Source organism: Macadamia integrifolia, unplaced genomic scaffold (genome assembly GCF_013358625.1).
Source record: "Macadamia integrifolia cultivar HAES 741 unplaced genomic scaffold, SCU_Mint_v3 scaffold_18A, whole genome shotgun sequence".
Classification (NCBI taxonomy): Eukaryota; Viridiplantae; Streptophyta; class Magnoliopsida; order Proteales; family Proteaceae; genus Macadamia; species Macadamia integrifolia.
The window spans coordinates 190483-334661 of record NW_024870636.1 but is presented as its reverse complement, the minus strand read 5'-3'; the positions used below and the strand labels follow the sequence as shown (position 1 = coordinate 334661).

The 144179-nt window shown below is 37.8% G+C and overlaps 5 protein-coding genes across 7 annotated transcripts in view; 3 read left to right on the top strand and 2 right to left on the bottom strand.

Annotated features, from left to right (window-relative positions):
- Positions 1–10661: 10661 nt before the first annotated feature.
- Positions 10662–17582, top strand: LOC122071115 (ubiquitin-conjugating enzyme E2-23 kDa-like). Of its 2 annotated transcripts, none has more exons than XM_042635398.1 (6): positions 10662–10862; positions 10955–11034; positions 11582–11696; positions 11857–11943; positions 12031–12182; positions 17270–17582. In XM_042635398.1, exons 1-6 carry the CDS (start codon positions 10819–10821, stop codon positions 17398–17400), a joined length of 609 nt encoding a protein of 202 aa, XP_042491332.1. In that variant the 5' UTR covers positions 10662–10818; the 3' UTR covers positions 17401–17582. The 2 variants fall into 2 exon arrangements, with proteins under 2 accessions (XP_042491332.1, XP_042491333.1); XM_042635399.1 differs by having other exon boundaries at positions 10667–10862; positions 11857–11909; positions 12054–12182.
- A 5963-nt stretch (positions 17583–23545) lies between these two features.
- LOC122071129 (probable protein phosphatase 2C 25) lies at positions 23546–25620 on the bottom strand. Its single transcript, XM_042635412.1, has 4 exons — positions 25029–25620; positions 24465–24803; positions 24178–24357; positions 23546–24069 (listed from the first exon to the last, which is right to left on the bottom strand). Exons 1-4 carry the CDS (start codon positions 25530–25532, stop codon positions 23908–23910), a joined length of 1185 nt encoding a protein of 394 aa, XP_042491346.1. The 5' UTR covers positions 25533–25620; the 3' UTR covers positions 23546–23907.
- A 29970-nt stretch (positions 25621–55590) lies between these two features.
- LOC122071123 (AMP deaminase) lies at positions 55591–95626 on the top strand. The gene is made up of 20 exons (XM_042635406.1): positions 55591–56271; positions 58610–58791; positions 67056–67239; positions 68188–68366; positions 68476–68527; positions 68628–68755; positions 68883–69062; positions 69304–69371; positions 69467–69609; positions 85219–85280; positions 85633–85746; positions 86382–86522; positions 89194–89346; positions 90038–90091; positions 90170–90280; positions 90411–90584; positions 90665–90745; positions 94500–94598; positions 94733–94851; positions 95147–95626. Exons 1-19 carry the CDS (start codon positions 55890–55892, stop codon positions 94799–94801), a joined length of 2556 nt encoding a protein of 851 aa, XP_042491340.1. The 5' UTR covers positions 55591–55889; the 3' UTR covers positions 94802–94851; positions 95147–95626.
- Positions 95627–97617: 1991 nt separating this feature from the next.
- On the bottom strand, positions 97618–114891 carry LOC122071125 (protein SCO1 homolog 1, mitochondrial-like). The gene is made up of 7 exons (XM_042635409.1): positions 114610–114891; positions 114310–114492; positions 111764–111854; positions 109207–109419; positions 108305–108394; positions 108044–108176; positions 97618–98000 (listed from the first exon to the last, which is right to left on the bottom strand). The coding sequence occupies exons 1-7, from the start codon at positions 114769–114771 to the stop codon at positions 97892–97894; spliced, it is 981 nt and encodes a 326-aa protein (XP_042491343.1). The 5' UTR covers positions 114772–114891; the 3' UTR covers positions 97618–97891.
- Positions 114892–124996: 10105 nt separating this feature from the next.
- The window catches only part of LOC122071140 (anaphase-promoting complex subunit 1), a 114775-nt gene continuing 95592 nt past the window's right edge, over positions 124997–144179 (top strand). For both annotated transcript variants that reach the window (XM_042635436.1, XM_042635435.1), the window contains exons 1-8: positions 124997–125415; positions 126001–126064; positions 138675–138759; positions 141348–141634; positions 142046–142151; positions 142573–142733; positions 143740–143927; positions 144009–144078. In XM_042635436.1, the coding sequence (XP_042491370.1) occupies positions 125189–125415; positions 126001–126064; positions 138675–138759; positions 141348–141634; positions 142046–142151; positions 142573–142733; positions 143740–143927; positions 144009–144078 (1188 nt within the window). In that variant the 5' untranslated portion in view covers positions 124997–125188. The remainder of the gene's footprint in view (positions 125416–126000; positions 126065–138674; positions 138760–141347; positions 141635–142045; positions 142152–142572; positions 142734–143739; positions 143928–144008; positions 144079–144179) is intronic.

Below are 144179 nucleotides of genomic sequence, written 5' to 3'. Positions count from 1 at the left end.
GAGCAAGAGGGAAAGAGATGTAAAAATAAAAAAGCAGGAGAGTATCATTAAAAAAAATAAAAAGTAGGGGAGTTTTAGTAAATATAGGCCAAGTGTAGGGGAGTGATAGTAAATTCTCCAATAAACGATCGATCTAGTTTCAGTCTTACTCGGTCCAACCTGGGACCGATTTACAACCTAATTATTAGGCTGCCTAAGTTCTTTCCTTGTTGGCTGTTGGAGCCTTTTATGTTATCATGAATGAGATCATCCCTCTCGGGACTCAGTCGGCCTAGCTTCTAATGACTTACAAGTTGCTACGTTACAGGGAAAAAGAAAGGGAAAATTATATGATTACTTATTTTTGGGTTTTCTTTTACAAAACTACCCACTCAATGTATCAATTAATAAAGATACCCAAAATAAGGTTTAGATTTACAAAACTACCCACTCAAAGTTTTAGTCAATAAAAATAGGTGATTGTACATGGAAGATAAAAGAGAATCATTGTTTTGGATAATTTTGTAAACGCAAACCTGATTTTGGATATTTTTGTTAACTAAAATTTTAGGTAGGTAGTTTTGTAAACTCAAACCTAATTATGGGTTTTTTCGTTAATCAAAATTTTAAGTGGATATTTTTGTAAAAACAAAAAATGAATAATCATGTAACTTTTACGGAAAGAAACCCACAACTAGAAAGCCAGCCATGTTTCTTAAAACTCAAAAGGTTAGTAACAGAACAAATACCCATCAATATGGAACAGTACTATACTGTACTGTGGGAACCTGAAACTGAAAGAGTTAAAAGGTTTCAGAGAATATTGTGATTTCCTTTTGGGTTAGTGATTTCTTTAGAGAAATCAGAATTCCAATCCAGTTGTGAATTCTCTTTTGAGAGATTGCTTTCTTTTGTTCTCTTTCTTGCTTTCTCTAATTGATTATGTTTATGATGATAGGTGACTTAGATCTAGGATCTAGATGCAGTGAGTGGAGTGAGATGGGGGACTTTTCTTACATGGAAATCCACCCATAGAATCCACTTTCGGCTACCTCTTGTCAAAGGAGAGGACAATAGGATTTTTGGGTTTTCCTATTTAGCTTTTTCTCTTCCTTTATCTCTCATCAATTAACTAACTAGACATATATCTAGAAAATGCTTGCCTTGTCCTCTTTGAATTTCTATATTCATATCTTCTGTTTGGTGAAGAAAGTGCTCCTTAGAAAATGCTTGCCTTGTCCTCTTTGAATTTCTATATTTATTTATTATGTTTGGTGAAGAAAGTGCTCCTTCCCATCTCTGCCCATCTCTCATAAAGTCAAGAGTAGTCAATTTCCTTGTCCAGATTCCACCATTTCAAATGCACCAAACAGCATCTTTCCTCTATTAAACAACTTTTTAGTTGCTTTAAATTGGGTGAATGTCATTCAACACTTTTGAGGCGTAAGGTTGGTGCCAACTTATGGCCCTAATCCCTTTATTTAATAGCCTTGGGTTATCTAAAAGAGGAAGTCAATGTTTTTGAGTTGAAATCCTTCTTGGAAAGATTCTTATGCTTATTTCTTATTTGGGTGTCATATCTTTTGAGACTAAGTTTTTGTTCTTTCACGGTGGAGGAATTCCTTTATCGACCGTCATTATTGATTTTGGACGAAACTCTGGGAATACTGAAAAGCATTACATATATTTGTATAGTAGAGGGCAGTAATTTTAATGAAAGAGACATTGGTAAATTCTTCAGTGGGTGAAACGAAACTTTTGCCTATCTTTTATAGTTAAATAGAATCTATTCGTTTCGAAAATTAGTCTAATATATGTACCTAATTCAGATGAAGATTTTTTAAAAAGGAATTAAGATATGGATCGGTCTTGGTTGATTTTGATCCTTAGAATTGGTGGAAATCAAGGGAGAAGAAAATCTTTTAATTGTAATTTCCATATAGGATCAGTCCAATTCGAATCAACTAGAATCAGGATTGGCCTCTTCTGACTTTGGTCTAGATCGACTGATATAATCTAATTTTTCAAACCTTGGATGAAGATGGAGATGGAGATCATGAATCCCTCCTCATAAAGAGAACTTTACATCTATATGATGCAAGTGAAATTAACCACCTCTCTAATTGGAACCAATGTTAGGATTTCACATGCAAGTTTGGGTTGGTTTGGTCTAAGACTAAAAGTATGCACTCCATTTTTGGGCTTTGAGTGGTCAGGGGTGTGTAGCTGCCTGTGCTAGCATGTGCATAATCACAACATTGTCAACCAAAAAAAAAGCAAATTGGCTCTCTCTCTCTCTCTCTCTCTCTCTCATATGAAAGCTAGGCCACTGTTTTTTATTTATTTAAGTAGAATTAGGCCACACAGAACATAATAATTGTAAAAGGGCAACTGACACAAGTGGCCTGACCAACTTGGCTTTAGAACATACTCCTAGTCTATAAAAATGCCAAGGAAAGAAGCCTCTTTCTTTGCTCCTAGTGGAATATCCAGCTCTATGGAATGTGGATGATAACTTAGAAAGAGAAAGATTTGTGGTAAACATTTTTTTTCTTTATACTGCATTTGGATTGATTCCTATTCCACATTTTTGAAAGATTGGCTTCATGGTTGATTCCAGTAATGTTTAAAAATTCAGAATTAGGTACATGATTGGTCTCCATCGATTTCAATTCAAGTCATTCTGTAATTGGTCAGGAATCAATTGGAGGTGATCGAAATCGATAGTACTTATCCGAACTTAGTCTAACTAGGTGGGACCCAGTACACATAGAATTAGGGTTAATCAGAGAATAGGTTCCTCCAATTCTAATAGGGATTAGAAAAATTTTAACATAGTAAAGTGAATTAGAGGAAGTAGAAGAGCAAAGAGGGAGAGAAGGAATCCCCACTCCAGCGTCATGTAGATGTGGCTTTAATTAATTAATGGAAGAGGAACAAGGTATCCTCTCAGACTGGGAGAGAGTTGAATCAAAAGAATTTCATTAACAGCATTTGTGGTGCCCAGAATGGAAAATTAAATCAGAAACTCAAACATAATCTGAATTAGGAGTTAATTGTACTTAGAATACAACAATCTGGGACTGAAGGGATCCAATTAGGATCTTCCTGTATATATTTATGGATGAACATGTACCCACCTTTCTGCAAATAAAAGAAAGGGAAGGGATTCTTTATAGATAACTTTACAGTAATGTAATGCAATAGGTAAGATAAGAAGCAGCAAAGAGATTACAACAACAACAAAAACAATAAATTCAGTCTTATTCTAATTTAATAGAATCGGCTACATAGATCCATCCAAAAAAAAAGAAGAGAGAAAATGAGTAAAATGATGTGAAATGAGAGTAAAATGAAAAAGACACAGCCCACCTAGTCAAGAGAATCTCAGCTATATAGGATCGGGTAAATGTATCATTGCCCTCCAATAGGCTCTATCAAATGTCATACATGATTATGCAAGTCATTCCTACCACATCGCCTATGATCATTTTAAGTCCACCTCTAGTTCTTATAACTCTTTCTATCTGAATTAGGTCACTCCCTAATGGGTGTCCACATGTCTCCTTTGAACATGGTCATACTATCTTAAATGTTGCTTGCATTTTATAATTAGTGAGAATTTTCGAGTATGATTTTTTCGAGTATAAGAAAGATATATTTATACCTATGAAAAAGTCTCTTTGAGCTGATCACCGACTGCGGAAGATACATTGGCATTCTTTCATTCTTTTCCTTGGATAAAATGACCTCTCTATCCCTATGTACCATACCATTATTTTATTCTATGTTGGTGTGTTCCCATAGCCCCTTGGACCTCTACTACCTACTGGCAAGGATACCCGAAGCAGGAAAGTTGATCCCATAACCTCTGAGACTTCTACTACCTACCAGAAAATGTACCACCAATTATGCCAACAATTATCTATTAGATGGATTAGAAATTGCCATAGAATAGATTTTATCAATTGAATAATTAAATAGTGGTCTAGATGTTTAAGATCATGATGGGAGGCTAAAGTCACGTTTGATATGATTTCTTGGGATACATAATCGATTTAGAATACTTTTTCAAGAATACATAGCACTTGAAATGTATACCAAACACAACGTTAAGCAATCAATCGATTAATAACAAGAATTAACTTGATAAAATATGGAATGGTTTGCAAAAAAAAATGGGAATAGATTCAGATCGAAATCTGATTGGTATCGCTAAGACCAATCCTAAGATTACGAACTTTGAGCTTATGCTATGTTTGGATGTGTGGAAAGAAAAAACATAATAAGATGATGACGCAAAGATTGATTCAAGTGACATCTAAAGGTGTCAATCTGATAAATTCTGAATATTTGGTTCGGTTCAAGAGACTGTTAATGTGAATCGAAACTGATTCGGTTATGAAAATTTTGTATTCAAACCAGACCAGTCCGATTCGATTCAGCAGCACCCGGTTCATATAGATGTGATCCTTTTCCTATAATATATTAGTATTATGAAATCAAGTCCAATAATGCCACATATCCAAACTATAGTATTATATATTAGATTCTTTACCAAAAATATGTATTTTATGTTATATTAGTATTATAAAATCATATCCACTAATGTGATATATTCAAGATATTAGTATTATATATTACTATTATAAAATCATATCCGTATAGTAGTATATAAAAGTGTTATTTATTTAGGACCAAGTTTCCTTGAGGCCACCGTTCACGAGATTTTGTTAATCGTGTGACATCAATGCCACTCGAGGGGAGGGGGTGTGGAATCTCCTACCCTATGATCATGTGGAAAACTTCATCGTTCGGTTCACAGAAACTACTTCTTTTATATATTAATATTTAAATCAGATCAACTTCCTAATTTTGAAACAACAATTCCACCACATTGGCAATGTGAGGGATCTTTACCCAAATTTCAAAAATTAAATTAAGAAGAATTACTTGAGAACTGGCATAGAGGAACGTATCTCAACAAAATGGTATAGTACATAAAAGGTAGCAAGATTATTTTATGTGAGAAAGACAAATAGATAAACCCATAGGTGCTAGATTTGTGATGAGTGATGCTGAAGATTCCAAGAGCAAATAAAAGATGGAATGATGTCTTTGTTGGCTCCAGTATTTGTTTTGTTACAATGGTATCAAGATCCTTTTCAATTAATACCAATAATATGAATCAGTCAATCCAGACCGATCTAATACTGATACTTAGAGCCATGAGAGTATGAAATCAGGAATTTGATTTGTACCCCCTACCCAATAATAAATCGAAAGGCAACCAACCACCACAAGGATAGGGAGGTTCTCCCTTCAGTTCATATATCAGGTATAGTATCAGTATCGGTATTGGTCAATATTGATATGATATTTTTTTTTTCTAAGCCATTTAACTTTCACTGAAAGTAGTGAAGAACACTAAACACCCTGTGTGAGTGGCTCAAGGTATGCCTAGTGAGGGTCGAACTTAGGACTTTCGAGTTTATGGCTCGTACCAAGTTTGTTACTCACCAACTGCGCTACCCCCTTAGATTAATATTGATATGATATCGATACTTATTGATCAGTATTGATTTGGATCAAAAAATTTAGCAACCATTTTTTTTTAAATTGATTTTTTCTTTTTTTTTAAACAATATACCCATGGTTTTAAGTATCTCCGATACCGATACGATACCCTCCAATACGTATCTTAAATTTAGCCGATCGATACGATACATGAAAATTTTTAAAATCCTTTTGTATCGATATATATCCTACAATACATACCGATATACATCAATACACCACCAATACACATTGATACGATATGCCTCGATACGACTCTATGGAAAATATAAAATTGAGGTAAAATGTAAGTTTCGGTATGTATTGGTATGTATTGGTGAGTATCGGTATGTATCGATCATTACGTATTGGTATATATCGGCACGTATTGATGAGTATTGATATATATCGGTACGTATCGGTGAGTATCGATATGTACCGATACAGTGCGCTACGGTCATATAATGGCCAAGATGGGTAATTTTTCAGAAAAACATGATTTTTTGAAGGGTTTTTGTTCCAAAGTTGCTGTCAGTCATATTTCTTTCTAACTAAAGTGGAAATCAAGGTTGGGAACAAGGATTTTACATTTATGGGACAACTACAAACCTTGAATTCTTAGTACGATACCCTCAATTTAGTGTTTATGCATAATACATGTTACCAATAGTTTTTTTTAACAAATTCTTTATGCAAAAGTGTTTAAAAAAGTGTTTCCTATCCATTTATGTGTGTATCTTTAGCGTATCTTAGTGTATCTCCGATACAATACGATACCCTCCGATACGTATCTTAATTTTGGCCGACCGATACGGCGACCGATACCGATACTTTAATCCTTGAATTATATACCCTTGGTCAATATCATTACACCAATACATGATTGATCAAGAATCCACACCGATTCAGCCTCTACTGTAGATACTGATGTGAATTCAGCGATTCAATGACGATTTTTAGAACAATAATCTCTACATTCTAGCAATCAGATCGATCAAATTGGTCTATTTTGAACCAGAATCGGCCATGACTGATTCCTATTCCAATTTTCATAACCTTGCAATATATTAACTTTAGAGACCACTGGCCACTAGGTTTTTATTGTTTTTTGGAAAAAAAATTATACTGATGCTAGAGGACTATTTCTTCCAAGATAAGTCTTTATTATTTTGGAAGAAATAATAAAGACTTAGAAAGTCACATGTAATTCTTTATTATTTTCTCTCTCTTACTCTAATAAGGTGGATCACATGTGAATGTTATTATTCTCTATGCTACCATTGTTGTGGTATGTAGATTTTCTCATCAAAATACCTTTTTGGCTCATTTGATACAAATATAGAACTCTTACATCATGTGATTGAATTTTATCTAGACCCAAATATATATATATATATATATATATTCTTAGTTGGCCAACGAGTCTTTTAGTTGGTTTGCCTATTTGTGTCACTAGGTGATGTGTCGATTTTGACTATTATGTATTAAGGGAATTTTCTAAAATGATTATATGTTCAATTTTAAACTCAAATTCAATTATTTACTCTGATTACTTATGTCGTGACATATTTGATTTGAACTGAAATTATTTATGTAGGAGATTATTAGTATATGGGTTCATCATATTTCAACCTCGTATGACTTATCATGTAACATAAATAAATATACCAACTAAATATATGTTATTGAATGATCCAATCAGATTTTTTTTTTCTGTGTTGTAACAGGGAATCAACCTCTGAATTCTATTGCTGTTTTATAGAGTTAGTTATCCATCATTATGAGAAGGAAATTTTGTCCTATAGAAATTTGACAAATGTGAACTTTTTTAAAACTGAAACAGCATGAAGACTTTGTTCCTTGAACGCAAAAGAGTAAATAGAAGGAAAATATTAAAAAAAAAAAAATCTAATAATTTTGATACTATTAATGGAAAATTTTAGTATTATTACTAATAGCAATTGCATATCTAGCTAAAGCTAGCTAATAAAATAATTAAATTATATTTGATTTTTTTTTTTGAAATAAATTACTTGAATTGAAATTTTGTAATAAAAGATAGAAAAGGGTATTCTGAAGTCTAAATATAAGGCACTTCCTATGTCTATTTACATGGATATTTAATATTCATTTTGTTTTTATTGGAAGATAAAAATAATAACGAAATATTATATGAGTAGTAAAGTAGGTGTAGAAAGCGCCTCATGTTTAAAAAGACTTTTCCATAAGAAAAATATGATATGATTTTGAAATCTATTAGAAAACTTTAATTGCTAGATATAATAAGATTAGTAAATTTAAATTATTTTCAACGTTCTTTCAACCTAATTATTTTAATTGTCCTTTGCTTATAATCAATCAAGCATGGTAGTTGTGGGAACCCTAACCCTTGGAGCATCCTAATATTATGCTTGTTTCATTGTAAAATATTTTATAAAAAATAAATTATTATTTATAATTTCTTTTATGTAACCAATAACTAACAAAATAGTGTGAAGAAAAAAAAAATCTCACTATTCAATGAGAGTGGAATACTCCGTGATTGCCAAGAGCACTAATGATCAAAATATCATCATTATTTTAGGAAAACAACATTCAGAATCTCAAAAAGTATGTTGTTTTTCAGCCTTTTATATTCTCAATAAATCTCGTAAAATATTCTACAGCAAACAAATACCGAAAATTTTTAGCATGGTAGTTGTGGGAACCCTAACCCTTGGAGCATCCTAATATTATGCTTGTTTCATTGTAAAATATTTTATAAAAAATAAATTATTATTTATAATTTCTTTTATGTAACCAATAACTGAACAAAATAGTGTGAAGAAAAAAAAATCTCACTATTCAATGAGAGTGGAATACTCCGTGATTGCCAAGAGCACTAATGATCAAAATATCATCATTATTTTAGGAAAACAACATTCAGAATCTCAAAAAGTATGTTGTTTTTCAGCCTTTTATATTTTCAATAAATCTCGTAAAATATTCTACAGCAAACAAATACCGAAAATTTTTAGCATGGTAGTTGTGGGAACCCTAACCCTTGGAGCATCCTAATATTATGCTTGTTTCATTGAAAAATATTTTATAAAAAATAAATTATTATTTATAATTTCTTTTATGTAATCAATAACTGAACATAATAGTGTGAAGAAAAAAAAATCTTGCTATTCGATGAGAGTGGAATACTCTGTCTCCGTGATTGCCAAGAGCACTGATGATCAAAATACCATCATTGTTTTAGGAAAACAACATTCAGAATCTTGAAAAGTATGTTGTTTTTCAGCCTTTTATATTCTCAATAAATCACAAAAAATATTGCGCTTAATCCACACAATACCCAGTTTGCCCTAACCATCTGGGCAACCCATGGGTAGGTATAGAATAAATAAGAAAACACACATACACTCACACAATGCGTATGATAGGGTTCGATCCCACAACTAACCAAAGTACCAAACCACTCCTCTGAGACAAACATAGGTTTGAGCCCTACCTTTTTTGCCTCAAAGCTCTTTAGGGAAAGGGCATCGCTAGACACGACATGAGTTCAATGTGGGCTGCCCAAGGGGTCCAAAACAGGTGGTATCTACCGTTCATCAAGGTCTTTCCTGCTTTCTTGATGTTACTGTGGTTGTCTATCACTACTTGGATAATGTTCTCTATCCCCACATCCTTCAACAAGCTGTAAATATATTTTGCATCATTCTTTTCTTTGAATGCATCAACAAGCTTAAGGAACACGGTCCTCTCCCTTCACAATATGCCATAAAGTTGAAGATGGATTGTCTGGTAGGTCCAATCCAAGCCATCACACATCACAGTCACTCCATTATCTGACCATAAACCCTTAAGGGTCTCTATGTACTCCTCTGACTCCTTCCGTTGCTAGGCAGTTACACACTCATCAACTTATAACTAGGACCCATTACTCCCTTCCCAGCCCTTCTTATAATGTCTAGCATGATTTGATATAGGGTCCCTCAGTAGCATATGTTGGGATAGTGTAGTAAAAGAAACATTTCGGCAACGCATCCCCACCTTACCCTTTCAATCAGAATTCACTTCCTTCAACTTTTGTTGTTTACTAGTATTGAGTTCTGAAAATTGAAGGATCTTGCTCAAGTAAATCGATTGCATTATCAGTACTACCTACTAGGGGTTAGGCTCCCCTAACACTCTATGACCTCCAGAAGGGCAACTCTGGCTGCTTCTGTTTCTTCCTATTCTGTGCAGAAGAACCACTAGGATCAGCCTCTCCCGCAGTTCCTCCCTTGAACTCTCTGTCTCTTCTGCTCCTACATGTGTGTGATATAGCTTGCTGCCCTTGCCTGCGCCTATGTCCCTACATCAGTTGGCTCAAATTCCTGCTCCCCTCGATGCCGGCTCCACAAGCCAAAGCTACTACCACTAGGTTATCCTAGTGTTTGACATTCAAAGTTTCAAACACTCAAATATATGTGTTCCTTTATAATTATGACATAACCAAACTCAAATCTGGATTGAATTCCTCTGTGGCATAGTAGGGCTTCTGACGCGCATCCAACGGCTATAAACACTCAGGCATGGAGTCTAAGGCAATCGCACGGAGCCCAAGATGTTTTTGGACGTCGAATGCATGCCAGACACCCTGTTGCTTCACTAAGGATCCAAGTCCCCTAATGGTTCTAGGCCTCAAAGTCTCAAACACTCAAATATAAGCACAAGGGATACTCCTACAAGGTCAATCATTTTATTAGACCGAACCAGTGGTCAAACCATAAAACCAACCCAAGAAAGGGTCGACCTTAGTTGGGTCCAGGTAGAGAGAGAAGGGACTGCAAATGAAATGACCCCATCTTGTTTGTCCCGTAGGGACTATCCCTACATTGCGTGGCTCTGACTCCCAGGAGATAATGATCCCCTGGTCCTCAAAGGACGGAAGGTGTAGTGACCTAACGAGACGCGTGGAGCCTCCTTAAAGCATCTCAACTACAACGATTCCCGCGTCTTCATTCTTATATTGTCACCTACACGATCGTCTAGGCATCAGCTTTTATTTATTTCTATAACTAAATTAATTACCAATAATTGCCCCTATCTTAATTCTTTATTCCATTTTTATATTAATAACGCATAGCTGGTTCTCTCTCTTCTTTCTCTCTCTAGACCGCTTTTTAGCTTTTGTTGTAGTTGTGAAGAACTCATCTCTTCGACTCTTTCTCCGCTCACCAGCGAGAGCTTTCGTCTGTGACTGAATTCTGAAGCTGCACAAACTGATTACAAAAACAGAATTAAAAAATCATGTCTTCCCCAAGCAAACGCCGAGAGATGGACCTGATGAAGCTGTAGATTTTCTAATTGTTCTTTTTTTTTTTTAATATATATTTCTCCATTTTTTAGATAATTTTTTACTTTTTGCTTCTTATGTTCAATTTAGTATGATGAGCGATTACAAGGTGGAGATGATTAACGATGGCATGCAAGAGTTTTATGTGGATTTTCATGGACCGAATGACAGTATATCTTCTTCTCTTTGTTTCTGGATTTTTATTCTTCTTGTGCCTTTATTTTTTTAAATTGGGGTTATATGTTTTTTTTGTTAATCGGTTTTGTTTCAATTTTGTTGACCCTGTAATATTTGGCGATATCTGTTTTATTCCATCCCTTTTATTACTTTAAATGTATGGATTTCGCTTTAGTACTGTTCGATCTAGTAACTTAATTTTGGGTTGTTTGACTCCCATCTTTTTTATTATCAAAATGCTGAAAGCTCTGTATTTTTCTGTACTGTTATGAAGAAGAAAGTTCAAGCTTCCATTGAGCTTCCTTTTTGTTCTCCACCCCTATCAGTTTACAAATGAAATCTAGAACAGATTTCTTTTTTACTGATGAATTTACTATTAGCTGTTTCATTTCTCCTTACTGTCTCGATATCACATTGTTTGTTTGTATGTCGTGATCGCTTCCTGTTTCTACTTGTACATTGCAAAATGGAAATTTTAGTTCCAAACAAAAGGGTATTTTTTATGTTCTTGTTTTTTACTTTCTAAGTGGTTTATGATAGGTCCTTACCATGGTGGTGTGTGGAGGATTAGGGTGGAGTTACCAGATGCTTATCCTTATAAGTCGCCATCAATTGGTTTCGTTAATAAGATATATCACCCAAATGTCGATGAAATGTGAGTTATTGGTTTTCTATATTCCAAGTTTTTTTCTCAGCTACTATGAGTGGTACTTTCATATGATCATTAAGTACTCCTGTGTAGCTTAAGAAATGTGCTGATTTAAGTCTCACTGTTTTTTGTACAACTGATTATGTTAATGAGTTCTAAATTACAGGTCAGGATCAGTCTGCTTGGATGTAATCAATCAGACCTGGAGCCCTATGTTTGGTAAAATAGCTTATTCTACCTTCAATTATCCATTGTAATACTGTCGGCTATTATAAAACTTAATTGTGTACTTTGAACTCATGCCATTTTCAGCTTTATAGTTTTGTGTAATTGTTTCCAGATGTTGGCTTCCGTGTTTCACAGATCTGGTAAATGTGTTTGAAGTGTTCCTTCCACAACTTCTATTGTACCCGAACCCATCAGACCCATTGAATGGAGAGGCTGCTGCTCTGATGATGCGTGATCGAGCTTCTTATGAACAAAGAGTAAAAGGTACCAAATCCTTCTCAAAGTTCATTTATTCTGCTTATGTATACGGCTAAGTTTCTGTGAATTGGATGAAGCATAAAATACACGTAGTTTGCTGGCATCTCAAGAAAATGTCCACTCTAACCTCTTTAGTCATCTTAAAGACAGTTTATTTATAGATATTGGTTCTAATTTTTCCTCCTTTATAATATGATCTTGTTGGACTTAATTTTTGTATTAATTGCACAATGTTGGAATTTGGTGACATTTTTCTTTCTCTTAAATATCATTGTGTTGTTTTTCCACCAAAAATAGCAAAATCTGAGTAATTCCTAGTTCTGTAAGCTTGATTCAGATCCATGTTTTTGCTATATAAATGGAAAATGTTTAGTCATTTAGGCTCATTACAATGATCAGTTCTGCATAAGACCATATATGGTCATTGGTTGTCCTGAACATGAGAGGCTGGGACTATAAATCCATTGTGTCAATCTGTGCTGTTTGCGGAGTATAATTAAGTACGTAGATAGTAAACCTTTATTTTATGCATTGTCTCCATAGAAATTTTTATGTATGATTATTTTCTTAGGGAAAGCTTAAACTTTATTCTGTGTGTTGAAAAACTTGTTGAGTCTAGTCCCCGTGTCTAATGATATTATGCAATTCTTTCTCTGTCCAGATTAAATTACATGATAATTGATTATGGGTATTTGCCAAATTATCCCATTTCTGATTTGTCTTCCTTTCACTCCCTGTTAATTGTGGTTGTGCGGTGCAGTTTCGTTGGTTGCCCACTGGTTGTCTATACTTCTCAAATAAAATAGGGGCCTACTTCATCTTGCTATAACAATTTTTGGTGGATATAATTAACTCTAGCAGAGGGTTCTCTTGGAAAAGGGGATGGAGGAGTTCACCAATGAGGTGTGGCAAAATGGTATCGTGCATTGGGAGGGCAGCGAGGTCATTTCATGTGCGAAAGAGAAACCATGTATTTGATCCGCTCTAGGTATAGGTGTTATAGAACTTGCATAATTTACCAGTCATTCTCTTAGCTTTGGATGGATAAATCTTTAAAAAAATTAACAAGAGATTATTTATCATTTTCACTACAATAATTTCCAAAAGTTCCTCTTAGAGTTTCTAGTGGGGATGCATTGGGATGGGAGATCATGTGCAGTACTTGAATCTCTTTGACATACTGGTTACTTAACTCATCTCATAGCAATTTTGCCTGCCCTGAAGAGATGTGTCTAGATCCAGTTCCTTTCCAGATTTGTTTTTGGAATAAGGAGTATAGTAGATTCCAAGAAGCTTGCATCATCTATCAATTTTAAGTAGAGGAGTTTTACCCTCGGTGGGAGGAAGAGAACTAATAAAAACAACATCCTAAAGAAGATGGTGGTATTGTGGAATTATGAAATGTTTCAGAGCTAGACTACTAGTAATTACGGAGGGAGTAGTAGTTATATGTGTAGTTTATTGGTATAGCTGATGTTTTATGCTCCTAATAAACATTGTAACTCAGATTGAGTCTAGACTTAATCCATAATGGGAAGAAAGCTGCACTAACAGGTGTCAGTATCAGCCAGGGAAACAATTTGAGGCAACATAAACAGTTGGAGCATCAAGTTCTGGATATGATATTGTGGAAAGTTGCAGGTCTCAGGTGCAATCCGTATTTGAGAAATTGGTTGGATTAAGGATGTTATATGTAGCAGAGGAGTGCCAGGGGCATTTATATCTCCTTTTTCTTCTTCTTTTCCACACAACAACTAGGTTAAAGAAATAACTAATAACCTAAGACAAATGAAACTCTCACAACACCAATTTTCAGTTCACTATAAATTTCAATTAGAGAATCTTACCTATGGAAAAAATAGCTAATTTTAGTCTTGACTAAGCCCATTTAGCCTATCTATTGTGACAAATTTCCTACTGTATTTTGCTTACTTATCTCTACTTTCTATGTAGTCAACTCTGTAGCTTGTTTGTTTGACTAAAAGTCATAGGTCTAATGGTTCTTATAAGTAAATAAATCTAATATAATTCTTATCTCTTAAACTCTCTTGATCTGCTAGCAATCTGAGTTTACTCCTTTGTTTATTTAGAGGAGGGGACCAAAGCAGTTAGAGGAGGTATTTATTTGCACAACTGGTGTTACTGGAAGTTTCAAGCCTATTTCTTTATTTGCCCCTTTCATCCCTTTAGAGATCCAAAAAATCCTGGTATTACCTTAGGTGAGGGGCCTTTCTAAATCCATTGTCTAACGGTGACGAACTTTATATAATCAGCTGGAGGCTTATGGTGTCAAATTATATGACACTTGCAATGCCTGACGTGAAGTCTATGTAGGGATCAGGAACAGTGTGACATTTAAAATTACACTTGTGTAGAAACCAGAGGGCAACCCACCTGGCCAGCTTCATTTCATTCCCTGCTTTGTAAGATGTGTATATACATATATATATATATATATATGGGAGTGTCTAAATTACACCTCTATAGGTGTGTTTAGAACTTGACACCTTTTTTTAATTGTCCCTTGTCTTATTCCTAAAAGTTCTTTAAGATAGGGGTATAAAAGGGTTTTCAAAAATAAGTTGAAAGTGACATATCATTACGTCATTATCAAAATGTGTCATTGTCATATACGTTTTTCGAGTACACATGTGAAATGACACTATTAGCCTCATTGAAAAAAAATTTGTCTTACTTGAAGGGCAAAAAAGTAAGGTTACAATTGACACCTTGAGGGTTGTCAGTAAGAAAATCCCTATATTTATCTATATATAATTATATATATAACAACAACAACAAAGCCTTTTCCCATCTTAATGGGGTCGGCAATATATATATATATAAGGATTTTCTTATTGACACCTCTCAAGGTGTCAAATTATTTGTAACCTTACTTTTTTTCCCCTTTAGTATGAAACATAAATTTTTACAATGACGGTAATAGTGTCATGTCATATGCATGCTCAAAAAATGGGCATGACAATGACAAGTCTGGATAATGACATAATGATATGTCACTTTCAACTTATTTTGAAACCCCTTTTATACCTCTATCTTAAAAACCTTTCGAGAATAAGATAAAGGGCAATTAAAAGGAGGTGTCAAGTTCTAAATACACCTATGTAGGTGTCATTCAGACACTCTCTCTATATATATGGGGAAAGAACGCTATCTGGGCGGTCGCCCCTACTCCCAGACACAAGGGTGGCGAAAAGACCATCCTGCCCCCTGGTTGGATGCATGTGTGTCTCCCCTGGTTCATCCCTGAGCTGGCACAGTGGCCATGTGACCAGGTATCGATCCCCAGCCCATATATATATATATATATATATACCCTTATCAATATATATATATACAGTAACACTATTAACTACTGTATTCAGTTGCTTCAGAGTCTTTAACATGGGGTTTAAGCCATGTTGCATGCTGACAAGGCAAACCAGACCTGCCATATAATTGGTTACACTCTGTATTATTAATGTGCACCAGCTCCATCTCCCTACATGTGCTTCCTTTTCTCTTCCAGATAATAGACCTTGGACCTACTTGATTTATTTTTTATTTTTTTTGAACAAACGAGGGTGTTTATTACCCTCCTTGTCGGCAGCGAGCTTTTGGACTGGAACTTTCTATATAGTAAGAAGGCGGTGTGGCAGAAAAGAAAATGTGAGCCATTTTGGGCTTCCAGTTTACTTATAGAAGGTCAATGTATAATGAGACTAGCTTGTTTTCCCAAGATAGGAAAGCTTTTGAGATGATGCTTATTTCGAAAATGTGTAAAATGGTAAAATGTAATATATGTTAATAACCATCAACAAGTTCTATCTTCATGCCTTCATATAACACCAGAGCTGTTCAACTTATATTTGATCACTTGTTTGAAGACAATTTGAATTTGCATCTTAGTAACAGGCTCCCATAATGTGGATTGGTTTATACAGCTGTGGCTAGAAAATTCTTTGCTGCATTTGGGTGTAGACTTTTTCTTATTTCTATCTGACCTTAAGGATAAAAGCTTGACAAGTCTCGGTTCCTGTGAGATATGGGTTTGGACCAAGTCTTTATTATTTATAGATTTGTAGGTTTATAGTTATTTGTGTGCATGTTATTTTCTTTCTAACCATTACACGATGAAAATTCAAAGAGAAACATACCAATATCATCTCCCAAAAATGTTATTGCTTTGTTGCTTGGTGCACTTTCAATTTGATTTTGTTGGTACCATACTTCTATCACGTTTCCATTTCACTGTCCTGGAAATGGTTCGGTAATATGAATTTTGAACCTCGCACAACTTCCTTTATGAATAGACAATACCGAATCAAACTTTGTTATATGACTTGGGAATTTGTACAATACATACTTTTATTAAACCTTTAATTAGAGAGTGCTGCTAGTCTTCGCAGCAGTCAAACTGATGGGTTTCTAATCACTTAAGATCATCACTCACTATCACTAAGTAACAGAAACATAAAGAAACCAGAGTTGCAGACAAGTCAAGAACCAGAAATTTGAAACCATATTAGGAGATTTCAGAAATTAAACTGTCAATTGGACTTTAATGAATCTTTGTAAAGAACATATTTTGAAAATAAATACTAGCCAAGTTATAGGTCCAATCGGCTAATCAGAGACCAGAATTCAAATCTCAGTTCTAAAACTTAAGATCTTAAGAAATAGAAGGATTCTATTTGAGAAGGATTCTTTGAAACCAGCATATAAATATAATTTGGAAAACTGATCTTGAAACAGGATTTGAAAATACCTATTGAACTCATATCTGAAACTTCAGAACTCGAGCCACACCCAGCAGATTGCTTCATTCAAATAATAGAAATAGAAGTATGCGCATGACAGAAATTCCAGAAGACTAACTCGAGACTAACCTGATCCGATGAATAGATTGTGCAAGTACGTCTGATCTGCATCAAAAACTCATGTTTTGGTTGGATGCAGGTCCCGCTGGGTCTTCTGCTCACAATAACCAAAATCCTATTTTATCTAATCTATGGGCTCTGTGATACCTTTTTCTTTTCTTTTTTCTATAAAAAATTGTGTTGTTTGACTGTTGCTCATGCTCATCCATGGTCCAGAATATTGTGAGAAGTATGCCAAACCTGAGGATATTGGAGCCAAGGAGGAAGAAAAATCCAGTGATGAAGAGCTGAGTGAAGAGGAGTATGACTCCAGTGATGAGGCAGTGGCTGGCCATGCTGATCCATAGTGCATAGGTGCATAAATACATGCCCCATTTAACTGTCTGTATTTGTACATTGACATTATAGTTGCAGGTAAAAGTAAGCCTAAAGTCTCTAGTTTTATTTATTTGGGGAAGAAGGGTCCAGTTTCTTCTGTTCATTAGTTTTAATTGTCACTGTAAATAAATTCAAGCTTCATGTTGTAATCCTTCTTTTGTTGTTGGGAATGTGATCTGTAGGGAAGAGTGGGTCAGGGTTTAAAATCCGGGAGAACCCGGAATTGGATCAGTCCCGGATCGTGAAGAATCTGTCAGAATCGGTCCAAAGTTGCCCTAACCCAGAATTTTTTTTTTTTTAAATGAAAATAAAAGACTAAATTTAAAAGCAACAGTCTCTCGTTAAGGTTGAGGATCAATTGCTCTCGTACCATTGATATAATCTTGGAAGAGCTCAATCTATAAATTGTTTTACAAGGTAGAGGACCCGAGATCATATCAACCCACATCAATTCTTTTGTGAAATCAATGTGGGATCAATCACTCATAAGATGCCAAATGAAATCTTACAAAATGGGATACGAAAAATAATGGTTGCTACTTCTGTTAAAAATAATGATTGAATGAGATTTTTAACATTCCACATTCTAGAGGTCTTTCTGTTTTTTTTTTTGTTTTTTTGTTAACGATGGATATTCAAGTCTTTTGCCTGACTAGTATTGTGGATCCATATTGACTTCACAATCACATAGATTGGGATATATCAAGGTTGAATGAGAATCTTTTAACTTTCACATAAAGCAATCTAGAGGCTATGATCGATCTCATTAACAGTGGTATAAATAGGACAAGTAAGATGAGACTGAGGAATTCTAAAAGCATTAAGGAAAAATATCCAAGGATCACACCAAATAGATATAGATATAGAAGTCCCATCTCCTACTCTATGACATACTATTTCCTACAATAAAGGAAGGACCTCGACAACTCTTTCCATAATAAGTGTGCCCTTTTTGGAGGGATGGAGCAGATTATGACAGGGAAAATATTTTCCTTTAAGGCTATGTTTGGTAGCTATGAGAAGAAAAGAAAAGAAAAGAAAGGAAAAGAAAGGAAAAAAGAATCTAGAAAAGAAAAGAAAAGAAAAGAGGAGAAATGAAATGAAATGGTAAGAAAACAAAAAGATTATGTATGTTAGATTACCAAGAGAAGAAAAGAAAATAAAAGAAAAAAATTCAAAAATTTTTGAATTTTAAGAGATAGATAGACATAGGAAATCATTGTGTAATCATTATGTTTTGTCTTATTATTTTTTTATATTTTCTCATGTTTTCTTGTATTTTTGGCAATGAAATTTTTGGGGGAACAAAAGAAAACTTTACAATTCCCAAGAAGAATTTTGAATTTGAAAAGGGGAATCTTCTCTTGGGTGAAGACATACCAAGTGCAAAGAAAAACTCTTCACCCTAAGAAAAAAGTACAAAATGTGTATTTTTTTTCTTTTCTTTTCTTTTCTTGGCTACCAAACACAGCCTAAGAATCCGAATCCACAAGAGCTTAGGTTATGTAAACATTTGCTATGCCAATTTAAGAAAGAAGAGTCATCTTATAATCTGCCAACAAGCCTTCATAAGCTTTTGGCTTACAAAGAGAAATGCTAATCAATACCACACCACTTCCTTTTCTCACTTCCTTCACCTCTTCAAACTTAGCATTTGAATAGTCTAGTCCAAAGCTTGAGAAAGAAGAGGGATTTTCTAAACCCCAATTTTCCTTTCAATTATGTGCAACGATTGTAGTCAAGTCCTGCATTTTATTCCTAGAAAAGAAAATAGGACTACCAAGATTTTTCTAAGATAGAACCTATACCAAGAGTGCATGATGCCATATTCTTAATATTAAGCCCCTCATGGTTACTATACACTACCCCATTCTTAGAAAATTTAAATCTATTGTCCTGAAATGTCTTGAAATAAATTTCATAATGCAAGCAAAGTCGAAATATAATTTTGAAATTTTCTATAAAAAATGAAAGTGTCATCGGTGAAAAGCAAATGGGTTATTTCAGAGTAATTACTACAAATTTTAACACAATTAATCCCTATAAGTTTACAAAATCCGTGAGAGTCTTTCCATGGCAATAATAAACAAATATGGACGCAATGGATAACCTGGACAAACACCACAAGATGGCTCGAAAAACAAAAACTAGACCCCTCTAGCTTAATAGAGTAAGAAACGAAAGATAAATATAACTTATTATATCACACCAAGTTTGACTAAAGCCTAGAAATTCTAGAATGCCCATACACCCATTCTACTTTTTCATAAGCTTGAATATGTCTTAAATGCAACCCATGCTCTTTCTTTTATTATGCTTTAAAAATGAAAAATCTTATGCACCATTATAGCATTATCTGATATTTGCTTATTTTTAATAAAAGCTGATTGAAAGCAGGAGATGAAACGATTTAAAAAAGCCCCAAGTCATGAAAGACTTATTTATGATTCTTATTTTATGTACTTGATACTACTTGAATCTTATTTTACCTACTTGATATTTTTTAAAAAGGTTGGTTGAATTAAATTTTCAAATTCACTCATTGAATATTGAATGAGTAAATGATTGAATTGGATTTGGTTGAATGGTACCAACGAAATTGAGTGCAAAAAACTAAGATTTTAACTATAATTTTATACAAGAGCGATTACAAAACTAACAGGCCTAAAGTCAACCATTTTTTTATTATTATTTTATGATGATGATGATAAAGTCATCAGAGTATAACCCTAGATTTTGGAATGAGATTGATCAATCTGGATTAGCCTCAGCCAATTATGATCAAATCTAAATTCCAGCCTATCAAATCCCTATTTTTTAAACCCTGGTTTAGATTATGTGGTGATGGAGAGGATCTGCCACGTGAAATGTTACCCAACCAAAGTGGTATGCAGCAATTAATTAAGAAATAAATAAATAAACCTTGTCTATGAGTCTAAACGTTTAACACAAGGGTAGAATATTTTCTTCTCACATTATATGCATCATATTTGTATTTTTAATGGGAGCAAGGGGCTTTTCACAAACCTTTGATAATTGCCATGTGATAGTTCAAGTGGGGTTGACATCCAATCACTATATTTTAAACCCTGGTTTGGAGTGTGAGTTGTAAGAGCTTGCAAGGTCAAGTTTCTGGACGGATTAGTATATCCACATTTTTGGATGAGTTCCAAGCCTTCCATCTTGACCAAGATACCATGAGTGGTTTCTCCAAGATGAAGCCCTAGAGGATAAAGGAGTTCGAAGAGTGACCAAAGTATGTCGGATCGGGTCAATCTTCAAAACGGGTCAAGAATTCGAGACAAACTTAACAAAGTTCTTGACTAATCTGGAAATGAATATACCATCTTACCAAAGAGATTATTCATTGAGGTGATGCAGCCATTATAAAGGATGTAGCCATCCTAAAGGTTGACTCTGTAGATAATTTGTTGGATCCCGTAACAAAAGGATTGTTACCTATTGTGTTTGAGAATTATGTTGAAAACATCAGTGTAATGTACATGAGAAAAAAAATTTTTTTTTTTTTTGATAGAACATGAGAAATTTGATTTGATGTACAAGTGGGAAATTGTTGGAAGCGTATCCATCAAAACCGAATTGACATTTAATATTTAATTAATTTGTTATTCGTGGTTTTTGACGGGTTATGATTGTCTTTATATATTTATTTAAAATCGTTCTCGACTAAAGATAGGACTAAACATCCTGTTCATATGGTTGCCAAACTATGTATTCTTAGGAATGGTGACTCCAAGACAAAAGTGTGAGTGCACATACAATGCGTCAATGCCTGCATTAAACTAGATCACATGATCAAATCTTGCATGTGTCACTGTCAGTTGATGAGTAACGAGATTATCGTTACTAGTATTCGATTGGTCCCTTGACATGAGCGGTCCTTATCATTGCTATTAATACATCATGGATTTTGCACACCAATGGTTGATGTCTCAGTGCACTAGATTCATGATCATTAATCCTAAACAAGAGACGCTTAACATGGAATCCACTATCCTACTAGGGAACATCAAAGAGAGAAAATGTATGTGTGTGATTTGACAGAAATCCAAATCCGGTCATGTTTTTGTAAAGTGTTTATAAATTTTTTTGACAACTAATATTATTTATTAAAGATGGTACTATTAAGTTTTTTTTTTTTATTTTGTAAAATCAACGACACGTAATCTATGTACAAGCATGTTCGATGAACTTGGGTTTGGTATTAATGTATTCACCATCCTATAGTTCATCAGGTGATATTGTTTAGTGGAGGGACTGATTTTTAATTAGTTGTATTAAGTTGCAAATATTTATTACTTTAGAGAATTAATGGTATTAACTTATCTAACATATATCTTAATAATATTGTTAATTAGATTAATAGATATTACAAGATATTTGAATTTGGGAAGATGCCCAATGAGATTCTACCTCTACCCTCTTTGTAGAAAACAAGTACACTTGTCTTTATAGGGTGTTATAGTTTTACTACCACAGTGGGATTAGGAGCAATTAGTGGCCAATCTAAATTATAAGGGGGAAGGGAGGAGAAGATTTGGTCCTCTCTCTCTCTCTCTCTCTCTCTCTCTCTCTCCTATTCTCTTGGTATGTGTGGAATGGGGTTAGGATTTGGTAAAATCCTTAAAGTGAAAGAGTGTTAATAATCTTTACGAAGGTCGGTTGTACCTTAGGTTGCTCAAGTGTGGAAGTGTTAAAAAGATCACATGGAGGAACTATACTTTCGGTTCTCAGGTAACTCGTTTTCTCCCATGAAATCCTTGAAACAAAAGAATGTTAATGTGATGATCTCTACAAATGCTGTTCCTTTGATTGCTAGTGAGAAAGATCTATATCACGTGTAGGAACTATACTTGTGGTTCTCATGTAACCGGTTCCTCCCTATTAAATTCTTAAAGTGAAAAAATGTTAATGTGTTCTCAACGAAGGTTGTTCCTTTGATTGCTCAAGTGAAAAAAGAACTAAGATCGCGTGGAGGATTTACATTTGCCTTCTTCCCATCAAAGTCTGTAATCTCGGTTCTCAGATTGGGGTCACAGTCTATCCCAATACGAATCACCTTGGATTGGACAATTTTACCCCTATTTGAAAAAATATATGATTTTCATTACCTTCTTACCCTTGGGTTGTACCAGTGGATCGCTATCTTCTTATGATGGATGAGCCTCTTGTGCTTCTCAATCTCCTACAGCCATTCGCATATGGTTGTGACATATGTGTCCATGTCAACAGAGAGTTCCAGATCATTTGAAAGAATGTCTGCAATCTAGGATTTAAAAGACTCCATATCAATCTTCACCGATACCCAATCCAAGGGATTTCACCAATCCTAATCCGATTTTTTGAAACCATGCATGCTCATTAAATTTTGTATAAGAAATTTTGCATGCAAGAAGATATCGATCCTGATCCGATTTTTGAGACCATGCATGCTCATTAAATTTTGTATAAAAAATCTCGCATGCAAGAAGATATCTATCCAATCTTCCATTGTGTCCGGCATTTTTTACCAAGTTTTACAAATACTTAGTTAAGAGAATGTACTAAGGGATTGACTTGGTTCAATGTTGCCACTTGAGAGAGGAGTTTCTAGGATTAATGTTGATGGTGCTTTGTTGGAGAGGAAGCCTACTGTATCCATTATTGTTACCAGGGCTCATGAAGGAAGGTTGTAAGTAGAACAACCTCTGAGAGACCAAATGGAATTATTGTTCTCTCTCTTCTACATAACCTTTGAAGGGCTCCTTCTAACTCTCTTCTACATAATAAATGGAATAATTGTTCCTTTCTTTAAAAAACCCCTTTCCTCCTTATTGGGAGGAGCGCAATTCCACTGATTTTGGATGTTTATAAATCATTCTTTTAACTAAGTTTTTGTCTAAGTCTCAAACGAATGTGTGATATTATTATCTGAATGTGTGATATTATCTAAATACATTGCTCTGACTGTGCATAAAAATCTTTCTTTTCTCATGATAGAAAAAAAAATAATAATAAAAAATAATGATAATAATACTAGTATGAAAATTTTGTCCCAAAAAAAAATTTTAATAAATTTATTTGTGCAAATAATCAAGGTATACACCGTACAAGTTATGATAAATTTTCACATTTACTAATGCAAAAAATTCAGGTTATCCTCGGTACAAGTTTAGACATCTGTCAGTCTTCTACATACTGGATGTATGAAAACTCCAGCTGAAAAAAAAAAATGGTAAAATGGTTAAACAACTAATAAGTGGGTGGGGGAAGTCACAATCTAATCTCTCAAGAAGCCCTGCCCTTTCTCCATAATAGAATCAAAGGGACTTGGGGGATCTGCCTTGTCTTCAGGTCAGAAAGCATTACAAAAACCTGAGCCTAAAATCTTCTAAAACTGCAAGTTTCTTCTAAAAACACACTTGCAGGCAGAATAAAAAATTCTGCTGTTTCACTGTGAGATCTCTCCATCAAATTCAAATAAATCGACCAAATTGGATTACCATGACACTAACATCATCAGCTGAGCCTCTCATAACAGAAAGCTCTGCAAGCTTTCTACATGCAGACATCAACTCTGGCTTATCAGTGCCAATGCTGAGAAGACGAACCATATCCACAGCCTCTTGATTCCCAACCTGGAAAAATAAGAACAGAACAAGTTTTAAGTTAATGGGTTCAAATAATCAAATGAGAGATTAATAATGGAACCAAAAAAAAAAACCCCAGAAAGGAGAAGAAGTTACCTTATCCCATAGGCCATCAGAGGCTAGAATTAAGAACTCGCATTCTGAGTTAATCTTTAAAACTTTAGTCTCTGGCTCTGCAGTTACCCATTGTTTGAGGGATCGATCTCCAATTCCTCTTGATACTGCTAGAGACCCTTGTAATCTCCACACACCATGGCAGCTATCCACATAACCACCCTGAAACATAATTGCAGTAGATCCATCAGTCACAATTCAATAAAAGTTTCAGTTCAATTGTGATACCCTTTTAGATTAATGAAGAGGAACAGGAATGTAAGGCTTACCAGGGCCTCTATCCTCTCTTTCTCATCCAACCTTGAAGGTCGGTGATCCGAGGTGAGAGCTTCTGCGATTCCTCCTCTGCTCATAACAGCACGACAGTCACCAGCGTTAGAGACCACAAGAGCACCTTTTGTAATCAGTGCTGTAACACAGCAAGTCCCACCACGGAGATCCTCTTTCAGAAATTCTGAGTCTGTGGTGAGGTACCCACTTTTAATAGCATCTTCGATTTCGTTTTCTCCTCTCCGTGTCAATTCATCCATGATATTCTTATCCAAATTCTCTGCTGCGAATTCTGCAGCTCTTGCCCCTCCATGTCCATCGAAAACACCGAAGAAAGCCTGCAAAAAAGAATAAAAAAAAACCCAAAAACCATGAATCTCTTAAAACTAAGAAAGCAGAAACAGTGAAGAGTGAACCCATATCTCTAATTTCCTTGTAATGACTCAAAAAGGGGGGAAAATCGAATTTTGTTCTAGAATCTAATATCTTGACCAATTCCCACAATTTGAACAGTTCTTTTCTCCCTAATTTCTCAATCAAAGCTAGCCAGAACATCAACATACCTGTTTGGGATCTCCTTGGAGATCAAGGACCGCAGAATACCGATCCTCCATGAGCTCCCTTCTCCCTTTCTTACAGTAAACAGAGACCCCATCCATCTCAAACTCCACCTCCCTCATCACCTCCGTCGGCACAGGAGTCGTCGCGGCAGCGAAACCCAACACAGAAATTGGAATATCAATTTTAGCCGGTCTCTTCCTCTTCAAAAGCGTTGGAGGCGAAGTCTCCTTCTTTGAAGGTCTAAACCCACTTAATGGTTTCTGAAACCTTAACCTAAAAGGCGAAGACGGCGAAGCACAAGTGGAAGAAGAAGAAGGAGAAGGAGACCCACAAGACGAAGTAGCCGCCGAAGATGATGATCCATGGTGATGATGGTGATTGTTCAGGGTAAGAGATATAGCTTCAGGAGACGAACAAGCACTACTCTTACAAAAGATTGCAGAAGAAACCCTTGACGATGATGGTGAAAAAACTGGAGAATTCGCCAGTGCAACGGCACAAGACATATCTGGCTCTTCTCTCCTGTGTTGTTCTTGATCTGATAATTTTGTATTTTTTTTCTTTTGTCTGTTTCTGATTATGTGAGAGAGAAGAGGAGGACGAGAAGAGGTATTTAAAGGAAAACTTGGTCAACGAGTCAAACCCAACAAAGAGATAGAGAGAGAGAGACTCAGAGAGAGAAACGTTTTCCCAATTTTAAATATTTTATTTAAAGTTTAGTTTATAAAACCCATTCAATGGTCAACTGCGTTATTTGTGGTGTAAGTAAAATAGGTATTTTCAGCTCCTCACACTCTTTCTCTGCCGAAGGTTCTGTTTCTGGACAGGTGTTGGATTTTTATTGGTTGATAAAGTTTGATGGAGTCGGTTACCGTTGGGTTGCGAGATATATGGACGGTTCGTCGGTGGATGGGGAAAATTAAAACGTTTGTGACCGTTAGTGACACGTGGCTAAATATTTGAGGATGGACTAGTATGAAAAATTAGTACAATGGATCAGATTCACAGAATCAAATTGTGGAGGAGAAAAGGTAAAAGATTCCAGTATGCTCTCGTTTATTGGTTGTTGAAGGGGTCCACTCTCAACCCTCGATGTGGAAAATAGAATGGTCGTTAACTTTGTCAATGGACCAGATTTCATCTTCACCTAATCGATATGACAATGTTCGTTCTAATTCCAACTAATGCATATTGGGGAAGTGACTCTTGGCGTGGTGGTGGCTGCCACTTGTAGGGGCGCTAGGCTAAGTCCAAGGGAGAGGTTGCAATTTCGACTTTACCCTAAGATGCTTGACTTCCTTTATTCCCCTTTGCTTACGCCGCCCTTCCTTAAGATGAGACGCCAACCTCTAGCGACCTCTGGGCCCTGAGATGATTGATTTTTTTTTTTAATAACATTGACATAATCTAGGTATATCTTTTTTTGTCTCTTTCTTTCTCAGATGATAATATCGGGGTGTAACCATGGTTTTAGGTCGGCGCATGAAATAGTATAAGTTAGTTTCGAAATATCAATATCAATATCGATATCAATATGTATCGATGAGTATCAAGTATCAATCAAGTATCAAGTATCAATGATATCAGACATTTTTGTTTTCAAAAGTCAAAATTACCAATACTAATGTAGAGTTTGACTATTTTATACTATGTTCGTATCATATCGTGCCATATCATTGATTCAGTATTAGCTTGATATTGGTGTCAATGTCCACCGAACAAATAGCAAACCTCTCAAGATTATCTTATGGATAAGTTCTTCAAATTATTTTGTGTTGTGGTAGGTGTTAGTAGTCCACATATGATATTTTTGAGTGGTTGCAAAACATTCAACAGAAAATTTCCTAATTTAACAAGATGGTTGCTAGACTTTATCAAGTTGTGGCCTCTGGACATAGACATAGGGGTGCGCAAAATTATTGTACAACCCCTTGTAAAATGAAAAATTCCATTCATGTTAATACTCTACATGCACTCTCATTGGCCGTCACACTAAGATATCAATCGATACAATTTCGGTTTGATGCAAGAGACAGAAAGGAAAAAAAAAACAAAACCATATCATACCGATAACTCAAATATAATTTCAATACCGAAACTGTATCAGTTCGGTTTCGATATAATTTTTATTCTGTTTCATGAAAGATTCATTGTTTGGTTTGATTCAATTTCTTCGATTTTTATCTAGGTTCATAAGCTTTCTCTCGAGATGCTTGACCTCCATTATTCCCCTTCCTCACGTCCCCATCCCTGGTCACCATTTCTTGAGTTAGGACACCAACCTCTATAGTGGCCTAAAGGCCCCAAAATTAAAAAACACTTAATGCAAATATTATATAGATATTTTTTTTTTCTAGATGATAGAGGTATTTATTAGTCATATAGGGGAGCAACCATAGTCTTAGTTCATGGTATCAGTTAGTTCGATTAATATTGATAATACGTATCGGTGTGTATTAATTGTATCCAGATAATGGGTGCAAACCACCTCTGAGGATTATCTTATGGATAAGTTCTTCAAATCATTTGGTCATTTGGTCATGTAGTAGTAGATTTCAGTGGTCCACACTCCACATCCGGTATTTTTGAATGGGTAAGAAACATTCAACGGAAAATTACCTGATTAAGATGATTCCAAGACTTATTTGAAATATATACGAGAAGAAAGCTTCCCATTTGTGTGGTCTTTGCACTCAAACATAGGGATACGAAAAATTGTAAATTATAAAATCTCTTGTGAAAAAAAAAAATTCATTCATGTTGATACCTTTGTATGCAATACTCATTGGCCTCCACATTGTGTAGGGGCCATGCTAAAGTGTATCAATTGGTATGGTTTCAGTTCAGTATAGGAGATGTAAAGGAGAAATCAAAACCATACCATACCATACCGAGAACTCGAATGCATATTGAAATTATATCAAGTTGGTTCAGTTTCAATATGATTTTTATTCAGTTTCATAAACAATTCCTTTTTTGGTTCAATCTCCGTAAAAATTTTATAGAGTTTCATAAATTGTATCTTATATATAATTATTATGCATATTCGATTCATACCGAATGATTTTGCCTTAAATACCAAAACCGTAGTGTACCAAGTAAAATTCATTTTTTTTTAATATCAAAACCTTATCGATTCTTATTCAATTCAATTTTAATTATAGAGCATATAATTAATTACCACACTATGCTACAATGAGAACTTACCAAAAAATTGCGTAGGGGTGACTAGGTCTCCATTTTATAAAAAAAAATCTGCAATTATTTTTTTAGAAGATTTCAGTATTTTTTTCAAGAGGATAGTTTTCGTTTACTATACAGTGAAAGAGTCACCGTACACAACCGTCAATAGCCCTTAATGCATGTCTCAAAGTTTCGAGTGAACACTTATATCCTCCACTGTTGCACGATACCCTATGAACACCATTCAAAAGTATGTCGCATCAAGGGATTCTCACTTGACCTTAGCTGATGGAAAACTCTATCCTTACTTCCAATCAGAACATTTTGCAAAAACCTTGTCCTACAAAATGGATAACCTAAATTGATGAGTAAAACTTGGTAACCCAACTCAAACCATGCATTCTTGAACCTTTCCTTTCATATATATTTCGAAATTTTCAAACATTTTCATTGAATGGACTTTTCCAATTATTTTTTGGGAAATAATTTTGCCATTTTGAAGTTTATTTATGATGAGCTCACCTCAGTAGATGAACAAATTAAAGGGGAACGTAAGTGTTGTGATCTCAAGTTTTGATGAAATGGTCAATAGTGCCTTCTCACAATCTTACTAATTCAAAACTCTCTAGATGAGTATGGGATATGGACTACATGAACATAAAATAACAAAGATGTCAACTATGTTGTCCCATTACAGATTCTTGATTGACGTATAGAAGATTCTTTAGGAATGGCCATGAGAACTGGTCATCCCAAAGAAGTATATATATGACCATTCATAATTTTACTTACCCCTTTAGAATTGATACCATTTGTATGGTCTCAAATGATTGTCCACATATTGAAGAGAATATTAGCCCCTTTTTTGGGAAGAAAGAGGTGGAAAACTTAGGGGAGTGGGTCTCATTTTTTTTTAAGGGAAGGGAAGGGGATCCTCTTCATAGAGCCTATGGATCATAGAATGATCCCACGGTTGGGAGGATATGGGCACACTTCTCGTGGGCACCTCAACCGTGGAATGGTCCATGAGCTCTATGGAGAGGAATCCTATCAGGGAAAGTTTTTTATGCGTTGACTACTGAGCCGAAGCACAGGATAGATAAGAAAAGATATGAACAAAAATGAGATGAACATGCATGCATGATAATATGTAAAGGCCTGGAAGTTAGCTCAGTTGAAAAGCTTTGATTTTGTTTCTCTGATCAATGAGAATCCATTGAGAGAGTTGGAATTTGGGCAAGGAAAGTTGGAAATGTGTCCATAAGATTTGCTTTATGTGTTCTAATTCATATTAATTTCCATGATATCATGGAATTAACTGATCGTCCTAGGGTTCTTACATAAAAATGTTTACAATTAGGGACAGGATTAGGCATCTCGTTCATATGATCATTATAGTGTGTATTCATAAATTTGGAGATTCTAGGCATAAATACGAGTGTACATACAATGCGTATATTGAAACAAGATCATATGAGAATTTCGCATGTGTAATGGCCAGTCGATTGAAGCAAAATTCTTGTTAGTAGTGTATGTTAAGTCCATTAAAATGAGTGGATTTTTATCGATGTGGTCACGCATTGTGAATTTTGATACACCAACGGTTGATGTCACCCTGACTCTATATTGATGTAATAGATTTACAATGTTTTAACGGAATCAAAAGAAATTCCCAAAATGGAATCCACTACCTTGTAGGATAATATCGAAGAGAGCAAATGTCTACAACTGATTGTACACAAACCTGGATACAATGGTATTTTAGTAAATTATTTGCAAAATATTATTTAAAATATTTAATTTACTGGTTTTCTAGAATTTATGGACAAGTAATTTCAATAGACTAGGGTCTATTATTAAATACATGCCTTGTAGTCTATTTTGTGTCATTAAAAATTGGAGGAACTAGTTCGTAAATAAGTACTACTTTGGGAAGTATTTATTATAATGATCTAAAACTGTGTATGTTTATGATAATTATTCGAATGAAATAATTTCAAGAAGATTCCATCTAGGTAGAATTAAGTAGAATCTCATGAGGATCCTACATCTTACAATTTCTTTCTCTATCTGAAGAATGATGTTGTATGATTAACCACAACTTAATAGGTATGATTTTGATGTGATTGGAATCACTCCTAATTAAATAGGAGAGGATTTCATAAGTGGCAGCCTAGTCCCTACACAAATACGTGGGACAATAGGACCATTAGTAGAAGCATCAACAATAATATAGAATTTTTATTTTTCATGAGGTATGGGACTATTATTTTAACTCCCATTATGTCTACACATAGGGGTCACATTGTCTTTTATGCTTCTTTTTCCCTTAAATAAAATCATAAAACAGAATTAATATAAATTCAATCATATTGATATCACATAAGTCTCTCTCTCTCTCTCTCTCTCAGAAAAGGGATTTGTGAAAACTCCTCATTGAGAATCAAATTTTAATAGTTAATTGCCAGCAAGAACATAAGACGATTCCTTGATATAGGGATGTCAATCTTCAGGTCGAGTCTAGCCAATCTTGGTGGGCCTATATCCTTGCACCATGACTTGCCTACTTAAGGAATGAATCGGTTTCGTATTGAACTCGGTCAGATTTTGAGCTTTAATCGGACCTCAAAAGGGGTTAGATTTAAGAAATTTAATATATTTTATTAAATCATCAATAATTTAGAAAAGACATTTACATTTAATTACATTCAATAATTGATAAAAATATCAACATATGCCCTATTCTATCCAAAAAAAAAAAAAATCAAAAGATACATATAAACGATCAGGCTAAACGTGTTGGGCCGAGTAAGGGCCATCGGGCTTACCCCTTGTATCATGTACTACCCGTTTATAAACAGGTTGGACCTAAACCCGATACATTTAATAATCGATGCGGACCAAGCCCTGTTGATCCTATTGGTGTGGTCTTGGGATTGACACTCCTAACTTGGTGCACAAGAAAGTGAAGAAAAGCTAAGGCACCGTTTGATAATGTTTCTGCTGTTTCTGTGTCTAGAAACAGTAGAAATGATTTTTCACATTTCTGGAAACTGAAATAGACTTTTTGATGTTTGATAAACTTGTTTCTCGGATCGTCCGCACCGGGATCTACAACACCAACAATGGCGTCAAGGACTACCTTCAAGGATTTTTTGTACCGTTTGATAATGTTTCTGCTGTTTCTGTGCAAGGATTAAAGTATCGGTATCGGTCGCCGTATCGATCGGTCAAAATTAAGATACGTATCGGACAATATCGTATCGTATCGGAGATACACTAAGATACGCTAAAGATACACACATAAATGGATATGAAACATTTTTTTAAACACTTTTGCATAAAGAATTTGTTAAAAAAAGCTATTGATAACATGTATTATGCATAAACACTAAATTGAGGGTATCGTACTAAGAATTCAAGGTTTGTAGTTGTCCCATAAATGTAAAATCCTTGTTCCCAACCTTGATTTCCACTTTAGTTAGAGAGAAATATGGCTGACAGCAACTTTGGAACAAAAACCTTTCAAAAAATCGTGTTTTTCTGAAAAATTACCCATCTTGGCCATTATATGACCATAGCGCACTGTATCGGTACATACCGATACTCACCGAAACGTATCGATACTCACCGATACGTACCGATATATATCGATAGTCACCGATACGTGCCAATATATACCGATACGTACCGATCGATACATACCGATACTCACCGATACGTACCAATACATACCGAAACGTACATTTTACCTCAATTTTATAATTTTCATAGTCGTATCGAGGCATATCGTATCGTATCGATGTGTATCGGTGGTATATTGATGCATATCGGTATGTATTGTAGGATATATATCGATATGAAAGGATTTTAAAATTTTCATATATCGTATCGATGTGTATCGTATCGATCGGCTAAATTTAAGATACGTATCGGAGGGTATCGTATCGGTATCGGAGATACTTAAAACCATGTTTCTGTGTCTAGAAACAGTAGAAATGATTTTTCACGTTTCTGGAAAGTGAAATAGACTTTTTGATGTTTGATAAACTTGTTTCTCGGATCGCCCGCACCGGGATCTACAACACCAACAATGGCGTCAAGGACTACCTTCAAGGATTTTTTGCACCGTTTGATAATGTTTCTGCCGTTTCTGTGTCTAGAAACAGTAGAAATGATTTTTCACGTTTCTGGAAACTGAAATAGACTTTTTGATGTTTGATAAACTTGTTTTCGGATCATCCGCACAGGGATCTACAACACCAACAATGGCGTCAAGGACTACCTTCAAGGATTTTTTGGTGTTTGATAAATGAGTTGCCTTTTGATCGATTTTTTATCAAGCCTTTCCGCAATATTTTGCCCTCAACTTTTTCTAAAAACAACGAATATATGTTTCACCATTCACATATTTCTTGTATCATAAATTACCATAAATTTCTACGTACATTTCTAAAAACGGGTAGAACGAGGATTTATCACACACTTTTAAGACCATTTTTTCGTTTCTCAGCACAGAAACAAGTTTATAGAAACATTATCAAACAATGGCTAAGATTCCAGTAAGTGTTTTCTATCACTTAGTCGACCATCATGGATACGCGATCCACCGTCGATGGTTTAACAAGATGTTGGCCAATGTTTCCTGAGAATGGTTATATAAGCATTGGGAGGAGCCAATCGACCGATTTGCCTAGGGGGTCGACAAAAGGAAGCAAAAATATTTTCTTAAATCTTTTTTTTTTTTCAAGGTAGATCTTATTAATTTTAAATTGTTTTTCTGATTAAAGAAGGAAAATCTTTTCAAAATTAAATATCAAAGTACATTCATGACTGATTCTCAAAACCCAATTAAAAGTCGATATCAATTGAATTTGAGGTAAACTAATTTCGCCAATCCTGCCTATTCCAATTTTATCTTCAAACTATTCGGGGAGGGTGAGCGAAGGCATTTTCATATACCACTTATCAGAGTAAGTACCTGAGTAGTGGTGTTAATTCCAGGCCTACACTAGCTAATCATAAATCATTTCACCCAGTTTAATAAACATGTCTAGCTCAAGCCCAACCTGATCATTAACAGTCATTTTCATTGCAAGCATGCAACCAGATAGGCACTTGATTGAGACTGACCGATTAATAGCCTGACATATTTAAAACCCGCTTAGAGTCTGCTGAGAGCTCATTTACTCGGCCTGACATCTATAAAGCCTAATTAGAGCTTGTTTAGAGATAGAGATCTAAATAGCCCCACCAACCATTTATAATGGGACCATGCTTAGCCTATTTGGCCCCGATTACTTAAACGGCTGGTCAAAGTGAAAGATCCTAAAATGGGGAAGCTGGATTAGGCCCAATCAAACCCAGATCGACCCGACCCAACTGATTGACAATTGACAGCCCTAGTTTTGGGAACCATGGTTTCAAGAATTGGGAATTGGGTCGGTATATGGCTGATTGATATTGGTACTGATCGGTCTGGATCCAATACAATTGATTAGCGCTAGGAGTCCTTAGAGCCATTAAGAAATTTATATGGGTATTTTGATAAATTTCTCATGTAAGGTTTCACTATATATGTAGCAAGAGTTCTTTTTCTGTAAGCAATCTAAGAGATGCGGAATAAGAACGTAAACAAAATCTCATCTTATCATAGGCCTAAATAGAATCTTATCTTATTAGGGGCGTAAACAATCTTATCGAACAACGTAAATCTATTTTCCTTGTTATAATCACCACTACAAGACCAAACATAAAGATGGTGGAAAGGAGAAAGGGGGGCGAGATGAAAGGTGGAAATTTCCTCTTTGACCAACCTTTTTCAAATTACAAGCTAAAGCTTATCTGTTAGCACATACCAGGAGGCAACTTGAGTCTCTGATTATACACGGTTTTTGAACGCTTCTTTGAAATTAAAAAGAAAGGAGGTGGAAAGGAAAGAATCTGTTCCACTTTTTTCTGTGATGTATTGCTGATTTGAAATCTCACCCTCACTGTATAATTGAAAGAGAAAATAGTTGGAAACCATTTGGACTTTCTTCTAAATTGGGAGAACGTCAATTTTTAACTCAGAGACCGAATAAGTCGCAATTCAACTACAATGACCATATCACTTGAACACGTCGTCCTGACTTTTTTTAAGACACACTCTCTCTCTCTCTCCAATTGGAAACAACCTGTCTCCTTTGTTCTTATCTATTAGTCTTAGTATGTAATAGGACATTACTTCTAGAGAAAGTTGGGCTCTTGAACTTCTAAATTCTATCTATTGCTTACACAGTCAGTTCCCACTAATCGTTTTTTTTTTTTTTTTTTTTTTTTTTTTTTTTTTTAAGAGGTGCTCCATGTAGGTATCATAACCCTAGGATAAGTCCCAATACGATAAGCGACGCTTCTGTAAGACCAATGGACAATAGTAGGGCATGCCAAGACTTGACCCACAATTAAGCGACTCAAACGATAATGGATATTCCCACTAATCATTTAAAGTAGTATAATTAGCTTAATAGTTTCTAAGGAGAATAGAGGATTTTTGGACTTGGTCTAGGTCCACACAGCTATTTTATAGATTTGAATTAGTGGAAGAATGTTATGTGATTGGCATATTTGGATGGAGACCAATACTTAGAGGTGATAGGGCAATAGGTTTTCTTATTAAGTGCCTTATGTATAAAAAAATATGTGATTTTATTAAGAACTATGTTATTATTATGAGGGAGGTATCAACTGTTTTGTATTCTATGTTTGGTCCCAACTCTCTAGTTAAAGATGTCAATAGGGGGTGTCAAGTGGTCGAATCAAGTCAGTCTCAATCGGGCTCAGCCAATTTCTAAGACTGCACCATGATTGCCCATTTAGTTGAACAGGTTTAGCTAGGGCAGGCATGGTACGATTGATAATCTAGCCGCTGAGTTTAGGGCTCTAATTAGGCTATCATAAACGGGTCTTGACCAGGCTATATACATGTTTAACTTTAAATGGAATTTAAACAGGTCCTCTTTTGAAAAACAGTCTCTTAAATGGGCTTAAAAGGAAATATCAATAAAATGAGGTCATAAATGATAAAATTGAGATAAAAGATTGTTTGGTTTTGCCCTAATTCTATTAAGATGATTGAAATTCTAAAACCATCCCCTGGACAATCTGAAATTGGGGTTTAAAGTCTCAAAGCTATGGTGGATATCTACATAATTTTTCCATTCTCCACCTCTAAAATTGAGATGAGTTACTGTCTTTGCCATAATTCATAATAGTTTAAATTTGGGCATTTTACTTTTTTTAGTATAGTAGTTCAGTAACTCTAGTTTATGGGTAGTTACATATTGTGCGAAAAATGGGAATTTCAATAAAAAAATAAAGGGATCGGGCTAGATCGGGCTTAAGGGAGTCAGATCAGGTCGGGCTACTAATTAGTCAGGATGATTGGGTACCCGATGGGCTTTGACAGCTACACCGTGAACGCCCGTTTAATAAAGCCGGACTCAAGTCCAACACGTTTATTAAACTGGCCGGGTTCAAGCCCGACACTTTTATTAAATGGGCCAGGCCGGGCTTGGAATTGAAACCCCTGGGTGTCAAAACCTAACCTAAACTAATGAAATCGAGTTGAACTAATCATAACCAAACCAAAATCGGTATGAGTTTATAAGATCATGTTTTAGGCTGGGGTTTTGTGAGATCAAAACCAAATCGGACTGCATAGAACCAAACTTAAAAAATCGGATCAAAACTGATATATCCTAATAAAAAAGCCAATAGCAATCCAAAATTCCTAAAGAAAAAAAATTAAAGAATTAAAACCAAATCGAAACCAGCACAACTTTATTGATTCATGTTTTGATTTCACTCATTCTCAAATTGAAATCAATGAAATCGAATCCAAACTAGTCCAAACCAACCGCTTGACATTCCTATTGCTCTCAATCTATAAACTAATAGCAATACCCATTAATTGTTGACTTTGCTATTTACTAGTGAAGAAAACAGACAAAATCAACTAAGGGCCCGTTTGATAATGTTTCTGCCGTTTCTGTTTCAAGAAACGGCAGAAATATAAATTTCCGTTTCTAGAAACAGAAACGAAATTGAAGGTGTTTCATAAGTCATGTTTTTAGAAGTCGATAGTAACCAATGAAAGAATGGCCACAAGTCCTTTCTAGAACCATAAATAAGTAAAAATTTCTATTTCTATTTCTGAAAATAAGTGAAACGAAACAGTTTTATCAAACGCTTTTTACTCCGTTTCTGCTGTTTCTAGAAACAGAAACGGCAAAAACACGTTTTTTGAAACGTTATCAAACGGGCCCTAAAAGTATCAAGACACTTGAAGATCATCTTCTTAAGACGATATGTATCTAGAGTGAAAACATCCTCTACCCCGAGTGGTGTGGTGCAGTGAGCATCGAATAGTCGAGACCACATTGGGGCACGTGCCAATGTCATTTCGGCCATCCAATGCTTGCCGCATCACTGCACTCATGACAAACAATAATCACTCGTATCTAGATACAAAATTCCTTACCAAATCTCTGATAATTGTGATTTCATGTTCAATGAATTTAAGAATATCAAGACACTTGAAGATCATCTTCTTAAGACGATATGTATCTAGATACAAAATTTCTTACCAAATCTCTGATAATTGTGGTTTCATGTTCAATGAATTTATTATATTGATTGAGTATATAAAACCGGCATGCATGAAGAATAGTACATAGTACATGTATATGCAGATTCAAAGCAAAGTAAGACCCATCATCTTTACTGTACTATTTCCAAATCCATGACCGAATCCATGACGATAGATGAGATAAGCAGTACTCTTCAAAGATTTGGAACTTAATTTCTAGATACCATAGTACATATATGGATTTGAGAAAGTAACTAGACCCATCTTTAATTACTATATTATCACCAAATCAACTTTGAAATCCAAAACAAAGTAAATTCCCAGTCTTTACTATATAATTATGTATTTATGTCTATATCAACTTCAAAATCCATGACAACGGATGATATAAGCAAATTAGTCATGGATTTGAATGTATTATTTGTGAGAGAAAAAAAATACATAGTGCATCATAGTACATTGTACATTGATGGATTAGGACAAAAAAAAAAAGGATTTGATCAATGGATTTGATGATCCGGTTCGGAGGAATCGGTGGAGTTTAATAGATCTATAGGCTAATCCAACCTGATTTCAGTTCAGAATTAAATCAAAATCGGTTGGGGCCGATCTGGATCCATTCAACTTCTAAATCTATGACGACTGATGAGATAAGCAGAGGTCATGAATTTGAAAGAATGTTTTTTAGGAGGGTGGAATTTGGAATTTCATTAAGTTAGTGTATAGTACATGGTACATGCATATTCAAAACAAAGTAAGACTCATCTTACCATATTAGTTCCATATCAATTTCGGAATTCTTTTATTGTTGTTTATTCTATGGACGAGTGGTAGCAGGACGTACGTATTGCAATCTTATTTTCACTTTCTTTTAATATTAACCGTTCATTTAAGTTTAGATTAATCTAAACCATCTATTAGTTTTTTATATTATAACTGATTCCTAGTTTTTAGAGTGGAGAGATGACAAATGTGGTTACTTAACTTGTCTAATATTTTTTTATATAAATAAATAAATACATAATCCAATATAAACGGACTCCTCCTTCGATTTTGTCAGGAAATCTCAATTCTCCCTCTCTCTCTCTCTCACACACACACACACACATCATCTCTCTCTCTCTCTTTCTCTCTCTCTCCTTGCTTTTTCTTCAACGTTATTCCTTCTTTCTACAGCCGCCACCATCATCATCATCCCTTTCTCTCTCTTTCTCTTTGCTTTTTCTTCAACGTTGTTCCTTCTTTCTACAGCCGCCATCATCATCATCATCATCATCATCTCTCTCTCTCTTGTTTTTTCTTCAACGTTGTTCCTTCTTTCTACAACCGCCATCATCATCATCATCATCTCTCTCTCTCTCTCTCTCTCTCTCTCTCTCTCTCTCTCTCTCTCTCTCTCTCTCTCTCTCCTTGTTTTTTCTTCAACGATGTTCCTTCTTTCTACAGCCGCCATCATCATCATCTCTCTCTCTCTCTCTCAAAATATGATGAGATAAGAAAAAAATCAGCATAACTATTTTCAGGCATTGAGCATATGAAAGACTTGGTCAGACATATCCAAATACCATGTTTACATATTAATCATCAGGGAAGGGATTTGGACAGTAATCTACAGCCGCCATCATCATCATCATCTCTCTCTCTCTCTCTCCCTCTCCTTGCTTTTTCTTCAACGTTGTTCCTTCTTTCTACAACCGCCATCATCATCATCATCATCTCTCTCTCTCTCTCTGTCTCTCTCTCTCTCTCTCTCTCTCTCTCACACACACACACACACACATCATCTCTCTCTCTCTTTCTCTCTCTCTCTCCTTGCTTTTTCTTCAACATTATTCCTACTTTCTACAGCCGCCATCATCATCATCATCTCTTTCTCTCTCTTTCTCTTTGCTTTTTCTTCAACGTTGTTCCTTCTTTCTACAGCCGCCATCATCATCATCATCATCATCTCTCTCTCTCTCCTTGCTTTTTCTTCAACGTTGTTCCTTCTTTCTACAACCGCCATCATCATCATCATCATCTCTCTCTCTCTCTCTCTCTCTCTCTCTCTCTCTCTCTCTCTCTCTCACACACACACACACACACATCATCTCTCTCTCTCTCTCTCTCTCTCTCTCTCTCTCTCTCTCTCTCTCTCTCTCTCTCTCTCTCTCTCTCAAAATATGATGAGATAAGAAAAAAATCAGCATAACTATTTTCAGGCACTGAGCATATGAAAGACTTGGTCAGACATATCCAACTACCATGTTTACATATTAATCATCAGGGAAGGGATTTGGACAGTAAAGTTTGCATGTATGGCAAAAGGCAAATTTAAATTTATAAAGTGAACAAAGATGTTGAATATCTAGGATTTTATTATTACTTATTGGGTAAATATTATTAACCTATGAGAATTTACCATGGATGCAAATATTCACTAAAATTGGTAAACAAAACTTCAACTAGACTGGAAAGCGGTGAAAAAGAAAGAAGAAAGAAGGAACAACCTTGAAGAAGAAACAAGGAGAGAAAGAAAGAGAGGATCGAGATTTCTAAGCGGAATGAAAGGAGGAGTCCGCTTATACTGGGATTTTTATTATTTATTTATATAAATATTAATAATATTAAATAGAGTTGTAACTGTTTACAACTCTGTTAGCAAGATTAACATATTTAACAGGTGTCAATCATATCACTTACGTGAACATTCACCGAGCTCCAAACGTTCCGCATTCCTATTTTTCTGCACATACCGCGACCATTTTGCCTTATTCTATACTTTGGTTTTGACATGTCATCATTTGTTTAGTTGTTTTTCCTCACATTGATTTTGATGTATCATTCTTTGGGTATTTGTTTTAATCTTTTGTTTGGAGTCTCCCCCAGCCTCTCGTTGACTTTGGTGTTGATCTACTCTTTTTTTTTTTTTTCTCTCATTTCCCCTAAAAAATATGGAAATTTAAATCAATTAGCTAATTCATCCATTTGCTTTCAATGCATACTTCAATAATTACTAGGGTAAATCTCGCCATGAGGTTCTTTATCATCTATGGTATAAGCCTTAAATTTTAATAAGTTTCCATTGTCTAATTTATGTGGTAAATCTTTACCAAGATTAGAAACTCGAAATCAAGTACGGGATCTATCTCCATTGATTATGATTCAAATCATCTTGGATTTGGTTAGATTTGCCCTAATTTTCTCGGACTCAGTAAGTGAAAAATCAAGGTTAATTGAATCGACTCAAATCGATTTCAGATCAAATTGAACAATTTAACTAATTTCGATCTGATTTTTAAGATATTGATTTTTATGGAGTTCTACAAATCTATATTTGCAAGATTTACCCTATTCTTAGGAATTTTTTAATCTTATCATCCAATCTACCGGCCAAATTATTGGGTTTCAACGCTTCGTGATGCTCGTAATTTTTTTTTTTTTTTGACATGTTAATATCAGAACCATGAGTAATGTTCATAAAATTTGTGAGGTTATTAAAATTCTAGAATTTTCCCCTTGCACTTTAAATGATTTTTTTGTTCTACCAAAAAAATGTTATTTTGTTGCTCACTTTTTAAATATTTTACCAATAAGTGAAGAAGTAATACTGATTTTTTTTTTTTTATGATAACTTAAAATAAATTAAGCAAATAAAAACAGAACTACATTGTCATCTACTGACGTATATAGCTTACTTACCCAAGACATAATAGCTTCCCTAATAGCTACAGATATCATATATTGCTCCTATGATTCACAAATTTTGAAGAGAATATCAAACAAATCCCAAGGCTACCCCTTTGGATTTCCCAGAAACAACCATGTGCAAAGGTCATTATCCTTCAGTTATTTGTTTTAATCTTTTGTTTGGCGTCTCCCCTTAGGTTTGCCTTTTCTTTGACTTTGGTGTTGGTCTACTCTTTTTTCAATTTATAGATTTTTCATTCCTCTAAAAAAAAATGGGAATCTAAATCAATTACTTAACTAATCCATTGGTTTTCAAATTCTAATGCATACTTCAGTAATTACTATGGTAAATCTCAACATGAGGTTCGTTATCATCTATGATATAAACCTTAATTTATAATGAGATTGCATTGTTTGATTTATGTGGTAAATTTTTACTAATATTAAAAACTGAAAATCAAGTATGAGATTCATCTCCATCGATTATGATTCAAATCATCTTGAAACTTGTCACACTCAACCTAATTGGCTCGGACATAATAAGTGATAAATTAGTATTAATCAAATCAGCTCCAATCAATTTCGAGTTGAATTGAATGTTTTCACTGACTTTGATCCGATTTTTACAGTATTGATTTTTATGGAGTTCTACACATCTCTATTTGCAAGATTTGTCCTCTTCTTACAAAATTGTGAGTCATGTCACCTAATCGACCCACCAAATTAATGGGATGCAACGATGGGATGCTCGGATTTTTTTTTTTTTTAATGTATTAGACATTTCGTGATGTATTAAAGCAGAATGTTGAGCAATTAAGAAATTCATATAGAGAAGTACATGTGGCAGAGATGGTAATATTAAGATGGATGTGCAGTGAAACTAAGAAGGATAAAGTTAGAAATGAGCATATTATAACTAATTTGGGAGTTGCCCCATTCAATGACAATGTCTGAGAGAATTGTTTGAGGTGGTATGATTATGTTCAATGGAGGCATAGCGCCGGCTCAGTAAGAAGGAGTAATATGATTACGATTGAAAGAGTTACAAAAGCTAGGGGCAAGCCTAAAACGACCATAGGAGAAGTGCTGAGGAATGATATGCATAATTTAGGTCTTATTCCAAGTATGACCTCGGATAGAGCCTGTTGGAGAGAGAACAAAGATTCGTATAGTCGACTTCATTTTTTTAAGATTCTCCTGGCTTGTTGGTTTGTGTCTCTTTTCTCTTATTTTCATCTTTCACCTCTCACTTTTCATCTTGCATTATTACATTCTACATCTTTCATTTGACATGTTCCATTGTTCACTTCTCATCTCTTAACTCCCCCCACCCCCTTTCCTCTATTTAGAATTCAGTCCTCCTTATTTTGTTGTTTGGATCCATGTAGTCGACCTCATTAAATAGGAATAAAGCTTAATTTTTTTTTTGTTGTTGTAATGTTCCTCATAAAATTTATGAGGTTATCAAAATTATAGAGTTTGCCCCTTGTCTTAAAAGATTTTTTTCCTTAATCATCCAATTCTTTTGACCATTTTTTAAATCTTTTAATTACCAATAAGTGAAGTAGTAATATTGGTTTATCGTGAAAATTAAAAATAAATTAAGGAAATAAAGACAGATGCTCATCCACTTCTATGGATTTTGCTGCATCAACCATGTGTATAGGTCATCACAATCCAGCTATACTTCTAAGTTCTATCCATCTAAACCCTGCTGCCATTGTTTGGAGTAGACCTTGCATGACGATTCTGACATTTGATGCCAACACATTCCCGGAAAAACCATAACTTAATAGAAATATAGGGAAACTTTGAGTGAAATAAAATAACAGATGCTCATCCACTTATATGAGTGATGGGGATCCATACAGCCATCACATATAATGATTGGATAACCCCTAGATGGCAGTGAGAGGTCATCCTCATGAGACATCAGAGATGTAATCTCCTGGGGAGGAGGTAAGGGGGAATAATCAGACATCAGAGCAAGATCCAAAATCTATTTATGAATATTGCCGTTCACATGAGAATGTGAAAATGATTGATTTTGAAAAACACATTTATTCCTAAATAGGCCAAAGACTCAAACACATAAATCAAAGAAGAGACTTAGAGAAATTCTGTTTGTAATCCAAGGGGCGACAACCCAAAGCACATATATATATATATATATATATATATATATATATATATGCCAGAGATACATCTTTAAAAAAAAAAAAACAAAAAAAAAATCCAGATCAAAGAACTTCACAAGATGGCCTTTAGTAGCAAGTCCATTCCTTTAAAACTTTGCCAAAAAAAAACACTACTTAAACCTAAGATGTATCCCTCAATCACTCCCTAGTACTCTTTGAATTTTCTTTCTTCCCCCAGAATGGACAGACCTTATATCGTATAGAACAAGATTTTTTTTTTTCTTGCTAATGATGGGTATTTAGGCCTTTGGCCTGACTAGTCCCGTGAGTCCATACTAACCCACAATCGCATGGATCAAAAGGCCTAATTAAAAATGACACGAAGGACACAAAATATCCAGATCAAAGAACTTCACAAGATGGCCTTCAGTAGCAAGTCCATTACTTTAAACCTTCCACCAAAAAAACACTCCTCAAACCTATGATGTAGACCTAAATCACTACAGAGTCCTCTTGAAATTTTCTTTCTTCCCATAGAATAGACAGACCCTAAATCATAACGAACAAGTTTATTTTTTTTTCCTAACTATAGGTATCTAGACCTTTGGTTTGACTAGTCCCATGAGTTCATACTGATCATACAACCACATGGATTGAAAGGCCTGACTAGTCCTGTGGATTCATACTGATCCCACAACCACATGGATCGATTATATTTGGGTTGAAGGAGAACCATTCAACTTTCATTGAAAGCAATAAAGAGTACTAAACACTTCCATGTGAGTGGCCCCAAAAAGGTAAGAAGAATCGAACTCAGAACCACACATTTCTAATCCCTTATCAACTCAACTACCCCCCTTGAGGTTATACCAAACAAGATATTTATGGGGTATAAGTCACTCTATTTGGTTGGATTTGGCTGGCCCGCAATTGGAATAGGGATAGGATCGATTTCCATCAATTCCAATTTGAATTGTCTCAGATGTGGCTGGTAATTTGAATAGGGTATGGGATCGGTTTCCATCAATTTCATGTCGAATCGTTCCGTAATTGACCAGTAACCTGTCGGACTCAGTCAGAATCTGCTGGACTTGCTTTGACTCGGCCTGACTTGAGCTGATTCATCACAACTCTTCTCGAACTGATTCATGTCCACAAGCTTAGTCTCAACTTTTTTGGTAAGAACATTGCACTAATCCACTTAAAATGGGTTGGGTATGTATTTTGAAAGCGTAGGCCCAGTCTGATATCAGTTGGGCTAAGCCTAACTTGGGAATGAATGGGTTGGGTAATGCACCACCAATTAGTCATGGATTCGGATTTGGAGGTTAATTGTGAGAAAACGTAGTACATTGTACATTAACGGATCAAAAAAATTGGATTGGATCGGCCGATTTGAGACGATGTGGTTCAGAGGAATCGATAGAGGTCAATTTCGATTCCGTTAATTATTGTTCGGAAAGGGTTATTATATCTGGTGCACGAGACTTCCACATGTGCGAGGTGGGGGAAGGGAGGAGAACTATGGAGCCTTAGGCATCTTTTTTTTTTTATGGAGGTGAGGGGGGAAGAATTTATTGTTGGTCTACCCTTTTCTTTTTATATATTTTTCATTTGCAAAAAAAGAAAAAGAATTTAGAATCTAGATCAACTGTGCAACTCATCCAACTAGGATAAATCTTGCCATGAGGTTCTTTGTCATCTATAATATAAACTTTTATTTTTAATGAGTTTGCATTTTCTAATTTATATGGTAAATTTTTACTAAGATTATAAACTCGAAATCAAGTATAGGATCCGTCTCCATTGATTATGATTCAAACTAACTTGCATTTGGTTGGATTCGCCTAATTCGCTCAGACTTAAGAAGTGAAAAATCAAGGTTAATCAAATCGGCTCCAATCAATTTCAAGTCAAATTGAACAATTTCACTGATTTTGATCTGATTTTTAAGATATAGATTTTTATGGAGTTCTACAAATCTCTATTTGCAAGATTTACCCTTTTCATACAAATTTGTGAGTCATGTTACACGATCTACCCGCCAAATTAATGGGCCTCGATGCTTTGTCATGCCTGGAGTATTTTTTTTTTTTTTTTTAAATTAAAAAAATGAGTAATGCTTGCTCCTCAAAAATTTTGTGAGGTTGTCAAAATTCTATAGTTTGCTCCTTGCCTTTTAAATGATTTTGTTACCAAGAACTATTTGATTTTGCTGCTCAATCATCTAATTCTTCAAACAAATTTTTAAAGACGTAATCTTACAGGAAGGACTTGGAGAATGTCATTCACGTGAGAGTGAAAATGAATAATTTTGAAAAACACATTTATTACTAAATAGTCATATAATATAGATCGTAATAACCGATACAAGCAAGAATCAAGACAAATCCAAATGAGAAACAGATGATGAATGGGCCAAAGACTCAAATACATGAATAAAAGAAGAGACTTGGAGAAATTCTATGCGTAATCCAAGGGGCTAGCAACCCAAATGTGTTTTGAAACAGTGCACTAAGGTTCAATCTATATAGAAATAGAAGAATGAGCAGATTTAAATGACAAATCCTTAATCAAAGGAAGAACCTAGCACGACCATCCCTAATAAGTGGACTTTATTTTTTCGCTAACAATGAATCCCTAGAACCTTTTTAGTTTTAGGAGCCAGGCCTAATGATAAACCCTGATTATATGCAGTCACACCTAACCCCCTGTAATAGATCAGTCTCGGGGAGACTAAAAGTGGAAATGTTTATTGATACACAACACCTTTGGATTAGTGAAGCTACACCCAGGGTAAAGTGAAACTTTTTTCTTCATCACATAATTATCAAATAAAGAGGAATCAGGAAAAAAATAAGAGATAATATTGGTTTTGAAATTTAATGCATAAATAGGTGATGATGTGGCAACATATCTAATGAATTTGGTCACCTTGTAAACCAGCACAAAATAGTGAAGCATGCCCAGTCTGACCAGCCTGTCAGACTTGAAATGGGTTGGGTAGGTATATTGAAAACGCATGCCCAGTCTGACCTCGGTTGAGCTTTCTCACAGTAGCCCAGCCCAGTAGGCTAACTTGGGGATGGACTGGGTTGGGTTGGGCCTGATACCTATATTAGGATTGGGCCGGTCTGGGTATAAAAGGGTCTAATACCCATAGGCCGGTCTGGGTATAAAAGGGTATAATACCCATAGGCCCTTTATGTATTTCATAAATCCAAATTCCAAACATCCCCCCCCCTCTCTCTCTCTCTCTCTCTCTCTCTCTCTCTCTCTCTCTCTCTCTCTCTCTCTCTCTCTCTCTCTCTCTCTCTCTCTGTGTCTCTCTCGCTCTCTCTCTCACATTGAGACTAAACACGTATTGGCCCACTGGGTTTACAAGGCAAAGTCCACACGATTTCTAACCCTATGTATATAGGATGACAAATGCTTCTATTTCTATATTCTTTCTATAACTTCCCACAATGCAATAGAAATAGTGAGGACCAAGTTTATGCTTGAAAAGCTGAAATCAACTCTCTTTGTTTTTCTACCAGGGTTTACAACACAACAAGGTGGGTTTAACCACCAAACACAGGTTTTTTTTTTTTTTTTTTTGGTGAGTTCAAGGGCAATTAGGTCATGCCCTAATAATGGGCCAGCAAGGGGGGCCACTTGGGCCAGGCTTAGTGCTACATTACAACTACATCTACTACTGTTTTTACATGAAGGTGAACAATAAAAGTGTTAAACCAACGACTTTCCTTGGATTTACACTAAAGCCCAACTAGATCCAAATATAAAGAGAACACGATACAACACAACAAACTAATTAAAGGAGACCTCCATACTATATACCACACCTGGATACATTATAAAATGATTCCAATAAGGATGAATATGCCATTTCTCTGAAAAAATAAATAAATAATAATATCTTAGGAGATTTGATAACTGAGAGGCACCATTCCACCACATCAACTCAAATGTCTCCAAGAATTGAAAGTTGAAGATTCGTTGTATTGTGGAATATATAAAAAATTCTTTCCTTCCAAATGTTGGTTAGAACAAAAGGCAACTTATCAATGCTAGGATCTAGATCCTCTCTCTTGATGGACAGGGTGCTCCTAGTTGTGGGATGCTCATTGCACCTTGTCAAGCACAAGAGAGAATTTTTATGCTCAATACTACCAATAAAAAAAAAAATAGTAGTAGAAGTGAGTGTTGGAATGTGAGTACTTTCAAATGATTTTTCCAATCTTATTGTTCTGATCCCATTGGAGAGCAAAAAGTGAAACAATATCATGCAGGCAACCTTATTAAATTGCAAACTTTTCATATGGATATTATTTTTTAAGAAAAAAAAACTATGAGGGGACGGGGGGTGGGGATGGAGGGTTGTGACTCCTACACCTAGCCACGGAGACCACCTTGTCTCTTATGAAAGGTGGAAATGCAACTTTATTTATGCTTCTATCCATACTTTCATTGATCTTTGCATTCGCATAGAAATCACGCTCCCCGCAAAAAGCATTTCCCCTCTTTTTTATTATTGGATTCTTAATATCCCTTTAGCTCAGCTTTTCCTTGAAGATAGAATAATGAATACACCAAACCTATGATGTTTTCTCATTCAATTAAGTAAAACTATAATAACCCAGTTATTTTGATTATCTTTTTGTTCAATCACTACGAAAACTCTTTTGACAAATCATATTTACTAAACATGGGCTCTTTGCACATGCCGCCTCATTGTTTAGATGTCTTAATTAATTATTATCACTTTATATTGTATTCATTGCATTTCAAGTTTAAGAGATACTTTGGGGGGAAGAATAATATGGCACTTGTTATTAAATCATAAACAAAAGTACCATCAGTTAAACATGATCATAAATCATAAATAAGAATGTCTTAATAGCCCATGCTCTTCAACAATATTAAGGAATACATTATGTGCGTCTGGACCTCGCACATTCTCGAGATAAGGCTGCATAGTTCTTGTCCCCTGGACCTCACACATGCGGGAGTCTTGTGCACAGAATATGCCTTTTTTTTTTTCTCTTTTTTTTTTTAACACTATGTCTCTTTACTGGAAACCAACTGAAAAATAGCTAGAGTAATCATTTTTGATTCCCATTGAAGATCAGGAAAGCTAGGGTAGCTAGATCTCATTCCCATGCACTTGTCAGGTAGCAAAGCACTCAGTCATGGAATCATCAATAGATATTGACTCACCATTGGAATGAAATTTTAACTGAAAATGACTCAACATTCATGTTTTGATGCAAGGACCACTTTTCACTAAAGAATGGCGTTGGATATATGCCAAAAACAAGCCTAAAACGGTGAAGATAGAAGAAAAGAAAAACCTCATTTTTTAAGTTGGGGTGGGGGGACTACATACCTAGAAAACCACTTTCCCCACTATAATGGAAGGATTTGGTTATATAAAAGTAAAGAGAATCATTATAGATCATCCTTAGGAGGGATGTTAATCAATTGGTCCATGCTGGTTTCAGTCATATCTAATTGATCTCCCTTACTTTAGGATCCCGCACTATGACTAGTCTGTTTAAAAGTTGTTATAGACTGGACATGATCCATTTATACCAATCTTTAATTAGGCTACCATTAATCGGTGCTGAAAGATGGATCTTAATTGGGCAACCGAGTCATGGATCTCTAAATGGGCCTCAAACAGGCTAGGATATGAATCACTTATCTCTAAATAGACCTTAAACGGGCTATTGAACCATTTATCTCTAAATGGACCTTAATTGGACTTTTAGGGAGTTGAACTAAGTCGAGCTAGACCCTCATACTGAAAATGATTAAAAAAATTATTCAATTCAAACCTGAGTCCGGCACGTTTAATTAATGGTTTAGGCCAATCTTGGGTTTTTCTGATTAACTTGATTGGGCTAATCGGTGTCGACCTAGAATTGACACCTCTATTCCTTAGCATCATAATCCACCTGAGAATCTTATGGCCTTTTGGTGGGTGACAGAAAACCTGAATACGTGACCCTCATATGACACCCATCAATTGTGGTTGAAGTTGGCATCGAATCAGTATGAGATTCTTACTATACTATGATGGCAAAATGTGATTCTTAAGTACTCCACCGAACACAGTAGCTGAATAGCTCTAGAACCCCAGGTTCCATGCATGGCACCAGTGTACGTAGGAGAAGCTTTATGGGACATTCCCCAACTTGGCCTCTCTGTCATGCTTTAGGGTAGGAAGGGTTCATAATGGATCCTACGGATAATCCCAACTTGATCAATTTGTGGCCTCATAATAAGAGTCAAATTTTGGTTCAAAATTAATACAAATTAATGGTAAAACTAGCTTGTACTTTTCTTTAATTTAAGATGCATTTTTAACCAAAATAATTTGCTCATTTCCGTTGAAATTTTAACTTCTTTTATTTTTTTCTTTTTTCTTTTTTTCTTTTTTTCTTTTTTTTTTCTGCGGGGGTTTGGGGGTGGGTGGGGTGGGGGTGGGGGGAGGGGGTTGGGATGGGGGGATTGTGGGGTACTATTATTGGATATACCATATAGCATGTAGTGAACCTTCACTAACCTTTTCTTTGGTAAGTCTTCCCAATGGATGGTTTGAAGAATGACTAACATACTATTACATACAGTGTCAATTTAGAATAGAAACCGAAAATCGAAAACCAAAACCAAAATTAGCCATCTAAAATTGAATTAAACAGTGGTTTGGTTTTAGTTTTAAGAGTTGAAGCCTTTTCACAATTTGATTCAGTTTTGATTTCATGATTTCAACCGTTGAATCAAACCAAAGTTTCTATTTTTTAACTAAGGAACTGATTAAAATTATATTCTGTTTTACTATATCAATGAATGTGAATGACAAATCCTATTTATTTTTAATGTTTGAATTAAGTTTGGTGGATTATGACCGCACCAAATAAGGGTGTTTTTGTTGGTGGAAATGTAAAAGTTGGCCTAAAACACTTAAAATATGATCTTAAGTGAATATAAAAATGAACAAGGAATCGAATATGAAACCGAATAAAAATTGAACTGAGTCGATTCAGTTTTGGTTTTGAAAAAGGTTTCTATTCTCGTTTTGGTTCAGTTTTAGTTTCTAAATATTGTATCTTGAATCAAACCAATTAGTCAAAACCGAGCCAAATGACATCCTAACTTTTACTTGATGTCCTACATTTTTTTGTAAATCGCATCATCAACTTAGATAGGAAAAACATTTTACATGGCCAAATTAAGGAGGCTTCCCTAAACAACTCAGTATTTTTTATTCAATCTCAATAATGGCTTTATCTTGATGACCCAAACCTTTAATTGTATATGTTAACTATAGAAAAATTGATGTTTATCTTTAAAACGAGTATAAGTACACAAGATCGAGCATCAGCTAATATGACAATATACAGATAAAGAAACTCAATACAAGGAAAAAGAATGGTGTCAATTCCAGGCCCACACCGGTAGGCCCGATTAATAAAGCCCGACACGTTTGTAAACAGGTAATACATGGTGCAGCCATCTAGCCCTACCGGCCCGACACATTTACAAGTCCGACTTGAACCGACCCATTTAAGTCCGACCTAGCCCAACTTCTTTAATACTACTTGTATTTTTATTTTTTTTTAATACTATTTGTATTTAGTGCTAAGGCCATGTGATATGTACAATTGAGATGGTGGTGATTGTTATCTAAACTTTCATTTTTTTCAAACGTAGTTTAATTGATTTAAACTTGCTCAATTTGGGTTGTGTAGGCACAGTTTAATTGATTTGAGTTATGTTGGGTTACAGACCGAGTACCTTAGTAACTTAGTTACTTCCATCTTTGCCTTAATCTATTTTAACTATGGGATCTTTCTTTGCTATACTCATATTTGCCTCATTTTATTGGTATTCCTTTGAAGCACATTTAAAATATCTTAAAGATGACATGTTAAAGTCCGTTTAAAGTTAAATAACCCAATTAAGGCCCGTTTATGGTAGCCCAATTAAAGCCCGAGACCGATCGGCTTGATTATCAATCGTACTATGCCCGTGCTAGCTAAACGGACGTTCAAGTTGCAGCCCTAGAAATTAGCCAAGCCCGATTAGGCCCGACCGAGACTGGCCTAGCCTGACCGATTGACACCCCTACTGAACCTAGCAGTGTCAATCGGTTCAGTTTCAGTTATTCGGTTCGGTTTTGGTTCAGTTCCAAATGATGATAAGGTGGACCATAACCGAACCGAGAAATGACTCGGTTCCCCATTTAGATACTCAAACTGATTCAATTTGGATTGGTTCGATTTTGGTTCCAATTCGGTTCTGATATGCAATTTTAATTCGGTTTTATACCTCAATCTTAATTCGGTTATGAAAATGGTTCCACTTTTGAACCATGACTATGATGGACAAAGGCCATAATGGGCTAAAGTTATAGGCCTTATGGCCATTGCTAACTACAAATTATCTTAGCTTGTAAATATGTGATGATAAATTGCAAAAAACACTTACCACAAAAAAAAAAAGAGCAATTTGGTTCGGTTTCGGTTCAAACCGATGCTTCTAACACCCTAAATTGAAACGATCCGAACCAAATACCCTACTCACATATTCAAACCGAATTTGAGCCGAACAAATTTGGTTCGGTTTAATCCGATTAATTCGGCTCGATTCAATTTTGGTATTTGATTTCGGTTTGAAATTGACACCCTTAATTGAACCAACACCCCTTTCAAACTCAAGGTGGATCAAAGAAAATTAATTTGAGTTCGGACACTAACAAACGTAAACAACCAAGAGAATATGTTTTGGTAAACAAATCTGTAGGTTGATGCACTGATGGAATAAAAAGGAGGAGTGAGAACCATAATCAAATGATGACGAACAAAATGACAATCTATCTCGATATACTTGGTACATTTGTGAAAAAAATCGTTGTGAACAATCTGAGCAATGAAAGGGAGCCTTCCACCTGGGCGATGTCCGAGGGTCTGAATGAGGTGGCAGCTTGGTACCTTGGGAGACATCTATGAGGACCACTAGACACTTGTGTCCAAGGGAGATGGGTAAGTCTCTTGACCCTTGCTATTTATTTTGGTTTTTTGATCAGTTGGCTTTGAATAAAGTGCCTATTTGATATTTCAATTTACTTTTTAGCCGATCAAGTCCTTCTATGAGAATCATTCTTATATGGGATTGATCTACACGGATGAAATCCACCCAACTGTACAAGAATGATTTTGGTACAAGAATCTGAGCCACACTCAGATTTAGAAGTTGTATTCTTCATAATAAAGCATTGTTGTCAATATGGTGTGGAGGTTATTAACTCAACCACAAGATTTATGGGTAAGAGTAATTATTAAGGCTAATTATTACCCTAACTCTACCATTATTGACCATAGGATGGTAAATAAAAAAGGTTTCTTTATTTAGGATAGGAGTGTAAGATTCTTCCTCTTCTTAAATAATTAGTTTGTCAAAGAGTTACTAGTCAATCTTTTATATACATTTGCAATGAGCCTCGGGTACATGTTTTAAGAAACTTCAGAATCCCTAGTGAGTATCATATAGCCAATAGATTAATAAAAGTTAAAGTCTTTATCAAAAGTGAGGTTAATGTTATGTACCATTAGCGTAGAAGGATTACTTAGATCTTGTAAGGAAACTGAAGGTTCATCATCGGTTCAAGGAGTCCTTTTGGAAGACATTGAATGACGGTTTAGCCACCATAGAAAAGCTTATTAAGTTTCTTTGTTCATATTTTTTGTCATTTTTGTAGAACAACAAATGAATCACACTAGCGTTTGTCCTCCCCCCTCCTCCCCCCCTCCCCCATCCCCCATCCCCCATCCCCCATCCCCCATCCCCCAAAAAAAATATTGTTTCTGTTTGTGTTTCAGGGCCATTAAGAATATGCACAAAATATTTTCGATCTTCTTTCTTTGTGTGATCTTTTGAATCTTTGGTTTGTTCTTCTTTCGTAATAATTGTGCTTTCCACAACCACTCTCTTTCACCATCTCATATTGTTAGGATCATTTATAAGTAGGTTGTTGATTATACTCTCTCATTTGATCCTCTTTCAATTATGATTTTAAAATTTGGAATGTATTAGATTAGATTGGTCAAAATCGTCCGAATTTGTTCAATAGCAGTTAATCTCAATCCAATACCGATCAACTAGAAAGGTAAGGTAAAAAAACTCTATAAAACATTTTTAAATAGAGGTAAATCCATCTGATCCAATCCAATCTTGAATGATCTGATTGAGATTGATCCCAAGTTTTAAAACTTTGCTTTTATCTGATGAATATGTGATTCTGTCTTAATGTCTATGACTAAATATCAAATATTCATATCTAGGGATCACCCAATTCTAATTTGTGATGGTTGTGGTTGGACTTTTGTTGAACTATTTATATTAAATTTTCATTGTGCTTCTATGTTCCATGGTTTTACATGAACTATGTTTATACTACTTCTAGGAATGTATCATAATGTTGCATCTCTTCCGAGACCTAGACCCTTTACCACGACTTCTGTTCATTACATATCTTGATCAACTACTATACGAAGAGAATTTCTTGCTGCAATTTGAGCAGGAAAAGGTGTTCTCTTCTTATGTCTTTAAATCCATAAGTATCGACAAAGAGCTAAGAAATCACTTGAACACCTACATCTCTTCCCATCATAATGGCATTATTTAAATTTACTTGAACAACATCCAAGGCCAAAGGCGTTTCTGTTGTAATAGAATTATTAAAGGGGTACTGTTAAACTTATCTGAAATGAATGATAGATGATGTACTTACTTTTAATATGTAGTCTTTGTATCAGGTACAGAGTTGAAACAATAGAAAGTTTCGAATGTAGGTACATACAGTAGGGTGAAGTCGTATAAGATACTTTCCTTAAGGTGTTAAAGAGCCCATAATTTGTACATACAGGGTCGACTTGCTATTTTACTTCCAAGATAAAATCACCCCATAATCACAAAGTTTGCACCCCCAAGTGTGATTAACGAAGGGAGTCCGTAAGCTATACTAAGTAACTAAAAAACGTAGTAGATATAATGTACAAGACAAACATTACTCTCAGGATTTGTTATTTTTTTCTGGCATGTAGACAGTGGGTATTTATAGGCCCAAATGTACTTGTACATCTACAAATACCTATATGTACAAGTATGTCCCTTCATACAAAGAATACACCTATTATCTATATGTATATGTCCCTTCATACAAAGGATGTACCTATTCTTTATAGGTGTCAGTGTAAGTACATATAGGTGTGTCCCTTGTATGTATCCATATGTATAAGTATATCCCTTGCATGATATTCATACATGTATGTGTACTTTAACTACTATACAGACTAATTGTTTTGAAACTTAAAACTCCAACAGTTTTAACTCCAACAGTTTTTTATTTATTTTAATTTTTTCAGGTATATATATATATATATTTTTTCAAAGGCGTCTTGCAAGGTTTACAGAAAGTAGTATTAAATGGCCTTAGGGCTTATTTAGCATTCTCATAACAATTTCTTATGTGTTTTCTATGATGGATGCAATTATAATTATAATATATATAAAGATAATCTCAGTGGCAAGTAGATTATAGGCTTTACAGCTAATAGGGCTAGAGTAGGTTATAATGACTCAACAATCCCTCTTTTAAAGGGGTTGCATGGGCCTTGCAAACTGCGCGGAGTACAGAATAGAAACTCAAGTGTATTAACTATTAAGTATTGTCGTGGCAGTACATGAAAAGGGGACAGTCCCACCAGAATAAATCGCATCGATTACCATGAAAATGACGAGGCTGGCACCACTTCCCATTTGCACGACGACCTTTGCCTTATCTGCTTATCACAAACCGACACTTGTTTTGTTCGGCCGTGTTCCCCTCATGGCCCCACCACTACCAAGTAAGGGTTCCACCTCCCACTTCAATCTTTATTCCTGAGTCCTAACCTCATTTTTAATCAAACAAAAGGAATATAAATGCAAAATTTACTAAACTACGGCAAATAATTCTCAAAAAACGGGAGGGTTTGGTTCGCCTGAAAGGCAGCGTGCATCAACAATGGGAACGTGTGTAAAAAATCAATGGGATAGGTTTCTTTACTTTTCATGAGAGGCGGGGCGATTATTTTATCCTCTCTATGTCAGGTATATGGTAAGTTTTCTTAGAGTTTGTGACTCAACCAATAGGAGAGTTGGGATAGAAGATATTGAATTCCTCTGTGACACAACAAGGCATCTGACGCACATCTAATGGCAAAAAACGCTTAAGCACGGAGCCCAAGGTGGGTGCACTCATTCCAAGGCATTTCTAGGTATTGGATATTCGCCAAACATTCTCTTGCTTCACAAAGGATCCAAATCCAAATACGAGGGGCATAAGGAGATTTTTTCAATGGGAGTAAGAGAGATAGGCATAGATTGGATATATTGCCAACATACCTAGTCTTTTCTCAAATAGAAAATTCATACAAGGTCAATGTAAGAAAGAATTTACACGTTGCACCAATGAGAAATTAAAAGATGGTATCATCCATGTGGGTCCAATTGGGTTCACTATATGGTTTTAATGCACCGTATTGGATGGGGTATTGGCCATATAGAAAATCTACAATATCGTGGTATCAGATTGCCTGTATCAAAAATACCCCTGATTTGGGATCAGCAACATGCAAAACCGATACGAGTGGATACCAATACCCAAAACCATGAGTCACTATTTTAGGCAACATTTTCACTAGGGCCACGAAAATGTTCACCTTACCCGCTTATGAGTGGTGATTGCCTTTCGCGTTGTGCAAAGCACACTGCATTACCTTTTTGGAAATCTACTTTCCACGTACCATTATTTTTTATGTGAAAATTTTATAAAAGAATCTGTACAATGGCAGCATAACGATCGTTTTACCTTCAGAAAAACAAAAAGAAAAAGAAAGTGAAAACGGTGATGGATTCTGATGATGCAAGTCGACTGATAACACAGCAGCGAATATGTCTTCTCCTCTTTCCACTTTCCTCTATAAATACTCAAAACGGACCTCGCGAGCTCTTCTAAATAATGCAGAGAGCCTTCTCGCTCTCTTGCCATTTCATTCAATCCCATTGTCTTCAACATCGTAGTGTTTAGGGTTTCAAGTCTACACTCACGGACCAGATTGAACAGAGAGATACAGAGGAAGAGAGAGAGAGAGAGAGACAGAGACTGCGTGTTTGTGATTTAGAGTTGGAGAGAAATGGATGCTTATGCTCTGCATCTGGCCATGGCGGCGCTAGTTGGAGCGTCGTTCGTGGCGGTGTCGGCATACTACATGCATCGGAAAACTCTCACTCAGTTGCTGGAATTTGCGAAGACGGTTGAGCGAGGAGATGGTGATGAGGAGGCGGTGGAGAGAGGTGACTCGCCTCAGCATTTCAGGAAGTATGGTGAGAAACGAAGGAGCCATGCGCGGCGGAAGGGATCAGGTTATCGTCGGACTTCGGCTTCGTTGCCTGATGTTACGATGATTGCTTCTGTTGATGGTGACGGGGAGGAGATGCGGAACGGTCCTCTTTCTTTTGATGACCGGAATCTTCCGATTCCGGCAGGGTTGCCTCGTTTGCACACGCTGCCTGAAGGTATGTGTACCTGTCGGACTTCTCTCCGGAGCGAAGCTTCGTCATAATTTGACGTTTTAATGGTTATCAATGGAAGGTGTAGGATCGTTTGCATTTGTTGTTTCTAAGCATTTCTAATGTATCAGACTTTCTGAATTCGCCGCTGTGTTTTTATATATGGAGAGATTGATTGGAAGAGTGATCGAGTTATGTCAGATTCGATTAAATGGCTCGTTTCTCGTCACTTGGTTGAAGATTTTTGGAAATTGATCTTCTCAAAGAACAAATGCTTACCAACTGGAAGTTGTGAGCGGGACCTTTCATCTAGTTCGGAGCATTGGAGCAGTTATCTTTGCACTATGTAGTTGTTGTCAGCGTAGAGCCAACAGGGTAGAGACCAGATAGAGGCGTAGAGTTTAGCTTGAAAATACAGCATTAACTGACTGAGAGAATTTCGCAATATCGTGTTGGCTTTACATATCATCCTTGGCTCTCTGTAACCCTCGTTTCTTTAGACCACTAAACATTGATTTGACAGAGCCCTATATCCATCAGTTCTCCTTTCGTTTCTCTCTCTTGGAAGTCTACCATGTTGAGCACTTAGGAGAAATATAGCATGAGAAATACTTCATGCCACTATAATGAGAAGAAAAAAGGGATTTTACTCTGGTTAAGTCGGCAGTTTCACTCTACAAAGGGTTTGATATTATCTTGTGAGGTCGATTGAAGTTATCATTATGACCATCATCATCTTAAAAGTTCTACATGTGCTTAATGGAATGGTTTTAGGCTTCTTTCATTTAAACATTCATATTATCTGGTTTCCTTTCTATATGTTATTTATTGAATGTAGTTTAGTTGGTTTGCCTAGAATTTTGCAGCATTTTTTTGTTTTATGAAAGTGAATTGTCTGAAGTTCCTGCTATTCGTTTCATCCTAGAAAAACCAATTGCATGATCTTAAGAAACTCCGCCAAGAACTTAGTTTCTTCCTTCTCATTTTGGAGCCATTATGGATTCAGGATTTAGCACAGGGATATGGAGATGGAGAGGGGAAATTGGTTCCTGTGCAGCTGAGTGGAAATAACTAAAAACACTTAGCATTGTGTTGATGGATATGTAGCAAATCAGAAATGGTGGCATTCAGGTAACTTAGAAGTATCACCAGCAGAATGAGAATAGTTGGTTGAGACAGTTGGCGTGTGTGCAACAAAGACCAGTAAATGTAACACTGATCAAGGGTGATATGGTGCAAGTGGGAGGCTTTGGATAACCAGGGGGTGGCTGGTGAGACTGCATCTGTTTTTGGGGATTTTGGTCTGATTGTATTCACTGTAGGTAGTGTGCTGTGTGAATTGGTAATTGGATTGGCAGAACAGGATTCATGTAGCTGAACCCAGTAGTTGCAATAAGCTTTGTTAGTATAAATGTCTGGTAAAGCATTGAAATATTATCTAGCTTACTTGTACAATAGTCAATAGGTTATACCTTTGTTTTAGCAGATGCTTGTTTGCTGCAGTACTCCAGTATGTGAATAAAGTTTCACACCTCTTTTGACTTGTTGATCTTTTTGCTTTCTCATAATCTTAACTTCCCCCTCTTTGGCATATTTTTTTCCTTCTGTTGATGATTATTGTGTTCTGACTACTTGCTCTTCTTAATTTGTTCATCTTTAATTCTGTCATTTAGATGAGTGAGATTTACCAATAGCTACATCTTGGAGGACTGAGTTCTTTTGTGTTGCAAACTGAAGTTCAAAACTATTCCTGCTCAATATTCAGTAGAGTAGATCATGTCCTTTATGCTACCGCAGTTTGGGGTTACGAGAACAAGTGTCATTCCATACTAATCCATGTATTATGTTACTTTAAGAACAAGAAACATTGTAGACATTGCCATGGAGTTTTCCCTTGACAAAATTTAGCTGTAGCATATATTTATTACTCTCACATGGTGCAAAATGATTTGATCCTTTTCTACCTTTCATTTGGTGTACTAAAATTTCCTAAGTTGTGTGGCTAGCATTGTAAATCAGAATGGGTTGATTAGGACATGTAGATTATACAAATGGCATTATGAGTGCATCTTTGAGCCAATGCCTTTCTAAATGGTTGACTGGTCAGCATTAACTAACAGCTATTATCCCGATGCTTTCAAGAAATTGTACTTACTGGTAATACTTTGTTGTTTGCCCTTGTAAAGAAAAATGAGGAATCTATTGAGGTTCCTTACCCTTGTTTTGAGCAAAGTTCCTTTACTTATGAAAGAAATGATCCATATTCATCTTCTTGAAAATCTTTTGGATTTGTTTGTTGTCATGGCCTAGTTGTGGATTTACATTAGAACAATTACCGTTTCAGGACAATCTGCTGGACGAGCAAGCTCAATTAAGAGAGGTGCACATATTATGAGACCGACTTCTCCCAAGTCTCCTGTTGCTAGTGCTAGTGCTTTTGAGAGCATAGAAGGATCCGATGAAGAGGATAACTTGACTGACAATTCTAAACTGGACAATAGCTATTTGCATGCTAATGGAGATGCTGTAAGTTCATCATGCATGTGGCTTTGTGCATGGTTATCTTGGCTTTGTGCATGGTTATCTCTTGTATACACACGTACATGTTGGGAATCCTATTCTCCCAGCTCTTAAGAAACATATTGCATTTTTGCTATTTTTTTATTTTTCAGTAATGCAGGGAGCTTGGCCCATGTGTGTGTAATGACAACTAATGCCCTTGTTTAAGTAAAAACAGAAAATGGAAGTAGGCATTTTCTTTCCAGAAGGTGATTTGGAAAATCATAAATATTGACCCAACCCAAATAAATAAATGAATAGAACTTCCTCTTTGGCTAACTCCTAATTTTAAACGGTGTACAAAGAAATGTGTGGAAATTATTCAATATTCATAAAATTACCAGGACATGACCCTAGCTGACTTGTGACTTCAATAATAAATTAATCTACGTGATCTGGCTGTTTAACAAATAAAGAAATTGTGAAAATAGACCCAAACTTCTAAAGTAAGAAAAAAATAACTTGGATCCTTTCCTTTCAAGTTTTTTATTCCTCACTTACAAATTTTCTCCACTGGACAGAATCCCAGGGATTTGAAAACCTCCCCATGTTCTTTTCTGATTGTTTCTTAGTTCCCTGCTTAAAGTGGAACTTGATTTGACTTTGAGGCTCTCTCCCTGAGAGATACTTCTTTCTCTTTACAGCTCTCTAGACATTAGAAACTGGAAACCCCTAGACACCCTTTTATTAGAGATTACATTTTCCCTCTAAAGTGCTTTTCTGTGAAGTTCATCACATGGGTTTCATTTTGTTAAATAGTCTGTTAAATTTCACTCTCCTATGCTTTTGGTCTGAAAGACTTGTTGTGCAAACACTAGCAGGAGCTCCAATAATTGATAAATGATTCTTTTGAATGGTCACAAGGAAGGTGGATGTGCAGAGGCAAGAGTCAATCCAACCTCAATTTCAATTGACAGGCCAGCAACCTGAGTTCTTTCTTTGTATCACCCATATATTCTATAATATACATTTCACCAGAAAAGCTATTTACGGACTAGGTTTTGGTTATGCAGCTGGCAAGGTATCGAGTATCAGTAGCAGGCAGCGTATCAGACATATCGAGAGACACTAAGACATGTTGGATACACTTGAGATATAAATGGAAACATCAAACATGCAAAGCTTACTAAGCACATGAACTTCTTCTTCTTTTTTTTCCAGATCATTTGAAGATCATAGAAAGGGCAAATTTATGTTTTTTTTTTCAAACAATACATAAAAATTTGAGGGATTGAGAACAATTAAAACACTCACAAATCAATCAAGAGTATCATAAATTATCTATTGACATTTAAAAAAATATATATATTAGACCATTTGAGAAACAGACTAAATTTTTTCCCTTATTATACTATTTGTTAATTTTATGAATTAGAATGAAAAATAAAATATTCAAGAATTTCTAAATATTTATGGGATTCACCCAAGTCATAGATCAATGCAAGACTGACAACATATAAAAATTCAACCAATTTTATATCTAACCATAGAAATGTAATATTTTCCATATTTTCATATTTTATTAGTTTTTTAGAAATTATCCCTAATTAAAAAGTGTACAACAGAAATTCCAATTGGAGGTTTAAAAAAAAAAAAAAAAAAAAATATCTATACAACAGATGACATAAAACCCTTGGGAATTCTATAATTTCGTTGAATTTCTAGATCCTTTAAGAAAAGTATGAACAGAATCTGGGGTGATTAAATAAATATTCTTGAAGAGGAGGGGCTTTCTGAAATTAGACTTCAAAATAGGGGATGATTTATAAATAACTTGGAGTAGGTGAGCTTTTAAACAAATATATATAATGCTGTCCTTAATTGTAAATAAATGAAATTTCGCAACCAAAACAACCAGTCATAGAAATTTTGTCCAGAACCCAACCCAACCTTACTAACTAATCAACTTCAAAATTTAGGAATAGCTTCTCCACTTCTAGTCGTCCTGGGATCAATAGATAAACCTAAAAAGGCAACCAATAAATTAATAGTAATTCATAGAATAACAACCTAGAGGCATTAGAAAACTCAGGTCTGAAACTCAATTCAGATCTCCTAGCATAGTCTTTCCACTTCAAATTCTACACCCTTGGTCACCCTAGGGTAGAGACACAACCCACAAAGTCTTGGGATGATCCAAGCAGAATCGGCTGAATCTGAGAAATTCTTCTCAGCCTAAAACTTAAGCTAGAAACAAAGCACGGCAATGTGTGCGGTGTCTCAATACAGTTTTTGTGTATCAACCTATTAATACAGCGGTTGTGTATCAATCTATATCAACCCATATCTAGTCATATCGACCGATACGGTTCATTTTGATTCACATGCCTTCCTGTTTTTCTCCCATGTTTTTGTGGTGTATCATATCGAAAGGCCAAAATTCGATATTTATTGGACCAATACAATCGATACGTGTCAGACCAATACGGTCAATGCATATCGATACTTGGTACCTTGGTGGAAGGATTGTGACAGGCTTTCATAGGGAAGTTTTGAACCAGCTTGATCAACTAATGAAGAAGAATAGATCATGGAGATCAGTATTTTGTAATGGATCTTATTCAAGCATAGAGCATTCATGCTGGATAGACCCTTTAATGGCATTGTTCTTTATATTTTCTCCTTTCTCAAGATGAATCTTGCCATTTGAAGATTTATGGTACAATTGATTTATACTAAAATTAATTGAATCATCTAGCAAGGAAAGCATGAGAGGGTTTGTGATATACGGTTGTGATACATCGAGACTACATTGATGATGAGAGTGGTGCAGATTAACCGATTTTTAAGCAAAGTGCACCATGCTTGTTGTCATTGTTGTCAACACATTCAGCTGGCCAACACACTCACCCGTACTTTGGCCTATGTACAAATGGAGAGTGGCTAGTGTGAAGAAGAGAGTTGCAAGCGGAAGAGAAGAGAAAAGGAGCTTGGCAGCACTGAGGGTATCAACCATGAGTACACCCAGGTCGACCATCAATGTGCCACAATCAACGCCGCCTGGGCCTTGGTCGACCCTTGGTCAATGTCGACTAAGCCTCAATGGGTGTCAATCCAAGGCCACTGAAGGTCGACTAAGGGCACATGTTTTATTGCTTCCAAAATGTCTTTTGCTTATAAAAAGGTTTACATGCATATGAGAAAAAGAAGAACACACCCCACTTGAGAGAAGAGAAATAGCTGCAAGGTGAAAGCCCTAGAAGATTGCCCCTACATTGTTCATTGATTGTGTACTATTGAGAGGGATTCTTCAAGCATTGCAAGAGAACATCAAGGGTTGTGAAGAGAAGACGATATGAGCCCCTCAACAAACCTAGGGCTTGTGGAGAAGGCACAAGAAGGGTTTAGTTTGATCAAGAAAGGTGTTTTGAAGCCCTACATGTGTTGAGGTGAAGCTTGGGAATGGGAAACTAGGAGAAAATCCTTGTTGTAGGTAATCTCTTTGTGTACATTCACATATTTGTATGTGTCTTAAGACTATAGGAGAAAATCCTTGTTTGATGAAATGCCAATCATTGTTTGGAGCTTGTTGGGGGCATTTGCATATGCCATTTGATTGTACCACACTGTTATTGTAAGCTATCAAATGGATGCTTGACACAGGGGCTGTAACTCCTCTGTGGTGGGTGCCACATAAAGTTGGGGGTTGGTGCTCCTTTGTATTGGGTGCTACATAAATCTAGGGGTTTGGTGCTGTTGGTGCTCCTTTGTGGTGGGTGCCCCACAAATTGGGGGTTGGTGCTCTTTGCAGTGGATGTCACTAAAAGCAATTTGTATTGTGCATTATACTTAGGCTGGATTCGGGTTGTAGCCCAAATGGTCGTTTGCATCGTGGACGTAGCTACACTGGCAAAACACAGATACTTTGTGTTGTGGATGTCTTTGTGGTTTGCCCACAAGAAGGATCTCCACATGGTCTTTATTGACTTAGAAAAAACATACGACAGAGTTCCTAGAGATTTAATTCGGCATGTCCTAGTAAAGAGAGAGGTGTTGAGTACATATGTGGATATAATTCAGGACATGTATGAAGGTGTGGTGACTAGCGTGAGATCTGTGAGAGGCCAAGACAAAGAATTTTTAGTTATAACTGGGTTACACCAAGGATCAATGTAAAGCCCCTATTTATTTTGACTTATCATGGATGAGTTAACCAAGAGCATCCTTGACGAGGTCTCCTAGTGTATGCTCTTCGGCTATTCGCCGATGACATTGTCTTACTGAGAATAAAGCAGGAATTAACTCTAAGGAGCTATGGAGATCAACCTTGGAAACAAAAGGTTTTATGATTAGTAGATCGAAGACGGAGTATATGATGTGTAATTTTAGCCATTCCATGATGCATAACGATTTGGTAAAAATTGAGGAGAGAGAAATTCCACAACGTGACTACTTTAAATATATGGGGTTAACCATAAATAAAAAAGTTGACATAGAGGATTGTGTTCTACATATAATCAAAGTGGAATGGATGAAGTGGAGAGGTGCTTTCGGAGTGTTCTGTGACCGGCTTATCCCTTTGAAGCTCAAGGGAAAATTCTATAGGACTGTTGTGTGACCATGTTGTATAGTAGAAATGTCAAATAGAGAAGCTATGTGTAGCTGAGATGAGGATGTTAAGATGGATGTGCAAGATAACTAGGAAGGATAAAGTAAGGAATGAACATAGTAGAGCTGGTTTGGGAGTTGCCCCCATTAACGACAAGCTCCGTGAATGCCGATTAAAGTGGTATGGTCATGTTCAAGGGATGCCTAAGGACGGCCCTGTAAGGAAGAGTGACTTGATTCAGATTGAAGGAGCTAAGAAAGCTAGGGGCAGGCCAAGAATGACCATAGCTGAAGTGGTGAGGAATGACATACATAGTCTCGGTCTTGTCCCAAGTATGACCCTGGATAGAGCCTATTGGAGGGCAAGGATCCATATTGCCGACCCAAGTAGCTGAGCTTCTTTTGACGTGTGTGGGCTGTGCCTCTTTCCTGATGTAGATTAATAACCAAAGTAGGCTTGTTTTATTAGGAATAAGCCTAGGGTTGGGTTCTATACATGTTGGGCCTTTGATCCCATGTGTTTTGAGTGTAATAAACCACTTTTATGGGTCTAAATGGGGGGCTCTAAGATTGAATACGGGCTTACCAGTTAGTTTTCTTTTTCATTAGTTTCCTTTTTAGTTGGGTTTGATTTGAGTTATATTTGTTTCCTTAGGAGTCAAGTTATTAATTGAGTCAAGTCATTAGTAGTTAGTTTCCTTTTTCAACTAGTTTATAATTTCAGTTTTTAGTAACTACTGTATTAGGAGAATATTTGGTTTCCTTTTTAAGGAACCTTCTACTTTGTAATTCCCTCCCCCATCATTATTATAAATAAAGGAGAGCCTTCATTACTGGAGCCACGATTTTAAGAACAAAAAAAACTCTGCTGCTGTTGCTGCAATGTCTTTGCTGAGATGCTTCTTGTGTTTGATCAAGAACAATGGGGCTGGTGTTTGATCTGGTCGACGCCTTGCGGTGAGAACCCTGGGTGGTTCTACAAGTGTTTTCTTATTCTTCTTTCAAGTATTTTCAAGCTCTGTTTTCAAGGATGTGCTGCTGCTAATTGACTCAGGTATTACTCTTCATATTCTGCCTAGAAAACTGCGCTTTTTTGTGCAATCGGCCCTGCCTTCTGTAAGTGCTAGAGACCTCTGTTAAGGCTGATATTCTAGTAGATTGTTCTTCCCCATCAGGGTGAAACTCAATCCAATTTATGGGCCATTCTGACCAACCGATTGGAAGCTACATAAAATCTCTTGGTTTTGTCTTCTAGTGATCTGTCTTGGCCAGAACTGAGATCGATTGGACTGGTTTGACTCTTGCTGTTGTGTTAGACTTTGGTTCATGGATCACAGTTGTTTTGAATCCCATTGAACTACTTTCAGTCCCTGGTTTAGTTCTAAAGGTTTTGCTGCTGGTTTGACCTGATTAGTACTGCTATATTGAAGTCGATTACTTGCTGGACTATCTTATATTATTCTAATTTTTTGTTATGTTGTTGGTTGGTTATGGTTGTTCTTAGATTAAAATATCCTGAAGCTGAGACTTTGTTAGACCCTTATCCTAGTCTACATCAAGTGGTATCAAAGGATGGCTGAGAACAACACTCCCACCTTAGCTACTATTATGGAGATGCTACAGAATATGAAAGTTGAACTGAAGGCTGAACAGTAAGCCTTGCGGACTAAACAACAAGTTATGAATGAAAGGTTATTGACTGTGGAGACCCAACCTACCCGTGGCTCTCATACACCACCTGAAGTGGAAGGCCCATTGAATGTAACTACTCAGTTGGCTAACAGGAGACCTATCCCTAATCGGAGAGCACCACAGAGGGTTCCTGTAGAGCAACCTACTTTTGAAGAACACATAAGGGGTCTAACCAAGTCTCAGCTTCAGGATCTTTTAATCTAAGAACAACTATAACCAACCCAAGAACATAACAAAAAATTAGAATAATATAAGATAGTCCAACAGACTATGGACTTCAATATGGCAGTACTAATCAGGTCAAACCAGCAGCAAAACCTTTTGAACTAAACTAGGGACTGAAAGTAGTTCAATGGGATTCAAAACAACTGTAATCCATGAACCAAAGTTTAACACAACAGCAAGAATCAAACCAGTCCAATCGATCACAGTTCTGGCCAAGAGAGATCACTAGAAGACAAAACCAAGAGATTTTATGTAGCTTCCAATCGGCTGGTCAGAATGGCCCATAAATTGGATCGAGTTTCACCTTGGTGGGGAAGAACAATCTACTAGAATATCAGCCTTAACAGAGGCCTCTAGCAACTACAGGAGACAGGGCCGATTGCACAGAAAAGGGCGGTTTTCTGGGCAAAATATGAAGAGTAATACCTGAGTCGATTAGCAGCAGCAGATCCTTGAAAATAGAGTTTGAAAATACTTGAAAGAAGAATAAGAAAACACTTGTAGAACCACCTAGGCTTCTCACCACAAAGTGTTGACCAGATCAAACGCCAGCCCCATTGTTCTTGATCAAACACAAGAAGCATCTCAGCAGAGACATTGCAGCAGCAGCAGAGTTTTTTTTTTGTTTTTAAAATCGTGGCTCCAGTAATGAGAGCTCTCCTTTATTTATAATAATGATGGGGGAGGGAATTACAAAGTAGAAGGTTCCTCAAAAAGGAAACCAAATATTCTTCTAATACAGTAGTTACTAAAAAATGAAAAAGGAAACTAACAATTAATAACTTGACTCCTAAGGAAACAAATATAACTCAAATCAAACCCAACTAAAAGGGAAACTAACTAGTAATCCCGTACTCAATCTTAGAGCCCCCCCTTTAGATCCATAAAAGTGGTCAATTACACTTAAAACACATGGGATCAAAGGCCCAACATGTATGGAACCCAAACCTAGGCTTATTCCTAATAAAACAAGCATAGTTTGGCTATTAATCTGCATCATTTCCTCTTACTGTCATCTTTCATCCTTTCATTTCTCCCCTCCCCAACTCTATGTGGACTTTTTTCCTATTTTGTTGCCTTTTTTATTGGATCCATCTACCCGACCCCATTATGTTGGGATAAGGCTGAGTTTTTTGTTGTTGTTGTTGCTCTTTGTGCTCTGAATATGGATGTGGTGAATGTGTGTCAGCTCAACGTGTGAGATTCGCCGAAGTGACGAGAAGTTTTTTTGAGACTTGTGTCACTGATTCATATCCCTCTCAGTGATGGCCTGAGTTCAACACTAATATATTGAGATCATTTAGTCATCTCTTTAGGGAAGTATGAAACTGGTGTTTGGCTGTAAACGGCTCCAATATAATGGAACATCATAACAAGGGGGTGGCAATTGTGACTTCAATGGAACATTCTGACAGGATTTCACAGCTGCCACATTGGCTTGTTAAGATTTGTATGGAGAAGGATATGAAAATAGAGCAGAGGCAACCAAAAATAAGTTACAAGTGTAGCCATCAACGAGGGCAAGTAAAAAATAGATCATCTTGTCCCTGAAAGGTGGGGACACTGATGGATCCCTCCAGCACATGGGAGGACATGATTTCCTACATTGGCAACATAATGGATGTTGATTTTTTTAGTAGTTTCTCATTACATTACCTGCCTGGTTTGTCTGTTTATGTATGTAGTATAACATATTCTCACAGTTCTTATCTTTATTGTATGTCCTTATGAACTAATGAGATTGTACTTAAACCTTCCATGAACAGGGTCAAAATCTGTCAGATCACCTGAATGCTAATACTGAGCAGAAGCCTATAGCTGCCAGCATGATTCGATCCCATAGTGTGTCTGGTGACCTGCATGGTGTGCAGCCTGACCCTGTGGCAGCTGATATTCTGCGGAAAGAGCCAGAACAGGAAACTTTTGTGCGACTTAAAATTAACCCAACTGGTAATGATAACTCTCTTTCTATTTCATTTTTTGGGGGAGGGGTGGGAGGAGTATCCTTTGTTCTCTTTCTCAAATTACAGAAACCTCTGAAGTCTTAATAGGAAACTGTAGGGTATTTGAAAATTGAATTCTCCACCTGTTTTTATATGTCTGTGCCCCTGCAAAATGTTGACTATTCTATGTTTTGTAACTGAAAGGGGATTTTGTTTACTTTTTATTTGACTTGAGTGTACAGAAGCTGTTTCACCAGCTGTGTAGCACAAAAGTATTGAGTAAAAAAAACAAATAGGAAAATAGAAAATAAGGTAGAAGAGGCATTGGTGATTGAGATCTAATATTGATCCTCAAAATAATGTTATAGGCTTTCTTTGAATCCCACTCTACGAGCAGAGATATTTTTTGCTCTTTTCAGCCTATTGAAGCCTATGGGACAACCGGACAAATAGTTCCGGACACCTTCTCCCAGTATATAATAGCAATTTTATTGATGAAAATCAAATTAGAGAACATTACACAAACAGATGAAGCATCATCACCCAAAGCGTCCCTAGATGAAAGTACATACAAAGACTGGTGACTAGTCATCGAAAGGTAAAGAATTTCAAAAGTGCCAACTCAATCTGTCCACCCCTTTGCCTAGCCAACTGATTTGCCATCTCATTTTCTGTCCTAGGGTTCCAATGGAACAAGGCAATGAGCAGTTCATCAGTGAAGCCAGAAACTTATTGTGTCTGATAACGGAAATAATAGTTGCCTTGTCTCCGTCCACCATGTTATCAAAACCCTCTCTAAAATTATTATTTTTTCTCAAAATGCCTTAATGTCCCTTCTATTTCTACATCTTGAAATCAGGCTACTTCAGAAATGAAATCTTTCAGAGATTTATTTATTTATTTATTTTTTGTCAGAGGGAAGTAATTTTTTTTTTTTAATTGTTATCGATATTAGAGGTTCCATCCCCTGATGAAGCGGAGGCCTACCTGGTACTTCAAGAATGCCTTGAGTTGCGAGAAAGTTATGTGTTCAGGGAAGCAGTTGCTCCTTGGGAGAAAGAAGTTATCACTGATCCCAGCACACCAAAGCCTAATCCAAATCCATTTGCTGTTACATCTGAGGAAAAAACTGATGTAAGTTTATCTTAATTTGTTGAAACCTCATAAATGATGCGTTATTGTATTTCCATCTAATTTGGAATTAGAATTTGTTATTCTTATTAGTTAGTCCCCCCCCCTCCAGCATTATTTTCAGATGGAAGATGGCGTTATTCATGTCTATGCAAATAAAGATTGTAAGATGCTGCCCAATCTTTTCATGTGTATTAATTACTGTTAGTGATTCAGGAGTGCCTTTTGGGATTTTTTTACCATGCTTAATTCTTTCCTTTTCAGCGGCGGAGAAGCTTTTTCCTGTTGTTGATGCAACAACATTTTTTACCGGTCTGCATCACATCCTACGAATAATTGCTGCAGGGAACATTCGAACCTTGTGTCACCATCGATTAGGTCTTCTAGAACAAGTAATTACTTCTCTGCTAATTCCCCCCCCCCCCCCCCTAATTTTTTAAGTTCTTGGTTACTTGAAATGACTCTGATCCAATGTTGTTGATGTTATATACGATTTTATTCATCATTCTCTGTGTCCAGAAATTCAACCTTCATTTGATGCTTAATGCGGATAGAGAATTTCTTGCTCAGAAAAGTGCACCACATAGGGACTTCTATAATGTCAGGAAAGTCGACACTCATGTTCATCACTCAGCTTGCATGAACCAGAAGCATCTTCTGAGGTTTATTAAGTCAAAGTTGAGGAAAGAGCCTGATGAGGTAATGAACAACATTTCCTTGTGATGGTGATTGTAATACTTTATCCTTGCATTGTACTTTAGGACTAAATAGTTGTGAACTCATTACTCTCTTGAGGCAAGTAACTTTCTCTTGCACTTTGATGATAACTGAATTCAAGGCACTCCACATACGAGCATTAAGCATATCTTTGTTTGGATTTGAAGCAAAGCTGCACTGTTATTAAACTGAGGCCCTGCAATGTCCCATTATTTTTGGTCAGGTCGTAATATTCCGAGATGGGACATATCTGACATTGAAAGAAGTTTTTGAGAGTTTGGATTTGACTGGGTATGATGACATTATCCTTTATTCTTTGATGAACTCCCGTTCGTTATGTTAAATTGTTATATTTTTGAAACTTTTCTGCCTTTTCTTTGGAGCAGGTATGACCTTAATGTAGATCTGCTGGATGTCCATGCTGACAAGAGTACATTTCATCGTTTTGATAAGTTCAATCTCAAATACAATCCTTGTGGTCAAAGTAGGCTCCGAGAGATTTTCCTCAAGCAAGATAATCTTATTCAAGGTATGCCCTGTTTAGTTTGTTTTCTTATTATCATGATGGCCTTGAGAAGGTGGACACTAAAATCAACAAGTTGTTTTCATTATAGTTTTCCGAACAAAATTCTAAGGATAATAGAATACTAAAATAACAGTTATGAATTATGGAACTGTTAATTCAAAATGCGAACATCATGATGTAGATCGAGCTGTCAAAAGGAGAGTTGAATGCTGACTCAATTTTGGTTCCGATCTGGTTCAGTTTCATTCATTGAACCAGACATTTTTCTCCAAACGGGCCAGCCAAATTGCTGATACTGTTCACGTAGGTACTTTTCACGTGAGCAGTGCCTTGGGGTCCAATATTGACAGCTGGCTCGGATGAGATGCTGCTAATACTAGTTTCTATTTTCCTTTATTGTTTTGATGTCTTGAACAATGAGCTACAATGAATAGACAATTGCTAAAAGATTTGTTTCCTTTTAGGGACATAGAGATTTATTTCCTTTTTGTATTAGCTTAGTAATGTAGAAGTAGGTTTACGCCAGGTAAACAAACTCACAATAGTTAAATAGCCCAAACCAATTCAAATCTGAACCCTCAGAAATCAGTCTTTATAGAAGCAAGAAAATAGGACCAAAAGGATAGTCAAACCTGTCAAGAAATAACCAGAAATAATGCTGAAAATTCCTTACAGCAGGAAAATAGTTCAGCAACAACACCCCCAGCTAGCAATCCCAGGCAAAGCTGGGTGTCCGTCAGAAGCAGGGAGAAATTCTGTGGTTGGAGTTTGACAGCCCAGCAGGGGCTGAAACTCTAGTCAAGTGTCCAACTTGGGTGGCCCTTGATCCCTCCAAAGGGTCTTCAAAAGTGCTGGACAGAAGTTGAGAAACAGGCCTTGTCGATTCTCCTCAAAACCCTAACTTCTGAGAAACCAATGGCTGATTTGTGGCTTTTCGTTGTTCTGCAACTATGGATGCTGCTGTACCTTTAATCGATGCTTCAAAACACTCATAAGCCTCACTCTCACAAGCACAAATAAAGAGAAACTAAGAAAGCAGAGAAAAAGAGAAGAAGATGGGTAGTTGTGGGTGGGACAATGGCTATCTCAGCCAGGGCATCTCGCCCACAGCTATCTCAGTTGTTTGTCTTCCATTCTCAAGAGAGGGAGCAAGCAATAACTGCAGTAACTTTCATTCATTCAATTGTAAAATGTGTCTACAGCAACATCTCTTTATACAGAGGTCTGAAATTACAAAATAGAAGCTTAAACTCAAATTAGAAAGTAATGCAAAAATAGATAGTAATGCAAGATAAAAACCAACTCTAAGTCTCTAACTTCTAACTTAGGAAATAAAAGGACAGCTACTAGGGACTTTCTAGAAGCTATCTCCTCCCTTGTAACAGTACCTTTGACCATTCAAAAAGCAAACACAAAACAATACAGCTGTAGAAAATCGCAAGACACAGAAATAGAGAATTCTGGACAGCTGTGACTGCTGTTCGATGGAGCAACTTGAAGGTCTTCTAGAAGCTGTAAATAACTACTAAAACAGGGAAAATAAAGGGGGCTACCTATGCTGCCAATGGGCCAGCATAGGGGCCACAAGGAATGGTTCGAACTCAGCCCAAAGGCTGGTCCAATGGCTGACTGTGCCTCTTCTTCTTCCTGTGGTAATGTAATCCATGATGAGAATCTACATCACTTAGTTGTTAAGTAATTAATTTCCCTTTTATTTGTTTATCAAGGTAGGTAGTTGTTATTTCTTTTCAAGCAAGTAGGTCAATTTGGGAGAGTTAGTTTCCTAGTTGGTTATTTCCTATTTTGTAAAGGCTTCTCAGCCTATTTAAAGACACTCATTGTAAGGATTTAAGAGAAAGAATTAATGAAGTTTATTTGTGAGTAATGGTTACTCCTAGACCTAAGATATGTTTGTTCATCAACTGAGAGAGTTGAGGGTGAGAGACCTAGGCTGAGATAGCATTCCCTATCCCCCATCAATTCCTTATCGATCTTCTTCCTTTCTTCCTTTGTTTTATCCTTGTCTACTATTTAAAGTGAGATTGAAGCCTCTAAGGCTGCGTTTGGTATCGTTTCTGTTCTAGAAACGACGTTTCATGTCAGAAACGAAAATTTCAGTTTCTGTTTCGAAACGCCGTTTTTAAACCAAAAAAGGGTGTTTGGTGAATCTGTTTCAGGAACAGTTTCAGAACAGAAAAACGACAGTTATGGAATTTGGTTAAACTTGTTTTAGAAACGTTTTTTTTTTTTTATGAATGTCAATAATTACATAAATAAGACCATAATTATAGAAATACATTATATTAAAATAATATCACAAATTGATAATGATTTAGTGACAAAATTAAAGTAGTAGTTACGAAATAAATAAAGTGGTTCCAACCCATAAAAAAAATTACAGAAAGATCAATGCCTTGTTCAAGTGTAAATTAAACATTCTTCACTTTTTGTTCAAGTCCAAAGACTTGAATGCATTGAGGAAGTCTTTTCAACTTATTTTTTTGGTCTTCTAACCCTTGAATTGACCCTTCCAGATATCCGTTCATATACTCGTTTGAATTGGACGGTTGTGTAGATGCTGTTGACGTTGATATTTCCAAATATAACGTAGGTTGTATGGTAGAGATATGTGATTCATCTTTTAACCATACAAACATACCACATCCACGATTATCAGCCTATATTGATAAATAAATATGATTAGGGTAATTGAAATTTGGTATAAATGTCAAAAAATCTAAAATTTCCTATTAGTAAAGATCAATAGTGGAATTAAATTACCCCAGTTGAGTTTGGGCAACATAAAAAATACTGTCCTTTGTTTGGACCTTTCGTCACAGCTCGTACTTTGCATTGACCTTAACCACATCTATATAAATGTAGTCGGTCCACCCACATGAAAAAATTACAAGAATTTGGACACTTGAAAAATTCTCTTCCAATATTTTGACCAGACTTGGTTGTATATTTAGTACAACTCTTTCTGCAAATTTCACAATTTGCTAACACGGGTGGAGGCATAGGAGAAGTCATCTGTATATATCATTTCAATATCATTTCGGGTTATACCTAATCCAATATATAAAAATGCCTCAAGGCAAAAATATAGGAAATATAATCCTAAATGTACGACATTCATTATAATATATCAAATGTACGACATACTTGAATAAAAAAAAGTTTCACATAATTGAATCCATAATCGTAAATGGAATATAAAAAAGTTATGACTACATAAATGTAAACACCAATCTAACCAACTTAGTAAGAACTTTCTCCAAATAACTATCTATTTTAGTTCTCAACTATTTCAGGGATTCCTTGTTATCTAGCCATTGCATTTGCAATTCTTACTCTAATGGCATTCATATCTTTTCCCTTATTTCGTTGACTTGTTTGTGTTGTAGAAAGATCATAATCTTGATGTGAGGGATTCAATTCATCTTCAGGAACTTCTTCATCTTTGTTCATTTGAACGAATTCACCATCAACAATATGCTCTTCTCTAATAAAGTTGTGAAGCCCACAACATGCAATTACTATTGATGCCTGATCTTTCACTGTGAACCCATGCATTTGCTTTAAATCTGAAATTTTTTCTTCAATACCCCAAATGTACGTTCAATGACATTCCAAAGAGATGAATGTCTGTAATTGAACAATTCTTTTGCTATTTTTGGAGATCTTCTTGGCCCTTTGTAGTCTGGTAGATGGTATCTCTCACCCCTAAATGGTGTCAAAAAACCAGTTTGGCTAGCATACCCAGAGTCGACAAGATTACTTTCCTATAAGCGAGAATTTAAATATATATTATTACTTATGACCTATAATGAAAATCTAATATACTATGTAAAATTAAATAAAATGATACTTATACCTGGAGGTGGATGTGGAAAATTCAAACCAGAATCACTCCTTGCCTGTTCAAGGACTTGACAATCATTCGCACTACCTTCTCATCCCGCATACACATATGTGAATTGCATGTCAAATGAACATGCACACACATCGCATTTTGAGTTGTGATCCCCTTCCGATTCCTATATCGAGTTTGATCTTCTCTTAGGACTATCACGTGGACGTGAGTACCATCTATGGCACCAATACAGTTCTATGACATATTGACAATTAAATGGTCACTGCAACTGACAATATTAATATTCGTAAATATCATACTATAAACATGTATCATATTTCAAATATACCTTGAAGAAAGGGTAGTATTTGGGTTTGATTGCAATCTCCTCCGGTATCCTAGTGACATCTGATGGTCTAATTTTCTCCTTGGCCAGACGACGCATTGCAGTTAAGACAACCTTAAATGTCCGACTAACTGTTTCTCCTGAGTGGTTGAACACATTTTGGGTGTCGCTATTACTTGAACCCCTTGCAACAATCCAAAGGAAGATTCCAAGCTGTTCATTCACTCGGATGTTGGTCGTGTCTTTCAACCAGCCCCTATGTCTAACATAATCACATAGGTTTAGGAAGACATGATGCTCCATCCTAAATTTTTCATAATATCGGTTGGCATGTCCATTCAAGACCTCATGCATCATGACAGCCCCCTGCAATATACTATCCCTACATGGTTCCCTAGTATATATGGACTGTCTCGGCAGTTCCAAACCAATATGAAGGATCATATCTTCTTCATCGCTTGAAGTGTGACCTAATGCATTTGAGATAACTACAACAAATTGACAACTACTTATCAATTTCAAACAAATTATTGCATAACACTCTTCTAACAAACTGTTTAACAAAAATCCATGTTCAACAGCACACATAAAGTATCTAAAAAACAAAAGTACACATCATCCAAAGTATTGTTCAGAAAAAAAAAAAGATATATCCAAAGTAACTTTAACACAACCATCATACTGTATCTGACTAGAATCAAATAAAGGCCCCATTCCCCTAAACCAACGCATCTAAAAGCCAAGTCCTCTTGATAGGATCCACATAGACAAACAACTCCCTCCAACTTGGATCAGCATAGATACGACTGGCAACCTTTAAGTACGTCTCCTTTGACAGATCTGGTATGGAGGACAATACAGCCTCACACGCACTGACGCTGAAATCTCGAGGATGAGATGAACATTCCCCACCACAAACAGGAGATGTAGCAAAAGTACTCGATGCTTTCTCAATTGTCATAGTTAGGTACTTCCCATACAAGTCTTGGACGTGGGAGTGTCCTGCAGTGGCGCTCCTTTTCCTTCATGTCGTGGGTGTCCTATCAAGATTTCGCTTTACGGTGGTTTGGGTAATAGTATCCTACTGGAAGTGGTCATCCACGCCTAAATGCACCGGGGTAGTAGGGGTCTCAAGTACATGCTCAATAACAATGGCATTGTCATATTCGGGTTCATCCAAATCTTCAGCGTTGTCAACCCCCAAGTTTCCTCTTGCATAGGCATCCCCAAATATCATGCTCAAATTTGGCTAGTAGTATAACCCATGATTCTTGTATTTCGTCCACATGGGATTTGCCTGTGTAAACAATCATCACATAAATCAGATGTACTACTTATACACTCTAATTTTGAAATAATTCAAGTAGCTAGTGAACTTTATTGTACCTGTATTGCCCTATCCCATACGGACTCATCATCAACTGTGACTGATTTTGTCACTGAGTTCCACCTAGATCCAGTTGTGTCAAGGAGTTTCTTGAATTGTTGGTGCTCTGCTTTCAACTTGTTCATCTTGTTGCGTAACTGTTCTCTCCCAACTTTATGCTTTAAAGAATTCTCAAACTGGGATATAATATCCGTCCATCCGGTTTTGTTAAACGAATTACCGGATTTGTGACCATTTTTAACAGCTTCTTTCATTGCATCAATGAAAGCATTGGTCTCAACTTGTGACCACTTAACAATAGGGATACTACTTGCAGACATAGTTAACATTATGATAGCGTAAAAAGTTAGAAAAAAAAATTATACATTCAATGAAAATCATATAAAGTAGGATCATTTATTTAAGCAATGTACACATTCGAAGAAAATCATACAAAGTCTACATTGAATACAGAATAACACTTGGAAAAAATATGCCATTATTCTTATCCATATAACATGACTTGTGATAATGATATGCATACAGTGAAGTGAGAATGATAACTCAAGTTCTTCATCCAATAATATCAAAACAGTTCCCACAATTGGAATGCTAGAATACTATGTGATGATGCAAAGATTACTAGTGCTTCTGATCACCCCAAATCCTTTTGGGATTCCTTTCTACTCATAGTTAAATTTTATGTCGGTATAATAGGTTATGAATTATATGAGTTGTGAATCAGAAGGTAGATGATTTCATCTTCATCAAACACAACTCACTTGACTATCAAAAGCAGAATAAAAAGAAACAAATATCAAACCTGATCGATCACCAATTCATTGAAGTTAAATAATTCAAGGAACAAGCAATACCAAGTAGGCATGACTTTATTGAATTATGCAAACTACAAAGTTTTCAGGAAATCTCCATAAGGAAAAAATGTAAAAAATGTAAGCAGTTGGTTAGCTTGACTAACTTGCACCAAGTGAAATGAAAGGAGAAGCTAATGAAAAAGAGTAAAACCACAAATAGAGAAAAAGAAGAAGATATGTTTTAGGGGAACTGACAAAGATATTATACATGGAGGTAATAAATAGATGAGAGGGAGAAAGAACAACCCAAGAGAGAGAGAGAGAGAGAGAGAGAGAGAGAACCTTGTGATTAGAAAACAAACACCACAAGACCCTACAATATTCTCATTCATTGTAAGAAACTGGTTGTTGGGTGTATTCTCAATGAAATGATAATGCAAATGAGTGAAAGAGATGAAAAAAATGAATGAATATCTATTAGGAAATAAAATATATCACATGGCCATAACCAAATGGGACACATTAACATATGTCTGGAGTCTGGAAGTTTAACAGTATAGGGGAAATAAATTCATTGAAATCCAACAACAAATGAACCTAATCTGATATCCAACAACAAAATACATGGGGATAGCATAAAAGGAAGGAAAACCTCAAGTCTTTGCAGGCAAATACAACTATTTTTTCACCCCCAGTAAAGGAACCTTATTCTGATATCCAACAACAAATGATCATGCAATAGGTTTAATCCTTAAATCCAGATTGAACCAAGACACTAGAATGGAGAAAAATTGCACAGAAAATATGAAATGTATCAATCCAAATACACAAACCAGATATCAGAGATACGAGCACACAACCAATGAAACCACAATGAAGAGATCATAGTGAACCGAGGACATGTACCTGATTCTCAGGTGAAGAAGTCAACAGATGTGGGCGAAAGAGTGTCTTTGTGCTGTGTGCCAAAAAAAAAAAAAATTTCAGTGAACTGTGCTCTGTTTGCTGGCGATTTCTCCCTCTCCCTCTCCCTCTCCCTCCTCACTCTGGTTTCTCTCTCTCTCTCTCTCTTTGAATCTTCCTTTTAGGGTTTTCTCATCAGAGTTCAAGAAGAAGAAATCCGATTGGAATAGATGGAAAATGACCTAAATATGCAGCCAAATGAAGCACAAAGCTTAATAAAAAAAATTCCAGTAGGACTTTACCTGCTCTGCGATTTGGGGACGTTACCTATGTCTTCCCTCTATGATCGATTTCACAGGGCTAAAGAGGAAAATGTATGTATACTTGATCTGCGATTAGAGAATAAGAAGAAAGAGAATAGGTTTAGAAGACGAAGAAGAAATCTGAGAGGTTTTAAGAGGTTGATTTTAGGGTTAAGAACAAATTTCACTTACAAAATATGAAGCTCTAAACTCATAATCGATATCGAACGGTGGAATCTGGAATCCCTCGTAGGTGACCCAAAAAGCCCCAAAAAAATTGGCCCCTTCACCTGCTCTGTGCTCTGTAATTACAGTAGAAGAAGACGAAAGAGAAAATGTTAGAAGAGAAGAAGAAGAAAGAGGTTAGAAGACAAGAAGAAGAAACAATGAAACGGCTTTACCTCCACTGGTGATTTCACAACTCTATCGCTGGAATCTGGCTCTAAACTCGATCTCTATCGCTGGAATCTGGAATCTGTCATCAATGGTTCAAAAACCCTTTACCTACTCTGCGACTACAGTAGAAGACGACGAAAGAGAAGAGGTTAGAAGAGAAGAAAGAAGAAAGAGGTTAGAAGAGAAGAAGGAGAACAAAGAGGTACCTGCACTGGCAAAGAAGAAATTGCTTTCATGTTCATCCTCTCTCTGTGCGTTGCTTGTTTTATCGGGAACGAAAGTTCCAAATTCTTTTAATTTGAAACGAAACACCCTCGAAGGAACGACTCTTGGGTGTTTCGTCAAATCCTCCCATTTTCGTTTTTTTTTCCAACTTTTTGTTCTAAAAAAACCGAAAACCACAAACATGAACCAAACATAAGCTTCCGTTTTTTTGTTCTAATAGAACGAAAAAACGGAAAAAAACGTTTTTAAAGAACAATACCAAATGCAGTCTAAGATTGCTTATCGGAGGACACACAAAAAGGCTATCGAATCTAATTATTTCGAGTGCATAACTTGCAGATCAAATCTCTGATTGCTGTAGGATTTTGAGAATTTGTTGAGAACCTTAGGAGGACAATTGCTCTAAGTTTGAGGATCATCTGATGCTTTTAACTCAAGTTCTTGGAGAATCACCAAAAGTTTCCTTTTTCTTGCAACTAGCATAAGTCTCAATCTAGCCAGCAGTTTATGGTTGGTTCCTGCATATAGGATCTCCATTCCATCCAAATTTCAGCCCCAACGGGGTTCTATTTGGTGAGATATAATTTATGCAAGTTTCGACCTAAATCTGAGTCTATTCTCAAATTTGTTCCTACTGTTGAATCTGATCTATTCTAAGTCTTTATTGGAGTTGATGACTTTAAACATTGGTATGCGAGGGATAAAAGTGATAGAAGTGGAATGAGCATAATAGTGGATAAAGATTTAAAGAATGATGTGATGGATATTAAAAGATTTGGGGATAGGATTATATTTTTTTTGGGTGAATATGAATATAAAATAATGAGGGAAAAGGGGGGAGGGAATATACAAGACCCGGAGGCCAAAGAAAGAGGATACACCCGGGGGGGATCAAAATAGATAGGATTATATTCATCAAGCTTATGTTGGAGAAGGAGGTTGTCAATATAAGTAGCGCTTACACACCTCAAGTAGGATTGGATGAAAGTAGTAGGTTAAAATTTTGGGAACACATGATGGATTCGTGCAAGGTTTTAGTCAAGGAGAACAAGATTATGATAGAGGGTGATCTAAATGGATATGTTGGGAAAGATAGTAGAGCCTATGAAGGTGTACATGGAGGTTATGGTTTTAGAGAGGAGAATAAGGAGGGGATCTTAGTTTTAGATTTTGTTGTGGCTTATGATTTATCTATTGTAAATACTTTGAAAAGAGAGGAGGATTTAGTTACCTTCAAAAGTGGGCGTCATAGTAGCCAAATGGATTTTTTTCTAACTGGAAGATCTGATAGATTGTTATGTAAGGACTGTAAGGTTATACCAGGGGAGATCCTAACCGCACAACATAGATTAGTTTTCAGGGATATGTGCCTCACTATACACAAATTGTAAGAAAGGTAAACGTACCTGCTCTAGGATAAGGTTGGAGCTTAAAAGGAGATACTTTGAAATTATTTACTGATGAAGTGGTCAAATAGGGAAAATGAGACTGAGGGAGACACTAATACGATATGGAATGGGATGACTACTGGTATTGAAAAGGTTGCAAGAGATATCCTCGGTGAATCGAAAGGAAAACATCATTCCTCTAGGGAGACTTGGTGGTGGGATGATAAGGTTTTAGCAGCCATTAAGACTTAGAAAGCTAGTCTTAAGACATGGCAAAAGACCGAGGACGTAGAGGATCTACAAATGTATAAATTTTCCATAAATTAAGCTAAGATGGTTTTGGGAAAAAGTAAAGGCAAAGAAATGCGAAGATCTTTATGACAACGTGAGCACGAAGGAAGGGGTACAAGCTATCTACGAGATAGCTAAAATGAGAGGAAGGAAGAGTAGAAATCTCGACCATATTAAATGCATTAAAAATGAAAATGATAAAGTACTGATAAGGGATGAGGACATTACTGTGAGATGGAAAGTTTATTTTTGGAGCCTTCTAAATGGAAGGCATTTCGAGTAATAATGCCACAAAAGACTACATTACCTATCACTTGTCGTTGATGTATGCGAAAAATCAGGGTGTCTGAATTAAAAGAATCTTTAGAGAGGATGAAAGTAGGCACAGCACAAGGCCCAGATGAGGTCCCATTGGAAGTGTGGAAGAGCTTAGGAATTTTTTGTTTATCTTGGCTACCCAAGTTATTTAATAACATTATGAGCACAAGGAAAATGCGAGACGGATGAAGGAGAAGCATTGTGGTTCCAATTTACAAAAATAAAGGTGATATTTAGAGCTACCATAACTATAGAAGCATAAAACTAATGAGTCATACTATAAAATTATAAGAGAGGGTTATTGAAATTGTTGGAGTAATTCTATGGATTGGTAATGTCATATAGGCTCAAGTCGGACATCCAATTGCTTCAATTTGAATTATTCGGAGGATACCTTATATATATATATATATATATGTACAATCAAACCTATTTCTCGATTCAATAGAAGCCGAAAGAAGTGAATATGGTACCCAAATAACGAGAGATATGTAAAAGCAAGTCCAATTACACCTATTCCTAATCAACTCACATGAGAAAAGAAATTATTATTACGGAGAACGAATTTGGTTTTATACTTGGAAGATCCGTATCAGAAGCTATTTATTTCTAGGTCTTTATTGATCTAGAAAAAGCTTGTGACAAAGTCCCTAGAGAGCATGGTTCAAGGTCTCGCTGAGATCTCCCAATTTCTCTCTTTTTTTATTTACCGGTTGAGATGACATGCGATATGTAAAAATGAAAATAACTTGACCAAGATCTCGGTTCATGTTTCGACAACTCGAGACCTATTTTATAAGGGTTTTATACCATACTTCGACTCGAGATCTCACCATTTCTCCAGGATCTCACCTGTCTTGCCTCATAAGTGAAGAAAACCCTTCCTAACCAAGGTTTTTGGTGCTTATCTTTGCTAAATCTCACTTGAACTGCCTCAACTTCAATATTAATCTTTGGAGATTGAAGATTGACACTTCAGCATAAACTTCAGAGGTCCATTCCTTCTCAAGAACACTTGTAGGTTAAAAAAAAATCTTAAGAACTAGCAACTTAGATATTGTGAGGAATAGCCTAGGGTAGAGCTCACCTACACCATAGACTAACAACCTAGGGTTCAAAGTCAAAGTACCATTTTGAGTCAAATTTTTAAAACTAATGTTTCCATTGTGTTTAGAAGGCCTAAAATAGGCTAGATGACAAGTTTCAGGGGCTAACTTGGCCTTATGGCCACTGAAACCCAACCCTAGTTGTCTGAGCAAAAAATATCAGATCTTTGCCATATTTTGGTTTTGGGCCTGGGTGACACCAGTGGCGAAACCGAGACCTCAAACCTTCTTAGAGACTAGAGAGTTAATCTAGCAAGTACTAGAGAAGAAAGTGTTTCAAGTAAATATGTGGATATAATTAAATATATATATATATATATATATGATAATGTGGTGACTAGTGTAAGAACTGTGGGGGAGTTAGTGATTTCCCAATTACAATTGGGTTACATCAAGGATCAGTTTTAAGCCCTTATTTGTTTACGCTTATCATGGATGAATTAATCAGAGACATTTAGGATGAGGTTTCTTGGTGTATGCTTTTTGCTGATGATATTGTTTTGGTGGATGAGACAAAAAGCAAAGACTAACAACAAGTTGGAGTTATGGGGATCAGCCCTGACATCAAAATGTTTAAAAATAAGTAGAATAAAGACGGAGTATATGGTGTGCAAATTTAGTTACACATGGACAGATAATGAGGTGGTGAAAATTTTGATGAGGAGGTTTCGCAAAGTGATTATCTTAGGTATTTAGGCTCAATCATAAATAAAGAAGGTGATATAGAGCTTTGGGAACAACCTCTCCAACAAATCAGAGGGTAAGGCTGCATACACAATGTCCCTCCCAGACCTCACTGTAGCAAGAGCCTTGTGTATTGGATATGACCTTTTTTATGCAGAGGTGATGTTTGACGAAGAACTAAATTTGGATTGATGAAGTGAAGAGATGTGTTTGGAGTGTTGTGTGATCGACGTATTCCTTTAAAATTTAAAAGGAAATTTTTATAGGATAGTCATACTACTGGTTATAATGTATGGTACAAAATGTTGAGCAGTTAAGAAGCATCATGTAAATAAACCAGTGCAGCAGAGATGAAGATGTTGAGAATTGAGATGGATCAGTGGTAAAACTAGGAAGGATAAAATAAGGAATGATCATATTAGAATTGGTTTGGGAGTAGCTTCGATATGTGATAAGCTATGAGAAAGTCGTTTGAGGTGGCATGGCCATATTCAACGAAGGCCGTTGGATGCTCTAGTACGGAGGAGTGATTTGATTCAAATTGAAGGATCTAAAAGAGCTAGGGGCAGACTTAAAATGACCTTAAGAGAAGTGGTGAGGAAAAACATGCATAGCTTAGAGCTTGTATCAAGTGTGTCATCAAATAGAGCTGATTGAAGAGCAAGGATCCATGTAGCTGACCCCAATTAGTTGGGATAAGGCTGAGTTGTTTTCTAGTTTCTCCACTCATCTCAGCTACATTTATTTATTTATTTTTTTTTTGTGTATTTCTTCTTAGGCCCAACATTCAGCTCCATACAACATTATTGGTCTTTAACTATCCTAAAGAATTTCCCTTTTGGGGGAGGCATTTGTTGCATAGCTGATTTCTCTCTAGAAGCACCTCTCCTTTTAGGCCAAGGTTCAAAATATTGGGTTTCGACCATGATGGGGACTGAAATTTTGATCGAAATGTGGGAAATTTCAAGGAAACCAAGGAAATTTTCCTGTTTTGGTGGAAACCTTGGTTTCGACCCCCAAAATTTATTTATTCTTGCCTAATTTTTTGTGTACGTCCTATTTTAGACATTTCTAACGCATTCACATAATTAGTTTCATGAAAAAAACACCTAAAGCCATACTTGTGGGATTGACCAAAGTTTGTTAATGTACGTACGTTGAGTCGTTAATTGAAACTATACTACATAAAGTTACTAAAAATGTGTGATTAAAAGTTTAAAACAAACAAAATAAAATGTAAAGGATCTAAAATAAATAATAATATTACATAATTGTGAGTTATCTCTCAAGTCAGTCTCAAGTCCCAACAGTCAACAGTCATCAATCAATGCTCAACACTCAAAAGTCAATTCCAAGTAGAGTTCTAGGCGGTTCTAGTCCACAAGCTGCGTACCACTACAAATGTCGTAGCCGCTCCTTTGAATGCACCGCATATGAGTCTCATGACATGTTTTGGGCTTAATTGATTCGGTAGTCCATCACTGCCCCATCTATAAGATGCATCATCAACATCAGCTAGGTATCCCAACCTTGGGAATGGCTCAATCACAGTGATAGGATGTGAATGTGGCACACATGGTTGGGATGGATACCCAATGATACTATCAACAAAAGATGAGCCACCATTTGAATTACCCACCTGTCCAAACGAAGTGGAAGATCCACCATACTGATCATACGCACCACCATATCCAAATGAACTGGTGCTCTCGAAGGATGGTCCACCGGCATATACGCCATACATGGATACCCATAATGTGATGCAGCTGATCGGACACTCTCAAAGCCACTATCACCATGACTTACTGGACTAGGCTCGAGTCAATGAATTCTGGTGCACGCCAATGCCCAGATCCTCCACTCTATCCCAAAGTCATGGCTTCCATTGTGTCAGACAAGCTGGATATATCCATGCTTTGGCCCATCCCAACTGCCTCATCTTCAGGTCCGAATCTATAGCGTGCTCCTCTAGTATAGCCTCTCTGTTGTCAGGAAGCGTGATCATCTTGCGTGGCATGGGTGAACTTAGTCTCTCTTATGTATCTAATTGGCGATGGTTGTGGCACTGGGTCTCGATGCATCATATCATCCTCCTCTTAAAGGGCAGTTAATCTATCACTGTCATCATAGCCACCATCACTATCATCATCATAGCCTTGGGTCGGGTTAGGGGTCCTAGTGGAAGACGATGAAGGTAATTGATGCTCTTCTTCATTTCCAGCACGAGGGTGAGACTCAAATCGAAGGGGTGTCTCTAAGTGAACTCTGCCCTCTTCCAAAATATATTCATTGACGTCAACATCCATTCCTGAAGCAATATGACTGCTAGGCCAACCATCAGGCTCATCTAAAAGTGGCTTACCTCGATCTCTAACCCACTCATAAAAGGGATCTTCATCATTGTCATCCATTTGGAAGATATTGGCAAGCTCGATTGGGGTGAATGTATTTTTAAAAACAGAAAAAAAAAAAATTAACATGCAAAAAAATATATCGAACACCGTGAATACTTAGATCAGGTCATTCTAACTAACATATAAAAACTTTACATCATTCTACTATATTTTCAAGTATATTCTACAAAAAAAAAAAAATGATAATAAAATAAAAAATTTTAGGGAAGATGTGATTTACCTTTGGTCCAAGCTCCCTACCTTAGGTAGATTTTCTATGAATGTGCAAGATCCAAGCATAGAATGAAGATTTGATGGCACAATCACAAAATCTTGAGTGTTTTTCCAAGTTTCCCACTTCACAAAGAAGAAATAGGGGGAGAGGGTTGAAATTTCGAAATAAGGTGCTTGGTTTCCCATTTAAGAAGGCTTTTATAAAGGCTGGTTCAACCGAAAAGTCGAACTCATCGGTTCAATCAAAAATTCCCACATTACGATCGAAATCTGGGGATTTAGTTGATAATGGTCACCAGTGATTTTTAAAAGTCAGTCATTTTGGTCTCTGTATCCTAGGATACCATTGAAACCATCGAAACCATCGAAATTTCGATGGTATCGGTCAAAACCTTGAACCGTGTTTTACACCCACCATGCTCTAGTTCAATTTCTACTCCTTTATAAGAAACCAAAAGCACAAGAAGTCAAGAAAGAATATTTTAAAATACTTGTTTTAGTTTTCCTTTACCTTTGGATCTGTTATGTGATAAATGTGCCTTCTTGTGATCAATCTCTAGGTATCTTGTTATTTTAACCTGAGTGACCGTCTACCACTAATCAATTGATGGTTGTTCTGAACATGCTGAAGATTTGTTCAGATAATTATAGGGAATAGGCTCTCTGAGCTACTCCATGCCCTCATATGTTTTTATTTTTTTATTTTTTTATTTTTTTATTTTTTTATTTATTTATTTTTTATTTATTGTTTATTAGGAAAAGGCTCTTTGAGCCTAAGGCTACTCCACGCCCTCTCATATATGGTTTTTTATTATTTATTTCTCTTTTTTTATTTTAAATGGATAAGGAATGTTTTGTGAGAGGGTGTAGAGTTCCTTGCTTGCTCAGAGAACCCTCTCCCTATATATTTTGCATGCTATTATTGTTTTTTTATTCAAGAACATGATTCAGTTAGTGTACTATCTAACCTGTTATTTCCATTCCAATAGGACGTTTCCTTGGTGAGTTGACAAAACAAGTATTCTCGGATCTTGCTGCAAGTAAATACCAGGTACATTTTTGTTCATTTGTTCATAATCATGTTTCTTTCTTGGTACTTTTTGGACCTCGTTAACTTCCAACTTCTTGGATTGTTTCTTCGATTTGATTGCAATTCAGACATTATGTTTGGGCATTTTATGTTGTGCACATGAATTATACAACTCATTGATATAGCAACAAGTGGATAGGCATCAAACCAGCTAAACAGAAAAGGTTCCAAAAATATTCATTTAGAAGGAAAAGGAATTGCATGTAATAATTTTGATGTTCTCATGTAAGGACTCTAAAGAATGTCACTTTCTCCTTATGCATAATGATGGTTCCCCTTGGTGGGTGACTTATTTTGAAGGATGTTTTGGCAGATGGCCGAGTACAGGATATCAATCTATGGTAGAAAGCAAAGTGAGTGGGATCAACTGGCTAGTTGGATAGTAAATAATGATTTGTACAGTGAGAATGTTGTGTGGTTAATTCAGGTATTTTCTGTCTTCTCTAAAACTTCATTTTGGACTTTACTTACACCTAAATTGGAAAATTTAATTCATGTATTATTTAATTTGATACTCGGGCAAATGTTTCTATGCATCTCACTTTGATAAGGCTTCCTCAGTGACTCTGATACGCAACTGGTAGTTAGGCACCATCACAAGCTTCAGATAGTGGGCCATCAAGGAAAAGCTTCCTTGGAACCATTGTACTAAAGCCATTAGTCCTTGATGCTTAATTTATTATTTTACAGTCGGGGGGAAAGTTGGTCGACTACAGTGAGCATATGTGCATGATGACAGATGGCTATACTGGTTGACTGGTGCATTATTTTTTCTGTTAGTATTTGTCCAACTTTTTATCAATTGAACTGGTTAAATCAGAGGGATGATGGTACAATTGGTTTTGGGAGTATTTCCTTTTTCTTGTTCCTTTTCTTTTGCTGGGGAAGGATATACAAAGTAATGTGATTCTGTTGTTTCGCTTGGAAGTTGCTTAATCAGCACTTATCATTGATCCCTGCTGTATTTTGACTCTTTCTTTCTAGGTAATTTACAGTAAGTTCTTGATCATTGCTAAGCTTTCTTTATAAATTGTGGTTTCATTCTGGAATTATCTTTTTCAGCTTCCACGTCTGTACAATGTGTACAAGGAAATGGGAATTGTTACATCTTTCCAGAACATTCTTGACAACATATTTCTACCCCTTTTCGAGGTTACTGTAGATCCAGATTCGCACCCTCAATTGCATGTTTTCTTGAAACAGGTTTGTCCCATGCTGATTTTATCCTGCAATCCAATTTTGCATATGGTGTAGTCCTTGTTTAAGTTTATCTAAACGTAATGGTTGTTTAGAATGTTAAGCATTGTATGGCAACTGTGAAAGGTTGTAGAACTGAAAAAACCTACTGGGGACACTTATTTACCATTATGGGATATCTGTCATTTTATTCTCATCCAATTTGGCAGAATTGATTTGAAATTTGTCTCTTGTTCTCTATGGCACCATAAAAGGAATGGTTTGTTAGTTATCATGTCATAAATATTTTAGAGGAGCATATATGAGCTGATAGCTGAAGTCCTAGCTACCTGAGTTATGTGTATATCTAGGGCCCATGCCAGAAAAAAGTGATGTAGGGACATAAATGTCATTCATCTAAAACCCAGACGAAATAAAGACAACAGGAAAAGTTGGTTGCAGAAAACATGGGGCAAGCAATGCTCCCATGACTTGGTCATTGGTTATTACAGATGGCAGAAGCATTTTCTAAGCATGCTTGTTGCTGGCCCTGTTTAGGGTCATTGATTCAATACACAACTCATGCCAGATGTATAAAAGGGTGGATGACCACATTCAGATTTGAAGAGTAATGTAAGATCGAATCACAAGTGATCCAATCACAGGCAAGATCTTTTCTAAATTCAATATAAACCAAGTCCAGGGACTGAAAGAAGGAATAAACAAAAAATAAGAGAATAACAAAAAGAAAGAGAATTCGATGGAGGGTTGAGAAGTGGGAAGAAGAACTAGTGAATGGGCATCTCACCCACAACAGCATAAGCCATCTTTTTTGTCATCAATAAATTCGTGTTCCTTGTTGTAGCTACTTAAAAACTTATATAAAAGACTCAAAACTTATTCAAACCTTAAAAATGAAAGGCCTAACCCAATCCCTAACTAACTGAGAAACCTAAACTGATTAGGAAACTAAAATAACAAAGGAAATAGACTCAAAACAAGATTTTAACTAAACTGATGAATTAAATCCTGTTTTCCTACTTTCTACTCATATTTTAGGCCTATTAAAGTGGCCCAACAAAGAAAACCTATGGTATCAAAGGCCCAACACATACATAACCCAACCCAAGACTTATTCGCAATAAAATAAGCCCATTAAGTGACTTATCTGCATTAAAGAGTGTTCATATTCCACTCTTAATGGGGATTTTGTTGTCATGGTAGACACAATTATCAATTTGCATAACCGAGCAGAAAAAATCCACCATGGAAAACCAAACTAAAAGGGAGGTGTTTATACACACTAAAAACATACCGATGCCTACTAGTACGCGAGCTGGACTTCAAGGTCTGGTTCACGTATATTCATGCGGTGAGTTGTAGGGGGAGAGAGGGGCGGGAGGGCAGGGTGGCAGTGGGGGCTGATGACAAGGACGGTTGTGGGAGAGCAGAAACCGTAGGTTGAGGAGAGGGGGGAGGGGAAGAGGCGAAGGGAGAGAGAGGAGAGGGAGGAGGGAAAACTACAGAAAGAGCCCTTGCGCCATGCTTGTAATTGGGTTGATTACAAACACACTGATCGAGCGCTCTTGCACCAAAGATGAAGGGGATTAAGCAATCTTCCAAAGTTGTGGGATGTAAAAATGCATTGGTAGGGGGAACCTCCGCCTTAGAGGTTACGCATAATTAAATATCATTACTAGTTATAAAATTTTCATTAGTTTTTATTTTGTTTATCACTTAAATTTCATAAACCCTAATTTCATTCAAATTAAACATTAATTTGACCAAATTATTGGTAACCAAAAAAAAAAAAGGATCATGCATAATAACTTGCGTCAATCTCATAGATTACATTAATTATTTATTTTTTAATTACTGTGATATTTCAAAAAATCATGAAAATTCTAATGTAACTTTTTTTTTTGGTCACCAAAAATCCAAACATGAATGTTAATGAGATCTATAAGACTATAACATATTTTGCATTCATCCACAGATTCAAAGTATTTTTTTTATTTTTTAATTATTCCCATAGTCAAAAAAATGAAAAAAACACAAATTTCACATTAATCATGCCATTTTTCAAATATTAATGCAAACAATATATAGAATCATGTCTCACTCATGATTTTATCATAAACTTAAGATTTATTTAAAAAGAAGCATAGAAACCGATATAAATGAAGGGGGAAAAACTGAAATTTGTGCTTGGGTAAGCCGTGAAGAGGATTCAAAAAATGGTAAGATCTTCCAAGTTCTGTGCAGATGGGGCTGGAGATGAGAGAGATCAGTGCTTAAGAAGAAAACTGGAATCATTTTCTTAAAAGTCGCAGGTTTGTGAATTATAAGGTTCGGATCGGTCGGATCGGCCTATCGTTATCAGTATTCAATATCCTGTCTGATCTGGCTACTCATACCAAGATCGACCAGGTATTGGTATCTGTCGATAGCACCAATCTGATACTGATTCCTTAAACCATGCTTTGTATCTCACTCCAAAACCCTTTCTTTTCCAGGAAAAATCCATGAAATCTCACGACACATGCTTTTTGTAGATTTTACAGATTGTGACCATTTGTCTTGCTAGTTTTGTTTAAATGATCCTTGTTAAATTAAGTTACATCCAGATATTTCTTTCATAGTGTCATATTGTATCTCATTTATTTGATGTAGTTGACTTCTGCCATTTGACTTTCAGGTTGTTGGGTTGGATTTGGTGGATGATGAAAGTAAGCCTGAAAGACGACCAACGAAACACATGCCAACACCAGCTCAGTGGACTAATATTTTTAATCCAGCATTCTCGTACTATGTTTACTACTGTTATGCTAACCTTTATACCCTAAATAAGGTGTGTTTGTTATAACTTGCAAATCATTTGTTTTTCTTAGTAGTGGTGATTGTGGCACAATTATACGGTTGCTTTTCTGTGTCAGCTTCTCAGGTAGTTGACGAATAAAAATAGGGTCAGAAATGGATCGCCCCGCCTGTGGCATAGCAATGCTACACATACATGTGGTTGAGACCATCTTGAAATGCAAAGACAATATTTCTTCTGGGAATGACTGTCCTCCCCTTCTTTAGCTGTCCCAGATTGTGTTTGTCCACCTTATGGACATGTGTTTTTAACAAGTTTACCACATTAGTTCCTGCATTTGTTACCTCATTTCGTTTTTGGAAACAATGTAGTAAAGAGTTGTAATATAAGGGTAATCTCAAATAGTGGTGGTTTTAGTACTTCTATTCACTTAAAATTTGGGCTTTTTCAACGTGGACTATTATTTTGGGATGGGGATAGGAGTATCCTTATAATCATGTGATAGTTTCATCATTTTCCTCAAATACCCTACATTAGACCAATTGAGTTCCTTTTCCCTGGTTGATCACAAATTGGTGCCTTTGCTTTGCAATACTGGCATGGTGGGACATCTCCTTCCAATAACTTGAGTAGCCATGGGTGATGGATTCGATGATTTCTTTATGATCTGCTTCTGCTTCCATTGAAATGTGTGAGAATCTGTAATTGTTCATTCTTCTGTCAGCTTCGTGAGTCAAAGGGGATGACGACCATCAAATTCCGTCCACATTCAGGAGAGGTAATAATAGAGGCTCTTGTGAGTTCGGATTGACAAAATTATTTAATGAAGGTTTCTCATGTGGCCTACTATTTTCAGGCTGGTGACATTGATCATCTTGCTGCAACTTTTCTTACGGCTCAGAATATTGCTCATGGAATCAATTTGAGAAAATCTCCTGTCCTACAATATCTGTATTATCTTGCACAGGTAAGGAGGAAGTTAAAGGGGAAACTGAAATTCTAATATTTCGTTCAATTGTTTGGATGACTTTTTACATCCTTTTATTTTCCCTCAAACTTCTTGCACCAGAAGATCTGATTGCATTTTATTTAATCAGATTGGGCTGGCTATGTCTCCTCTGAGCAACAATTCCTTGTTTCTAGATTATCATCGGAACCCTTTTCCGGTATTTTTCCTCCGGGGCCTCAATGTTTCTCTTTCAACAGATGATCCTTTACAAATTCACTTAACAAAAGAACCCTTGGTGGAAGAATACAGTATAGCAGCTTCTGTGAGTCTCTCTATCTCTCCATTTTTTTTGAAATAGATGTCATTATTTATATTCATGGGGACTAATCTATTCACTTACAGGTGTGGAAATTAAGTTCATGTGATCTATGTGAGATTGCTCGTAATTCAGTATACCAATCAGGGTTTTCACATGCACTAAAGGTACATTACTTGGACCTTAGTTACAAAATAAATTGCCGATCAATTTATAAGAAAAGACAGTAACATGGTGCTTGACTCATAGCACTAGACACTTGGAGAAAGGCAAGTGGGCTGGCATATGGGCAGAAATTGTTATTGTAATTCTCTTGTGGTTCATCAACCAAGAAAGAGAGAGAGAGATCCCATGTTATTTCCTGCTTCTACGTCTTATACTCTTATAGTGCCCTGAATAATGTTAGATGGTTGCCATTTCATGGTTTAATTCTCAAGTGCTAACACTATGGGTTTGTAGCTATTGTATTTTTATTTTTATTTTTTAACCAACAACAAAGAGTTGGTCCTACTGTTTCACAGGGGGTTGCACCTTGCTTTGTGATTAAAAATGGCCTTTTGAGTGCTACAATATTCCTTAATACAACAACAACTAAGCCTTGTTCCAACTAAATGGGGTCAGCTACATGGATCCAATCAAAAACAGCAAAAGAAAAGTAAAAGGGAAGGGACAACACAACAAAATGGACGCACCTAAATAGGGTTGGGTACATAGATTCTTGCCCTCCAATCAGATATATTCAAGGTCATACTTGGGACAAGACCTAAACTATACATGCCTTTTTCCTCACTACTCCTATGGTCATTTTAGGCCTGCCTCTAGTTTTTTTAGATCCTTCAATCTGAATTAGGTCACTCCTCTTTGTTGGTGCATCCTCAGGTCTCCATTGAAATGGCCAATGCATCCTCAAGCACTTTCTCGAAGCTTATCATGAATTAGGGCAACTCCCAAATCAATTCTAATATGATCATTCCTTACTTTATCCTTCCTAGTTTTGCCACGCATCCATCTAACATCCTCATCTTTGCTACACAGCTTATCTATATGACACTTGTTAACTACCCAACAGTCCTGATGTGGATGACCCCTTGTATGGTCTACATTATTAAAGAAGGAAGAAGAAGGGAGGTTCCATCAAACCAGGTTTTATGCTGGCCGATTGAGCCAGCCGATAGAGTTTCGAGGACCAGTACAACTGTGTTGGTTTGTCTTTTCTTTGTGTTGACTGGTCAAAACACAGTTGTGAAGTTTTGTTTCATCTTCTAGAAGATTCCTAGTTTCTAATTTGTTATTTTATCAGCAAACAAGTTGTTTCAATTAGGAAGGTTTGTTTCCTAATTGGTTAGTTTCCTTTTTGTTAAAAGCTTCCTTTTTTATTACATTCTATTTTGTAAAGGCTTAGGCCAAGCTATAAATAGGCCTCGGTTGTAAGAATTTACAGAGATTTTTGAATGAAAATTGAAGCGTGTTTGCTCCCCAAAATCTGAGAGATTTGTTTCAACAGCTGAGATAGCTGTGGGTGAGAGGCCCAAGGTCGAGATAGCTTACCCACCCACATCCATCCATCAATTCCCATTCTCCCTCTTTCTCTATTCTGTTTGCTATCAATTCTGAGAAGTATTACTGCCACCAGAGGCCTCTAATAGCTGTCTGAAGATCCCCAACCGTTGCTGATCAGAAGACCTCACATTCCTCCCATCGATCCCAGTTTTTTCCAGTTTTTTGGACAGCTCTCCCAACTCTAAGATCACATTAGAGCAGGCTTTTGGGGGTCCATATCCCAGAAGAGCGAGACCATCTGAGGCCTGCTGCTGTGCTACTCGAAATCACCCAAAAGTTTCTTTGTCATGCAACCAGCATTACACTCAATTTATCCAGAAGAATTTGATCAACTTTTGAGGGTTTGTTGGCCTATATAAGACACTCCTCCTATCCAAATTTCAGGCTCAACTGAGCCCAATTGTGTGAGCTACAGGTTAACATATTCCTCGCCTAATCTGGATTTTATTTCAGTTATGGTTCTGTCCACTTCTGGGTCTATTATTTGTTTATTGTTTGGAGCCTATTGTTAGTATTATATGGGGTTGATTACATTTGTAATCTTCCTTCCTTCAATTCCGCCAGTCTAATGACTGTCCCATAGAACTTTCCTTTAAGCTTTAAAGGATTAGGTTGGTGCCACAACACTCTGGACGTATCTCTCCACTTCATATAATCCCACTTTAATCCTCTGAAATATCATCCTCTATATCACCTTCTTTATTTATGGTTGGATCCTAGATACCTAAAATAATCACTTTGCAGTACCTCTCTCTCCTTAATATTCACCATAGATACAATATTCCTTAACATTTTGCACAAGGGATTTTATTTTATTTTTTTGGTGAGTAATAAATGCATTAAAAGAAGGGAGGGATGAGATTACAAACCTAGTAAGGGTGACAAGAGCCCAGAAAGGACTACAACCAAGGCCCAATGAGCTTGAAGACTCAAAAACATATCTCAAACATGTCCATTACATCACAGAAGCCCACATGGGCTTAGAAACAAAACAAGGGAGCCCAATACAAGCAATGGCAATCAAGTCAAATCCAAGTAGGGTTTGTGAAACCCAAACAAACAATGTCTTCTCTTCATCTTTCCAGTCGCCAAGAGGGCAGCTGCGGTGGAGGGGCACTGGCCTTGTGGATGGCCACGTCCAAGTGAGCAGCTGGCCTCACGGAGGTGACAGCCATGACGGAGGGGCACCGGCCTTGCAGAGGGCAATGGCTGGCAGAAAATCGGTGGTAGCCGAGCAAGCCAAGAATCGGGTGGCTGGCCAAGCAGTGCTGGCGGCAACGTCTTCAGACCATGCGGGCTGGCTGGCAACCAAGCAGTGGCGGAGCAAGCCAGGCAGGCATGACGGCGACCAGTGCGAGAGCAGACAAACAGGACTGGAGGCAATAGGCTGCTGGCCAAGCAGGAATCCAAACTATCTAAGAGAAGGACTAGCAGGAACAGTGACCTACAAAGCTGGCGGCCAAGTCACGACTCCAAACCGAGAAGAAGCTCCAAGTAAATTTTCCTACAATCTGTAACAGAAATATAGGTTATTGTGGATGGCATTCATGAATCTTGATATTGCTCCACAGTGAGTGGGGGGTCCTCCCCATGTCTTTAAGGTGAACCTTCTTTGCCATAGTTTGAGTGATAGGAATCGGCACCAGAATCGATTGCAGCCGATTTGATCCAAATCGGGTTGAATCAGCCAAAAAAAAATCCTTAATAAAACCATTCGGCTGGAACAGGATCAACTGCAGCAAATCCAATCCAGATTCCTCGAACCCTGCTTTCGCAGTGCTCCACATGCATTTCCTAGATCATTAGAGGACCCAGTCTAGTGCATAGGTCTTCTGGTCGGAACCATCCAAGGTAAACCCCTTGTGATCATCCATTTGTCATAAGCAATTTGGATTGTTATCTTCTCGATTTGTATAATCTTTTTCTGATTTCATATGATAGTAATATAGTCTTTCTGGTATCCCTTCTCTTAGTGGGGCTCACGGAACACTGTCATTGCCCCCTCCCCTGAGGTCTTGGCCCTGATGGCTCCCTCCATTTGTATATTCTTCCGCCTTGTTAATGCATTTATTTATTCACCCAAAAAAAAAAAAAAAAGAATAGTCTTTCTGTATTCTGTTCATCGGTCATGTGGACATTCAAATCCTTGGGTTTCAGTTAACAACGTCATAGTACCTGCCCTATCTGGAGCATGCTTTAAGCTATGCGAGCTATAAATTGTTTCATTGGTGCTTATGAAGAATTTGTGCAATATTTGAGAAATTAGAAGGTTGTACTTGTGCTTAAATTATGATGCTTTTTTTCAAGTGGAGTTCCAAACTTTCTGACTTTGGATTTTGAGTGATTGATGCCTTCTGTCAGTCGCATTGGATTGGAAAATCATACTACAAAAGAGGTCCAGATGGAAATGATATTCACAAAACAAATGTGCCTCATATCCGGGTGGAATTTCGTGACACGGTATATGCTCGATTTTAATTATCTGTGTTTATTGTAATGAATCCTTCATTTCAGAATTGAAAAAAAAAAAAAAAATGTGAAATAAAATAAAAACGATGAAAAGGTTCACTAACTAGCTGGATCTGCCAATACAGATCTGGAGAGAGGAAATGCAACAGGTTTATCTGGGAAAGGCTGACATTCCAAAAGAAGTGTATCAGTGAAGTTAGGGCTTATATGCACCATTCTTCATGATCATTCATTTGTCCTAATGGTAAGAAGATTTCCTTCCTGTTTCTTTTGAATTGCTCGTCACAGAAGGATTTAGAAGCACTATTTTTTTTTTTTTTTGGTGGGGGCGGGGTGGTGGAGCAGCAGTCATTGCTTTCGCCAATAGGCAGTAATTTTTTGGCTGTAAACTTAAGCATCATAGATCAATGATTTATAGATTGGTGGGACCTTATGTGACTTATTTCATATATATAATTCAACCAAATGGAATGGAATACAGAGAAATTTCAAATTGTAAGCTTCTTACTGCTCCCATTCCTTGCATCGTCTTTTATCAGGTATGGGCGGTGAAAGACCTGAACTCTTTTCATCCTACGTGAGGGGGCATTTCCAGGTGATGTTCAAGTTGGCTGGCTGTCTTGGAGGTGCTAATGAGGGAGAGAATTGTTAATGGTCACCTGAGTGATAAATTGTAACATAAGAGAGCTTCCAGTAGCATGAGATACAATGAATCAAAATACACAGTTACTGCAAGAAAATCTTATCCTAGACCCTGATTTGGTTAGATTCTTTCCAATGAGAGAGAGAGAGAGAGAGAGAGAGAGAGGGGGGGGGGGGGGTGGACTTCACATATATCAGTTGTCTTGCCAAGAGGCTCTGATAAATTGATTTTGTTACAAACATTTCCACCTGTGCCCAGGAGGGGCTCAATTTTGAGCTAGTTATGTAGTTTTTCCTACATTCCAATGGTATCTGTAACATGTTACAATGTTTTCTTATTCATCAGCAAGGCAGGAGAACATCTTCTACGTATTGAATTTACTGTTTCTTATAATGAGTTGAAAATTCTGGATTGAACCTTCTCCCCCTACCCCACCCCCCTTTTTCCCTTTCTTTTTCTTTGATGGGACGGGGAAGAGATCGTATCAACTTAGAGACATGACGCACCTTAAATATTATATGCATCCTCTTAACTTACCTTTGGGACATGGTTAAGTTGACCAGGAATTGGTAACTTCTTCGCTAACAACTTGTTTGGTTGTTTTCCAGCAAGCTGTCTGGTTGGAAGGGAAATGATGTTAACATAAACTGAATGGAAACTTTTGTAATCATTCTTTCCAATATAATCAAACAACATTGTAAAGGAGGGGGAGGGGGAGGGGGGAGGAACCTCGTCATTTTTCCCTTCTCTTTTTTCTTTTTTCTATTCCTCACGTCTTGTGGAGTCAGGAGTGTTCCTTACACAATGTAATGGTAAGACAGAAAGACGTCAAAAAGTTGGCCCCATGTACCCATGGTTCTAAGTAATGTTATCAGGTCGCCCGATCCGTATCATTTTGGCAAGTTTACATAATTTAAGTATCGGTACCGGATTGATCCTCACTGTCTTGTAATGGTAAAAAAAAAAAAAAAAGACGCGAAAAAGTCAGCCCTGTCTACCCATGGTTCTAAGTATCTGTATTGGATCGCCCAATCTGAATCATTTTGGCAAGTATCTGATCCCAATACCTGGCTGATACTATGGCTGAACGGTATGGACTAGGGGTAAAAAAGTTAAAAAATTCTTTTCACGGTAAAATAGGGGTATTTTTGTCTGATAAGGGTGATTTAATACCAATATGTTCTGATACCATAATGGTTTTGAGGATGATCAGTATCCATTCCGATACAGTGTTCTACAACAATCCATCTACACTTTTTTTTTTCTTCTTCTTCTTTTTTTTTTTTTTTTTTTTTTTGGGTAATGATTTCTGGGGTGAATGGTGGGAGTTGCAATGGGAAGTTAAAAGGTGTTCTCTATGCTTCTTGGTTAAGGTTGGAAATTGTGTTGCAAATAAAAGCTATCTTATTTGCAATGGAAGGTATGTCATGACAGATGGAAGCTCTAAAATTTGGCATGTGACTGATCTAGAGACTCGTTTCATTCATCCAACAGTTTGGATTAGCCAAAAGAAGCTTGCTATGAGTGTAAAGCATCGCAACGCTTCAAAAACCCTTACACAGGTTATCCAATGGGAAAACAATGTGTAAAGCCTCAAAAGGAGTACGTGGGTATAATAAGGTTGATAGGATGGCCGAGAATACACATGTTGGCATATATATACCATCCATTCTAATATACAAGTTGGCATGAATATAGGGAATGGTTTGGCAAAGGACCTTGGCCTCAAGAATGGTTTGGTTCTAAATTCGATTCCTCTTACCTCCTTAGGGCATTCATACGGGGTGTTTAGTGCTCTTTACTATTTTTAGTGAAAATTGTTTGATTCCCATTCAATCCTGATATGATCCATTCCATGCGATTGTGGGTCAGTATAGACCCTCAAGATTAGTCAAGCTGAAGGCTCGCGGTTTGCCAAAAAAAAAAAGGAATGGTTTGGCTGATTCCCTAATTATCCAACGAATAGACTTACCACATCGGTCTTCCAAGTGGCAATAACAGGTTGTGCCCATCCAAAGATTATGTTAGTGGGTTCATTATACCGAACATTTTACCATAAATTTATTTGCGGCAAAGCTAGAGTGGTCTGAAGACTTGCCCTAGGAAAAGATGATGACACGAATATATCCCATCTGATTCAAGGGAAGCAAGTTGGCTGGATTGGATCAAAGAATCGTCACTGTTATGCAGTCCAGACAAGAGCTAACCTGCATCCATTTCCTTTAGTTTGATATTAACATTTTGGAAATTTGAAATTTGATTGAAAATGGTATGTGTTGGATAACCTGCCATTTCCTCAGTTGCCTCAGATTAAACAGGAAAAGAATCAAATAAGTTGAATTTTCAATTTCATGAGCACCCATGATATTGAGATCAAATGGAAAATAAACTCCCTCAAATTTCTCTGCCAAGAACAGAATGATGCCTGTAAATCACACTCTTGATAGAAAATTCTCAGAAATAAAGAGGGTCAAAAAAATTTAATGAAAAGTAACCACCTCTAGTTTATCATTTATGAGTGGGTGTAGAATCTTTATCTCATATAACCTGAAAGACCACTAAAGCTCAAAATCATACCCCGTCCGAGTACTGATAAGCAACAAAAAGAAAAACAAGGGTAAAAGAAGATGTAGTCATCCTCTTATTTTTTGTATCCCCTTATCTCCTTGATCACACCTTCGGCCAGTTGATCCACATCATAGTTCTTTCCGAAAAATTTTACGAACTCCATATCAGGGCCCATGAGGTACCTGAAAGTGATTTGCATTAAGATTGTCAGACTTCAGTTTGACATGGCTTTGAGAGCGAAATATCATGCTTCAGTATCTTAAATATTCTACTAAACCGAAACCAAGCAGCTCGAAGTATTATTTTTACAACAGAGATTATTATTCAGAATGGAAAAATGTATCCTTAAAAGTGATGCAAGAAGAAGATACAATCATATGCTTCACATTATTTCCCCTCACATAATGGATCTAAAATTCTCTCCAAATGACCAAAACCAGTCCCTTAGGCTATGTTTGGTTGTAATAAGGGGAATAAAAGGGAAGGGAAGTGAAATTTTCATACTTAAAAAAAGAAATATATGTAATCATTACTCATGTGACTTTAACATTAATTTCAAATCATTCCATATTTAGTTATAAAATTTCACTTTACTTTACATCCAAAACCCTTTGCTATATAATATGTAAAATAAAAATTACATGTAAAATACATTAAATACGGTTAAAAAAATTAAGTAGTTTATACAATCATATGGGGTAATGACTATAAACATTTCTTTTTAAAGTATGAAAATTTCACTTCCCTTCCCTTTAAATTCCCATTGCAACCAAACGGAGCCTTAAAGTTTGATTTGATCCTTGCATGTGTAGAAGGTGACATACTTGGCTAAGTCACTGTCGTCCCCCACCCCCTCCTCTCCTTCCTTTAAATCAATATTGGCCCCATGAACTAAGGCAAGTATATCATCTCAATGTGCTGTCAAAAACGAAAATCATGACATAGGCTCTATAAATAAATGGCCTGGTTAAATGCTCAATATGATGAATTATGAACCACTGATAAAATCCTTAAGACACATGACAAGTTTTTCCAGATTGTGCACACATCCAATAATTTGGATCGTATCCTGTCCTTCGGGGCACACCCGATGACCAAATACACACAACATAAATGACATCATTGTACTACTTTTGGATCCCTCATTCCAAATTTTGTGCTTACCACTCTACAAGGCAACAGATTAAAGTATCGGTATCAAACTATGAAATATTACTTTCAACAGATTGAAGCTCAATTCTCTCTCTCTCTCTCTCTCTCTCTCTCTCTCTCCCCCCCCCCCTGAGAAGGTTTTCCATGTTTCAGCCGCCACTGGAAGCAGCCTGGCCATGCGGCTGGGCGGCTCCCCCCCGCTCTCACACCCTTCATTCTCCTTCTCTCATCCTCTCCCTCTCACCCTCCACTATCTTCTTCCGCCTCTCTTTCTTTTCTTCTTCACCCTCTACCTTTCACCCTATCTCTTCTCCTTCCTCTTCTGTCTCACACGGTCAGGAGGTCATGGTCCATCCTTGCAAACTCCCTTGAGATTCCTCACCGTCAAGCCTCAGATCTGGTGAGTTCTTGAGCCGATGCTCAGATCTAGAGAGACGTTGTGCCGCAGGCTTTGCCACAAATCAGATCTGGACCTTGTTGTCAATGAGTTCTCCGCTCTCTGCCTGCAGCCACCAAAACATGAGCTGCTGCCCAGTTCGTGTGTAACTTTCCGCTGACCAAACCACAGCCTAGATCTGGATTCACCAGTTTCTCCATCTCCTCCCAGATCAAATCATTTGCACCGCCGGCGCCAGAAGGCCAGCCACTTGCATGTCTAGAAGCGTGCAAGGCTGTCAACTATGCTTGGCCGACAGTCGCCTCACTGTTGCCCTCTGCAAAGCCAATGCCCCTCCTGCCGCGACTATCACCAACGCTTGGCCGTGGCCCTCCGCAAGGCCAGTGCCCCGCCACCGTGGCTGCCTTCTTGCTGGTGGACCTCCAAATCTCCTCTTGGTGGCTAGGAAGTTGAAGTGTAAAGACATGTTGAGTAGGGTTTGGTGGAACCCTGCTTGGAATTGTCTTGTTTGCCCCTCTTCTTTTTTGGGCTTCTTGGTTCTCGCCTCTAAACCCATGTGGGCTGTTGTGTTTTGCGTTGTGTTGCCCAATTGGGCTTGATGCCTATAACACCCCGACCCCATTAACCATGCACAATATTGTCCTCTTTGGCCCGTGGGCCTCAAGGCTTTAAAATGCATTGTGCCATGTTAAGGAGGCTAGAGGTTATTAACTAACCCAGTAACCTCTCTCTACGCGATGTGGGACTAAAGTTTGCACACCCTCACCGATCTCCCAAACCCCCTGGTACTTTCCGTATTCTTGGTGGAGACACACCTCACCGATCTCCCAGGCAAGTATGGTACTTGCCGTATTCTTGGGTGTCACAACTTCCCCCCTTTCAGCACAACGTCCACGTTGTGGCCCCACACGTTGTTGGGGTCTGCTCTGATAGCATTGTAACACCCTGGTCCCATTAACATTGCACAATATTGTCCTCTTTGGCCTGTGGGCCTCAAGACTTTAAAACGCGTTGTGCCATGTTAAGGAGGCTAGAGGTTATTAACTAGCCCAGTAATCTCTCCCTAGGCGATGTGGGACTAAAGTTTGCATACCCTCACCGATCTCCCAAACCCCCTGGTACTTGCCGTATTCTTGGTGGGGACACCTCATCGATCTCCCAGGCGGGTATGGTACTCGCCGTATTCTTAGGTGTCACAATGCCCCTCTGTGCTTTGGGCTTCTTGGTACTTGTCTCTGAACCCATGTGGGTTTTTTGTGACAAGTTTTTGAGTTTTGAAGTCTATGTGGGCCTTGAATGCAGTCCTTTATAGGCTTTTGTTACCCTTATTGGGTCTATAATTTCCCCTTTTAAGCCATATTCTCCCTCCCCCTTCTTTTAATGAATTTATTATTCACAAAAAAAAAAAAGGTAACGGTCGCCATATCGATCGGCTAAATTTAAGATACGTATCGGAGGATATTGTATCGTATCGGAGATACGCTAAGATATGCTAAAGATAAGCACATAAATGGACAAGATACACATTGTTATACACTTTTGCATAATAAAAAAAAAATAGTATAAAAAAGAAATATATAACATATATCATGTATGTTGACTAAAATGGAGAATACCGTATTGAGAGACAAGTGTATTCAATTGAAATTGTTCAAAAGGATAAGGTTTCTTAAATGTATAATGCATAAACACCAAGGGTTTCTTACATGTATCATCCATAAACACTAAGCAATATATAGCATGTATCATGCATAAACACTAAAATGAATAACTGTACTGAGAGACAAGTGCATTCAATTGAAATTGTTATAAAGGATGAGGTTTCTTTAAGAATAGGAGCGACTATGATGATGTTGCACTTGCTTGTTATTGGTGAATCCTGATCTCAGTTTAATCCAAGAAGTACTGGTGATTTTTCCCAAACACTCGCCTCACAGTGTCTATTCACGATTTTGGTTTCATATAAAATGCATTTTTCCCCTTTAAAGAAATTGTATCGGGCGTATCAATCTGTATCGGTATCGTATCATCCGATACGGTTCAATACACACTGATACCCTCAAACTTTCATTCATTCGAGCAAATGTACGTATCGATAGGTATCATAGAGTATCGTATGATAAGGTAAGATACTCTACGATACTCATCGATACCAAAATTTTATAAAATGCATGTATCGTATCAATGAGTATCATATCAATACCGGCCGATACTGATACGTATCTTCCGATACGGTACGATACGCACCGATACTTTAAACCATGATAATGTAAGACTAGGTAGGAACTATCCAACCCCAGTCAGGATCCCACAACTTCAAGTCTGAAATCAGATTTGAACCGAGGTTCAAATGTGGCAGAATATGAGTAATATTAGATCTCACAAACCACTACTCTGATGGAGCTCAAATTTGGAGCAAAGGACCCTCGTATGATGCCAATTATCCTTCAGAATATGAGCCTCAACTGATGGCTGGTTGGGAAGTTATGCTTGAAGAATGAAAAGGAAGCTTTATGGAGTTCTGTAGTAGCAGCAGCTACAGACCTTGAATGGCCTTCAAATTGGTCTTTTGATGGAGCTTCTGAACTTCAACAAGCTTGCTTTGATCACTCGAACACTCTCTCACAGCAAACAATAAAAGGAAATTAAGAAAAGAAAGAGGATTTGATGGAGGGGTTGAGAAGGGTGGAAGAGAGTTAGGATGGGTATCTCACCCCTCAAGGTAATAGCTATCTCAGCCATGAGTAAACACTCAATTTTCAAAAACTTCAATCTTTTATTTTTCATTATGATCAATGGGGTTTTAACAGCCTTACAAAACTTGGACATAAAAAAAATAGGAAACAAATGCACTGAAATAAGACTTTCTAATTTGTGTCTAACAAAATTAGAAACTAGCAACTGAACATAAAAAAAAGAAACTAACCTCAACCGTAAAAATAGGATCTTCTTTGACTACCAGATAGGTAACTAATTGACTAACTTGCACACTAAGTAAATTAGAAACTAAACTAAACTAAATAGGAAAATAAAAATATAAGATATGGACCCCAAAAGTACAGTTCAAGTGAACAGTAACACGAGTTACTGTTCACGTGAACTATGTTTCGTGAACAATGTTTTCTGACTCTTGTTTTACTCTTCTTCTTCAAGCTTTGATCTACATCACATGCACATACCTGAGGATAGCGCTTTATGCTACATCTGTTGTGTGTCACGCATGCTGAACAAAAGTTTTCAAGACAAAAACAAACTTAGACAATAGATTGAATCAGCAGCTGAAATCCGATGAAAGGAACAACTGGGTGAAGAAGAATCAAGTTCAAGAATTTAGCAGATACGGATGAAAATGGGGTGGATCAAACAGGGGCCTTGCCTCATGCCACTCCTCTCCTATTGCTTAGGGTTCTATATATCATGCAACAGATAAAGGGTGGTTGATGCAAGGGAAAAGTTGCTCACTTACTCCCGCAAGAAGAAAGGATGGAAGCAGGCCTTTAGTGACCACAATTCTTAAAGGGAGCTTGTCCTCCCTTTAGCTCAACAAGGGCCAAGTCTAGCCCATTCGTGGGCTTAGTTCACAACCCACCTCATAGGCCTAGTTAGTAGTTGTTATTTTTATTTTTTTTAAGTTATTTTATTTTAGTCCAAGACCTTTACCTTGAGTAGAGGGTCTGCTTTTAAGTTTTCTTTTGTTTGGGTTTCCTATTTGCTTTATAATTGCGGGTAGACAAGTTTCTAAGTAGATAGGGAGTATTTAAATTTAAAACATGGCTGTAGGGCCTATGCCCATGATTTGATGAATGAAATTTATTGGTTTTGGTTTTGCAGCCAATAAAGTGAGCATACTGTGAGAGACAGTGAGGAGTTAGAAACTCTATTGATTGAAAAGATTCTGATACAGGCCATTGGTGGGAAATCAAAGGTCATATCCCCTATCTATATTCTGTTTTCTTCTTAAGTAAGTTGCTGTTATCACCCTTGTCTATTGAGCTTGCTGGAATTTATTTAAATCTGTGAATTGGTTGGAATATCTACTTTGGTTGCTGTTTATGTGATCATATTACTGAAGTTTAAAATCCAGCAGAACCCTATAAAAAACACCTAGCAGCAGCCCTGTTTTGGGTTGTTTTTGGCAGAATAGAGATTCTACTTTGAGGGGAATCTAGCCGTTAGGTTCAAGTGATATTCTGGGGCTTTAAAAGATTGTCTATAAGGATTGACCTGTAGAAACGCAACCCTAAAACGATGCAAAAGATAATGGAAAAACAAAACAAACAATGCACACGGATTTTATGAGGTTCGGCAAGGTTGCCTACATCCCCGGTGAGATGAGATCCTGCTTCACTATCAATGGAAAATAGGGTTACAGCGCTCGTCCTCACACCTCGCAGTATTGCTTGCATTACAGAGAAAGAAACCCTCGCTACAAATATATAGCGAAAAAACTCTAATCCGGAAAGTACACAATTGCCCTCAAATAAAAAATTCAAGCGGGGGGTTGCGCCCCCTATAGCAGGGGGCCTCCTGCCCCCCTTGCAACCCCCACAGCCCGCTAACCGGCTAGCGGGACAGCCGTCCTGCCTGTCTAGGTGTTGCACCAGTACTCCCTGGATTAAACTGCGATGGAATACAAGACATCATACACCAACATGACCTTGGTTTGGAGGACATCATATCATCTGATCTACTGTTACATAAAACCTCCCTAAATCTGGGTTAGTGTATTCAGATTCGGTTTATTTGATTCATGTTGCACTTCCAGCTGATAGATCATTACAATATTGTGGGAATTTGATATACTGTTATATTTGACCTGAATTAAATATCCATCCAAAGGGCTGACTTTGACTTCTCTAGACCACCTAAATTCTGGTTTTAGGGCTACTTGAGATCCTGTTAAGGGGTGAGTTTTCTGAAACCTAGTGTTCAGCTTACCTACTCCCATCAATTTGGTATTTGAGGGTAAATCTTGTACCCGAAACCATACCCTTGATTCAAATGCACAAGTGATGGAGATGTTGAAGCAATTGGCTGAACACTAGGATAATGTGGTGTATTGATTCCATACTTACATATTATGCATCTCCTATGACTGATATTACTATAAAGAATGGTGAAGCTAAAAGTCCCTTACTTTACTAGGCAGACAGACACATGCCTATTCCTTGATTGGTTAGATTATCTAGAGGAATATTTTTACTAATACAACTTGATAGAAGAGTGGAAAATCAGATTTATTTGATTGTGATTGACTCGCCATGCTGAAGAATGGTGGAGATCCATGAGGAGAGACTTAAGAGTTAGAAGACATGAGCCTAAGACTCGGAAAGAGATAGAGCACGATTGAAGAACAAGTACCTCCCATAGCATATCCAGATAAAGCTCCCCCCTCAACAAGATTACCACCAAAAGGAATTTAAAGCTGAAGACAACTTGAAGTGGTCGTGTATAAAGTTCAGTTCTCAAGTTGGAGAGTGTTGGATATCTGACACCAATAATGTTAACCTAAAGGTGGAACTCAAATTTACATTTTGCCAAAGAAAATTGAGAGAGCGTTAGTTAAAGAAAAGGAGTCTGAAGTTGAAGATAAATGTGAAGTGATTACAGTGAATTGTGATGAAAAAGAAGACAAAGTGCTAGAAGCTTCAAAGACAAAAGATCAACTAGTAGAAGATTTTACTGAAGAGGTCTATGTTGAAGAAATCAAAGCAACCAAAATTGAAACAGTAGAAGATGAGGTAATGGTCAAGAACACTCTACAAGAAATCGTCAACATTCATGATGTTCTTGAAGAGGTAGAGTTTGTGCCTTAATTCTTTGATGAGAAGGATCCCAAAGTTAAGGACTATAGGGACATGAAATTCACAATTGGGCTTATTTACTAGAAATAAGCTGTCTTCATTTCTTGATTTAATTATAATTAATTAAATTTTTTAGTCAGGCTGGATTAGGATTCTATAATTCCAGTCCAGTTTTGAGTTTTCTTCATCATTTTCATTTCTTAATTAGTTTATGTAACCTTAGTACCTTACTAGTTAAGGATTGGTTTAAGCCTTTCCAATTTAGTTTTTTGAGTACGTTTTTTAGTATTCTATATAAGTTTGTAAGGGGCTACAGCCTTGTACACGAATTTGATTTATAAGATTTTGGCTTGAGCTTTTTCTTTATTTTGTGAGATTCAGAATTGCAAGGGATGCAGTGTTGTGTTTGTGGCTAGTCGAATTCTGAGGATATCGTCTTCTTCATTCTTCCTTCTCCATCAATATTCAAGTAAGTACTCCATTGTTTTTTGCAACTCCACATCCTGCAACGATTTCAATAACAATGTTTTTTGAGTTAATTCAATTCTGCTGCAATCTGATCCTTGTTGCTAATATCTGACTGTCATTCATACACACATTCATTACTCTATTAAATTCTTGCAAACTAGGGATTGAAACTTGTTATTTTCAAGTCTGATTTAAGGTGTTTTAATTGAACAAGGAATCTGTCCAATCTCAGTATCCAACCGATGAATTAATCAGAGATTAGCCTATGTCATTCTCCTCTGTTAGATCTACATACGACCTGGATTTCATCTGGATCAGATACACTGATCCCTGCTGGAATCTGAAATCTCATATTCTGTCAAGACTTGAGGTATTTCAATCTGATGGGACTCTTCTATAACTATCAATCCCCCCCATCTGATTCTGTCCCAATTTAGCAGAGCTCTGATTCTGTCCCAATTTTGCAGAGCTGTTAGTCTCAATAACAGAAACCCTGTACCTTATTATTACTTGCATCTGAGTTACTGATCTATTGATATTGAATTTCCTTTGAAGTCTGGTATACTCTTGTATAAAAAATTCTGGCTTGTGGTAGGTAGGCTAACTCACCCCTTAACAAGATCTCAAGTAACCCTAAAACTAAATAATTAGGTGATATATAGAAGTCAAAGTCAACCTTTTGGATGGGTCTTCAGTTCTGGTCAGGTATAGCAGTTCAATAGTATAAAAAATCCCCACAATATTGTAATGCTCCACTTAGATCAGGAATAAAATAAAGAGAATCATGAATCAAAAACCTAGATTTGAGGAGATTGAATAATAGCATATCCGAAGAAAAAATCAGGTGGAAAAGGTGGAAGGGCCCTCTAGGGTAGCCCTTTAATACCCTAAAATCTGATTGGAATCTGATGGACAGATTCCCTTTTATAGGGTATGTCGATTCTGACAAAAAGAGAATAAACCCCCTTTTATAGGGTATGTTGTTCTTGATGGGTTTCCTATTTGCTTTATAATTGTGGGTAGACAACTCAGTAGATAGGGAGTTTTCTTATTTAAAAGACAGCATGTAGGGCCTATACCCACGATTTTGATGAATAAAGTTATTGGCTTTGCCTTTTGCTGCTGAGAAAGTGAGCATACAGCCATACAGATAGAGACAGTGAGGAGTGAGAAACTCTATTGACTGGAGAGATTCTGATCCAGGCCATTGGTGGGAAATCAAAGGTCATATCTCCTATCTTTACTCAGTTTCTTCTCAAGTAAGTTGCTGTTATCACCTACTGTCTATTGAGGTTGGTGGAATGTTTTCAAATCTGTTAATTGGTTGGAATACCATCCACTGTGGTTGCTGTTTATATATGTTAATTGGTTGGAATATCATCCACTTTGGTTGCTGTTTATGTGGTCATATTACAAGTTAAAAATCCAGCAGAACTCTATGACGAACACCTAGCTGTAACCCTGATTGGGGGTTGTTTTTGGCAGAATCGAGATTCCAATTTGGGGGGAATCTAGCCCTTAGGTTCAAGTGATATTCTGGGTCATTAAAGAACTGCCCATTAGGATCCTTCGACCTTGGTTTGGAGGACATCAGATTATTAGATCTGCTGTTACATAAAATATCCTTAAATCTGAGTTTGTGATTTCAGATTCAATTTATTTAATTCCTGTTACACTTCCAACCGATAGATAATTACAATATTGTGTCACAATTTGATAAACTATTGAACTGTATATCTAACCAGAATTGGAGCTCTATCCAAAGGGTCAACTTTGACTTCTTTGGATCACCTAAATTTTGTCTTCAAAGTTACTAGAGATCCTGTTAAGGGGTGAGTTTTCTGAACCCTAGTGTTCAGCCTACTTACTCTCATCAGTGGGTAACGTAAGATTGGAACAGAAGTGATCCAATTCCAAGTAGGATCTTTAGTAAATTCAATAAAAATCAGATTTAGGGACAGATAGTATGAACAAAACAGAAATAAGAGAATAAATAGAAGAATGGGGGTAGGGATATGGCTATCTCAGCCTGGGTCTCTCACCCTTATCTATCTCAGGTGATGACCATCCTTTCTCAAAGAATAATTTTGCAGACAGCAAAAATAAACTTTCATTCAATCAAATTCGTGTTCAATGTTATAGCCCCTTACAAACTTATATAGAAGACTCAAAACTGACTCAAACACTAAAAAGGAAATGCCTAACCCAATCCTTAACTAATTGGGAAACCTAAACTAACTAGAATCCATTCACCTTGTATAGCATGATCACTCATTATACAGACATGCACATGGCAATAGAATTGGAATTTTCTCAGAGAAAATATAAAAATAAAAAGACCGGAAAATAGATAAAAGAATTTACAGAATTAATAGAGATACCAGCCAACAAAGGTAAAACATACATAATTATAGAATGATCAACTAGGTAGTCTGAGCCTTCCTCTTCTGTCTTCATATAATACACTCGATAAGCACGAGCGACTTTCCCTATCTCATCAGCAGTACCAGTTAGCCCAATCAAATTTGGGTGAAACTCTGCAACAGAGAAGAAAACATTAGAAACGTGATATAATGGTACAACATCATCCATGGTACCACACAAACCAGATTGCGGAATACCATTCAACTTGGTCTATACAATGTGTGTCAGGTTCAGTAGGCACCTTTGACATATTCACCTACTTGCTCAACAGTGTCCCTCTCAGGGTCAACTGAGATGAAAACAGGCACAACTTCAATTCCTGCTTCTTTCTCTGCAAGAAATTCAAGATTTCATCAATACAGCTACTAACACGTTTAATAAGGATCAAATTACTATTCATACTTTAAATAATAAATGTTGCAATTATAAAATTTAATAGAATTTTCTAAACGGAATACCATTTGCATGGGAAGCACTACTATTAGTAATTTATTGATGCAATACTGATCAACACTTTCCGACATCTATCCTACAACTTTCACACTAATCGTGATTAAATTCTATATAAGTTTGTAAGGGGCTTTTTAGAAACTTAGTTTCAGTTTCTATTTTGTTCAGCCCTATTAAATCTTGATTTCGGAAACTGTTTTAGAAAAACCCAATCTTTCCCATCAAATTCCAGTTTCCTACTTCACTAGGATTTGTTAAATCTTCAAATTTCTGAATCTGTTTTGGTTATTCTGTTCATGCTTTCTATTATCTGTATTCGACCGTTAGAGCCTTAATTGATAACTGGTCTGAACCCCCATTCTGTCCATCGATTCTGTGGGTGTTGAGCTATCCATCCCCAATTAGGATCACTCCATTAGTGTTTTTACCGTCATACTTTGATCACACTTTCCAGAACTCTTCTACACTAAAATCAGACCCTTTGACTTGATTATTGGCCAAATCCGACCTACTGTTATTCTGTTATTAGTATTCTTTTCAAATCTGGATTGTCTTTTTTTCCAGCAATTTGGTCGCAAGCTGATCTCTCACTGGATTCACTGTTTTGGGATTAGCACTGCATTAGCATTGCATCCATGTTATATTTTTTCTACGATCTATAAGACCATAAATATGAAAGTATCATCAACTTACTTATCTTATCTATTGCAGCAGCCAACTTTAGAAGTTCATCTGGACAAATATCAGGGCAGTGTGTGAAACCAAAATATATCAAGTTCCATTTTCCCACAAGGTCTCTATCAGTGATAGATTTTCCATCATGATTAACGAGGTTGAATGGTCCACCAATAGCTGCTTTTCCAACGGACGGTCCTTGTTTCACTGCAGTTGAAGCATTATTTATTTCTGCACACACAGAAGAGAAGAAATAAGAATAGAACAAATCAGGATAAAATCAGAAAGTGCATTCACAGAGATTGTGCATTGTAAATGGATATTTACATTCAAAAGGCAAATTACAGAAGATTCCACCAAGGCAAGGATAATTTTTTGCCTTCCAAGAATTCATGAATTAAATAAAACAAGGAAGGTACAGGCAGATGCAAACATACAGTATCACAACCTGGGAGATCAACCTCAAAGACAAGGTGACTTAACCATGCAGGACAGCTACCAAACCAATCACTTCTCTCCTTAGCCTTCATACCAAATGAGGCAAGCATCCTTGATATAGACTATTAGCAAAATGAAACTCGCAACACTAAATAAGGATTTAAGTTCTCGTATCAATAATGTTTTACCATGACCAAGGGAAGGATAAGGTCAGGCAAGAAGTTACAAATATATTCTTTATTCCAAACTGTTCACCTCATAAAAGTACTACTATGGCCAGTTGTTAACAACAGGTTTTACCTCCATGCCCATAGAGATCTGAAAGGGGCAAAAGAGGATGAAGAAGGGTGCTTCCTTTTTGCCTTCTCCAGCATACTAACCAATGTGAAGCCAGGGTGAGATGTGTCTGCAACATGTTCAGCAATAACCAAAGCCAGACAATGGATTGCATTGGTTAAACCTTCAATCCATTTTGGGTCTTGTCTCAGTAGAGGTGTAAACTATCAACCTAGAAAAACTACAGTTTATGCGGAGCATGAAGAATCAACTGTAAATTAGTTTTATATCCCCATCCTCGCTTGATTAACTCGCTTTACAGCTTCTCAGACCTTGCAAACAAAAATTAGCTTCTCCTAGGTTTGCAGTGTGAGATAAACAGAATCCTGGTACAAAAGAGGTGAAAGTTAGAGATTGAGGCATTCTTATTAACTGTAAGACTTTTAAGATGAATATCAGCTTTATGCAAAAAATTAACAGTCCATTGCTTTATGTCTCCAAGTAAAATCAGGCAAAAGCACCCAAGAGGCACTTGCAACTGCCTGAACTCTGAAAGCGTCAAGGAGTTGACATAGTAATAGTTTCTTGGCTTGGCAGTATTCTTTGTTGCTTGAGCTGTTATCTTGATGTGAAAACCATTCAAATTGTTTCCCTTTCATTTCGGTAGGCTTCACCTGTTGCTAAAGGTGTGCAGCACTCCAAATCACGCTTAATCTTCTCTTCTTGACGAGAAGAGAAAGACCTCACAGCCTTTCAAGGCTAAGAGTTGTTAACAGCATGGAGAAATTACAGAAAAAACTTTTTACATAAAGACACTATTAGAACTTGGGGGAAATCAATTTTGGGGGCATGATTTATAAATGCTGCATTTCCCATCGTCCATATAGGTGCGCTGAGTAGTGATTTACTATGAAATTGAAGATGTTGAGAGAAAAGCAAAAGAATGGGTTAGCACTGTTCTAAGCAATGTCAATGACAAGGAGTTGACAAGTCAGGTTAAGAAGTGGAAGAAAAAGGAGGTGCCATGGAGTTGTAAGAAGAAAGCACGTCAGGAACTACCCAGCAGATAGTGAAAAGAAAGAAGAAATATGCTGGAGGAAAAAGTCTAGAGCTACAGAGTTTCAATAAGAGGATCAAAATACAATATCTTTCTATCAATTGCCAGAGGGAGAAGGAAGTAAAACTAATATTTGCAGAGTAAAAATGGGGACGAGCTGGTATTGATGAAGAAGAAAATGGTAAGATCTTGATATGCTTTTCAGCCTTTACATGCATCTGATGATTTCAACAGGCCAATTCTCCTATCTTTGGGGCTAAGAAGAATGAGTCTAGACTTGGCTCAAAGACTAGGAAAGCAAATTGAGGAGGAAGTATTGCAGATTGAAAACCATCAAAGCTAATCAAAAGGAAAAATAACAGGCCCCTGTGGATTTAGTGTGACATCTCATAAAAAGGGGGTGAAAGGTCAGTATTCGAAGTATACCATTACAGAAGAGAGGAGACAGACCATCTATGAATACAATCTTTTTTTTTCTTACGGCGCGACAAAATCTGGATTCTCAAATTTTTCAAACATCAATCTGACTCTGAGTTTGGAATGGAATTTTGATTCAATTGAGGAGAAGGTCAGTAACCATCACGTCTTGGACCAGTAGTTCTAGGGGTTGACTCGGCTCTCTCAAACTGTTTCTCATTATTAAGAAAGGTAACAAAGATTCTCTTTCTCACTCTAAAAAAGGAGACAACCTTATGAAAATTATGTATATCAAACAATCAAATTTGTAAGATGCCATTACATAATATTTCTTCACCGACAAAGATTTAAGCTACTCTACCACTCCTACTCACCATAGTTATCTACCTTCAATATGTCGTTTTTTCTCCTGGTCATAATAAAAGATTACTCCTGCTCCAGTTGTCAACAGCAAGAGAAAGCTCAACCAAGAAACAGGCTGCAAGGAGAATGATCACATATTGTGATTAGAGAAGATATGAATAAGAATCAGTTAAGACAAAGGACGATAACTTCCATGCGCTAGGAAATGAAACTCAGTTGTAGGGATGCATCATCAACTGCAGAAACATTACTAACTTATATTTTACTGTTTGAGACAAGTAAAGAATATTTACATATTGAAGTAATAAATAAGACCACATCAACAGAAGCTAGAAGCATCACGTCAACATCTCCAAAGATGGACTCCTCCATACATAAAAAAGGACCCATGTTCTTGATTGGAACCACATGGACAATACATCCTTCAACTACTAAAGGAATAGCAATCTATAAATCATCTAATGAAAACCCCATCTATATGTCTCAGACTCGCCTAGATACAGGCATTCTGCTAACTGATTAATGTTTGGAAAAATTAATGGAATGCAATTTTAAGACTCGTTAAGATTGATGATTAAGATGCCTTAGATGACAATTTATGTTATCTCGGTTCAATCATCAATAACAAGAGAGACGAGACAAATTTTTTTTCATACAAATAAAGCAGGTTGATGATATGGAAAATGTCATAAATATTGAAAGATAAATTAATAAAACAACTGTATGACCAGCCATGTGCTCAGACTTCGGAGGAATAATGTTAGCAAAAGAAACAACAAATACATAAGATGAGAATAGTTGAGATGCCAATACTGTAATGGAGAAGTAACAAGATTATAATGAAGGTTTCCCTAACATAATAGTAGAGGGAGACTCAGAAGCTATCAATGCATGGGCAGGGTCCAACAAAGAGGGCCCATGGAGATTTACTATGGTTTCACAGGTGGATGCTCATTCAGCTGGAAGCCAAGGTCAGCAAATGACATGGCAGATCAGTTAGCTAGGCAAGGTGTTGGAAGACCATGGTGGAGCTCAAGGAATTCATTGCCCTATTGGAGTAGTGCGGCTTTTACTTCTGATGTATTTTGCATGTTATGGGTATCACTGCTATGTTATGTTTGTTAAGTCATTGTACTCATTTTATTGATCCGATAAAATCTCCTTTGTTACTTATCCCAAAAACAAAAATGATGTAATGAGCAAAGTGCAATTCAAGTAATAAACAACAAATGCATAAGATGAGAATCACTGAGATATGGATATTAAAGTTTAAGGGCAACGAGGAGCAACAACGGAGATGATATACTAATAAGAAATTAATGCATTCATTGGGATTTCAGTGCATTGGCAAGTGATGACAAAACAGGTAAAGGTTAAGAAAGGCGGTTCCCTCGTGCAACAAATACCAGTGGCTGCACCAATGAGAAGAAGAGATAAGCTGCAAGCTCAACAACAATAAAAACTCAGCCATATCCCAACCAAATGGGGTCGGCTACGTTGATCCTTATCCTCTAATCAGCTCTTTCTGAAGTCATACTTGATACAAGGCCTAAGTTATGCATGTCTTCTTCACCACTTGTCCCATAGACTTTTTTGGTCTTCCCTTGGCTCTTTTAGCTCCTTCAATCTGAATCAAATCACTCCTCCGTACTAGAGCATCTAAAAACCTCTATTGAACATGGCCATGCGACCTCTAACAACTCTCCCGTAGCTTTTCATGTAGTGAAGTGACTCCCAAATCAGCTCTAATATTGATCATTTATTACTTATCCTTACTAATTTTGCCACAAATTCATCTCAAGATCCTCATCTAAGCTACACTAAATTTATCTATATGATGCGTCGTAACTACTGGACGTTCAGCACCACACATCATAACCAGTCGTATCTACCATCCTCTAAAATTTTCCTCTAAGGGAATAGTATGTCAATCACACAACACTACGGACCTCTCCACTTCATCCTTCATATTTAAACATCATCATTTATATCACCTTCTTTGTTTATGATTGATCCTAGAAACCTAAAATAATCATTTTATAGAACCTCCCTCTAATCAATTGTCACCACCTCATCCGTCCTAGTGTAATTAACGTTACACACCATCTACTCCATCTACGTTCTACTTATATTAAAACTTTTTTATTCCAAAGTTGATCTCCATAACTCTAACTTGGCGCCAATCCCAACTTTTGTCTCATCCACCAAAACTATATCATCAGCAAAAAGCATAAACCAAAGAACCTCATCTTGAATGTCTCCGGTTAAATCATCTATGTTGAGCACAAATAATAATATAGGCTTAAAGCTGATCCTGATCCTGATCCTGATCCTTGCAGATAAGATGGATGTTCAATACATCAAAAGGACAAGGGGAAACTGATGGTTTCGATTGAAGTAATGAGGAAAGAGTAATAGAGAGGATGCTTGTGAATTTTATGAAAATTGGAGGGCAATGTCAGAGAAAGATTCATTTGACCAACCCCAAGCACTTGAGACAAGCCCTGGTTGACCAAACTAACAAATTCGTAAATACGAAAGAAACATGGACAGCAAGTAAAGAAAGTTACCCCGCCTCGAACAGCCTTCCCGTCTTCACCCGCCTGCCGTGATTCCTCCGACTTCTCTCCTTGCCCAGAAGTACTTTCTACAGGCTTCTTCAATGCTGGACTCTCAGAGGTAACATTACTGCCAACACATAGATGTCTGCGGAATACAGTAGATAAGCGGGATCCAAAAACTAGACCGTTAACCTGCAAAATAATATTTTACACAAACGTAAAGAGATAGAAACTATTCGTCGCTTTCATTTTTATAGATTCAAAAGCATATTGATAACCATAACAGACACGATAGACAGCATCACGGACCGAATGAAATTCTGGGACGGATTCGAATTGGAAAGTTGCAGGAACTCCATGGAAGAACTGATCAGAATGAGATGAAATGTTCGTTGGCTTCCAATGGTGCTGAACACAGTATAAGACGTTACGATGGATGCATCGAAAGTACGTATTTCTGACGGACGCCATGGCCAGTTCACTCACAAATCACTCTGCGCAGCTTCAGCGATTTGATTTTTTGAACGAGAAGAAAGTTCACTGCTCACCTCGATGGAGAACCAGAGGCGTAAGAAACGCGATAGCTTTCTTAAACCCGTGTAGGGTCACTAAAGTCGCAACAAGGCAATAGGCAAGAGGTACCAAGTAACCGTGCCCGTCTGCCCGATGGATAATACCCGGTCAGCGTGGTTGGTGGAGACTGGAGACTGAAGACGAAGCCGCGCCGCCCACACGGTCCCATCACCGTGATAGAATTTGTGGTTCTCCACCACGAAATAGAAATTGACCAGATCGGTCCCTGGTCCATTTTTAGCTATCTTTTTGCTAGAAGAATTTTAGCGATCGAGCTTGTATCAATTTGACCTTATTGGGAATCAATTACTATCAATTCTCTACACTTAAGTCTTACATAAACTTTCTTATCATTAACTTTTTATATGTACCCACCTAAATTTGAACCTTAATCTCCTCTTCTTCTCTGTTATTTTTAAATATTTAGATTATTCTTCCTTTTCACCAGACAACCTATTATTCTATTACTTTTATTTTTCTTTAAAAACAAAAAATTTATTAAGCAAAATCAGTGAAAGAGCAACTCATGCTGATGAAAGATGGAGAAACAAGGAACGGTGGAGAGGAGGGCCACCAAATTTTACAAAGAGCAAACTTAGTGGCCCCTTTAACTAAGAAATGAGCAATATGATTAAAAGTCCAAGGAACAAAGAAGAACTCTATACTAGAAAACAGAAAAGATGTGTGCACGGTAAAAGGAAGAGAGATAACAGAGAATAAATGGAGAGAGATAAAATAAAGAATAAAATGAATAAGTAACCTTACGAACAAAGCTACAACGTCTTGGCTTAATTAGGAGGTAGTCCGCCTCTTCTCTAGATAAAATCAAGAGATTTAGTTTTTAGAATTTTCCATTGCTTTTCTTCTATTGCATGTCTGTTTCTATTAAATAGGATAGAATAGTAGTTTCAACCCCTTGCACCACATATTCCACTTACAATAAAACTCCTTGCTCAACACAATTCATCTATGCTCCACTACTTCTACTTATATTACTTTAACTTCTATCTTCTATTAACTTCTTTTCGCGACATCAACTCCTACTAACTACTTACCAATTAGATAACATACGTAATACCCTATCCATACTCCCACATAAGCACCATGTACGCCCATGAAACGAGCAAGCTATTCAAGGTTGGTTCATAACAAGAGACAAAGAGATAATATCATCAGAAATCACAAGGGAGGTCCAATCAATCTTTTGAAGAGCATAAACAACTACCAAAAAATCAAAGAAGATAGCCATATAGGAAATCCACAGGCGCCATCCCAAATCATCTCAACCTCCAAAGTTGATGAAGAAAAACCAAATACTGATATAGCTTGTGCGGCAAAAAAGGACCCGTTGCTATGAGTGAGCAGAACACATATCCCTCCATAGGAAGACTAGAAGCACCAAGCCCCATCATAGAACATCATCATATTCGAAGGTGGAAAGAAGGTCGGGGTTCAAGGAGCCATGAGGGGAAGACTCAACATCGTGCTAGAAGAAGAAATCCCAAGGTGATTGCCTTCAACGCGAGCATAAAAACCAAAGAAAGTTGAAAAAAGCCATGAATTGGGGGTGGGTTGTATCAAGAGAGGGATCTAGTCAATAACATAGTAGAAAAAAGGGTCAAAAGTTGGGTAAATTGTGGCTAAATCCCACTGATGGAGATGGGGAGAGATAAGGTCTGAAACAATAGTACAACCAAGGTTCCTCAAGGAGCATGTAACCTACCCAGTCGGAATAGATAAAATCTAAGTGTTATTAAAGATAGAGGTCAAAGCGTCATCACCAATGCGACTTCTCAAGCCAAATTGTAAGATGTCTCGACCTTTTAACATGATCTTCCAAGCTTATGAGCTATTAGGACTAGCAAACACACGAACCGTTTGACAACGTTCCATTTCTGCCATTTATGCTTTTTCTTGTTCCTATAAACGAAAAAACAACTTAAAAAGCGTTTGATGAAGTTGTTCCGTTTCACCCGTTTCTATAGACATAAATCAAAATTTATGCCTATTTACTATTCTAAAAACGACTTTGACAAAACAAATCATACTTGTTTTGTTGTTTCTACAAAAAAAATTGAGAGAAAAAAATGTTGTTTTGCCCGATAAATCTCTCAACTATGTAAACCTAAAAAGAGGCAACTAAACCCTCTCTCCCTTTTGGGCATCCGATGATACTATTTGGTTTTTTAGTGGCATTATGTCTACAAAAAATGTTTCGAGAAACAAGTTTATCAAACACCAAAAAATTCGTTTTTGTTTCTGGAAACATGAAAAGACGTTTCTACTATTTTTAGACGCATAAACAACAGAAACGTTATCAAACGGTGCCTTAGGGTCCATTTGATTATGTTTTTAGAAATGGTTTTTTTCGTTTTTCTATGCTAAAAAATGGAAAAACACTCCAAAAACCGTTTGATTTTCTGTTTCGTTTCACTTGTTTTTTGAAACAGAAATATAAGTGTATGCCAATTTTTGTGTCTAGAAATAGGAATGGAAAAACAAGTTAGACTTATTTTTCTATTTTTAGAAACAAGTGGGAGTGACAAAAATTATGAAAAACCCGATACTTCACTCGACCTACCCTAACCCCAATCCATTGTTGAAATGTCTTGCTAACTAGGTGAGGTGATTCCAACCAAGTTGTGCGAAGCTCATAGTTTCGGATTGTCTTTATCCTTTTGAAGCTCATCTCCATAAAACATACCTACAACTCCAACGTCATTGGTATGCCTTCACTCGTGAGTTATATTTTTACAACGTCATCCATTCATTTATGTCTTGAACTCGACTACACTATTGAAAACGTTTCGAAAAATAGAAAAATCAAACACCTTTTTGCTATTCCAAAAATCGCTTTTTATTACATAAATGATAAAAACTGTTTTTGCTATTTCTAGACACATAAATAGGAGAAACAAAATCAAACGGGCCCTTAAGAAACTAGACTGAAGGAAATACTTCCCCTTAACACGTGCACCAAAAGGGCATTTAGTTGTTGGATAATCCTCCAGCTTTGTGCAAAGTTCAAATATTCAAAATCACGAAAGTCCAACCCACCTAGCAACTTGCTACCATAAAGACTTTCCCACTTAATCCTAATATCCAGTGCACCCCCCCTGTTGGGATTATTTTTCCATAAGAATTGTTTAACCGTCTTTTTAAGATCATAATGAACATTGGCATAGTGAATGACAAGATGATGTGAAAGCTGATTTAATAAGGCGGCTACCTTCCCCGCTAGTGAGAGAAGGCTTTCCTTATACTCTCCAAGTTTAGTGCGGACTCGCTCAATAACTGTGTGTGTGTGTGAGTGAGTGAGAGAGAGAGAGAGAGAGAGAGAGAGAGAGAGAGAGAGAGAGAGAGGGGTAGGCTTGAAATTCATATACCCTCTGTTACGTATCACATGGAGGGCGTTGCATGGATGAGGAAGACCAAGTCAAACAAAACAATTCAAAGGTGTTAGGAAAGGCCGAGTCTCATGGAGGGTAGGGGTCAGCGAATTAGAGTTGGAGTGGGAGTGAAACTCTATATTTTATGTGAAGGAGAATCGTGATTTTATGTATGAGTTTGTTATAGAGTTTGTTATGATTTTATGTGTTGATTTTAGGTAAGTTGTTAGGAGTCGTTAGTGTCATTTTATGTGGTGATTTGTGATTGGAGGAGGTAGTTTATGAGGGCGGTTATAGGGGAGAGACAGGTGGATGCATATTTGAATATTCCAATTTATGTAACGTTAAATAGGCTAAGATTTGGATGAATAAGATATCGACATTTTAACCACATCATCTACTCACGTAGGGAGGTCAGGCTTCCTTAGTAAAGCCACAGTTTTACATTTTTTAATTATCTTCTTCGTACACCAACTCCGCACCATAGGTGGGAAGTCACGTACAACGTTGTACGTACCAACTTGGTATCAGAGTCTGGGAATGGAGCAGAGGGTTGAGCAACTGGAAAAAGATGTCAATTCCCTCAATGAGGGACAACAACAATCTTGACGAAACTAGGAGGACAGGAGGAGCTGATGACACAGATTTGTGCCATGTTCGAGCGCATGAGTACCAATTTCCCTCCCCTTCCACTTATTGTCGAAGGAGAAATTGGTGAGACCTTAAGAGCTCTTACACTGAACTTGGGACAATAACGAAATCAACAGAATAACGCCACTTCCAAAACCACACTAACACCACAGACATTCCATCCATAGGCTAGTGAAACTTGACTTTTCATGTTATAATGGAGAGGAAGACACCACTAGCTGGACATGTCGTGTGGAGCAATTTTTCGAGTTCCATCAGACACCATAAGAGGAAAGGGTGCCGTTGGCGTCATTTCACCTAGAGGGAGAAGCATAGCTTTGGTACCAGCTGTACAAGCAAAGCGGAGGAGGGCCAACATGGACAAATTTCTGCAATGGCTTACACGCTTGGTTTGGACCAACACCATTTCAAGACTTCTTTGGAGAGTTGGTTAAGCTGCGGCAAACGGGATTGGTCAAGGACAACCAGACAAAATTTGAAAGAATTTTATCTAAAGTGGGGGAGCTTCCTCCCAATCGACAGATTATCTGTTTTGTGAGCGGGTTGTGTGATCAAATTAAGGCGGACGTACTGGTAGCACAACCTACTACTCTCACAGGTGCCATTGGGTTATCATGGCTGTATGAGGCAAAGAATCTGTCACAATGACGGTTCCTTCAACCTGCTGAAGCATGAAGGACTGTTACCCCTAATCGAGATCCTCCCACAACAGGGGCAGCCTTACCTGTCAAGAGGATGATGGCAAGTGAACTCCAAGAAAGGAGGGCTAAGGGACTGTGCTATAACTGCAATGAACGGTTTGTCCCTGGTCATCGATGTGATAAATTGTTCTTAATTGAGGCATGTGATGCAGAGGAAGAAAAAGAATTAGGGGCCAAAATGGGAGCCGATGAAGCAGAAGAAGAAGATCAAATGCCAGAGATATCGTTGCATGTGATATGTGGCGTGAAGGCTCTAGAAACAATGAGGATCACAGGGAGACTGGGACATATGGCAGTCATTATCCTAGTGGACTCAGGGAGCACACACAATTTTTTAACCTTAAAAATAGCTAAAAATTTGGGGTTGGCGCCTACCAGTAAACACATGTTTGAGGTGATGGTAGCTTCATGTGAGAAAATCTCATGTCCATGATTGTGCACTAATGTAGAAATAATAGTACAAGGAGTTTCTATTGTGGCAAACTTCTACCTCTTAGCTTTGGGTGGTTATGAAGTAGTACTGGGTGCCCATTGGTTGAGGACTCTAGGCCCTATTACATGGGATTTTGCCAATCTTAATATGAAATATAAGGTGGCAGGTAAAATCATGGAGTTAAGAGGGTTGAAGGCGGGAGCAGATAAGTTAGTGAGTGATCCCACTCGTGATATAAGGCGTAGTAAGCAAGGACTCTTGCTACAACTATGCTCTATCCTACCTACCACCATCCACGCAGAAGGGGGCCCACTCCTCCAGAATTGCAACGACTCCTACAACAATTTAAGGATGTATTAGCGGAGCCTAAGGGGCTGCCACCTAAGCATGCACATGATCATTGAATTCCTCTCAAGGAGGGTGCACAACCTATGTGTTCAAAGGCTTATCGCCATCTATATTTCTAAAAAAAGGAAATCGAATGGCTAGTAGGAGATATGCTGTCTATAGGCATAATACGACCTAGCAACAATCCTTATTCCTCTCCAGTCATCTTGGTAAAAAAGCACGACCACTCATGGAGGATGTGTGTTGAGTACATGGCACTGAATAGGACCGTCAAAACTGAATAGGATCACAGTCAAAGATAAGTTTCTGATCCCCATTATCGATGAACTGTTGGACTAACTCCATGGGGCACGATACTTCACAAAACTGGATCTTCGTTCAGCTGAAGGTGTTGCAGTCGATCCATATAAGGTATTGGCCATGCTAAGCTGGCCAAAGCCTAAATCGTTGAAGGCTATGAGAGGGTTCCTAGGATTGATTGGTTACTACCAAAAGTTTATCCAAAATTACGGTAAAATAGCCAGTCCTCTCACTGGAATGCTCAAGAAGAATAATTTCAGCTGGACTCTTGCAGCAGAAGAGGCTTTCTCACACCTCAAGGAAGCCATGACACGTGCCCCAATATTGGCCTTACCTGATTTCTATTCCACTTTTATTGTGGAGTACGATGCCAGTGGGAAGGGAATTTGAGCGGTTCTCCTACAAAATAGGCTTATAGCTTATTTGAGTCATGCACTGACGGGAAAAAACTTGCTCCTTTCCACCTATGAAAAGGAAATTCTAGCTCTTGTGGTGGCAGTGCAAAAGTGGCACTCTTATCTTATTGGCCGCAAGTTTGTAGTTAGAACTGATCAACGGAGTTTAAAGTACCTATAGGAGCAGAAGATAACAACTCCAACTCAACATAAATGGTTACTTAAATTAATGCACTATGATTTCTCAATTGAATGCAATAAAGGGAAGGAGAACGTGGTAGCTAATGCTTTGTCCATAAGAGAAGATTTAGGAGAAGAAGGAGAAGAAGTTGTGCAACTCACGGCCACAACCGAACTGGATAAAAGCTGTCAGAGAAGAGATAGACTCCAATAATGAGATGCAACAAATTCTCCAAAATATTAGGGAGGGAGAGGTTGTTGGACCGTGGGAGGATAGGGGAGGCGTTATTTTCTCTAAGGAGCGGATATACCTCCCTAAAAGCTCTCCCTTAATTGATATGATAGTAGATCAGTTCCATAATAGAACGTATGAAGGTTTTCAAAAAACCTTCCATCGTGTGAGGGTAGTTTTTTATTGGCAAGGAATGCAGAAAAAAAAATTTGGAGAAGATATCCCAATGTGACACATGTCAATGTCACAAAGTAGAGTTGCAAAATCCAGCTGGGTTGTTACAACCACTCCCGATTCCTTAATGTATATGGGAGGATATTGCAATGGATTTCGTAGAAGGACTCCCTATTTCTAAGGGGAAGTCAGTTATACTGGTGGTTGTGGATAGGCTTTCCAAATATGCACACTTCCTAGCCTTATCTCATCTGTACACCTCAGCAAGAGTTGCACGAGTATTCTTTGACCAAATCTCTAGGTTGCATGGGATGCCAAGGTCAATCGTCTATGATCATGATCCAGTCTTCACCAGCAACTTTTGGAAGGAACTCTTCCAACTTGATGGGACCCACTTCTATCATCCACAGATCGACGGTCAAAGTGAAGTGGTAAATCGGACGATGGAGATGTATCTCAGGTCTTTTACCAACTCACATCATAAATAATGGGGAAAGTGGTTGGCATTGGCTGAGTGCTGCTATAATACCAGCTGGCATTCTGCCATTAAAACCTCTCCATTTGAGGTCATATATGGTCTACCCCCACCTTCACTGCTTACCTATGTTTCAGGGACAGCAAAGGTGGAAGCAGTAGAAAAACAATTACTGGAGCGAGATGAGAAGCTTAAGGAGTAGCGGATCACGCTTCAAGAGGCACAAAATGGGACGAAACGGATCTATGATCGCAATCACCAAGAGAAGGAGTTCGAAGTTGGTGATCTGGTCTACGTCAAATTACATGCATATAGACAGACTTCTTTAGCATCGAGGAAGACACAGAAACTAGCACCATGATTTTTTGGTCCATATGCAGTTATGCAACGAATTGGGAATGTGGCTTATAAATTAGATTTACCCGAGCACTCTCGAATTCATCTTACATTCCATGTGTCCTTGCTAAATAAGCATTTAGGACATCGGCGTCAAGTTATGGATGATCTACCCATGGTACAAAATGATGAAACATTACATCCGTACCCACAGGCCATATTAGATTTCCACACTCGGAGACGTCGGGAACAAGTGTTGGTTCACTGGCAAGGCCTATCTCCTTCATAAGCTACGTGGGAGGACGTAGAGTATATGAAGTTACAATTTATAGATCTTGGTCTTGAGGACAAGACCAAATCTTAGGGGGGAGGAATATGTTACGTATCACATGGAGGGCGTTGCATGGACGAGGGAGACCAAGTCAAACAAAACAATTCAAAGGTGTTGGGAAAGGCCGAGTCACATGGAGGGAAGGGGTCAGCGAATTAGAGTTGGAGTGGGAGTGAAACTCTATATTTTATGCGAAGGAGAATCGTGATTTTATGTAGGAGTTTGTTATGGAGTTTGTTATGATTTTATGTGTTGATTTTAGGTAAGTTGTTAGGAGTCGTTAGTGTCATTTTATGTGGTGATTTGTGATTGGAGGAGGTAGTTTATGAGGGCGGTTATAGGGGAGAGATAGGTGGATGCATATTTGAATATTCCAAATTGTGTAACGTTAAATAGGTTGAGATTTGGATGAATAAAATATCGACATTTTAACCACATCATCTACTCACGTAGGGAGGTCAGGCTTCCTTAGTAAAGCCACAGTTTTACATTTTTTAATTATCTTCTTCGTACACCAACTCCACACCATAGGTGGGAAGTCACGTATAACGTTGTACGTACCACCCTGCATCCTTGCCACGTGGCATGTCAACTGGATCAATTTGAACCTGAATGTGGAGGGTCCCTAGTCAGTCATATGTCCCACATTGTATTGCATCACTTCCATTACTCTTCACTGGTCTATAATTATTCAGAGGTTCATGTTCTATCATCATCCTCATTGCTTCATTATGGAACTTGGTTTATCATGTCACTATTAATAATGCCCCATGTAACTTGGCACATCATGGACATGGCCGATGGAGTTGGATCCTTGGTGCCATTTTGGTATATTTTTTCCTTTTTTGTTAACGACAGGTATTCAGACCTTCGGCTTGACTAATCCCTTGGGGCCATACTATCCTCATAACTACATGGACTGGGTCATACCGAGGTTGAATGAGAACCATTCAACTTTTACTGAAATCAGTGAATAACACTAAACACACCTGTGTGAGTGACCCCAAAAGGTAAGAGGAGTCAAACTCAAGTTTTTTTGTTCATTAAAAACCTAATAAAGTATTTCACAAAAAAAAAAAAAAAAAAAAAGAGTAAACATTATCCGATACATATGACCCAATTTTTACCGTCATAGCTTTATGCGCTGTGCAATGCGTTAAGGTAATATGATCCCTCTAGCTTTAATATAGAAATATAAGTAATTTAATTTTTGAGATCTCATATGTGAAGAGAAGATTGTGTCCTACTAGCTAGAGTCTTGGAACCCATTGCCAAAGCTGCATTGCAGGGAGAGAGGAATAGAGGTGGAGCATGTCTATAAGACGATCAAAATGGTCTCTGTTAGCACTGGTTGAATTGTTGAGCACTCCATTAACGCGGTGTTATGGGAGTTGTGCATCAAAAAGGTGAAGTTTTTTTTTGGTGGAGAGAGAAGAGGGCTGAGGGTAAAAATATAAATCACTATAAATGGGGAGGGAGACGAACTCTTTGGACAAAAGGATGTTCCTAGGTCATTTGGTCCCTACGTTAGATATAAAGAGTAGCGAAATGATGCCCGCATTCCTGTTTAAGACAAGTGCCTCTCTTTAGGGACATCAAAACCTAAATCGAGCTAGTAAAATCGCCCCAGATTGAGCCGATTGAACCAAGGCCAGACCGAATCGAAGGCTTATTGGACCAATTTCGGTTTGGGAGATTGTAACCCCACTAACAAACCGAACGACATCGAAAATTGAATGGACCTGAAATCAAACTGAAATCGACTCAAAACTTGGCCGAAACCGAAATAAACCGATAAAAAATCGAAAAAGTCCAAAAATTCATTAAAAACCAAGTTTTTACATAAGTTTTGTATGGAAAATCAAACCCAAACGAGACAAAAAACCGATTACAAACTAATATAAGAAACCAAAGTCAAACCGAAACCAAATCACATCGAAATCAAAACCAAATCGAAATTTCCTTATTAATTTGGTTTTGGTTTCACCATTTTCACACCAAAACCGGTTCAACTTGGGCCAAAATTGGGCCAATCCGAACCGTTGACACCCTTACCTTTCTCATAAGCCCTCACGCTGACGTAAGGACTGCACGACTAGGGAGCGTTTCACTTTCTTTGTAATAGTAGTCTGTTTTTTGGGTACAGGTTAGATAGAGCTCAAACGTTGGAAACAGATGGTTCGCTCAAAGGCTCTAAACCAACCCATCGGCACGGACTAGGGTTTTTCCCACCCTGTCTTCCCCCCTCTACTTTTTTCAAGCCACTCAGGGGGAGAAAAAAAAGGGCGGGAGAAAGAGTCAGTGAAATGCCACTCCTTTAGTCCTCCACTTCTTTCATTTCCTTCGCATATCCGCAACATAGGTCGGAAAATGTCGATTAAAGTTCGTCATCTAACAGTTCTTGGCGAGTTCAAGCCCTTCGGCTTAATTGCAGAAGCTTTAGACGGAAAGCCAGTCGAAACTGTTACTGATAAGTACGATTACTTCCTCTTCAACCCTAAAATTACCCGAGAAAGCGACGATTTTTCCGATCACGATTCTTCAGAAACTTCTTCGTGCGATCGAAGCGACCATGAGCTCTTCATTAGAGGAAACAGGTACATTCATCTGGATTCTTACTCTCCCCGTTCGCATGTGTCCGCCATTATTTCGTTTTTGTTGGCAGTGGAATCGAGTAATCTTGGTATGGAGTTATTCCATAGCTCTTGTACTGCGGCATTTACAATTAATGTAATTAAAAGCTGTTAAGGTCGGGGATGGGGTTCATGAATTTGTAGTGAAGGTCGATGGTGAGATAGCTCCCCTTTAAGTACTGTCTAAACGTCTGGGGTTACGGATTCTCTCATCATTTTATAACGACATTGTGCGTCCCTGATTTTTCAGTCTCAGTTGCTTATCATCCTCAGAGAATTGAAAGGCGACTCCTTTGAGGAAATGGGACTTTTGATATGCCACATTGAACATTCCAGTGCTATATATCCACACTTCTTATTCCTTTTTTGTGTGTTAAGTAATTTTACGACAATAGTTATTATTTTGATTTTGACTCTTAACTTGTTCACTTGATGGGAAATGCAGATTAGCTGCCCCTACTATATACTGCAGTTCATGTGTTATATATATATATTATATTTATTTTATATCTGGTTTTATCTATCTTATTTATCATTCTTCTGTTACAGGATAATATGGAGTGCTGGTTCTCGGGTTCAGAAAAGATACACCTTACCTTCTTCTGTCATTATGGTATCTCTTTAGCATTTCATGCACTGTAGAAAATAATTTCTTTGGGTGCTTGTCATAGATTTTTTTTTTGTTTGGATTAATGAAAAATTTGTTACCAAGGAGGAAGAATATACAAAGGAGAAAGGGGGGGGGTGGGAAGCCACAATGAGCGAGACCTCAAAAGAGGCAAAAACGACTAGGGGCCGAAAGCCCAACTAAAGGGAGGGAAACATCAAGGGGTGGGGGAGATGATAAAGGAGGGAAGGCTCCAGGAGACAACAATGAGCCTGTTCCTTGGGGTGTCACGTATAGAAGTGCAGGACGATTGCGGAGACATCCAAGCTTGGAGCTAACATCGAAGTAGATGGCTTTCCAAATCTTATAAAAAGAACGAGAATTAAATGACCATCTACGAAGATTATGCTCCATCCATATATGATTGATCGTTGCACCAAAGGCAAGCTTCCCAATGGTATCACAGATAGTAGATCCACCAAAAGTCATGTTATTCTTGATCCATTCTCTAGACAAAGGAATGATTCTCATGCGAGATGGCCAATAGGGGCTAAGGACCCTCTTCCAGATAGAGGAGGTGAAGGGGCAAGAGAGAAAAGATGGTCGGCATCTTTAGTGCCATTTTAGCAGAGACAACAAGAGGGGGGCTTGAATTTGCTGATAAATGAGAAAAGACTACGTGGGGAGACAATTAAAGATTATAGGCCAAGCTGTTAAGCTATGGTGCGTGATATGATCTTTAAATCAGATAATCTTGCGCCAAGGTGCAAGGGGACCTTTGGAACTAATGCAATCCCAAACAGAGGCAGAGGTAAACAAACTTGATAAAAGAGGTGCCAGAGGACCTTATCCTCTCTTCCATGATGACCTAGGGGAATGGTGGGGAGGGAGGACCATAGGTGAGCGAGGGGAGGAGGGAGGAGACCATACACCTTTGGCAGATCTACTCAAGCCAGTGGAGTAGATGGATCTAGGAGAGATCAGGGAAAACATGGTACTAAAGAGGTGCCAAGGATCCATCCATAGGGAGGTGGAACCATTGTCAATGACATATGAAATCGTACCAAGGGCAATATGTCTAGAGCTGAGGATTTTGTGCCAGATCCAAGAGGCATCAAAGGAGGGGGGAGACAGTCTAGAGGGAATCGTTCTTAAGGGGTGGTAGTAGACCCAAAAAACCCAAATACTGTTGTGTTTAGGAGTAATCATAGTTGTTGTCACGGCGCCAAGGCAAACTAAGGCGTTGGAGGGTTGTCTAAGCGCTGAGGCGCGCGGCTTAAGGCGAACAAGGCGACAAAGTATAATTTTTTATTTTTCTTATTTTCTAACATTATTTAAGTAAGCTACTTATACTTTGTATCATAAAAAATCAACATCAAGCAACATCAAGTCATTAAAAATCAACATTTAGCCACATCAAATCATAGAATATTAACATTAAATCACATTAAGTCGTAAAAAATAGACATTTAGAGAATGCTCTTGTTCTATAATAATTTTGACTAGTCAAATGATTTTATTTTTACATGAGACTTTTTGTATTGGATATAACATAAAACCAGCTTTCCAACAAGTCTAAGATTACTTAAATTTGAGTTGTAATGGAAAAATTGTGCTCTGGTCAAACTTATTTTAGAGTGTGCGAATGCTGTTAAAATCTCCTGGATGAAAATAATTTATAGATATCAAAACAAAGATTATTTTACCAGACTTTTGGTTTTTAACAATGTTTTAACATTATAGGATTTATAAAATTTTCATAATTGAGAAAAACCCCAACATTTAAAAATTGAAAATCGCCCCTATAACCAAAATCTAGTTTTTGTTCATGGATTGGGGGGTTATTTTTTATCCTTTTGGAACTTTATTCTTAAACTATTTTTATTGGATTTAAATAAAGGGTATTTGCTTATTTATGAATAATATCTTAAGTTAATGACTCGTTTACTTAAATGATATTTGGCATAAATAAGTACCAAAATACAAGGCGACTTGCAGTGTAATAAGGCAATGTCGCCTAGGCCCCTGGCAAACTCCTTGGATGCTAAGTCGTCGCCTTGACAACTATGGGAGCAATTTTCTAGATAAGTTTCAAGTGTCGATAGAATTAACATCTTTAATTTGCCTCAAGCTTAGGCCTCCTTCAGCATTGTGGTTGCAGACCTTTGACCAGCTCATGAGGTGGAGGAATTTCGAGGAGTTTGCTCCTTTCTAGAGGAAGAAGCAAATGAGGGAGTCAATAGCTTTCGAAGTGGCAGTAGGGAGAGAAAAATTGCCAGACCAATAGAGATACATAGATTGGAGAATTGATCTGATAAGGACTAGACGACCAACATAGGAGAGGAGCTTGCCTTTCCAAAGCTGAAGTCTTTTCCTCATAAGGTCAAGCAGAGGAGCATAGTGGTGGGAAGAGAGCCTATAAGAGATGAGGGGCAATCTCAGGGTATTTAATCGTGAGGGTGTTGAGCGAGAACCTAGAGGTCAAGAAGCTGGTCATGGCAGACATTAGAGACACTTGAAAGGAAGAGACTAGGTTTGAGGATATTGATACGGAACCTCTAAAGGTATTTAAAAGACAAAGAGAAGATATCATACTAGATATAGAGGTGAGATCAACCTTAGAGAAAATCATGAGATCATCTGCAAAAGCAAGGAAGGTGAGCATAAGGCTTTTACATTTAGGGATGGGAGAGATGCGGTGCTGGTCGGTGGAAAATTGGATGGAATGGGAGAGAACCTAAAGGGCAAAAGAGAAAAGAAAAGGGGATAGAAAGAGAAGTAGCCTGCAGGGCTACTATTAATTAGCACAGAGAAGCAGGGAGAGGAAATGTAGAAATGAATCAAATGGAAAAAGGAGGGGGAAAAACCATTTGAAGCAAGACTTTGGAAATGAAATCCCATCGCATGGAGTCAAAAGCCTTATGAATGTCAATTTTTAGAAGAGCAACAAAAGAGTGGGACTTGCAATAAAACCCTCTGACATTCTCGTGACATTATTATCAGCAATACTTCTCCCGATAATAAAAGTCGATTGATTAGGGCTGACAAGCAAGTCAATGACATGTTGGATTCTGTTGGACAAGATTTTTTGCAATAAATTTATACAGGACTACATGAGGTTGCAAAGGGAAATGAGCCTGAATTAATGCATGGCCTGGTTGCCACCTTCTTAGGAATGAGGCAAAGGGAGGTGTGGTTGATTTCAAGGTTTAAGATCTCGCTCTCGCCCCATCTCGCTAATCCGAAAAAGAGAGATCTCACTGAGATGATGTCTTTTTTCCTGGTTGACTTGGTGGTTGGTCTTGGTAATTATATGGTCTATATAGCCCCTGAAATTTGGTATTTTCCCTATTTTAGGCCTTCTAAACACAATGGAAACATCAATTTTTTTTTAAAATTAAACCTAAAATTGTACTTTAACTTCGTACCCTATGTAAGTAGTCTCCGACTCTTCAGACCTTAGGCTAGTATACTCTATTCCACAATCTAGATTCCATAATCAACACATGACACAACATAATCATAAAAATTTAAAAGACATCATATATAAGAAAAGTAACTCCAAATGTGGGTGAGGAGGTAATATTCTCTACTCTTTAAGCTTCAATGAGTGTAAGAATGGAGATCCTTAAGCAAAAGCACCAAAATCGTTGTTCCTTAGTGTTTTTTCTTCAAAAAAGTAGAGAGAGGCAAGATTTGGCGAGATCTCGATATATCGGTCGAGTTTTTGTACAATTTATATCTCACCATGCATCTTGTCTCGCCTTTTTGAAAAAACGAGATATTAGCGAGATCTTGAACCATGGTGATTTCGGTAAATCTAGGAAGGATTAAGGAAGAAGTTTCTGATGGCAAAGATGAGATCATCCCTAATGATGTGCCAACTGGTAGAAAAAAATCCCATCCTAAACCCATAAGGACTGGGAGCTTTATAGGATTTGTGGGAGAGGATGGCAGCTAGGATCTCATCGTCAGAAGGATATACTGGAGGGAAGGGCGAAGATGATCAAGAATGAATTTGTTAAGATCATTTGGCAAGGGGAGAGTTTAGGAAGTTGAAGGGGGATGGAAGAGGTTGGAAAAGTAACAAACAACTTCATATTTAATATCTTCAAGCAATAGAAGCTCAATTCCGGAGCTGGATAAGAGCTTGGGAATAGAGTTGGCATTGGTTCTAGCCTTGAGCGATCAGGGAAAATAAGCTGAATTGGAATTACCAAGCTCAAGCCATTTGATTCTAGATTTTTTGTGAAAGAAGCTTTCCTTCTAGGCAAGGAGAGGATAACTCTCAGGCGACTAGCTTATCCTTGTTTGCTAGAGATTGATTATGAAGGTCAAGCTGTAATCTTAGATTGGATGAGATCGAGTTTTTCTTGACATTTCTAGGATTTGGGCAAAGATGTTACCAAAGGTTTTGGAATTCCAAATTTTAAGAGCAGCTTTGACATTTATGAACTTTCTGGCGAAAACAATGGGTGGGGGGGAGGAGGGAGAATGGGCTGGGATATCCCAAGCTTCACAGACAAGGGGGAGGAAATCTTGATGAAGGGTCCACATGTCGAAGAATTTGAAAGGATTAGGACCAAAGGAAATGTGGAGGTGAACGAAGAGGGAGATGGGGGAATGATCAGACATATCCGGGAGGTCAAAACAAGCATGGGAGGAAGGGAAGGTGTTGAGAGTCTTGAGGCATGCTTCATTGTTAAGGGCTTTATCTGATTTGCATGCCACCCGGTCAGAACCAATTCTGCGATTATGCCAATGAAGTTGGATTTATTTTGGAGTAATCTGCAACCCAGACCTCATGTCTCTTCGGCCTATGCCCTACAACAACACTATCCTTATGACCGGAAGATACTTGTTCTTTTCATTTCTTGAACTCACCCCATCACATTGAAAATCTATATAATGTGTCTCAGAAATTGGGGCCAAGTTGGCCAACTGTAGGGGCACCATAGAAAGAGTATCACTGGAAGAAGCACTTCGAATAATAGCCACCCTTATGCCTATTGTTAAGAATCTCCCCTTACAACCTGCTTGTCTCTTTTTCCCCTTCTCTAATATTTTTTTGGATGAATAAATAATTCATTATCAAGGAGAAGAATATACAAGGGGGAAAGAATGGGGGCAAAAGGAGCAAAGCCCTCAGAGGAGGGGGGACTAAGCCCTACTATCTAAGGGAGACATCAATGGGGGGAGACCCCAGGAGATAACAATGAGCATGTTCCTTGGGGTGTCATGAACCAGGTGGTGGCAGAGAGATCTAAGCTTGGAGATAACATCAAAGTAGATGGCTTTCCAAATCCTTTAGAAAGAATGGGAGTTGGGGGTCCATCTACGAAGATTTCATTCCATCCAAAGGTGGTTGATGGTGGCGCAAAAGGCGAGCTTTTCGACTATGTCACATATGGAGGAGCCACTAAAGGTCATGTCAACCCAAATCCATTCGCGGGCGAGGGGGAGGATTGGACGGTTGGAGGGCTAGCATGAGTGAAGGACCTTCTTCCAGATGGATGTGGGGAAGGGGCAGGAGAAGAAAAGATGGTCGACATCTTTAGTACCATTCCAGCACAGACAACAGGAGGTAGGGACCTGAATGTGGTGGTAGTTGAGGAAGGACTGCGTGGGAGGTAGTAGAAGAGGGCTCACCAGGCGGTGAAGCTATGACGAGGATCGTGCCCTTTAAACTAGATGATATTTCGCCAAGGGATAAAAAGGTCTTTGGAGTGGATAAAGTTCCAAGCAGAGGCAGAGGTGAACAAGCCCGAGGAGGAGGTCACCCAAATAACGTTATTGTCTAATCCTCTATGGCCAGCGGGAATGGGGGGGAGGGAGAACCAGAGATCTGCCAAAGGGGGAGGGAGAAACGGAGGGGACCAGCCATTGAGGGAGAGGATGGAGGCCACAACGGCGGATCTGGTAGAGCCAGAGGAAAAGATGATTTTGGGGGGGACCAAGGGGAGAAGGATGCCAGTAGGGTGTCAAGGATCAAGCTAGAGCAAGGTGGAGGAGCTGTTGCCAATAGTGCAGGAGACAACAGAAAGTTCGAGGGGTTTGGAGTTGAGAATGCTACGCCAAATCCAAGAAGCATCTAGGGAAAGGGAGGCCATCCAAAGGGAATCATTTTTAAGGGGACGAAGTAGACCTAGGAGACCCAGATAATGCGTTGCTTGGGGACAATCTTCCAAATGAGTTTAAGGATGGTAGCGGAGTTGACATCTTTGATTTTACGAAGGCCTAGACCTCCTTTGGCCTTTGGGCGACAAACATTGGACCAACTCATGGGGTGGAGGAATCTGGTGGCCTCAGTTCCTTTCCAAAGAAAGGTGCAGAGGAGAGAGTCGATGGCTTTGGATGTGGAAGCAAGGAGGATGAAGATGCTAGACCAGTAAAGATAGAGGGATTGGAGAACATATTGGAGAAGGACAAGACAATCAACATAGGAGAGAAGCTTGCCTTTCCAAAGTTGGAGCCTTTTCTTGATGGAATCAAGGATGGGGAACAATGGTCGAAAGAGAGACGAGAGGAAAGAAAGGGAGACCATGATATCTGACGGGGAGGGGCTACCCAGGGAGAAACCAGAGATGGCAAGGAGCTGGGCTTGACGTGCGTCAGAAACACCAGAAAGGAAGAGGTCGGATTTGAGGAGGTTGATTTTCGATCTGGAGAGGGACTTGAAATGATAAAGAGAGGCCATGATATTGGTGATAGAGCCAGGGTCGGCTTTAAAGAAGATCATGAGATCATCAGCAAAGGCTAGGTGAGTTAGCATGAGAGATTTGTATTTGGGAATGGGGGAGATAAGGTGGTGGTTTGTGGGGGATTGGATGGATCGGGAGAGGACTTCAAGGGCCAGACAGAAGAGGAAGGGGGAGAGGGGGCATCCTTGTTTGATGCCCACAGAAGAGAAGTATCCCACAGGGCTGCCATTGACGAGGACGGAAAAGAGGGGGGTGGAGATGCAAGAGCATCCAATGGACAAAAGGGGGGGGGGAAGACATTTGAAGGAGGACTTTGGAGATGAAATCCCAATGGATAGAATTAAAGGCCTTAATGAATATCAATCTTAAAGAAGGGCGGCAAAAGAATGGGATTTACGATTGAAGCCTCAGACAATCTCATGGCAAAGGATGATGTTGTCAGAGATACTTTTACCAACAATGAAGGCTGATTGGTTTGGATGACAAGGGAGTCAATGACCTTTTGGATCCGATAGGCAAGGATTTTGGCAATAAATTTATAAAGAAGGTTACAAAGGGAGATAGGCCTGAAGTCAGACATGCATTGAGCACCCTCTTTCTTAGGGATGAGGCAGAGGAAGGAGTGGTTGATGCTGAGGATTTGGGAGGGATTGAGGAAGAAGTTGCGGATGGTAAAGATGAGGTCATCACGGATGATATGCCAACAAGTGGAGAAGAATCCCATGGTGAAGCCGTTAGGGCCAGGAGCTTTATTAGACTTATGGTGAAGAACAACAGAGAGGATCTCATCATCCGAGGGGATGGCTTGAAGAGATGGCATAAGGTGGTCGAGAATGAATTTGTTAAGGATGTTGGGGGTAGGGAAGGGGGAGAGGTGGATGTGGAGGGTGGATGGAAGAGCTCATCGAAGTAGGAGACGACTTCAACTTTGATATCATTGGGGGAGAAAATCTTCGAGCCAGAGCGGGAGATGAGCTTGAGAATGGAGTTGGCATTGGTTCGGGCTTTGAAGGAGCGATGGAAGTTGGCTAAATTGGAGTCACCGAGCTCAAGCCACTTTATCCTGGATTTCTGACCAAGGAAAGATTCTTCTTGAGCAAGGCGGGAGGAGAGGTTCAAAGCCGCCAACTTTTCTTCATCAGCCAGAGAAGAATTGAGGTGGTCAAGCTGAAGCCTGGATTGAATGAGGTCAAGTTTCTCTTGGCAGGAATAGACTTGAGCAGAGATGTTACCAAAAGTGGCGGAGTTCCAGACTTTGAGAGCCGCTTTGACGTTCTTAGGCTTTTTGGCGAAAGCAATGAGAGGTGAAGAGGAGATTGTGGTGGGGATGGCCCAGGTATCCCTGGCCAAAGGGAGAAATCCATTATGGAGGGACCACATATCGAAAAATTTGAAGGGTTTGAGGCCAAAGGAGATATAGGGTTGGACAAAGAGGGAGATGGGAGAATGATCGGAGATGCTGGGGCGATCAAAACTAGTGTGGGAGGTTAGAAAGGAGGTGAGCCAAGCTTCATTGACAAGGAGGCAGTCAAGGTTACAGGCCACTGATCAGATCCGCTACGTCGATTATTCCAGGTGAATTTGGAATTGGACCATTTGAGGTCATCCATCCCAATAATGTTAATGCACTCATTGAAGGAGTCTGAGGAGGGAATGTCAATAGGGGCACCTCTGAATTTCTCATGTGATGCCTAACCACATTGAAATCTCCTCTGATGCCCCAGGGAAGGGAGGAGAGGGTGGAGGAGAAGAAGAGGAAGTCGGACCAGAGAGGAAGTCTATCAGGAGCACGGTTATGAGCATAGACAACAGAGAAGAAGGAGAGGGGGAAGCCCGAGGGAGGGGAGAAGGAAAAATGGATGACTTGGGAGGAAGAGGTAATGTGGGAGATGTGAATAAACAGAGGGTTTCAGAGGATCCAGATTAGTCCATTAGGGGAGTGGGTGTAATTGGAAATGAAGGACCAAGAAGGAGCAATAAAGGTAATGTTGCGGGGGGCACTGGCTTTAAGAACACGAGCTTTAAGGAGATAGATTTAGAAGACTTAATACGGCAGCGGATGGAGGCGTGTTTGGCAGAGGAATTGAGACCTCTGATGTTCTAGATAGTCCATGGTATCATTTGGAACGAGAGTGAGGGGGCAGTCGAGGCTCATTGAAGCAGGTGGATGGGCCAGTTTTGGATTTTGGCCGATGGGACTACTCCCTAAGGGGGGAGGGCAAGGGAGTGGTGGAAGATTTGGGGTCGGAAAGACCTTTGGGGTGGGGCAGGGAAGACATGATCTTTTGGGTAGCAACAGGATTTCTGATGGGGCCTGGAAGGGCCAGTCTAGACTTGAGATGAGGAGATGTTGCGTCAGCTATAGGCCAAGAGAGGGCATACAGGCTGTGGTTCTCTAAGGGGGAAATTGCTTTTGGAGGAGAGCCCATGAGGGTTGTGTCTAGTTGGAGGCCATTGTCAAGGCACTGAGTGGAGGAAGGCAGGAGACCAGGGTGGGGAGCACCGATAACAACAGTAGAAGGCATCGCAGCCCTAGGCAAGACTGGCGGAGGGCCAAAAGGAAGCCCATTAGCTATGGCGACAACGGTAGAGATCATTGGTAACTTTGCAAGAGCCAAGCAATTCGAAGAATCGGAGCTGACGCCTTCCAAGGTGTGAGAGAGCAAAAGAGCTGACGGGAGCTCAACAACAGCATCAAAGCCCAGCGGAAGGCTAGGCAAAAACATAGAGGCATGTAGCGTAGTTGTGGTAGGCAAGGGCAGGCATGAGTGGACGATGTTGGTTGCATAGTAGTCTGCGGGGCCAGAGGTGGTTAAATTAGAGAGGGCAGAGGATGTTAAAGAGGTGGTGCTGGCGCCTTCTAAGGCGGTGAGGCAGGCAGGCGAGGATGTAGGCGGGAGAGACCCAATTGAATAAAGGGGGAGCCAAGACAAGGGGGTCGTCTTGAAGGCCATCGATGGAGCAGTCGGCGGAGACAACAATCCACCAATCCGTTAGGGAAGAACATCGTGCAGCAGTAGAGGGGTGGAGGAGGAAGCGTGTGAGGGAGATGGTGGTTATGGTTCGGGTGAGAAGGATGATGATGGAAGCGGGTTAGAGGTGGTGGTTGGGTCGGGTTATAAAAATTACCCGGATAGAGTGGGTGGTTCGAAGGAAACTTGGAGAATTTGGATAGCTACTGAACCGGGAGGAACTGATTAAGAGGGATGAAAGGAGGGTCTAGTTGGTTGGAGAAGAGATAAGAGCAAGGCGTGAGGAAGAGGCAGAAGTATGGAGGATATCCGTTGGTGGGATTAGCGTAGAAGGTAGAGCAAGCAAAGGAGGCGAGGTTCAAGGTTCGAGGCAAGGAAGCCATCGGCCAGCACAGGAGAGGGAGGGTAAGAAGGGGCAGAATGGATAGTGGGGCGGCTTGGGGAAGTGGGACGAGGTGACAGGGCGATAGCATCATCAGGTTCATCAGGGCAAGCCAACAGGGAGAAGTGGTTATTACCGTCGGGATCTCCCATCGGACAAACGGTTCGAGACAAAGAAGCATGATCGTCGGGATTCATATAACCGGACGGTGATCCCGATCTTTTTTCCTTCTAATGAGTTTCCTCTTAGTGATCTAATCGGTGCTGAAGTTATCAGGTAGCTGAGAAGCCGAAGGCGAGCTTGCAAGAGGAGCGTGAAGACTAGGCATCAAAGGACCTTCGATGGAATCCGCCATATTTTCCCTGCCACCATGTTCTTTAATTTTTTTCTTACACAAAGCACTGTGGAATGCCCAAAGCATTTGCATGTGGTACTTAGGGGGGGAATCCAGTCATATTTTATCTCTTGTTCAAAGGAGTAGCCTACTTCGTCTAGAATGGTGACTGTGGAGGGCAGAACCTGGTCAGTCGACTACTCGACTCCTTATTGCAAATTCTGGCAAAGGAGATTCGATCCATAGTTTTCGTTTGCTTGTCAGAGTAGAGCGGCTTGGCTATGTTGGAACCAATGAGGCTGAGGCCCTTAACACACCAGAAGTGAAGGGGAAGGTTGGGGAGGGAATCCAAAGAGGGATGGAGGTCGGTTCCGAACGATGGAAAGAGGTGCGTTCGTCCCATTGTCTCAAGAAAATAGGATTTTTGCCCACGTACCAAGGGTCACCATCAATGGCAACGGATTTATCAACAGAGGAGGAGAAGTTGAAGATGAAAATTCCGTTATCAAGCATGAAAGTGGAAAGAGAACCCGAGGGTCTCCATTGGTTTTGGAGAGAAGGCTTGACAACGGCTAAAGGAGGGGAGCTGCCCAAGAAGGAGCAAACGACTTAGTTCTTCCATTTGCTGATCTCAGATTCCAGAAGCCCCGAGGGGCAGAGACCGACAGACGACAGTGATGGAGTTAAGGGAGGAGGGTGGGTGGAAGAAAAGAGACTGGCCAGCGGTGGGAGGTTTAGAGGAGGGTGGAGAGGGAGAGGAAGATACAATGGAGTTCCAGGGGCGGCTGTCTAGAGGAGGGGAGGGAAGGGGGGTGGAGGAAGGAGGATCAGGGACTGAGGGGTGGCCGTTGGCGGGTGCCAAGGGGGGAGGGGTGGGGCATGGGGTCAGGGCATGGATCTCAGGATCTCATGGCAAAGGATGATTCGAGGTTGTTCACATATTATAGGCCCATAAAAGTGGCCTATTACAAAGAAAATGCCCCTTCTCCAATATTGGATGCCATACAATTGTAAATCTAGGAAGAGTCCCTAAAGAGACACCTAAATAATTGTGGGGTTTCAGACCTTGAACACATACCAAAGCTTGTTAACACTTTCCTTCATCACCACCACTACTATCACACATTCACACCTCTGGCACATTCCCCACCACAATCAACATACTTTGTCAGATTACCTATCAGTCCAGACGTAGCTCAAAAGAATCATAAAATAGCCCATAATTTTGGACTGGAATCACCTCAGGGCCGAATACGGAGGCAGTCTCATCTGCATATTGCAGCAGATGGGATATTCGAATGCCACTTTCATTTACTTTCACCCTTCTATAAGTACCAGCACTCTACTTGTGCTGAAAATACTTCTTGGAGCTCACATTCATCAAGGTAGAAAAAGACAGTTGAGATCCACACCTCTGTCCTCCTCCTTCACTTGATTCTGAAACTCGTCATTCTCAATGTCTCTAATAGAAAACCATGACTGATATGATCATACGCCTTTTATGGTCTATTTTACATATCAATGCACCCCTTCTACCCCTCACAATTGAATCTAAGTTCTTTCAAGTGATCAACACTCCGTCCAAGATATGTCTCCCATTGGTAAAAGTTCCCTTACATGCCCAATAACAACCCTATCACTTCCTTTAATCTGTTGGCCAAAACTTGAACCTCCACTTCATAGAGACTTCGTTACAGCCTGATTGGCCTAGTTTCTGAAATCTTCTATCTGGCCCTATGGTGGAATCCAGGGTATATTGTCAAAACATCATCAATCATTCCCGTGAAAAGAAAATTAAGATCATCACGGCCAGGAGGCCCAGGACCCTTTCTCATAATTTAATGCCTTCACTGCTGCCCAAATCTCATATTTTTACAAAAATCTTGGCTTTCTATCTTCCAAAGATTTCAAACCAATTTTGGATACTGAAAGCCTCCGCAATCCTAACCATCTACCTGATACATTTTCTTGTGGAAAGCCTTATAGGCTTTCTGTTGAAATTTCCCTATGGCGTTGGGTTATTTTTTCCTAAAAGAAAATTGTTAATCATCATTCTTATTTGAAACAGAAGATTCCCATATTCTCATGTGTTATTTTTGTCCGGCTACATTTTCAATTATAAAATTTCTTTTATTTTCCCCTTTTCAGTTCATGATCTATTATTTGATTAAAATTCAGGATCTTCTTCAAATACTGGATTGTTCTGATGAATTGGTTCTGTATATAGGTCTGCTGGTGTCGTCTGGGTGCTGTATCAGAAGCCTTTCTTTGTGTTTTACAAATTGATACTTTGACAATCTACAACACATCAGGTAAGTCTTGTTGCCCATTCTGCTTCATTCCATCTCTCTTGGTGACCCAGAATCTTTCATGTTGCAGTTCATTTTGGGACTTGGAGGATACCATGTGTTTGCCATGTCACCTTCTAGGGAGGGCTTCCTGTATTGCATATATCTGCCATGTGGCAGGTCAGGAAGTTCCCAATGTTTGCAAGAGAGGTAGGAACCAGGGTCCCCTGCTCGAATATTAAGCTCCTGGCCTAGCAGAGTTGGCCCTTGGTGGAATAAATCCATGAAGAATTTTGAAATTAGTGAAAATAATGAATGACTGAAAATACAAGGGAAAATGCCGATACATGGGGAGGTGTATGGTAGAAAATGGTTGAGCTTATCACATCATCCTTCAATATATATGTGAAAGAGAGGGGATGGAAGGAGAAAGATGAGATGCCATGTTCCTTTTATGCTGGAAATAAGCAATAGTGACCAAAATTCCCTTAATAAAGTGAAGCATGATTACTGAACAATTGTAACTCATCGACCCCTGGTACAGGGTCCGAAGCTGAGAATTTTCCCCCAGGTTGTTCTCTTGGATAGGAATCCTAGTCATGCTAGGAGATTGATTAAGTAGGACAATTGTTTTTGTTTCCTTGTTCAAGTAGGAAAGTAAATTCCCAATGCAGTTAGGAATCTAGAATCCTCATCAAATTATGACAACATAATCGTATTGTGATAAGTTTGACAGTATTAGAACTTGATATCAGTACCTGTTCATGAAGAAAGAGAGAGAAGAGAAGGTGAAGATCGAAAAGAGAGGGAGAGTGGAGAATCAAGCCCCACGGGTTGAGAGAAAACAAATTCCTCAAACTGTGGTAGGGAGAGACTTTATGTTAATAATAAAGACCAAATTACAAATAAGGACAGGTCCACAACTAATGTCTATAGCTTTTGTCTAACTTAGGCATAAAGATAGGATTAGAAAATAATATTACAAAATGGCCCTGCTTACACTGGCTACTCTTAACCCTCCCCCTCGAGCTGGAGCATAGACATCATCCATGCCTAGCTTGGAACACCCTTGGAGAAACACACTTCAAAATAAGGCTGCTCCCTTTGGCTGGACATTATGGGCTTGACAGTGATGGGTCTCATCTTGGGTCGTATTTATCAACCCATTGAACTGTTGCTGCATGCCTGCATCTAACGCTTAGGCTATGTTTGGTTGTCTAGAAAGGTGGGATGGTGTGAAAAGTTCACTTTTTGACCCATAGTCGTAAATGCATTGCCTAGATGATGCCTTAGTCATCTAGGCAGGCACCTAGGCACCTTGTGGGTGTCGCCTTGCATCCAAGCCCCCTCCAATGCCTTGGGTCACCTACATGTCATGACAACTGACAACTATGTTTTGATATCTCTCTCACACTTTCTTGCTGTTTGGTTGGTTGAGAAAGTGGTGGCCTTGGTAATTGAGCTTTTTCCATCCACTTTCTCATTCTCCCAGATAGGCTTGTCAAAGAGTCCGACCAAAATGGTGGCATGTTGTGAGATAGTCTATGAAACCTTAAAGAGTGGTAGGTCCCACTTGTTTTTATTGCAACATCAATATGAGAAAATGTGTAATTTCTTCCACTTCACTTCCCTACACTCTCTTGCACTTTCACTTTCACTTTCACTTCACACACTGTTGCATTCTTTCTACAACCAAATATAACGTTAGTCCCAATGCACCCAAAATGGATATTTACAGAAAAGGTCTATAACCAATTCAACATTCTCAACAATTTACATACATACATGCATGAATATATGATATAGAAGGATGCATGTATATATATATATATATGTTTCTTTTTGGGGAAAAATAAAATTTAGCAGAGACTTTGGTAGTCCCTGATAGATGTAAAGCTGGGAAAGGAACCATTTTAGAGGGTCCAGATGTGGGCCACTGGCAAGTGTATAGCATCCTGAGTTTGCAGGCTACTCTCTTATGAATATTGCTAATTCAAATCATTTTTACTTTCTTTCCAAAAAAAAGAAAAAAATTTGTAGCACAGTTTTTTAGCGTGTTTAATACTTTGAAATGAAGAATATATGCTGTGGTTTTGTTTAATTAATTACTTTTTTTGGAGATAAGTAAAACCTTTTAATGATGGAAAGAGCTACCTAGACGAGGATTTTATGCAACCAACATAGTCCTCAAAACAGTAGACCAAATCGATGACTACTAAGTGATTTCCAAACCCACCCCACCCCCCCCCCCCCCCCCCCCCCCCACCAAAAGAAAAGAACCAAAATAAAATTCCAATTGTGCAAAACATCATATGTTTTCTGTCCCTAAATTCCTGGTCAACAGACAACCAAAATGACACCATCCTCTTTGATTTTGTTTTTCTTGGGCCACTTTATACATCTGCTCCGTAGCTTAAAAAATATTTGTTATTTATGTGCTTTAATTAAAGGTTATTTTTCCCAAAGGAGTTGTAAAATTCATTTTTAGACTGCTTCATTCTATGAAAACAGGTTGCTGTGCATACTATTTTGTATTTTTTATAGCTAGTTTTACCTGCCATATGGTTCAAGTTCAAGGCAAATTTTATTTTGACAAGTTGAATTTTGTCCAGGTGAAGAAGTATGCATTCCTCTCCCTCATAGCATCACATCTATCTGGCCTCTTCCTTTTGGTTTACTTCTTCAACAGTCAACTGATGCGAACTGTCCGAGCCATGTAACTTTTCCATCTTCAAGTACAGTGTCAAATGCCCGTGATTTATTACGGCCAAAAAGAGAATTCGGGTACAGTCCACAGAATTCCGTCAATGCACTCAATTCGTTTGATAATATTGTCAAGGGGGATGTAACTTCATTGTCATCTCATCTGATTTTGAAAGATCCACTTGAAGAACCCCAGGTATGCATTTGTCCTTCCCCCTTCACTTGTTAACCTCCATTTTGTTTAATTCTTAGCCTGTCTTTGTTTTCTGATAGTTTCTTTTCTATAACCTATTTTATGTCATTGTCTATTTTCCAGAGTGTCTATGTTCTCATAATAGATTTGGTTGGGTATATTTTTTGGAGTTTCTATGTTCTATAATTCATGTAGTTAATTGTTTTTGGGACAGATTCAGTGGATTTTAATCTTTGTCTTGTATAACATAAGATTCTGAAGATCCTGAATGTTTGCTTTTTTTAAGTGTGTTATGCGCGAATTATGGTTTCTAAAACTGCCTGCTGTCTTTGCTGAATGTTAGATAATGTCTTTCATGGTTATATGCATTACAACCTGTTTACTGAAAATGATTGATTTGTATTACTTTGTCAGGCAGCGTTTGTGGAAGAAAGGGTTAAACTGACCACCATGAAAGATTTTGATGAAATAACAATTTGGACTAGTGAAACCATCCCTCTAATGGCATCGTATAATAAAGGTTTCTTCACATCATTTCGATTTTTCAAGTAACTCAGTTGTTTAACGTTCGAGCATTAATATGTACACACAAATATGTATACATAAAGGAAAATTCTTGTTGTAACGGAAGTTGGTGAAAAAGAGGTTGTAACCTTACTTTTTTGCCCTTATTGTATAACACACTTCTTCTTTCAATGAGGGTAAAACTGTGTCATTTCACATGTGTACTCAAAAGTGTGTAAGACTATGATGGCTCTTGAGAATGACATAATGGTAGGTCGTTTTCAAATTATTAAACCCTTTTTTACCTGACTTGTAGAACTTTTTTGGGGTAAGACAAAGAAGGTTACAACTTCTCACTTCACTACTTCGATTGCAACAAATGCACCCATACATAATTGTCTATATTTTTGACATCTTTTGTAAATTTGCGTTATCAGGAAAAATGCAGCATTCTGTATGGCTGGTTGAAGTTTCTAATTCAAATCTTGAAGCCACAGGCACAAGTCTGTCCGATGTGGTTCCTTGTGGGGTGCAACAAAAACAGTTCTCTTTCAGGAGGATATGGCAGGGGAAAGTTGCTCCATCCGCTGCTAGTAAGGTGCTGATTTGCTTAGTCATTTTATTTAGAAATTTTAGTGGGGTATGTGTGTGTATGTGTGTGGACAATGGCAAACATTCTCAAAATAGTAGGAGGCATTAATAAATGGGATGGATATAGAGCTCTAATGGGCCCAACCCTAGGGGAGAGGAAAAATCTATGATTATGAATTGCCGGTGGGGGGGGGGGGGGCACAAGAACAGGCACCTCATGGGGATTAAAAGGAGTATAGGAACTGTCCAAGATGCTGGTCCTCACAGCCCCATCAAAGGCATCAGCATATACCACACCATGACTAACACAACACAACTTTGCCCCCAACACCATGCTTCCCGCTCATCTGAAAAGAGCACCAAGCTCCAAAAAGAGAAGGGAAAGGGGGAAAAAAAGAAAGAAAGAAAAGTAACAGATAATAGAGTATTAAGGGAAAGGGAGACTGCTGCTTGGGGAATTAAAGGAAAATCGTAATTATGTTTTCCTATCATTCAACTTCTTATTTATTTATTTTTCTGTTCTGTGTCCTTCTTGTCTTGCTGTAAGCATTGTTTTGGTTCTATGGGGATTGCTTATCGTCATATTCTGGAGGTTGGTTGATGATGCTTCTGTTGGATGAGTACGTTGAGAAGGAAGCTTTGACCCCCGGGGCATGTGTGTGGGTTGGGGCTACAATATTTCTGTATTAATTTGGTAGTGGGGTTGGTTGGTCGCCCTAATGGGATCTTTAGGCCTTTTTTTGTATGTGTTGTGTGTGCGAGAGAGAGCTTACTTTCTGAACTTCATACTAGTGATCTGGTCATTAAAGGAAGGCATTTTCCTTGAATTCTGAAAAGGTTTTCCATGGATTATGTCTGTCCTCCATTCCTTGGTTTTAGGCAGGTGAGGTTGGGGATTTCAATTCACAATTGTTTATGAGCTTACATCTAGTAGTTCAATGTGATTGCTGAGTGTTGTCTACCTCCTATTCATTTTTCTGTTGCTTTTATTCTCATTCAACTATCTTTGCCAGGTTTTTCTGGCCACTGATGATGATGGTGTGCCTGTAATTTGTTTTCTTCTCCAAGAACAAAAAGGACTTCTATCAGTAAGGCTTCAAACCGTGGAGATGAGTAATGAGACCCTCTTCGATATCAAACCTGACACAAGCTGGAGTATCCCTGCAATTTCTGCTGCTCCTGTGATTGTGACCCATCCAAGGTAGTGTTACACATTTGTGTTTGTTTTTCCCTGCAACCATTTCTGTCTTCTAAGCTTCTCAGCATGCCACCTTCATTGCAGAGTGAAAGTTGGATTGTTACCATTTGCAGACATCATTGTCTTGGCTTCAGAAAACAACCTTGTTCTTTATGTAAGTTCTTACGAGTTAGGACTTCAAATGAGTATATTATGAATTTTCTTTCAGAAAAATTAAATTATGTCCTTTCATTTAGTTCCGAGTCCTTACCTGAA

What these genes read in the sequence shown, in the direction of transcription:
- LOC122071115 (XM_042635398.1), top strand. Translation starts at nt 10,819, where the DNA reads ATGTCTTCCCCAAGCAAACGCCGAGAGATGGACCTGATGAAGCT. An exon ending in GAGATGGACCTGATGAAGCT is followed by an intron (nt 10,863 to 10,954) that starts GTAGATTTTCTA and finishes TGTTCAATTTAG; the next exon opens with TATGATGAGCGATTACAAGG. An exon ending in TTATGAACAAAGAGTAAAAG is followed by an intron (nt 12,183 to 17,269) that starts GTACCAAATCCT and finishes TCCATGGTCCAG; the next exon opens with AATATTGTGAGAAGTATGCC.
- LOC122071129 (XM_042635412.1), bottom strand. Translation starts at nt 25,532, where the DNA reads ATGTCTTGTGCCGTTGCACTGGCGAATTCTCCAGTTTTTTCACCATCA. An exon ending in AAGAGAGGATAGAGGCCCTG is followed by an intron (nt 24,358 to 24,464) that starts GTAAGCCTTACA and finishes ATTATGTTTCAG; the next exon opens with GGTGGTTATGTGGATAGCTG. An exon ending in CTGATGGCCTATGGGATAAG is followed by an intron (nt 24,070 to 24,177) that starts GTAACTTCTTCT and finishes TTATTTTTCCAG; the next exon opens with GTTGGGAATCAAGAGGCTGT.
- LOC122071123 (XM_042635406.1), top strand. Translation starts at nt 55,890, where the DNA reads ATGGATGCTTATGCTCTGCATCTGGCCATGGCGGCGCTAGTTGGAGCG. An exon ending in TGTCTATGCAAATAAAGATT is followed by an intron (nt 68,528 to 68,627) that starts GTAAGATGCTGC and finishes TTTCCTTTTCAG; the next exon opens with CGGCGGAGAAGCTTTTTCCT. An exon ending in GGTTTTCACATGCACTAAAG is followed by an intron (nt 90,746 to 94,499) that starts GTACATTACTTG and finishes GCCTTCTGTCAG; the next exon opens with TCGCATTGGATTGGAAAATC.
- LOC122071125 (XM_042635409.1), bottom strand. Translation starts at nt 114,771, where the DNA reads ATGGCGTCCGTCAGAAATACGTACTTTCGATGCATCCATCGTAACGTC. An exon ending in GAAAAAACGACATATTGAAG is followed by an intron (nt 109,420 to 111,763) that starts GTAGATAACTAT and finishes CTGTGTGTGCAG; the next exon opens with AAATAAATAATGCTTCAACT. An exon ending in TGCTGCAATAGATAAGATAA is followed by an intron (nt 108,395 to 109,206) that starts GTAAGTTGATGA and finishes AATTTCTTGCAG; the next exon opens with AGAAAGAAGCAGGAATTGAA.